This window comes from Phodopus roborovskii, unplaced genomic scaffold, assembly GCF_943737965.1.
Source record: "Phodopus roborovskii unplaced genomic scaffold, PHOROB, whole genome shotgun sequence".
Lineage (NCBI taxonomy): Eukaryota > Metazoa > Chordata > Mammalia > Rodentia > Cricetidae > Phodopus > Phodopus roborovskii.
In genome coordinates this window covers 13,450,398-13,574,570 of record NW_026126599.1, presented here as the reverse complement: position 1 = coordinate 13,574,570, position 124,173 = coordinate 13,450,398, and the positions used below count along the sequence as shown (strand labels likewise).

At 46.9% G+C, this 124,173-nt stretch overlaps 5 protein-coding genes and 1 pseudogene across 10 annotated transcripts; 2 read left to right on the top strand and 4 right to left on the bottom strand.

The window, feature by feature from the left end:
- Positions 1–1,014: 1,014 nt before the first annotated feature.
- LOC127237359 (uncharacterized) lies at positions 1,015–1,097 on the bottom strand (annotated as a pseudogene).
- Positions 1,098–2,213: 1,116 nt separating this feature from the next.
- Lrrc8e (leucine rich repeat containing 8 VRAC subunit E) lies at positions 2,214–12,838 on the bottom strand. Of its 2 annotated transcripts, none has more exons than XM_051205258.1 (3): positions 12,752–12,838; positions 7,576–7,718; positions 2,214–5,022 (listed from the first exon to the last, which is right to left on the bottom strand). In XM_051205258.1, the coding sequence occupies exons 2-3, from the start codon at positions 7,711–7,713 to the stop codon at positions 2,773–2,775; spliced, it is 2,388 nt and encodes a 795-aa protein (XP_051061215.1). In that variant the 5' UTR covers positions 7,714–7,718; positions 12,752–12,838; the 3' UTR covers positions 2,214–2,772. The 2 variants fall into 2 exon arrangements, with proteins under 2 accessions (XP_051061215.1, XP_051061214.1); XM_051205257.1 differs by lacking the exon at positions 12,752–12,838 and adding an exon at positions 8,016–8,104.
- A 9,819-nt stretch (positions 12,839–22,657) lies between these two features.
- Prr36 (proline rich 36) lies at positions 22,658–28,796 on the top strand. Its single transcript, XM_051205252.1, has 5 exons — positions 22,658–23,054; positions 23,165–23,267; positions 23,903–24,015; positions 24,106–26,184; positions 27,204–28,796. The coding sequence occupies exons 1-5, from the start codon at positions 22,775–22,777 to the stop codon at positions 27,737–27,739; spliced, it is 3,111 nt and encodes a 1,036-aa protein (XP_051061209.1). The 5' UTR covers positions 22,658–22,774; the 3' UTR covers positions 27,740–28,796.
- A 1,951-nt stretch (positions 28,797–30,747) lies between these two features.
- On the bottom strand, positions 30,748–70,506 carry Evi5l (ecotropic viral integration site 5 like). Of its 3 annotated transcripts, none has more exons than XM_051205489.1 (20): positions 70,300–70,506; positions 54,362–54,546; positions 51,640–51,829; positions 50,287–50,511; positions 50,101–50,175; positions 49,329–49,454; positions 47,114–47,257; positions 46,841–46,930; positions 45,382–45,479; positions 45,232–45,292; positions 38,940–38,993; positions 37,791–37,823; positions 36,676–36,816; positions 35,623–35,751; positions 33,314–33,454; positions 33,038–33,193; positions 32,786–32,932; positions 32,615–32,710; positions 32,436–32,531; positions 30,748–32,267 (listed from the first exon to the last, which is right to left on the bottom strand). In XM_051205489.1, the coding sequence occupies exons 2-20, from the start codon at positions 54,511–54,513 to the stop codon at positions 31,980–31,982; spliced, it is 2,442 nt and encodes an 813-aa protein (XP_051061446.1). In that variant the 5' UTR covers positions 54,514–54,546; positions 70,300–70,506; the 3' UTR covers positions 30,748–31,979. The 3 variants fall into 3 exon arrangements, with proteins under 3 accessions (XP_051061446.1, XP_051061448.1, XP_051061447.1); XM_051205491.1 differs by having other exon boundaries at positions 49,329–49,409; XM_051205490.1 differs by lacking the exon at positions 37,791–37,823.
- Positions 70,507–84,915: 14,409 nt separating this feature from the next.
- On the bottom strand, positions 84,916–87,841 carry LOC127237115 (CD209 antigen-like protein 2). Of its 2 annotated transcripts, XM_051205164.1 has the most exons (7): positions 87,575–87,650; positions 87,382–87,465; positions 86,955–87,017; positions 86,635–86,712; positions 86,245–86,396; positions 85,706–85,818; positions 84,916–85,354 (listed from the first exon to the last, which is right to left on the bottom strand). In XM_051205164.1, exons 2-7 carry the CDS (start codon positions 87,401–87,403, stop codon positions 85,213–85,215), a joined length of 570 nt encoding a protein of 189 aa, XP_051061121.1. In that variant the 5' UTR covers positions 87,404–87,465; positions 87,575–87,650; the 3' UTR covers positions 84,916–85,212. The 2 variants fall into 2 exon arrangements, with proteins under 2 accessions (XP_051061121.1, XP_051061120.1); XM_051205163.1 differs by lacking the exons at positions 87,382–87,465; positions 87,575–87,650 and adding an exon at positions 87,792–87,841.
- Positions 87,842–110,383: 22,542 nt separating this feature from the next.
- LOC127237123 (CD209 antigen-like protein 2) lies at positions 110,384–113,283 on the top strand. Of its 2 annotated transcripts, none has more exons than XM_051205187.1 (6): positions 110,384–110,433; positions 111,208–111,270; positions 111,514–111,591; positions 111,830–111,981; positions 112,410–112,522; positions 112,874–113,283. In XM_051205187.1, exons 1-6 carry the CDS (start codon positions 110,394–110,396, stop codon positions 113,013–113,015), a joined length of 588 nt encoding a protein of 195 aa, XP_051061144.1. In that variant the 5' UTR covers positions 110,384–110,393; the 3' UTR covers positions 113,016–113,283. The 2 variants fall into 2 exon arrangements, with proteins under 2 accessions (XP_051061144.1, XP_051061145.1); XM_051205188.1 differs by lacking the exon at positions 110,384–110,433 and adding an exon at positions 110,755–110,844.
- The last annotated feature ends 10,890 nt before the right edge of the window (positions 113,284–124,173 follow it).

Genomic DNA, 124,173 nt, shown 5'->3' with positions numbered 1-124,173 from the left:
GCTGGTGATTACTGAGCTCGGTGTCAGAATCTAGGTTAAAGCTAGACTTCCTGGCCGTGCCTACTTGGGACCTTGAGACGCCCCATCCCATCTCTTCGCCATCAGAATCCGGGCTCAGCTGGGGTTAGATGCCTCTGCGGGAGGGGGGGGGATGCTTCTTGCCCAGTTTAAAGAGTTAAGTCATTTAAAAGGTGCTAGGATGCTGTCTTTATTTTGTAAATCTGGGTCGCTAAGGAGCAGTTTGCCCCTAGGTTTTTAGGGCCAGGAGGAGGCTTGCATTGTACAGGGACAGTCAGCAAATGACCATACCCAGGAGGCTAGGCTGTGCCACAGTTCTGAAAGCAAATTTGGGATGGGCTTTTAAAGGCTTATCACAACTCGTCTAGTAATGACCTACAGGTGGAGCAGAAACAAGCTTGGAATTAAAAGGATAAAAGAGGAGGAGAAGAAATTGGATTCTTTGTTTTGGCTTTTCGAAACAGAGTTTCTCTGTGTAACCCTGGCCTCTAGGCTGGCCTCTAACTCGGAGATATGCCTCCCTGAGTGCTGGGATTAAAGGCGTGCACCACCACCGACCGGCTTTTTGGTGGGAGGAGAGATTCTTTAGAAAACAAAACAAAACTAGGCAGAAAACTCCACCTAATGTATCTTGATTAGATGAGGTCTCTACCTCACCCTCTATTTAAGTACCCCGGTTGTCTTTCCTCCCAGTACAGCCAGCATGATTTGACAGGCAGGTATTATCATTTGGTTCTGGATATAGAAAGCTTAGATAACCATACTGTACAAAGAGGTGAGAATTACAGTTCTCATTTATTAAGCACCCACTGGGATATTCTCCACTGCACAGGAAGCATTCAAAAGAAAGTCCCTGAGGGTATTAAGAAAAAAGGCTAGCAGTCACCCTCAACTTGGAGACAGTCTTTTTTGTTGTTGTTTTTTATTATTATTATTACTTATGTCTTCAAATTATAGAACAAATCTCATCAATACCATAATTCCTTTGTGCTGTATTATATTCCTTCTTGTATGTATCAAAACTTATACTGACAATGAGTTCTGGGTCACAAAAGAGGATTTATTGTTGCATTGATGCATCTAATCTGCCTTTGGGAGTCAGCCAGTCTTAAGAAACCCATGAATAGTATTTTTACTGGCTGGTTATATACCACAAGCTAGAATCATCAGAGAGGAAGGACCCTCAATTGAGAAAATGCCTCTATAATATCCAGCTGCATAGCATTTTCTTTTCTTTTTTAAGATTTATTATGTATACAACATTCTGCCTGCATGTATGCCTACCAGAAGAGGGCACCAGATCTCATTACAGATGGTTATCAGCCACCCTGTGTTTGCTGAGAACTGAATTCAGGACCCCTGGAAAAGTAGCCAGTGCTCTTAACCTCTGAGTCATTTCTCTAGCCCATAAGGCATTTTCTTAATTAGCGATTTATAGTGATTTATGGGAGAGGGCTCAGCCCACTGTGGGTGGTTCACTCCCTTGCCTGGTGGTCCTGGGTTCTATAAGAAAGCAGGCTGAGCAAGCCATGTGGAACAAGCCAGTAAGCAGCACCCCTCCATGCCGGCTGCATCAGCCCCTGCCTGCAGGATCCTGACCAGTTTTAGTTTCTGCCCTGTTTTCTTTCAATGGTAAACAGTATTGTGAAAGTATAAGCTGAATAAACCCTTTCCTTCCCAATATGCTTTGTGGTCACAGTGTCTCTTCACAGCAATGGAAACCCTAACTAAGACAGTAGTCCAGTTAGTTTGTATTTCAGTTACTTTGTATTTCAGAGTTTTTCCTGAATGTTAAATAAGTATTTTCATGGGGAAATGCAGTGCTTAGCTTCATGGATTCTCTAAAGCTCTAGAAAAAGAGCTCTGTGTGTGGACATTCCAGTATCCATTCTTAGTTGTTTTGGAGACAAGTTCTGCTATGTCTCCTAAGCTGGCTCCAAATTTTGAGACTCCTCCCTGAGCCTCCAGGGTATTATATAGGCATATTCCAGCACTCCTGGTTCATGAAATGCTTGGGATGGACCCCAGAGCTTCCTGCATGCTAAGCAAGCACTCCCCCAACTTGAGTTACACTCACATCCCAGTCTTTGTGTCAACAATTCCATTATAGTCTCAGGACCACTTGAATCAGAATTACCTGGCATACTTATTTAGTAGCAGGTTCCTGGCCCCCACCCAAAAATTCTGAGTCAGTATTTCAGGGTGGGGTGTGGGATGTTTTATTTTCTTCCTGGCTCCTCAGCTGATTTTATTACATAGCTATTGTTCTAAGTACCCATCTCTGTGGCAAAGGATTTATAAAATAAGGATGTGGCATTAAAGTTGGGAAAAGGAGGATCGGAACTGGTCCCTGGGTCTTCTCCTTAGGAGAGAACCCTAGATGTATGCTGATTTGTCATTGGAGAGGGTTAGAAATCCCATTGGGATGTGTCCCCCACTCCTGTATAGGACACTAATCAAGCTGGAATGTTCAGAGGAAGGACAAGCCAGCCAGCTAAAGACACAGGTGTGGTTTTGGTCCAAGAATCTAAGACTGAGTTAATCCTTCCCTGTGGGGTTACACCCCAAATCCATTACCTCCTGTTTCTCTCCAGACAAACCAGTCCCAGGATCTTGTCTGAACTGCACAAAACCAACACATCTGACTTTCCTTCCTCTCCCACTGGGCCTACTGGACATCTCCCATGGAAGACAATGCTGGGGCAAAAGCATCTGAAGGCCTCTGTGTCAACCTGCCCCTTCCCCCACAAGGCTTCATTCCTCCTCCATCTTCTCCCGCACCTCTGCAGGCAATCCCTCATAAAGAGTGTCCTCCACCAGCAGTCCTGACTTCTTCAGCCCCTTGCAGTCACCAAGTTCTTCTGGCAGAGCCTCCAACCGGTTACCCTTGAGCTCCAGACGGCTGAGGATCCGGAGAGCAGCCACATGGGGTGAAAGCTGAGTAAGATGGTTGTATCCCAAGAGCAATGTCCTCAGCTTCTGGCAGAAGAACAATTCATCAGGCAGGCTCTCTAGTGCATTGTAGGAGAGAGCTAGATGCTGGAGGCTCTGGAGAAGGCCCACCTCAGGTGGCAAGGAACGAAGCCCATTGTGGGACACGTCCAGCAGGCGGAGGCCAAAGCACTGGCCAAGCTGAGGGGGAAGAGTCTCGAGCTTGTTGTGACTGAGGTAGAGCTGCTCCAGGCCTCGGAGCTTCCTCACATGCTCAGGAACATAGGCTATCTGGTTGTGCCACAGCCTGAGAGTGACAAGCTTCCGACAGTGCTGGAAGCTGAGGATTTCCTCAATAGACCTAAGGTGGTTGTCCTTGAGGTCAAGTTCCTGCAGAGCCCCCAAACTAAAGACGGCGTGGGGGATGCGTTCTAGGCCACAGGCGACCAGTTCCAGCTCCCGTAGCACTGCCAGCTTTTTGAGGCTGTTGAGGGCAAGCAAGCGAGACCCATCATTGTGCAGGCTGAGTCGCTGAAGGTGTCCAGCCACATCAGTCACACTGGCTGGCACTTTCCCTGCATTGCTACGCAGAGACAGTACCTTGAGTTGCTTAAGCTCCCGGAGGCTCTCAAGGGTGGCAGCCCGAGCCATTTCTGGGGGAAAGAGTCCTTCCAGATGCAGTTCCTCCAAGCCTCTAAGTCCAAACACCCAGAGGGGCACCTCTCGGAGCTCCTCAAATTTGACACAGATCACCTTCAGGCGATCCCGCAGGAAGATCTGTGAGGAGAAGGGCAGCCTGGCCGGGGAGTGAAGCAAGCTGAGCTCCTGAAGGTTCACAAGCTGGGAGAGCCCTGGGGGGAAAGAGATGTCACAGATGGCCTCTAGTCTGAGTGCTTCCACCTCGCTGAGCTCAAAGACGGTGTCAGGCAGTCCAGGGAGCATGCAGAGGGCCAGCTCCAGCCGGCCTCGTGTGTTGCGCTGCAGCTTCTGCCTCAGCTTCTCAGGTGTCCACTCGTGGTTGAGGTTGAGTTGCTTCAGGCGGCTCTCACTGACTTCAGAGAGGAAGACTGCGAACCGTTTAGAATAGAGGGAGTCATACTGGTCAATGAGGTGGAGCATGAAGGCGAAGTCGTTCTTGACATCTGGGATGTCATTCATACCCGTCTCCTCACGCACAGAACGGAAGGAGTATTCTTTGAGGGGCCTATGGAAGAGCCAGTAGAGTGTGTACAGGCAGGTGATGCCATAGACACACACGAAGGAGATGTAGCAGAAGGCCAGCTTAGAGAACAGGTGAGCCTTGGTGTGGTTGCAGCAGAAACTGGCGTACCCTGTGACCTCTGAGGTCTCCACCCTGCAGGACACCAGAAAACTGATCTTCTTCACATAGACCAGGTTGTAAACCAGGATGGCGAAAAACTTACATACTTTGAGCACTGTCTGCCGGATGTACATGGAGTAGAGGATGTCACCCTCTTCCACATGCACGCGGAACTTCTTGACCTTCTCAAACAGGGCCTTAGCTTGTTCGCCCTCCTTCTTGTCCAGCAAGGTGACAACTGGAGGCTCAGTCACCACTTTTTCTGGCTCTGCCAGCACTTTCTCCTTTTCACCTTCACCTGCCTTCCCTGAGCCTGCCCCTGTTGCGGATACTGTGGTCACCACAGCCCGTCCAGCAGCTGGTCCCTTGTGGTTCTCTCCAGACACCTCCGACAAGGCCCGAGTGGTCCATGGGGAATCAAAACACTTGCCCAAGATGGAGATGAAGTGTTCAATCTTGGAGCTGGTGCCAGGGAACTTGAACCAAAAGCTGGTGCAGACCATGAAGATGAGTGTATGAATGACAACCAGGTAGGGGAAGTACTTGGCATACCAGTGGAGGGCTGTCTCATAGCAGAGTTGGTTAATAAAGCTATACTGTTGAAGGTCTAGGTTGTTTTTGAGGCCACTCAGCTCTCGGAGGCCCCCCATCTGCTCAGAGACCCCTTGAGGCAAGAGCTGCTGGCAAGGAGCCTCTGATAAATTCTCTCGGGGTTCATGGCTGGGCAGGCAGATGATCTTGTCCTGTGTCACCTGGGAATGGGAAGAGAGTGAGAGACAGTGAAGGAACTGGGGAATTGTACAGGAGAGAAATAGAGTGAGGTGGGAGATGCTGGTCCTAGACTGCCATCAGCTGTGTGAATGTGGAAGAAACATTAAAGCTTCAGCTGAAGAGATTAAGGGTGGGGGGAGGGGATGTAGCTAAGGTGGTAGAGAGTCTGCCTAGCATGCACCAGTTCTGAGTCTCACCAATTCATAAATTAGGGTTGCTGACCCGGACCTCTAATCCTAGCACACAGAAGATGGGGGCAGGAGAATGAGGACTTTAAGGTCATTCTTGGCTTCATAGTAAGTTCAAGGCCAGTCTAGGCTATAAGACACTCTGTCTCAAAAAAAAAAAAAAAAAAAAAAAAAAAAAAGAGAATGTGAGAGTGTATGATTGTGTTGAACTGTGGTCCCACAAAAAGAAACTATATCCCAACCCCTAGTCCCTGTGATCTCATTTGGAAGTGGAGTCTTTGCACAGGTAATCATAGCGAGGCTATGATGAGTCTCATGGGACTGTATGCTTGCAGAAAGTACACAGGGCAGAAATAGACCTAGGCTGATAGAGTACTCGCCCAGCAGAGTGGAACTCTGGAGTCCCATCCCAACACTGCATAAACTGAGTGTTGTGGGCACATGTACTTGGGAAGTGGGTGTAAGAGACCAGTTCAACTGTTTTTTGTTTGTTTGATTTGTTTTATTTTTTAAGTTATGAAGCTAAACATGGCGGTGCACACCTTTAATCCCAGCACTCAGGAGGCAGAAGCGGGTGAAACTCTGAGTTTGGGGCCAGTCTGGTCTAGAAACTGAGTTCTAGGACAGCCAGGAATACACAGAAAATCCCTGTCTCAAGAAACCAAGTAAATAAATTTAAAAAGGAGTTTAAATATCTATCAATAACAAAATTCCATCTATAAGAAAAAGAAGATGGGCCTGGTGATGCTAGCCTATAGTCCTAGTTACTTGGGAACTGAGGCCTGGGCTACAGAGTGGGTACAACGTCTAGACAACTTCAGTAGACACTAGTCAAGGGGAAGAAGTGGGCAGGATTCAGCTCAGTGGTAGAGCTTTGGTGTAGAATCCCCTCATGAGGGGCTTGGAGTTTGCCGATGCAGTAGAACTCTCGTGTAGCATTGGAAGCCTTTAGTTCTATCCCCATTGCCACAAGAAAGATACAAGTGTGTGGGTGTAGACTATAATGCCATTGCTCTTGGAGATGGAGGAGAGGAAGGTAGGGGTCAGAATAGGTCTGTGTGTGGGCTTTGGCATTGGCTCCCTCTTGTTTGTCTCTTATTTTATTGGTGATACTTTTTATTGAACCCAGGATCTCATATAATCTAGGCAAGTACTCTAATACTGATATTTTTCTCCTTTTCTATGTACTTATTTTATTTTAGAAATAGGGTCTCACTGTGTAGCCCAATTGACCTGAAACTCATCCTCTATGCTAGGATTCTAGGTGTACATTGCCATACCTGACCTCAATTTTAATTTTGAGAGAGAGTCTTGCTAAGATGTCTAGGCTGACCTCAAATTTGTGATCCTCTTGCCTCGGCCTACAGAGTCTCTAGGGTTATAGACACTCACCAAGATTTCCAGGCTCTCTCTCTCTTCTTTGGTGACTTGAAGTCTTCAGGACTTCAAGTACAAGGCCTACCCATTTAGAGAACCATTCTTTACCTGGAGGGTGCAGATGAAGACACTTCTCCATCTCATCATGATGGTGAGACTGTACCCATCTGTATAGTACAGTTGAAGACCCCCCCAGTCATAAGCATTGCCATGGTAAGACCATGCCCCTTGTTACAGCCCTGCCCTGCACCTGGAAGGTGCAGCTCAGGACCCCAATCAGGGGCACAGCCATAGTGAAGTCCAGTGCCTTTATGGCAGAAGGGGATAGAGAGTGGTTAAGAACTCTTGAACCAAAAAAAAAAAAAAAAAAAAGAAAGAAAGAAAAGAAAAAGAAAAAAGCCAGCAGTGATGGTGCACACCTTTAATCCCAGCACTGGGGAGGCAGAGGCAGGCGGATAGAGAACTGTTACACAGAGAAACCCTGTCTCAAAAACAAAACAAATCAAAGGGGAGGAAAAAAAAAAAAAAAAAAAAAAAAACCAAAAACATCTCTCATCCATAACCCTAGTTCCAAGGAACCTAACACACTCTTTCTACCTTTACAGGTACCAAGCATGAATGTGGTGCACATACATACATGCAAGTAAACACTCAGACACATAAAAGAAAATACATTTTAAAAAGACCCTCACTAGGAGCACTGCCCAGGTGTGGTGCCACTCCTTCACATCCTCACCCCTCACCTGGAAAGAGCAATCTGAGACCCCAGCCATTAGCACAGCCATGAATACAGCCACTGTGAGACCCAGATCCTTCATACCCCTTGCCCTGTCTACTTTGGCTCTTGCCTAGAGAGCTCATTGTCTCAGTGGGGCCCTGCCTCGTCACATGTCAAGAAGGCCCTTCCTGAAATTCCAATCATAAGGATTGACAGATGTGTGGCTTGCCCCTTTCGGTCCCGTTCCTCACCTGAAGGGTGCACCCGAAGACCCCAATCATGAGCATGGCCACAGTGAGGTACTCGGCCAATACATCCCACCAGGGTTTGAGCACCTTGAATGCAGGCTGCTGTTCTGTGAACTGCTTGAACTCCGCCACTGGGATCATCCCGCCTATAGAAGTCAGGAGACAAGAGGGGTTGAGACATGGTGAGAGCAAGGCAGGAGAAACCCCCCAGAGGCCATACACAGCTCAAAGCTCCCACTACACTTTCAGCTCTGCCAGAACTTTCTAGAACCTATGAGCTATATGCTCCCTTCCCTTCTTAGCCTGGGGCTTGTTGCTTCCTTCAGAACTCACCTCCTTCCCAATCTCACAGCTTTTCCTGCCCCCCAAAGCCCCTACTTATCTGCTGTGCCTGATAAAAACACAGGGCAGCTGCGCTCCAACCTCCTACTGTGGCCACCCACCTCTGAAGGAGGAAGCCTGTGACATTCATTCTGGAATCCCTTCACTCTCTAGCTACTCTCTCACCTCTACCCTGCTACCAGAGTATCCCCTGCTACCAGAGTATCCCCGGCTCGAGGGCTCGAGACTTCCGGGGTGTGCCCCCTGCCAGGGGTGCTGTGGGCACCACCTCCAATCCCCAACCGGAAAAGCCGGCTGGGGCAAAGCAAGCTGGAGCGTGGCTGTGCTCTAGTTAAGGGCCTCAGGGGTCAGGGAGTGGCCAGGCTGAAGGCTACTGAGCCCTGGAGGCATGTGCCAAGACACCTGAGTGTTCAGATAGGGACTAGAGCCCAGAATGGGAGGCAGATATAAGAAACCTGGGCCCTGAGAGGGAAGAGTGTGAGGATCTCTAAACTAGAATATTCTCAGGGTAACACCTATGACTGGAGCCTGGCACAGGGCTGGGCTGCCAGGCTCCAGGGCTGCCAGCCCACTCTGTCTATCTCTGGTTTCCTTTTCTACTAAGGTATCATTATTGCAAAGGCCAGGCCTAAGTTACCCGGGGGTGTAGGATGCAAGCTAGGACACCACTTCCAGGAAGTCAGGGCAGACAGGGCAGTGAGGGTCTCTGGACAACCTGCCCCTGTCAGCATCCAAGCTTTTTATGAGTGAGTGTGTGTGTGTGTGTGTGTGTGTGTGTGTGTGTGTGTGTGTAAGTCAGAGAAGAACTACAGGAGTCAGTTCTCTCCTTCCACAAAGTGGGGCTCCCGGTTGGAACCCAGATCATCAGGCTTGTTGGCAAGTACCTCCACACTGAACTGCATTTCTGGGCCCCTCTATCCTTTATCTTTAAAAAGTTCCTGGGAAGCTATAGTAGCTGGCACTGTAATCCTAGCACTCAGGAAACTAAGACAGGAGAATTTTGAGTTTGAGAGCAGCATTTATGTTACAGAAAGAGACCCTGTCCCCATGCAACAAACAGGCCAGTGGACTGGCTCAGTAGATAAAGTGCTTGCCATGCAGCCATGAGAACATTAATTTGATCTCAGTACCCATGTAAAAGCCAGAGTGGTGCATGGGTGAAATCCTATTGGCAAGCCTCAGGTTTAATGAGAGACAGTCTTAAATAAGACAGAGAATGACAAAGGAAGACATCTGACTGAAGGTGCCTCTACACACACACACACACACACACACACACACACACACACACACACACACACCGGGGGAGGGGGGGTGCGTGTCAGAGAAAGGAAGAGAGAAAAACAAAACCAACAGCTTCCTAGGAGCCCTTTGTCCTGGTCATTTGTGTTGGTTCTGGCCAAAAATGGGCTATCTGTGCCACCAGGCAACTGTTCTGATACATCCATGCCTCCTTTTCCTGTCTCTGTTTCTCCCAGTGGTTTGTAGTGGGTGAAGGCAAGGTGGGAGTTCAGAGCCTGTTCACTAGGTTGAGAGACAGGTACTTCACAACCAGACCCCTTCACCACACTGGGGTACCTATCTCCATATAAGCAGGAGGGTTTGTAGGAAGGGAGCAGGCATTAAGTCATCCTATATAAGAGAGACATGCCAAGGGCCCCCAATTCATCCTGAATCATGCACATGTAAGGAGATGACCAGATAGTTGGTCCTGTATGCTCACCAAGCACTCCTCAGTGTCTCAGTTGGCAGGGCACTTGTCTGGCAAGTACAGTCTTTAGTGCCACATAACTAGGCAGAGTGGCACACACCCAGAATCTCAGCACTTGGGGGTCTGAGGCAGAAGGATCGAAGTTCAAAGTTGCCCGCAGCTACATGGAACCATGTCAAAAAAAGAGATTTTTTTTTTTGCCCCCTTAGCCTGGGGCTGTAGCTCAGTGTTGAGTGTTTGCAAGAGTCTCCAGCACTGGAGGGGGGGAATCCCATTTCCATCATTTGACAGAAATGATGACCCAGAGGGGAGAGCAAGAAGGCTCAGCAGTTAAGGGCACATGCTGCTCTTGCAGAGGACCAGAGTTCAATTCCCAGCACCCACACTGGGTGGCTCACAACCACTTGTAACTCCAACCACCCAACATCCTTTTCTGGCCTCCTTGAATACTCAACGCACAATAATCTCTGTTATACATACAACACAACACATACATTAAAAATAAAATCTTAAGATGAGCTTAGAGCAAGGAATAGTAATGCCCATGTTGGCTTCCTGCCATCTAGGGCAGTCTTGGTTGGCCCTTCTGAGGGACTCCTCATGGGATGCTGTAAATATAAAAGCAGGGACCAACTCCTTGTCTCCACCCTCCATGATCCATCTCACAGGGGTACAAGTTCCCCAGAGCTGCCAACCCACTCCCACAAGTCCCAGGCCAGGGAACAGGAGCCTTCTACTCAGCTCCCAGGAACAAGACATACACACCATGTAGACAGACATACACACAATCAGAAGGAGACACAAGGATTATCATTGTCTGACCCCATGACTCAAACTCAATCTTCCAGAACCTGCCATTAAATTCTAGCAGGCAGAGCAGATGGGAGGGTTTAGCAGGAGGGTTTCATGGAACTCGGGGAGATGTAGAGAAAAATAGCAAGGGAGTCTCTATGAAAGTATGCCTCTCGTTGCTCTCAATGCTGATACTTTTATTTTTAAGGTTTTTGTTTTATGTTGTGTATGCATGTGTGCATGTGTGTCCAGTGGTTGACGTTAGGTGCCTCCTACCCTTCTCCATCTTATTCATTAGTGTGAGTGGTGTGTGTGTGTGTGTGTGTGTGTGTGTGTGTGTGTGTGTGTGTAGATCAAGGAACAGCTTCGTGGCTTCAGTTCTCTACTATCTTTATGTGGGCTCTGGTTATCAAAGTCAGGTGTTTGGGCTTGCTAAGCTATCTTACAGGCCCCCATCTTTTATATATATATATAATTTTTTACAAAGTCTCTCACTAAAATCTGAGGCTCAGCACCCTGGAATCCACTAAAGTTACCGATATACACCACAGTGCCCTGCTTTCATGTGGGTGTAGGGGAGATCCAAAGTCAAGTACACATGCCTTCATAGCAAGCCCTTTACCCACTGAGCCACCACCCAGCCCTCTCCTTTTCCTCATTTTTTTTCTTTTTTTGTGAGACAAGATCTTGCTATGTAGCCCAGGCTAGCTCTGTGCTTGCTGTGTAGCACAAAATGAATCCAAAATTTCAATTCTCCTTCCTTAGCCTCTTAAGTGCTGGGATTACAAAAGTGTGCTACCATGTCCAGCCTACTGCTGAATTTTATCCCAGATTTGGAAATAAAAGTGTAGGGGCCTCTGTCTTGGAGGCTGAACTAACTTAACTCATTGAAGATTTCATTGTGTGTGTGTGTATCATTTGAGCCTGTCTAGTCAATGTCCCCCTCCTGTTTGATGGTACTAACTCTGTTCCATCCAATGAAGGCACCCCAATGGCTCAGTCAGTAAAGAGCTTGAGGCACAAGTGTGAGGAGCCATGTAAAGTGGGCAGGGCAGCCTGTATCCATAACCCCAGCAGGGTGCAGTAAAATAGGTAGATCTAGGAGGACCACTGGCCACACAGTGTAGCCAAGAACATGAACTCCATGTTCAGTGAATAATGTCTCAAAAAATAAAGTGGAGAACCCATTGAGGAGGACACCCCAAATCAATCTTTGGTATCTTCACACACCCACACCCATGAGGGTGTCCCAGGAGGCCAGGCTTGGGAGAATCCTACAAACTCCTTCCCATAGTGAAGCCCCACTTCTGCTGCAGAATGGATGCAGAGGATGCCCCCAGCTCGGTCAACCTCCCCAGCTTTATATCCCATGCTAAGGATTAAGGAAGGATCTGCAGAGGTCTTTAACCTTTGGAATACAAAGTCAGCGCTAGGTTTGTGGCTTCGTTGGTAGGGTGCTGGCTCAGGCCTTGGGTTCAAGTCTCAGCTCCTCACAAAACCTGGAATGGTGGCACACATCCCTGCAATCCTTAGGACAGAGGGAGGAGGACCAACATGTCAAGGTCAACCTAAGTTGCATATCGAGTAAGCATGTTAGAGTGTTGTGCATGTGTGTGTATGCACACAGATACACAAAATAAAGTAAAAATTTTAAACACATAAAACCCCCAAAGCTCAAAGTTCAGTTCCTACTCTTTTTACAAGGGAGTTACTGAGGTAAGGAAGTCACCCCTAGTGGCAAGTCTTGGGGTGGGAATGCTATGGACTCCCAAGCTAGCACTTTCTCAAGCTTATTTTGCTGGGACTTGGAAGAGGTTTTGGAATCGCAAAGTGTAAGAATCTTAGGGAGCAGGTTGGTGAGGTTGGGGTTCCGCAACTTTGAGGGCACTCCTTTTCTGTCTTTCTCAGCTACCTCCACCACCTCATGCTGGTACAGGCTGTAGAAATCAAGATTCCCGAAGTCGTTGCCTGCCTGTTTGTTGATCTCCTTTCCTTTGCTTATTCCCCTAACAGTCGGTTCCCAGAACACGAGCTCCAGGGGGCCAGGCTGAGGGTTCTGGCACCCCTCTCCCACTCCCAGCCCCAGCTCCCAGTGTGTGCCTGTGTGTTTGTGTGTGTGTGTGAGTGTGTGTGTGTGGTGTGTGAGAGTGTGAGTGTGTGTGTGTGTGTGCGCGCGCGCGCACGCGCGTGCGCGCGCTCGCTCGCGGGAAAGTTGCGCTCTCCCAGGCCACGGAGCCACCCACACCTGAGCGATCCTTCCCTGGGCCATTCCCTGGTTCCAGGTAGATCTCCACCCGTGGGACGAAAGTCCCTCAACCCCAGCTACTTACTCACCACTCAGGGATGGAACTCTGGGGCCCAGCTAGTAGATCCCAAGGAATGGATCGACCAGGACTCCCGCAGAGTTCCCGGGCGGGCGGGCGGGCCGGCCGGAGAGGGTGAGTCAGTAAGGGCTGGGCCAGGAGCCTGGGAACCACCCCGCCCCGCCCCCGGGATGGCTCGGCAACGCCTCGCTCCCAGGTCGACCCCACTCCACGCCACGCAATCGCAAGCAAGGCGAGAGATTCCCTCAGAGAAGGGTCTTTAGAAGTCTGCAGTCTCACTAAGTCCTGGCCTTGGGAACAAACTGGTATCCTGTAGGTGTAACCATCTGGGCAGGTGTCGGGAAAGTGGTTCTGGGAATCATTTCCTTCAACTCCTAAGCATCCTCACCTGGTACCAAAGCACAATCGAGGCCCGGGTAGTATAGGCTTCCTGCAGGGGACGACCCAGTGCTGGCCTGCCATCAGGAGCTGTTCCCAGCCACAGGAAACCAACCCAGTGTGGGTCCTAGCCCGCCGGGCTCGGGTTAGGCTTTTGGCCCATCCTGAAGGTTGGAGGGTTGGGGTAGAAACAAACTTTCCTCAGCCTGGGGTGTGCCAGGTGGTAGACAAGCGTGTGCAGGGCCAGAGGGTTCAGGGAGGTGGGATGGGGCCTGGAACTACTCCCCCCATTTCTCCTTGGACTATCCTCAGATTCTCCAGATAGGTGAGGATGACCTTGAATTTCTGATCCCTCTGCCTCCAACATCTGAGTCTCCAGCACCTGAGAGGATTACAGGAGGGTTTGCAGGCTGAGGGATTACAGGCCTGTGTCATTATGACACAGGTTTATGTAGTGCTGGGGATGGAATTTAGATGCTAGGCAAGCACTCCATCAGATGAGCTAATTTGTCAGCTTCTGAGAGCCCCATTAAAAAACAAAACAACCAAACTCATCCTGCCTCACCACTACCACCGCGGCTGCCTAGGTCCCACCATCAGCTAAGGCAGGCGTTGACTCCAGTAACAGACCATCAAATACTCCATCTGGAGGCAGCCAAATTTGAGCCTTCATGTACTTTCAGTGTGAAAATGCCTTCTCAATGGGAAACCTCTGACTTAGACTAATAAGAGGAATGGTTGTACCTGCCACCCAACACACCACACACACCTGCAGAACATGCACACAGAGAGAAAAAGAATATAGGAGCTGGAGAGATGGCACAGCAGTTAAGAGTGTGTTCTGCCCGTGTAGAGGATGTCCTAGCACCCAAGTATGGTGACTCACAACTAACTGTAATTCTAGGACATTTGAGACCTTCTTCTGGCCTCTGAAGGTGCCTGCATTCATGTGCACATACTCTCTACAGACACTTGTGCATATACACAATTAAAGCTGAAAGAAATGTTTTTAAGAAAAACCTAGCACTTGGGAGGAAGAGGCAGGTCCACATTGCTGTGGGGAATCTACCACAGAAGATTACAGAAGCCAAGAAGCAAGGTTAGTACATTTAGAGACTTTCCCCAGAACTATATAGACTTTGATGGATTAGGTCTTTGTTCTCCTTTTGGCTGGTGGTGCTGTCTGTGTGTTGAGGTTTTGGGCCTGAATGGTACTTCCATCATGGAGTCATTTGTGCTAGGCTCTAGGGACCTGTTTACACACATAGAGAATTCCAGAACAGCCAGGGCTACATAGTGAGACCCATTTTTCCCCAGATCAGAAACCAGAAACCAACTGGAATCCTTTAAGCCCAGAGTACTTCTTCAGGCAGCCCAAGAACAAACCTTTCTGTGTTTAGCAGGCTTCCCCCATTTTCCTCCTCCTCTCCTTCATTTCTTCCTGGCACTCAGCATCAAACCTAAAGACTTCCTTCAGGTAGGCAAGTGTACTGCTGAGCTATGCCCTTCACCCTTCAGTGTCCTGCTTTATTTTTGATCTTTGTTTAAAACAGGGTGTCAGCATACTGTAGCTTAGGATGGCCTCAAACTTGCCAAAATCGCGCACGCGTGTGTTTTGCTTTCAGACAGGATCTTCCTTTTTAGGGAACCCCTGCTAGCATTTTTCTGCCTTAGCCTCTCTGGCACTCGGATGGCACGAATAAGCTACTATGTTTACCCTTTCCCCCTCCCCCCTTTTTTTTGACAGGGTGGATATGGAATCCAGGATCCAGGCTACAAGTACAAGCTGGCCTTGACCGCTCTGTGTAGCCAAGGATGAGCATGAACTCCTGATCTTTTTATCTTCAAGTTTCTAGGATAAGAGTTACAAGTGTGTGTGACCCCACTCAGTATATTTGGTGCTGGGATTAAACCCAGGTTTTATGGGGACTGGAGAGATGGTTCAGAAGTTAAGAGCACTGACTGCCCTTCCAGAGGTTCTGAGTTCAATTCCCAGCACCCACATAGTGGCTCACAACTATCTATAATGAGATCTGGTGCCCTCTTCTGGCCTGCAGTCATGCATGCAGGTAGAACACTGAATATATAATAAATCTAAAAATAAATAAATAAACAAACCCAGGGTTCATGCCAGGCAAGCACTTTCCAACGTAGCTATATCCCCTGTTCTACCTTTTGATTTCTAGATGGACATTAAGCATACAAAGAAGCCAGAAATGGTGGCATCGTTCATAATCCCGTTACTAAAGAGATTCAGATAAGAGGAGCTCAAATTTGAGGCCATCTTGGGCAAATAAATGTACTGCAACTCTCAGAAATAAATACAAAACAACACTGGGGAAGCATCTCAGCTGTGAGTGCCTGCCACTCAAGCGTGAAACCTGGGTTTGGATACCTAGTTCCCATGTACAAGCCAGGGAGACAGACTTAGGTGGATCCCTGGAGCTTGCTGGCAGGACACCCACCCTACCTAAATGGATGTGCTCCAGGTTCACTGACAGACTCTGCCTAAAATAAAGAAAAAAAAAACAAATAAATAAGTAGATAAATAAGGCAGAGGAGGCTGGAGAAATGGCTCAGAACTTAAATGTATATACTGCCCTTGCAGAGGCCCCGAGTTTAATTCTCACCACCCAGCACCAGAGGATCATGGATACCCTCTTCTGGCCTTTGCAGGTACTGCACACCACCCACCCACAAACACAAAATTTAAAATAAAATAAAATAGAATAAGGGCCTGGAGTGATTAAGAGCACTGGCAATCTTCCAAAGATTAGAGTTCAATTCCTAGCACCCAAGTGGTGGCTCACAACTGTATGTAACTCCAGTCACAGGGGATCTAGTACCCTCTTCTAGCCTCCATGGGCTCTTTACACAAACACCCAAATACATAAAAATCAAGATGAAGAGCAATCGAGGATGACATGACACTAATCTCTGATACACATATGCACATTAACACATGTGAACATACATAACAAAGCAAAACAGCAACAACAAAAATCTGAATACTTAGTGGGCATTGTGGCACCTGTCTGTATCCTAGCATGCCGGAGGAATGAATCTACACGGAGTTTGAGGCCAACCTGCTGAGACTCTACTTCAAAAAAATTCTTAAGTAAAAAAACAAAACTTAGAACACTTCCTAGAAATTTTTATTTTAAGCTGGGTGGTGGGGGTGCACACCTTTGATCCCAGGATTCAGGAGGCAGAGGCAGCCAGATCTCTATAAGTTCAAGACCAGCCTGGTCTACATACAAGAACTTGTTCTGGGACAGGCTCCAAGGCTACACAGAGAAACCCTGTCTCAAACATTTTTAAAAATTTTAAAATATCCTATAAAAACACAAGAGCAAAAAACAAGCAAACAAACAAAAAAAGAGGAACAAGTTAGTATGAAATATGTTCTGCAGAGATGATAAATCAGGGCAAAACAGAAGCCAATTAAAAGGGCTTTCTGAGCTCTTCATGGAGCTGGGATCATCTAAGAATGGTTGCCTCTCCTTGGCTCTGGGAGATTCCCTGGAACCCCTTGTCCCTACTGTGTGTGTGTGTGTGTGTGTGTGTGTGTGTGTGTGTGTGTGTAGTTCAGAGAAGATGCCCAATGGGAGTCTGGTCTTTTCTTCTACTCTGTGGGTACTGGGAATTCAACCCAAATTATCAGGCATGGCAGTGAGAACCTTTCCCTTGAGTCATCATGACAGCCCTTCTTTTTATCACTTTTGTTTTTTCAAGGTAGGGTTTCTCTGTGTAACAGCCTTGTCTGTTCTGGGCTGGTCTTGAACTCACAGAGATGTACCTGCCTCTGCCTGTTGAATGCTAGGATCAAAGGTGTGTGCCTCCACACCTGGCCTTTGTATGACATTTTTATTTACTCATTTGTGTGTATGTAAGTGGCTGGGCCAATGCCACAGTGTGTGCTTGTGGAGGTCACAGGTCAAACCTTCAGAAGTCATCTCTCTCTCTCCACTGTGTGAATCCCAGGGATCAAACTGGAGTCATTGGGTCATGAGGCTTGCTAGCAGATGCCTTGATCAGCTGAGCCATTTTGCCAAGTATATACACTCTTCAAGTATAAATGAGATCTGCTGTGTCTAAATGAAGCTCCTGAGTTCAAATGAACTGAACTTTTTGCTGCCACTTCTCAAGTGGCTGCTGTGACAGTTGCAAACCGATTTTTCTGGTTGATGGGCATTTGGAGAGCAATTTTTAAAACTTATTGTCATTGTTTTAATCATTATTGCATGCGTGTTTTACCTACATGTATGTCTGTGTGTCACATATATGCCTGGAGCCATGGAGGCCAAAAGAGGGTACTGGATCCCTGGAACTGGAATTACAGATGGTTATGAGCTTCTGTGTGGGTTCTGGGAATTGATCTTGATTTTTTTCAAGATCAACCAGTCTCTTCACTGTTGAACCATCTCTCCAGCCCATGGAGAGTTCAAACAGTTCCACTTAAACACAGAGTGGATTTAATAAACACTTGAAAGATCCCTTGACCACAGACAGAATGTGGGAGGTCAGGCCTCGGGGCATGTGGATGTAATACAGGGAAGGTGCTTTGTGTGGATATGTAATCAAAGAGGCAGTGGGGCCAGGGATTTGGGAGGTGACAAGGTCCAAACTGACAGGATCCCGAGCCCAGAAAAGGACCTTGGGTTGTGAGGGTTTCTACTTTCTCTTTCTTCCATCTCTGTATCCTTGCATGAGTACAACTCTCTTTTGGGCTTCTTTCTGTGGGTGTACATGTTCATGCACTTGTACATGTGGAAGTCAGAAGACAAGCTCAAAGGTCATGGGGTTTGTCTGCTTGCATATGGATCTGAGCCCTCAAGCACCTGTCAGTGTCCAGGTTCTTGTGTCCCACAGCAAAGACTTAGACCAAGGACACATGGTTAGAAATGAGGACAGAGACCGTTTATTGAAAAGAAGAGAACATTCTTGTGAGTGGGAGTGGATTAGTGAGCTGAGAGAAAGCCCAAAACGGAGGGAGCCCTGAACCAAACGGCACCTGTTCCATCCATTTTAGGTAATCCAGATGTTCCTTGAACAGGTTAGTCTCCTGTCACAGTTCTACCTTTTGCTGAGGCAGGGTCTCTCATTAGCCTGTGATTTTGGCAAATAAGCTAAACTAGACATCCAACAAGCTTCCAGGGATCCACTTATCTCCTCCTACCTTGCTGTTGCTAGGGTACAGGTACAGGCTGCACCACATTGGGCTTTTTCCATGAGTTTTAAGGATGGAGCTCTTATCCTTACATTTGTGAGGCAAGTGATTTTGCCAAATGAGTCACCTCTGAAGCATGTGTTTGCTTAAAAATAACAATACTTCTGTTACTTTTGTTTACTTTTGCGTATGTGTACACACATGCGCAATGGCACATATATGGAGGTCAGAGTGTGGGTCTTGGGTAACAAACTTGGGCTTGCCTGCAAGCCTCTTTAACTTCTGAGCTATCTCACTGGCCCACTCAAGACAAGGTATTTCTCTGTGGCCCAGACTGGCCTGGAACTCCCTATGTATCCTAGGCTAGTTTCAAGTCAGTGGCAACTGATTAGCCTGCACAGCATGAGGAGTTGGAATTACAAGTATGTACTACCTCATCCAGCTGGTTACAACTCCTGAAAGCTCAACCTCTTGCTTCTTGCCACACCTTACTTAGACAATCCTCTGAATTCCAGGAAGAGAGAAATTACTCACATGTGTGTAGCCATGTGTTTGCCGTGTGTGTGCGTGTGTGTGTGTGTGTGTGTGTGTGTGTGTGTGTGTGTGTGTGTAAGCTGGAGTGACAGGCCATAGGGAGCAGTTCTGGGAGTGGCTCTGGATCATCAAGGCAGAAAGTACCACAGGTAGATGATACTCAGCCAACAGATTCGATAACATTGGACCCTCAGGCACAGGGAGAGCTCATCGGAAGGTCACAAGAATACCATACTCAACTTAGGGTGAGGGGCGAGAAAAATGACAGTGAACTAGTTAAGACTTGTGAGCCAAGTCAACAAGAAGACATCTTCCTTGCGCTAAGGCCTGGGAGATGGCTAAGTGGGCAAAAGTGCTTGCTTGGCAAACCTGGAGATCTGAGTTTGATCCCGGGAACCCACATGAAAGTGGGAGGAGAGAACCCGCTCCACAAAGTTGGCTTCTGGTCTTTGGCTTTCACTTGTGGTATGAGCTATCTGCCCCCCTCCCAATATATTAGATTTAAGGGCTGAGACTAACAGTTCAGTTGGACAATGCTTGCTTAGCATACATGGAACTCTGGGTTTGATCCTTACTACCTCATAAAATATGTATGATGCTACACACTTCTTTTGCTTTTCTTTTTTGTTTGTTTTGTATTGTTTTGTTTTTTGTTGTTGTTTTTTTGAGACAGGATTTTTTTGTTTACAGTCCTGCCTGTCCTGGAACTCGATTTGTAGACCAGGCTGGCCTCAAACTCACAAAGATCCACCTGCCTCTGCCTTCCAAGTGCTGGGATCAAAGGTGTGTGCCACCATCACCCAATGGTACACACTTTCTCATCCAAGCACTTGGAAGGTGGGTGTAGGAGGAGCATAAATTCAAAGTCATTCTTGGATTCAAATGGAGTCTCAGGCTACCCCCAGCTACTTGAGACTTTATCTCAAAAACAAACACTTCTCAGAACTCTCAAGATAGTTCCCCCACTCCAAACAGCATCCTGCTTGCCATCCCAACTGCTCCAGATGTACCAAGTACTTCTCATTACGCAACTACATCCTTATCTCAAAATGCTGCCTGCTTTCTTTCTTTTCTTTTCCCATCCTTCTCTTCCTCCTGCTTTTCTTGGTAGGCTGGACACAAACTTGTGATCCTCCTGTCTCAACCGAGTTAAAAAAGATACCAAAATTGTCTGTTTGTCTATCTATCTATGTCTGTCTGTCTATCTATCTATGTCTGTCTGTCTATCTATCATCTAGTGTGTGTGTGTGTGTGTGTGTGTGTGTGTGTGTGTGTGTGTACAACTTGAAGGAGTTGTTCTTCTCCCATGTTGGTCCTGGTGGGGGGCGTCTAACTCAGGCTCTCAGGGCTTAGCTACAAGAGTTCTTATCTGCTAGCCATTCTCTGTTTTTATTAGCCTTTAGTATTCTTCTCTACCTAGAGCCATAGCCATTCAGTGGAAGCAGTTCCTGTCTGCTTTCTCTTACGTTTTGTTATAAAAATGTCCCCCATTTGTTTGTTTTTGAGATATGTTCTCTCTTTCTCTCTTTGTGCTGCTGTTTGTTTTTTCTAGACAGTGTCTCACCATGTAAACCAGGCTGGACTTGAACTCACAGAGACCTGTCTACCTCTGCCTCCAGAGTCCTGGGATTAAAGGTGTGTGTCACTATGACTTGCTTGCTGTTGCTGGTTCTTTTTTTTTTTTTTTGAGACAGGGTCTCATACAGCCGAGGCTGGTCTCAAATTATCTCTCACTATGTAGACGAGGGTGACACTGAACTCCTGATTTTCTTGTCTCCACCTCCCAAGTGCTGAGATACCATCAAGCCAGTTTACATGCTGCTGGGGATAGAACCCAAGGCTCTTTGTATCCTACAAAAGCATCCTGCCAACTGGGCTATCTACCCAGCCCTAAAAATGCTGTTAACTCTGGGTCCAGCCAACACCATCCCAGTATTTCTCTAGTCCTTCTTGTGGAACTTTTAGGTTGCCTTTCCAGTCCTCATTTCTTGTATCTAGCTAGCACAGTAATGGCTCAGTAGCCCAGGCTGGTCTGGAACACAGGATCCCCCTGCCTCTATCTCTGGAGTCTTAGCCAGTAACCCACAATGTCCAGCTCAAAGAGCCCTTATACTTCAGAGAGCCCTTGGAGACCAGGGTTTTGGTTTAACATCCTCTATGGGTAAGATCTCCTGTACAAGGTGCACCTGTCCTCATGGGGTCGGTGGATTGACCTACTTAAGTGATAGCTTTTAGTTGCTCAGCTGGGCTGAGACCCTCAGACAGAATGCTCTCAACTCCTTCATACACCTTTGTGAATACCTTTCCAATCCTCTGTAATCATGCTCCTTAACAACCCACAAGCTCTGCCAGGAGACATCTGGGGCCTTCTGTGTGCCCCCTAAGTAGAGATGTCCTGCCCCACAAAAGGCAAAGTCCCCACTGTGTTTCCTTTTTTTTTTTTTTTTCTGTCTTCCTTTCTTCCTTCTGTTCTTCCTCCTTTCCCCAGAATCCGGGCTCTGCTGAGCATCCTGTAAGTGCTCAGTGGATAAAGATGCTTGCTGCCGAGCCTGCTCATCTCAGTTTCATCCCCAGGACCCACTGGCTGCAGGGGTGAAATGAGTCCTACAATTGTTGACTTTCACAATGTGCAGTGGCATATGCACACACCACACACACACACACACACACACACACACACACACACACACACAAATACGTAAATAAAATGTAATAAAAATTAACTCCCAGGGCTCGCATTCTCCAGCAACCCCCATCAACCCGAGGCAGGTAAGAGGACATCTAGGTGTGTGAGAAAAGTCGGGGTTACAGAGTAGGGGCTTTGGTCCAGACATCCCAGGGCTATCTAGCTTCCATAGTTGTCGAGTTCAAGAAAGGGGGGCACTGGAGGACACAAAGTGGCTGGATTGGTTGGTGGGCCAGAGGCACCGTGATCCCGCCCTACTGGTTGCCAAGGCCCAGCCTATCCCTGTCCAGGAGAATGGTGGCCTCCAAGAGCTTGAGAAGGAGCAGGTGCAAGAGCTTGAGTAGGGGACTGTGAGGGTCCTCAAGGGATTTCCCTACTAAGCATCTCTGTTTAAGTGTGTGACCGTTGAACAGAGCCACTGAAATAGGCCCCCTCCGAGGTGGTCTCAGGGAGACTGCACACGCATCTCACTCGGAGGCGCGCCTCTTCTTTCGCACCCCCTCGGCGCGCTCCCGGCGCTGGATCGTGAGAGCGCGCGCGCATCCTGGGCTCTCCCCGCCCGCGGCTGAGGGGCGGGGCAGCGGCCAGGCTCCCCAGGCACTGTCGCCTGTAGCCCCCTCCCCTTGCCTTTTCGCCGCTCCCCGCCACCGCTGCTCCGGCCCAGCCCCACCCCAGGCGACCCTGCGTGGAGCGGCTTGTGGCCAAAGGCGTAGGTGAGCGCGCCTTGTGAGCAGGTGGAGCGGGCGGATCGCTGGCTTAGGGGACCGGGCTGGGGGAGGGGTCGGGGCCGGGAAGCAGCTCTTTGTCTCTCGGAGCCCGTTCGCGGGCAACGAGGCTACTCTTTTTCTCCCTGCAGGTGCCTGGGGAACCTGGGGAAGGACTGGTTGAATCTCACTCAGTGTGCACTCGGAGGACCCTGAATCTGGAAGCCCTGTTTGGGGGACTGGTCATTTGGGTCTCCGAGAAGCGAGGGGTAGGGGCATGGATGTTGTTCTTGTAAGACGGCAGAGGCTCGGGTGTGGGTGGTGGTTGGGAAACACGAACGTCTCAGCTTTGGGGGATGGAGGTGGCAGTAGGACTTGAGGACAGCACTGAGCGGCCTGGTTGGTGATCGGTTGTGGGTGGTTGAAAGGAAAGCAAATTGAGGCTCTTGAAGCTGAGGTTTAGGCACCCATCGGTGGCTATCCTGGAGGATGCACAGGGAGGCGCCAGGATAGTTTAGGACCTGGGATGTTGATCCTTCTGTCTTCCTCATCAGGTGCGATATGGACAAGAGAGATAGGATCAAGGCAGGAGCAGGAGCCACCCCGCGGATGCCAGCTTCACGATCACTTGGCCTTCTGACCCCTAGGCCTCCTCCAGGATCCCCACGACCTCCTCCCCCTGTAACCACCGCTGCCCTTAGAGTGCTGGAAGCTAACGGGGCTATGGGGAGAAGGCCCCTGGTGGAGCGAGCCGCCATCGGCGGCGGCAAAGCGGCTCTTCCACAGACTCCTGTTCAAGGGGCACCAGCACGCAGCGCTGGGGCAGGTCCTCGAAGCCCAGGTACTCAGCTTCATTTGTGACTTCCATTTTCACACTGCTCACCTCCCCTCTTCCTTCTCAGATACTGCCCCCTTTTCAGAAATGCCATTGATTTTGTCTTCTCCCTGAAGCCTCCAGACCCCCAGCTTCTGGGAAAGGAGAAAGGGCCCCTGTGAAGATCTCTGGCCAGGGTTCTATTTCTAGCCCTGGGCGTGCCAGCAGTGGGATCACCAGGTACCATGCTAATTCCCTAACTCCTTAATTCCCCAAGCAAGGGTTAGTTTAGCAATCTGGTACCTTTTGCTACTACACAGGAATGGGCTGGGAAGGTGGCTCAGTGTGGTAAAGTGTTTGTTGCACATATACGAGGACCTGAGTTTGAAACGCTAGTGCCCATGTAAAAGCCTGTCTCAGCTCCACACCATTGTAACCTCAGTCCTGGGTGGGAATGGGAGGTGGGGAGGGCCGGTTCCTGGTGCTTGACAAGTGTCAAGCTGCAGCTTCCTTTCACCCAAAACTTCTGGGTGTGGTGGCACTCGATGTTAATAGCAGCCCTCAGAAGCCAGAAGCATATGGACCTCTGTGAGTTTGAGGCCAGCCTGGTCTACATAGTGATAATAAATAAAACAGAATGCAAAATGAGGCATAAAAACAATCCAGCTAGATGCCAATGTTCACCTCTGGTATCCACATGTGCATGCATGAGTGAGCACAACTGTACACACATGTGCACACACATACACAAAGATATTTCACATAAGTTAGCTCAGGAACACTTCCAGGTAATGGGTCAAATGGAGCAAAAGCCATCGGTTGGATCACAATGTGCAATTGGGAATACCAACAATGACTGGTACTCCTGTTCCCAGACCAGGCCCTGTTGTCCAGAAGGGACTCCAACCCCCAACTAAGGAACCTGTGGTCAGAGGTAAAGCACCAGAGACACCCAAAAGGAATACTCTGAGCTCTGGAACACGAAGAGGTATGCAACCTGGAGACAAGGTTTCTCAGTCTTTGAGGGCAATCAGTCTCGGGTACCCATGTTTCTTTTGTATTTTTGTTTCGTTTGTAGATCCCTTAGGGCCCACATCAGCAACCTCCTCTCCTGCCATCACTCGTCGTTCCAAGGCCCCAGCTACAGAGGTAGGAATTCCTCGATCAGTTCCCAGTGCCCGGCAGCGTCCCCCGACCACTGAGGCACCCAGGAAACCTGTGAGCAGTGCTGCAGAACCCAGTGCCACTGAGCTGAGCCCAGCCTTCAGGAGGCGCTCTGCCGCCGGTGGCAGCCTGCAGAAGCCGGCCTCTCGTTCCCTAAGCTCCAGTGCTACCCCTCAGCTCTCCCCAGCCCGCTCTGGGGTCTCTCTGCGTGTAACCCCTCGGGCTCCTGTGCACACCTCGCAGCTCAAGTCGAAAGGGCAGCAAGCTCTGCGCCCACCCCAGACCACAGTCCCGAGGAAGGACAGAGCCTCTGCACAACAGAGCATGTTTTCCACTTCATCTTTAGCTACGCCTACCGCTCCACCTGGAGCCACCACACTTCAGGCTTCCTCCACCCAGGTCCCAGAGGATCCACTGAAGGCCACGCTCCCTCCCTCTCCACCCGTCACCCCGCCTCTACCTGCTTCACTTCAACTCCAGGCACAGCCCTCTATCCAGGCCACAGCTGATTCACAGGCCATAAACTGCCCACCATCACCTCCCCAACTTTCTCTGCAGAACCTCCCTTCTCCACCAGCCACGCCCCCTTTGCAAGTCCCACCCACAAGTCTGGGTACTGAAGAGGCCTCTGACTCACCCCCACCAATGGCTGCAATCTCTCCATCGCTTTCACCCCTTACACAGAGTATGCCCTGCAACCAGGTTTCTTCAGCTTCGCTCCCTCAGGAGACTCTCTTGGCCACGCCTTTCTCACCTGCGCCTCTGCCTCTAGCCACGCCTCCTCCACAAGTCCTTCCTTCGCTGCCAGTTTGTCCGAAGAATCAGTCAGCTCCCCTCCTCGCACCCTGTCAGTCCACTCTGTCCACTCTAACCACGCCCCCTTCCCCGGCCAACTTTTCTGTCTCTCCTCCCCTTCCCCAGGCCACGCCCTCCAAGATAACCACGCCCCCTTCGCAAGACACTCTGCTTCTGGCCGTTTCTCCTTCAGTTTCTTCCTCTCCCCCCTCCTCACCACCTCTGCATGTCCCTCCCTCTTCCGTGGCCACGCCTCCTCTGAGGCTCCCACGGTCTCTGATTCTGCCCACTTCACAGGCCTCTTTGTTGACCCCGACACCCTCACCGGCTTCATCGCCCCAGCAGGCCACGCCTCCTCCTTTGGCCTCGTCCCCGCTGTCGGTCGCACTCTCTCTGGGCTCACCCCCTCTGCAGGCCTCGCCTTTTTTCCTGCCTACACCCCCCATGCAGGCACGCTCTCCACCCTCGCCTCCTTTGCAAGCGCCTTCTCTTGCTACATACCCTTTGCCTCTTCCCTCGTCCCCGACCTCGCCTCCTCTGCCAGCTCTTCTCTCCCCTCCTGCCTCACCTCCTCTGGAGGACCCTCTTTCTCCCTCACCCTCACCTCCGTCTCCCTTGGCAACTCCCCCACCAGAAGCCCCACCTTCGCTGGGTTCACCCACTCCTCTAAGTTCATCCCCTCCGCAGGCCCCATCTTCTCTGGCTTTGCCCTCTCTGCAGGCTCCCACCTCCCCATTGGCCACAGAGGCACCTCCCCTACAGGTTCCCCTCTTGGCTTTGCCTCCTCTGCAGACCCCGCCCTCTCCCCTGACCACGCCCCCTCGGCAGGCCTCTCCTGGCCTGACCTCGCCCCTTGTTCAGCCTCCTTCTCCTCCCGCCTCACCCCCATTGCAAGCCCCTCGTCGACCCCCGACCCCAGGTCCAGATGTCCCGATCTCAAGTCCACGGCTGACCCTGTCGCTGGCCCCTGCCCCGCCGCCGCCACCCTCGCGAAGCCCGTCCAGTACGCTTAGCGGCCCGGACCTGGCGGGCCACAGCAGCAGCGCCACGAGCACGCCAGAGGAGCTCCGTGGCTACGACAGCGGGCCCGAGGGCTGCGCCTCAGTGTCCCCGGCCGCGGACGCGGAGCTGGCTGCCTGCCACCCGGCCTCCTGGAGTCGAGGTCCTGCTCCACCGTTGGCAGTGCGAGGCGCTCCGGGTAAGGATTTCGGGCTCTAGGAGGAGCTTCCCAAGGAGTCGTCAAGCCCCATATCTGGTCTATTTTTTAATTTAAATTTTATATTTATTTTGTGTGTGTGTGTGTGTGTGTGTGTGTGCATGCGCATGTAAGTCAGAGGACAACCTGCAGTAGTATATTCTCTTTCCACTGTGTGAGTTACGGGGATGGAGCAAGGGTCGTCAGGCAGGCTGCAAGCGCCTTTACTCATCTTGCAACCTCTTTAAAAAAAACACCGATTTTTTAAAAATTTACATATGTGTATGTTTGTGTGTGGCTCTGGGTTACAGACGATTGTGAGCCACCGAACTTAGAACCGAACTCGGGTCTTTGAAAGAGTGCTTGTTCTTACAAAATGTTAAGGCTAGGTTGTCAACCTAGCTTTTAACGGCTGAGCCTCCTATCCGTCAAATCACGTTTATTTATTTATTTTGTATGTGTTTGCATCTCTTTGTGGGTATGCCCTCCTTTGGTGCATTTGTGGAAGTCAACCAACTTACAGAATTCAGTTCTTACCTTACCTGTGGGTTGAACTCAGGACTTCAGGCTGAACTATCTCTCTAGTCTTTTTTTTTTTTTTTTTTTTTTTAATTCTATGTGTACCGGTGCTTTACCTGAATGTGTGGTTGTGCACCATGTATGTGGTGTCATGGACGCCAGAAGAGTTTGTTAGACACCCGAAACTTGACTTACAGTTGTGAGCAGTCATGTGGGTGCAGAGTACTCGAACCTAGGTCTCCTGAAAGAGCAGCTAGAGTCCTTAACCACTGAATCATCTCTCCAGTTCCATTCTGGTCCATAATTTCCTTTTCACACCCTGAATTGCTTGAATATTTGTGCAGACTCATGTGTCACAGCGCTGATATGACAACTTATGGGAGTTGGTTCCTTCCCTCCTTCACTATGTAGGCTCAAGAGAGCAAACGCTGGTTGTCAGGCTTGGTGGCAAGTGCCCTTACCCATTGAGTCAATCTCGCTGGTCCTCACTTCTGCTCTTACAGGAGTTCCCCTGCCGTGGCCTCCCGCTGCCTGCCCTGGCTCCTCTGACGGCCTGTGCACCATCTATGAAACTGAAGGACCGGAGTCGGTGGCCCCTACCCCTGGATCCTTAGATGCGGATGCGGAACCAGAGCCGGAGCCGGAGCCGAGGCCGGGCTCTGGCGGTGGGAAGACTACTGCTGCAGCCGGCTCAGGAGCATCCTCACGAAGCCCAAAGTCGGCTCGCCTGGGTGAGCTGCCGCTAGGGGCGCTGCAGGCGAGCGTCGTGCAGCACCTGCTGAGCCGGACACTGTTGCTAGCTGCTGCAGAGGGTGCAGGTGCAGGCAGCGAAGGTGGTTCAGGGGGCGCAGGGGGTGGCAGTGTCCCGGGGGGATCTCGGGCTCCGCTCAGCGATGCCGAATTGGGCCGCTGGGCCGAATTGCTGTCTCCCCTGGACGAGTCACGTGCCAGTATCACTTCAGTCACCAGCTTCTCCCCAGACGATGTGGCCTCCCCACAGGGTGATTGGACTGTAGTGGAAGTAGAGACTTTTCATTGAGCCAGACCCCAGCTCTGCACACCATACACATACGGCTTTAGAATCCACCCCTCTGGTTACACCTCTTTGTCTTAGTCTCCACTCCCACTTCCCTAGACAACTGGATGGATTGTTTTGTTTTGTTTGTTTACCTCTGTCTCTGGGCCTCAATCTTTGTTTACCTCTGTCTTTGGGCCCAGGCTATGTCCTTATCCTTCCTTGGCTTTAGCTTGGAATGTACCCGCACCCAGGCCTAGGCCTTCCATTTGAGCCTCTCTTTAGCCTAAGCCATTGTCCTTCTCTAAGGAGCCACACCACACCCTGTGTTCAGTGGATGAATAGCCTCTCATACCAACAGCCTCATTGGCAGTAAAACCAGAGATGCTGGTGCCTGTGAGCCATGGTTATAGGAGCTGAGAAAGGACCACACTGCTTGAAGGACCAGGCTACACCAAGCTGTTTGGTATGCCTGACTGAGTTGGAGTTCTGGCTGAACTGTGTGATTTTTTTTTTTTTTTTTTTTCAGTAAGGAGGCTGGTGAGACAGAGCCTACAATGGCTTGTGATCTTTTGGGTCTCACTTCTAATAAAATCATTAGGCTCAGGAAGGCCTTGTGGATGGGCTGTCGGCCAGACTGGGGAGCCACCAAAGCTCTTCTTACCCTGGGTACCCGTTGCTATAGCCCCTTTGCCCTGTGTGTGCCCTTCTCTTTCATGCTTGAGAGTTGGGCCTGGAGGATGAACTTGAGTGGAGAGGAATGGTGAATTCTTGACTTCAGCTGATACTTCCTCTTTCTGATGGGCAGTGTCAAGCTGGAAAATGTAGAAATCGCCTGAAAGGCAGGCTGCTTGGCATGCCTCTGGGAGTTTAGCTTGCTTGGGCTGAGATGGAAAACACCTACCCATTGTGGGTGGCATTGCTCCCTGGCTGGGGTCCTGGACTGTGTAAGCCAAGAGCTGAGTAGCAGTGTGCATTCACTGCTCTTTGCGACTGGCTGCTTCCAGCTCCTGTTGCCTGGACTTCCCCACAGGGATAGACTGTACCCTGAACTGTGAGCCACAATAAACCTTTCTCCCTTCAGTTCCTTTTGTCAAGGTATTTTTATCAGTTAAAGGAAAATAAATGGAGATAGTCTCCCTCTCTTTTCACCAAGAGGCAGTAACTCTCCCAGGCTTGCAGAAAGAACTTGTACACATGTAGGACTGGAGTGGACTGGCCTGGCTGTACCTGGAAGTGGGGGTGCAGAAGACCCAGGGGCTGACACCATGCCACTCTATGTATTGCACTCACAGGGGCATCATTGCCTTGTCTCTTATGCCAGATGATCTCATGAATTCTCAGTTACTGTCTTCATTTAAGTCTGCCAATCAGAATTGCTTTCTACCTCCCAGCCATCAACCTGTGCCTGGAGGCCCTAACCTCAGGCAAGGCTCTCTCTTTCCAAGTGCCCCTGCATGACATTCCCCCTTGAATGTTATTGTTCAAGGATCTCCTGCTTGGCACTAACAGTATGGGAGTCAAAATGGCGGTACCCCTGTGTTGAGCCCCCTTACCTTACCCTGTAGTCAGGTACTTGTCAGGCACAGACAACTAAGTTCTCTGTCCTCATCCTGAAGCAGTCACCTCCTAGCTTACAGTCCAAAGAGAAAAGGGCCCCATCTCAGAGGGCCACTGCTATCTCTGTTGTTGGGGGTAGGTAGGGCATGTGCTGGACTCCAACATTCAGATTTGTGGCAAGCCAGAGATTTCTTCTCTAGCTGAGCCCTGGAGGGGAACCCCAGTTATCCTTGTTCCCAGATGTCAAGAAAAGTCTAAAAGAAAAAAGATGACCTCTTCCCTCAAAGACAGGGGTTTTCTGTATAGTTCTGGCTAGCCTAGGACTTGCTCTGTAGACTAGGTTGGCTTGGAACTCACTTGGTAGACCAGGCTGATTGGAACTCACTTGGTAGACCAGGATGGTTTGGAACTCAGATCTGCCTGCCTCTGCCTTCCAGTGCTGGGATTAAACATGCCACCATGCCCGGCAAAAATCTGACTCAACGCTGGGCAGCTAGAACCTCAAGGCCAACTTCTCATTGCCAGGCCCCAGATCAGGGAGCCAGCTTGGAGACAGGAGTGTGTGGAGGATTAGTGACCCCACGGGAGTAGTAGGCACAGTGAGAGATGAACATCAGGGTTAGATCTGTGGGACTGGAATGAATGGGAACATTTGTAGGGACTCAACTAGGAATCAGGGTTGTGTCCAGTTGCTCAGTGCCATTGGGTAGTGAAGAGTTGTCTTTTAGTGCCATTAGCTATAATTACTCCTCCACCATGGGCTGGAGCTAATCCTGGGTACTCTTTTTCCAGACAACCCTCCAATAAAATGTCCCCATTTCCTGACTCAGTTTGTCATTTGATATACTGCCTGGTTACTGATCCTCAGTAGGAGATTTCCCACTCAATAGACTCTCTTCTCAGCTTCCTCCATGGGCCCACCTGCCCTTAGTTCAAGCCCAAACTCATCCTGACAGGAACAGTCACACACCTTCTTCCTGGTCTCACCACACTCACACAAGATCTGTTTCTTCTTCCAGGATATTCTGGCGCTTCACCAATAACCCCTCCTCTCCCCTCAGTCCCCATGGCATCTGGCCTTTGTGCTCTTGGCCTCAGAGAAACCTGTCACACTGCCTCCTCCAGGGAGTCATTTTGATTTTTCTGCTCAGGTTGTCTACTTTGGCATTACATTAATGACAGTTCACCCCAACCCCTCAGCACCCACCTCCATGACAGCAGAGACTTCATAGAGACAAGGACAAGGTAGAATACTCCATGAGTCTCCACTGAATGGAAATCACTGGGCCCAGCTCTTCCTGAAGTTGGCCATTTGGATGAGGCCAGGCTCAAACCCTGTCTCCATCCCTGTGGCCTTTCTCACAGAGACTAGCCACTGCATTCATCTTTGAACTTCCAGAGCACAAGGATGGGGTTCAGCACCTTCTTGCTGTGATCCTCCCAGCTCGTTGCCTTGCTCCACTAAACAGCCATTGTGACTGTGTAAATACACTTTATTTTTCATCTTTCCTGCCTGGGAGACATGGAGTGTGAACAGGCAGTGTGCAAAATGGTGGTGGGCAGTGTGGAGGGGCACATGAGGAGCACGTAAGAGGCCTCCTCAGGGGTACCCTGCCCCAGCCCCCAGGCTTTTTAATACTTAAAGAGTGGGCCACCAGGAATGGAGACTGAGCTGGGGGCCACCCAGGAAGCACCCAGGGATTGCTTGGGATGCCACTCTACCTGATGCTCTAGGAGCACTGAGAGGGGGTCAGTCCCCAAGGTCCCAAGATGCAGGGGGCAAGGGATAAAGGAGCCTGGGAGCATCGATGGACTTTGGCACCATTCTCAACTCTGACTAGTCAGAGATCACGAAACACTTCAAGAAGATAAGGGAGGTAACTCTGACTGGGACACTCTGGCCAGAAGTGGGGGTAGGGACAGGAACAAAGGGACTGAGGTTGAGAACTCCTAAGGAAGGGAGTTCTCTTCCACAGCAAGCCAACACGTGTGATCCCCAGAGGAGGATGGGAGCTCTGGGGGAAGGGTCTCTTCTTTGCAGCTTCTGCAGCTCTAGAGAGTGGGGAGACACTGCCCAGGCCTGAGCTGGTTCCCACTGACTATTCACACCCCAGGTGACCCTGCACATGGCATGGGGGGGACTTTGGTTTCTGCTGCAGGGGCTGTGATGCCCGCACCAGGCAGAAAAGCCCAGCCTGGCCATCTGACCCTGGTGGCAAGGGGTTGGCTGTTCAAAATCACTGTGTCCAGAGAGCCTGTCCTGGGGTGCTAATAACCAGTCCAAGTTGCTTCTCCTTCCTCAGACCTACTGCAGCTCCTGGGCCCCACCCAGCAGGGCCACCCTTGTCCCAAAGGGAAGCTGACTATGAGGAGGAAGCTTCCTGCTTATCAAGTCCTGGGACCTCTGCACTTTCGGTCCTTGTCCATATTAGGAGAGCAACATCCTCCAGGTAACTGGCCCAGGCACCCCTTGAATTCAGGAGGGTCTGGGCTATATGGACTAAAACGGGTAAACACTGCTGTGTAGGACCGGCCTGCCAGTAGGCCCTGCCCTCTGCGCTGCCTCCTCCACCTCGGTAGGTGGGAGCCTCGGTGGCACAGACGACTTTTTTAGTACTTCGAAGCAGCAAGGTCAGTGACTGCTGCCCCCTCTTGGCAAGCGGTGGTTGCAGCCTCCAGGCTCCCAGAGAGTGGGCCCCCAGCCTCAGTTGTCCAGGCCTTGGTTGCTATAAGGCGTGGCCAGCTCGTCTGCGTCGCTGTCTGAGCTTCCTTCACTGTCTTTGGCTGGCCTTTCCAGACGACGGAAGAAGCGTGCGTCCCGGGGTGACAGAGGGTAGAGTGGGTCCTGCAGGGCTGCGCCCACGCCCACACCCACGCCCAGCAGCTCTTCATCAGAAGATGGTAGGGAGTCCTCGTCCAGGTGCCGGGTCAGGCTAAGCCCATCGAAAGCCAGCGGGTCCTCGAAGGTTGGTGGGCCTTTCAGCAGCCGCACCTGGGGTGCGCGGGGAGGAGGTAGGGGGCACCCGCGCATTGGAAAGACTGGTGTACCCACACAAAAGCCTGGCCATCAGGCGCCCTCCTCCCTTGCCCTCTTAGCTTCATGCTTCATCCGGGTCCCTGCACCAGAGTCTGGCCTGTCGCCAACATCCCATGCTCTCACCTCGGCCTTCAGCTCCTCGATCTGATCCTTCAGCTCACGTATGTACTGTGAGGAATCCGAGTGGTTCAGCTGGCCCTGGATGCGGCCTTCCTCCCTCTGCCGGTAAGGCCGGAGTACTGGCAGTCAGAGAGCATGGCCAGTCCAGGGGGGCTACCCTCCTCCCAGCTCCTTCAGCTCACCTGGATCTCCAGTTCTGCGATGCGCTGCCTCATCTCCGCCACTGCGGCCATGCTATCAGCCTCCCGAAGGCGCACCGCCATCACTTCCTCCTTGCTCTGAAACGGGGGACGTTGGGTTAAGGAGATGGCAAGGTCGCAGGTGGGGTCGTGGGATCCGGGCAGGGGCCGCACCTTGCACTCAGCCTCGGCCTGCTTGCGGCGGCTTTCGCTGAGCTGAGTCTGGAGTCCCTTGTTCTGCGCCGCTAGGTACTGCAGCTTCTCCTGCAGAGCCGCACGTTCCGCCTCCACGCGGTTCAGCAGGTTGCGGTGGATGTTGTCCTGGAAAGGAGGGCCAGAGGGCACAGCAGCAGGAAGGGGTCGTCACGATTTGCTCAAGGGGTCCGCTGTGGGGGGGCCCCTGTCCCCCGAGTAGGCATGGTCTACCTGAGTCTCCAATTCCACCACGCGCTGCCGCCATTCGCGGCCATCGGCCAGGGCCTGTGCCTCGCGCAAACGCACAGTCATGAGCTCGTCCTGCAGCTCGCCCAGGACCAGCTTCCGCGGGGACTCCTTCCAGCGGCCACCGCGGGAAAGATGGGCCTAGAACGGAGGGTGGAAAGGTTCTAGAGCCCAGCCTTGTTCTCGGATGAACCCCGAGATACGCCCCACCAGCTGCTCCAGGCGCAGCCTGCTGGGGGCACCTTCACCACCCGGCCTCACCTGCCAGGTGTCCGAGAGTTCCTGCAGCTGCAACTTCAACTCCCGCGCGGAGGCTACAGCTTCGCCCTCCCGCACCTTGAGCGCCTTAAGCTCCTCTTGGAGCCTGGCCACATTGTTCTCATCTGGCAGTGAGCTATTTCTCTGCAGGGAGACAGGAAGTGAGGAACCTGGAAAGCTGCTGTAACTCCATGCCTAAGCCGCAGGACCCATGCATACCTTAGGTCTTTCCCAGGATCTTTTTCTGCCTAAAGCAGCTGATGGAAAGGAGCAGGGACTGGGACTAGGCCTAGGGGAAGAGGACCCTCGTGTGTAATTCTAGCCAAGGTTCATTATCTGCAAAATCAGCATCTACTTTCTCTCAAGTCTGTCCTTGGAAACCTTAAACTGTGAGACCTCCTGTAAATATTACTACTAATTATATAATGCACTCTGGGGCAGCTAGGGTGAGTGCAGGTCTGCTCTTAGCTCCAATATTCAACCTTTTCAGGACCCATGGGGCTACAAACGGGCTACAAGACAGGTGGCAGCACCCTGTGCTGTCCCCAGGCCTGGCCTTGTGGAATATTATTTTAAGGTGTGCTACATTTGTTTATGCTGTGGAACATTTGTTTAATGATGCAAAGATGTGTTGCATTCTTTTATGTTGCATTTGTTTAACTCTGTGAAGCTGTGTTATTTTGCCTATATAAAACACCTGATTGGTCTAATGCAGAGCTGAACAGCCATAGCAAGGCAGGAGAACGTATAGGCCGGACTGACAGGCAGAGAATAAACAGAAGGAGAAAAGAAGGGATCAGGAAGCAGGAGAGATAAAGGAAGCAAGAAAAGAAGGGGCCAGTCACAGAGCCAGACACTGAACAAGAAGGAAAGAAAAGTTATACAGAAAAAGTCCAGAGGCAAGTTAAGCTGGCTAGAAATAAGCCAAGTTAAGGCCAGGCGTTTATAAGTAAGAATAAGACTCTGTGTGGCTTATCTAGGAGATGGGTGGCAGGCCTCCCAAAAGAGCCAAAGAGAGAAGAGTTAAAAAACAAAAAACATCGGACAACATGGCCTGGAGCCCTTTTCCAGAAACAGGCAGGCCTGGGACCAGCCTCTATTCTGCCTAGTGTGGAGAGGGCCCAATAACTGGGGGTGTGGTGGTACTCATGATATAACTTGGTAGGCCTGGTCCTTACTGACCCTTGCTTAGGTCTGGGTGTGCAACACAAGACAAGACAGGGTGTAGGCTGGGCACATTTCCCTTCTGTGTGGGGGAGGTGTGTTGATGAGGCAAAGGCTTTTGGCCCTTACATAGCAGTAGCTGATATTGGGGGAGGGGTTTTTTTCCTCAACTTTAAGAACCTTGTGGCAGTTCCCAGGAGAGTTTTGTTGTTTTTTTTTTTTTAAAGACATGATCTTTGGTAACCCAGGGTGAAATTAGACTTGCTATGTAGCTAAGGATCATCTGGAACGGCTGATCATCATCTTCCATCTCCCCAGAGCTGGGGTAACAGGTATGCACTAGGGATGTAATCTGGGGCTTCATGTATGCTAGGCAAGCATTCCACCAACTAAGGTACATCCTAGTCTGAGTTCCATCAGCTTACAAAGCAGCTGGGCAGGCACTCAAGTCTGGTTGCCCACTTCTAGAGCTGCAGGCAGGAAAGTGTGGCCCTTAGTTTGCCTCTGGAGAGTATCTTCATTGGAGAAGATGCTAATTAATGGGCCCAGGCCTTGCCCTATCAGCCTTTCCTTCCCTACATCCTGGAACCTCAGCCCCAGTGCACAGTGCAGTGGGGTACCCAGGCAGCTTATGAAGCCTGCCACACATTGTGATTTGACAGTGAGACTTAGGGCAGGGCTGTGCTGCTGTGTATATGAGCGTGGGCAGCTCTGGGATGAGGGCTCCAAATTCTATACTCTTAGATGACTGTTTGGAGACTGTGGCGGTGTAGGGGACAATTCCTAGGGGCAATGGGTTCTAAAGCAGCTTGGAGAGGTCTCCTCTTCCAGGGGAACTGTCTGACTGAAGGAGAGTACAGCAATTTCCCCGGCCACCTCTTTTTGTTGGCTCTCTCTCTCTCTGTCTGTCTCTTTGCTATGCACATGTGTGTATGAGTGTGTGCTTGAAGAGGCCACAGGATGATGCCAGATCCTGCCCCATCACTCTGCCTTAACCCCTTTAGATAGGGTCTCTCACTGAAACTGGAGCTCATCTAAAGACCATCTAGCCAGAGATCCTCCCATCTCTCTGCCACACTGCTGCGATTATAGGTGTATGTGACCATGCCTGGCTTCTGAAGCTTCTAAAAATCCTTTCCAAGCCATACCTTTTCCATGTCCAGAACCTTGTCCTGCATTTCTCGAAGGGCACCCAAAGTCTCTGTCTCGCGTAGCCTTGACTGCTCCAGCTCTGTCTCCAAGTGGGCCACAAAGTCCTCTGTGAGGCGTGGGTTTTCCTGCAGGTAAAGAACAGCATTGGCCCCTGGTGGATAGCTTCCACACTAGTGGGCAAGAGGGCCTGGGTTGGAAGAGGGTCTCAGTTTCTGGACATCCTGGTTTGAACCCATACTTTATTCATGGCACTTGGAGGCAATGGAACTGGCTTGGCTACTTTCCAGGGAAAGCCACACAGAAGGAATGTTGGGAATGTGACTTTCCATGAGTTTTGGATGACTTCTGAGAACCTCTGAGACTCAAATCCCAGAACCATGGCTGTGGGTAGGACATGTGCTCCTGCAGTGAGGCCCATTGTAGAATCATATACATGGGTATGGTCAGGGACCAGAGCCAGGGTTGGGGCCTTTTCTACCTGTCCCCCTCAGACCTCACTTCAAAACAGGGAAGGACAGGAGGGAAGAAAGTTCCCTTTAGGCTTCTGGGTAGAAACCGAAACCCTCTCTTTCTTTTCTGGTGGCCTGGCAGGGAATTCCTCTAGGGGACCACCCCAATCTGGCCTTGGCAGGCACCCCCTTCTCCAGCCACAGTCCCCTATTCCCTGATCTTGTCCTGTTAGGAACTCTGACTCTTTGTGCCAGCATCTCTTCCTGGTCAAGACAGGCTCCAGGCCTCCTGAGGTGCCCTTCTAGGTGACCTCCATCTTTTAGCACTGCTCTTGAGCCTGAGGACAACAGCTCTGGACCTGACCTCCCTTTTCATTGCCTTACAGTAGGCCGCTGAGGTTGTTTCTCAGAGGAACTACTGCGTACTCTCAAGATAAGTCATACCCACTCAGGGTGAGAAATGGAAATCTTAGGCTGTGCTGTGAGGAGAAGAAATCCACAGGAGCCTCTGGATACCCTATGCACATTACAGATCTAATCCCTGAGGGCCAGAAGGCAGGAGGTGTGGTCCTGCCAGTCAACCCCACCCACACCCCGTACCTGCTGTTCCTGCAGCTGCCGAATGGTGCTCTGTGCCTTCTGAAGGTCTTCTGCAGTTGAGCTACACTGTTGCCTCACCACTGCCAGCTCCCGCTTGATGACATAGTTCTCCTCAGCCTCCTGTGCCCGTGTCACCTGCCCCTGAGCACAGTGAGGATGGGGGTGGAAAGGGTGCTGTGACTATCTGCTTTGGTCCCAGGCCTGGCCTCTGGGAGGCTCAGAGAGGATGAGAAGAGTGAGTGAGACAGGCATGGCCTTTGGTGCTCAGAGCCTGGGATGGGGTACCCCACAGCAGGCCTCAGGATGTAGGGGGGTGGAGACAGGCAAGGACAGGTCACCTGAAGGATCCTGGGAGTATTGGACATTGTGGAGGTACTGCCAGGCTTAAGTGGCAACTGCCCCCAACTCCCAGGCTTGAGCTTCTTCCCCCATTCTGGCTGTTTGCCTCTGTCTCAAATGAAGAGAAAGATTGTTTTCCAGAGTCAAAGGCCTCGGCAAGGTAGAATACACCTCTCCCTGGGGGTCACTTCCTCCACCCACATCTCTCCCACCCAACTTGATACCCCTGTCCCCCATTCCAGGCTCGGAGCCCCTGGGTGCTGTGCAGAAGCTTCTAGAAAAGCCATCCAAGGGTGAAGCAGCAGCAGAAGCAGGTGAGGGAGAGATGGTGATGCGATGGAGGCAGAAGCAGAGAGAAGTCAAAGGGTTGTGTGTGTGCCTGCAGTCGTGCATGCATGCCTGTGGGTGAGCACGCTCATGGAAGTTCAGCAGAACACATGTCAAGGCCTACAACCAAATGCTGTCAGGGTCCAGAGCCCTATGCATCTGTTGCCCCTTGGTGGAAAAAGCCTGCTGTCTAGGCTGAGTGTAAATTTTCTTCTAAACTCACTCCCACAAATGCCTCCCATCCTGGTGTTTGTTTCCAGCTCACATGCCTCCTCCCTCAAAGCATTTGTCTCCCTGGAAGCTGCTCCCTCCATGCAAGTTGCCAGGCCTGCCCCCTTGCCCCCAGAATGGCAGTGGCCAAGAAAGAGGTGGTTACTGGCTGTCTTGTGCAGGGACCCAGGAAGGGTCTAGGATGGAGAGTGCAGAGGTATATGGAAAGGCTACAGTACCTGGATTAACCTATCAGCCAAGGCCGCGCTCTCCTACCAGGCGAAGGGGGTTCCCAGCAACAGGGGAAGGAGGCAGAGCAGAAGGCAGGGGACAGGAGAAGGGGAGAGACAGACAAGAACCACTTGTCACTAATGCAGTGGGCTACCTCTAGAAGCAGGGGAGAGAGGAGTGAAGACCAGAGAACCAGCGGAAGAGGACCCGGAGAAAGACCAAAGCCAGAGCCAGCTCCGTCCTGGAGGGGGTTCATGTGAGTTGGGGGGTCGGGGTGCACTGGGCTGAGAAAACTCAGCAGCAGGAATGTCTCTCCACTGTGTGAGGAGAAGGTCCCAGGGAGGGCTGGGACCGGGGATGCATTTCAATCTTGAGAGAAAACAACAATTGAGGCTTTTGGGTAGTAACATCCTCTCTATGACCTACTGCCTCCTTGTGGTCGGCAAACAGTCAAAGGAGGAGCACAAAGGAGCAGGAAGTGGGGCCCAGAGTCAGGCTAAATCACCCAAACCACCCTCATCCTTAACCTAGTAGGACCCAAGGCCAAGTCCATGCCTCTCCACCTCAAGTGGTGAGGCTCCCCCATCCTCCTCCACTCTGTCTTCCTTCCGCTCTGGGTGAGACTGACAAATTACAGGTTAGGGTTCCTTGTGGTTCAGTGACAGAGCTCAGCCTCCCACCCATGTAGTTTGTGGTTGCCATCCACTGAGTTGTAATTCAGTGGCAACCCTAGGGGCTGAGTTGAGATCCAGAGTGGGATGAAGTCTTCCAGGGACCCCTAATAACAGGGCAGCCCAAATCTCAGTGGGGTCTGGGGCATTTGAAGAAAAGGCCAACCGTATATTTTGTTGAGACAGGGTCTCATGCAGCTGAGCCAACTGGCCTTGAACCCTTGCTCTTCCTGCCTCCACCTTCTGTGTGCTGAGATCATAAGAGTAAGGCCTGGTACCTCTGAAGGGGCAGACAGGGCTTTTTCTGTCTCTCTCTCCTCCCCACCTTCCCACTTAAAGGAAAAAAAAAAAAAAAGAGTAAGGCTCACCCTACCCAGGCTTAAGTCCGCTGGTTCAAAAGGGAGTAATGGCCCCAGCCTTAATGGCTGCTGGGTGTTTTGAGGTGGGGAGATTTGGAACCCAGTGGCTGGTACCCACACTCCTCACCTTCTCTAGGGTCTCAATCCGTTGTTTGAGCAGTCGGTTCTCTGTTCGAAGCCTCTACAGAGGAAGAGCAAGAGCAATTCAGAGCATGCCTGAACACTTACAGACACTTAATCCTCATTCGCCAACCACAGAGGTCAAGGAAGGTCCCTTAGAGACATTATGTTCTGGGTCAGAAATTTCAGAAGATGAAGCATACTCCTGTCTAGATGGTTCATTAAAATACGGAGGACCTGCAAGATGGCTTGTTGGATAAAGGTGTTTGCTGCCAAGCTTGATGACCTGAGTTAGATGCTCAGGATTCACATGGTGGAAAGAGAGAACTGACTCCTAAAAGATGTCCTCTGACCTTTCACATACATGTTATTGCATACACATCCACAAAATAAAATAAAAGTTAAAACTGTTTTGGTGCTAGGACTGTGGCTCAGCTAGTACAGTGCTTTTGTAACACATATGAAAGCCCTTGATTTACAAAACCCTGGTTTGGTGGCACATACTATAATCTCAGCACTTGGGAGGTGGAGGCAGGAGAATCATAAATTCAGGCTCATCCTTGGTTACATACTTAATTGGAAGACAGTATGGTCTACATGAGATACTGTCTCAAAATGATGGTGATGATTTTGGTTTTTTTAACACAGGATTTATTTATATAGCCCTAGCTAGCTGTCCTGGAACTAGCTCTGTAGACCAGTTTGGCCTCAAACTTACAGAGATCTGCCTCCTCAATTCAAAATGATCTTTTAAAAAATCCAAACCTTCAGTAGAAACAACCCAGAGAGCTTTCATGGCATGGCCTCCAGCCCCGTCCTCCCCCAGTGAATGTAAGGAACAGTTAGCATCTATACTGTCCTCAGAAGTCTGCTTCTGCCTTAGTCTTTTGAGGACAGAGAGGCCTCTGTTTTGGGAGAGGAGCAGATTCTGACCACTTTTTGCTTTGGTCCCAGCAGCCTCTAAGTTAGACTCTCTGGAACAGTCCCCCCTCTCAGAATTGGGCTCTCCTGTGTTGAACATGCAGGTGGTCTTTGCTTTAATCTGAGACTGGATTTCATATGTCCCAGGCTGGTTTAGAACTTGCTGTGAAGCCAAGGTTGCCTTTGACTCCTTGATGCTGTTGCTTCTACCTCCTGAGGACTAAGATGGTAGACATGTACCATGATGCTGTGTATGTGGTGTGATGCCAGGGTGTGGATAAAAGTCAGGGCACTTTGGAGAAACTGCCTTGGTTACACTCCTGCCCCCACAGTCTTGTTATATAGCTATATGTTACATTCTTGCTCCTACAGTCTTTTTATATAGTTATATATTATACTCCTGCCTCCTACAGTCTTGTAATATAGTGTAATCAGCTTTGAACCCTAACCCTTCTGTCTTCTGAGTATAGAGGTGCATCATACCATGCTTGGTTCTGTCTTCTGTTCCATGGTGAAGAAATTAGGGTAAGTATCTGTAGTTTTAGGGTCTCTCATGACCCTCTAGGAAATTGGTATATGTAGATGTGCTGTAGCTCTAACCTCTTCAGCCTCTTGGTTATGAAGAAATCATTAGTATTAGTAGATGACTGAGAGTCCTGTCTGGCTGTAAGGGTTTTAGTTGTCAACTTGACAGAACCTAGACTCACTTGGGAAGACAGCCTCAATGAAAGATTGTCTACATTGGGTTGGCCTGTGGACACATCTGTAGAAGAATTTCTTGACTGCCTTAATTGATGTGGGAGGAACCAACCCATTGTAGGAGGTACCATTCCCCAGACAGGGAATCCTGAATTGCATGAATGGAGAAAGAGAGCTGACCACAAGTAAGCATGCATCCCAACATGCCAACAAACTCTTTGTTCCTGACTGGATGCCACGTGACTAATGGTCTCAAACTCTTTCCTTAGTCGTAATGAACTGTAACGTGGAATTGTTAACTAAAATAATTTCTTGTCTTAAATGTGCATGGAGTGACTACAGAGAGAGGCCAGAAGAGGGTATTAGATCTCTTGAGATGGAGATAAAGACAGTCGTGAACACAGGTCCTCTTAACTGCCTTGCCATTTCTCCAGACTGCCTCAGTTTGTCATAGCAGCAGAAATGAAACTGGAATACTTGCTATGGGTTGATTACACAGATCTCCTGGGTTGCTTCTGGGGGAGACATGGTGATAGAAACACCCAGAAAACAACTGGAGCCAATCATGGCTCTGATGGTCACTGAGTCACATTATGTGTAAGGAGCTGAGTCAGAGAGAAGCAGAACTCAGCTGAGCTTCCCAATACAGTTGGGTCAGAACTGTTTAAGAACAGGATTAGGTCCCCAACCCTGGTCTATAAACTCCTGGATTGCTCTGTCCATTCTGGTCACTGCACCTAGCACACACAGAGAAGCTTGGACAGGCCCAGCTGATGAGTCCTCCCTTTCCTGATTACCCAAAAGGGAAAAAAGGGAGGCAGAATGAACAAGGGGTACACAGGGCTATACACTGGTCACAGTCACAGTTTATGAAAAATTGGGAGTGTGGGCCTGGGTATGTTGTCTAGTTGGTAGAATGCTTGCCTAACATGCTTCAAGCCCTGGCTTCAATCTGCAAGACCCTACCAACTGGGTGTAATTGCACACGCCTCCAATCTCAATGTTCATGAGGCAGAGGCAAGAGGGTCAGGAAGGAGTTCAAGGTCATCCTTGGCTATAAAGCAATGTTAGGTCATACACTTGCTCTGTGTGTCTTAAAACCTTTTTTCCCCCCCAGCTGAGGATGGTGGTACACATCTGTAATTACAGTACTGAGACAGGAGGACTGCAAATTTCAGGACAGCTTGTACTACATACATAAAGGCCTTGTCACAACTAATAAATTCATTGTTTCTCATATTTTTGGCTAAGGTTAAAAATGAAAAACAAACAATAAAAAATAAGTAAATGAGGCTGGGCATGGTGATACATGCCTGTTATCCCAGCACTGGGGAGTAAAGTTCAAGACCAGCCAGGACGATTCCATCTAAAACAAAAGAAACCAAAGGTGGTGGTTTCTTTTGTTTTAGGGACCCGACATCCTCAAATAGTTTTTTACTTAGGTATTTACTCTTCTCTTTATTTTGTATGTGCACACACACACATGATTGCCATGGTCCATGTGGAGGACATGCAGGAGTCAGTTTCTCCTTGGGGATCACATTTAGGTCATCAGGCTTCGTGGTAGTGCCTTCACCCACTGAGCTGACTTGCTGACTCTGAAAGTCTCTTTATTTTATGAGGTTTCAGCATCCAAGGCCTTGCTAGCTTGGGAGAGAGAATCCTTCCCAGAACTAGCCAGTTGCTAGAGAGCAGGTACATTGTCATTTTTCCAACACAAGACCAACAAGTCCAGAACCCAAGTCCTCAACCTGTCTGGTGCTTACTAATGGCCTTATTCTAATGGCCCAGTACTGCTCAGCTCCTTGAAGCTGAGAAAATCACTCCTGCCCTGCCTGGTCCTGAGCCTGTTCACACATACCTGCCCTGTTTTTATTCTTCCTTCCTGTAGAAAGCATGTTGAAGGTTCTGGTCCCTGCCTCCTCTATGTTCTCTGAGTGTCCTGTTTTTTCCTCTTGAAACAGTATAACCAATTTTTCCTGTGTGGTGTGTGTGTGTGTGTGTGTGTGTGTGTGTGTGTGTGTGTGTGTAAGCTCATGCTCTAGTGCACACACACATGGAAGCCAGAGGTTGGCATTTAAAGTATTTATTATTTATATTTTGAGAAAAAGTCCCAATTTAAGACCTGGCTGGCTTGGAACTTACAGAAATTGGCCAGCCTCTGCCCCTAACTGCTGGGATTAATAGGTATATGCCACCATGCCTGGCTCCAGCCTGGTCTGTCCTTCTGTTGAGACAGGGTTTCCTTTAGCGCAGGTTGGTCCCTAATTTGCCATACAGCTGAGGAAGACTGTGTACTCTTGATCCTTTCAAGTCCATTTCATCAGTCCTAGGATGACAAGATTGTGCCACCATGCCTGGGGTTGTTGGTTTATTTTGAGACAGGGTCTCAGTATGTAGCCATGGCTGGGCTGGAACTTGTTGTGTAGACAAGATTGGCTTAGAACCTATAAATATCTATCTGCCTCTACCCCCTGACAGCTAGAATTACATGTGCTACCATACCTGTTCCACTTTAATTTTAGAAACAGTTTCTCTCTGAAGCTCACTGTTTGAGCTAGACTGGCTGGCTAATAAGTTCCACAGATCTGCCTGTTATCTCCCTTGACCCCAAGTTACAAATGCACACCAACCTTGCCTGGCTTTTGCTGTTGGGTTCTGGGACATCTGAACTCAGGTCTTCATGCTTGAGAGACAGGCACTTAACAAGGCATCTCCACAGCCTCACCTTTCCTCTTTTACTCGGAATGTGCCAATTTGGCTAAGCCTGTCTCTGCATCTCTAGGGATGGGATTAAAATGAGACTACCACCTCTAGCTATTTTATGTGGGTTCTGGGGATCGAACTCAGGTCCTCATGCTTGCACAATGAGCACTTTACCTTCTGAGCCTTCTTTTACCCTTTGCCCTCTGTTTTCTTTTCCTGTGCTGAGGACAGAGCCCAAGGCAAATGCTCACCACTAAGTTATAGCCCCAGCCCCAGCACACTCTTCTTTCAAAGGTAGTTGTCCATGCATTTGTCATCTTGCCTTACCCAATTCAAACAAGGTTTGTTTTGTTTTGTTTTGTTTTGTTTTGTGATAGGGTTCCTCTGTGTAGACCTGGCTGTCCTGGAACTCATTCTAGACCAGGCTGACCTTGAACTCAGAAATTCTCTTGCCTCTGTCTCCTGAGTGCCGGGATTAAAGTTGTGTGCCACCACTGCCCAGCATCAAATCGGGATGTTTAAAAAAGTTTAAAGGTGAAAGCCCAAACTGCAGGACATCTGCGCCCTGTGTGACAGCATCCATCTGACTCTTCAAGGCCTTTGGGGGAACTCACAGGGGAAACTTTCAGTCTCGCCCATGGCCCTAAGGGTCTGTGGCATATCTGTCTATTGCTGGGTCCTCATGGTCACTAGATAAGAGCAGTCCCCTTGTCTGCACACATCAAGAACCACATTTTGGTTTGGTGCAACACCCAAGCTGCCTTCCTTGTGAGATGACTCACAAACCCAGAAAGCTTTCTGGAACCCTCAAGCAGGGTTTGCAGACACAGGTGACAGGTGATCTGAATCATCTAGGCTCTGCCCCTGACTTTCCATAAGAGGTGGGAATGATGGCTACAAGGTCAATAGTAATAGGAACAGTGCAGCAAAAACCCTGTTTTGCAGATGGGGACTCCAATACTCAGAGAGGTGAATTTACCTGCAAGGTTAGCAAAATTGGTTCTTGATGGGACACCAGTGTTAACCACTTTGACTCATCAGCTGGAGAGGACAGAACCAGGTCTGTGTGTGGGTTTGTGCCCCTGTCTGTCCTCTATACTGGGTGATAGGGCCCTTTTGCTTGGTGAGTGGACTTTGAAGACCCATAGCTAGTCGATGGGTTGGAGTAGGTGGGCCTCCTAACAGTTAGCTGAGTATGAACCTTCCTCTTTCTTCATCTAAATGCTGGGCAGGGACTGTATTTTTGGAGCTCCAGAGTGCTTTCATCTGGGAAGCCAGATCCTTATCACTTAAGACCAGGTCTCTTCTTTGTTTCAATCAATTTTGTTTGGTGAATAGCTAAAGTCACATTAAGGGGGGGGGGGTGAAGCAGAGGCCATCAAGAGGTGAGTTTGGACTCAGAGGTTTTGTGTACTCAAGGACCTGATTTTGATGGGCTGGCAAATCAGCTATCAGTGCAACCCTGACCCTCACTGGGCATCCATACTCTAGCCTACATATCCTGCTTGCCTGAGCCTTTCTCCTCTTAGCCCCCAATCTCCAAGGTTCCCTGTCCTCTCAGCCTTCTGGGTGTTCTCCTGCCCATCAGGTACATTCCTGCTACCCTAGGCCCTCTGCACTGAACTCCTAGACTAGGCGTGTCTTACACGTCTGGCTGTCTCGTGTATGATTATAACCAGAGCACTCTGTGGAGTTCACACTATTTCACTGATTTATTGACGCTCAACCCATGACAGGGGGCTTCAGGGACATGAAGGCAAGAAACTTTGACTGTCTTGTTTACTGTTGTGTGGCCAGCTCTGAGGATATGCCAGTTGGGACAGGCGCTCCCACGCGGCGCTGGCAGGTGAAGGAAGGGTCATCAGGAACCTCAGGCTGGATAAGACTGCTCTCTAGCGGCCAGCTCTGGAGTTGCGAGGGAAAGCCTCCAGGGCGCCCATTTTTGCCCCTCCCCCCATGCCTCGGGAACTCACTTTGATCTCGATCTGCTCTTCCATCTCCTTACTCTTCATAGCTGCATACTCCTTCTCCAGCCTGTAGGAACAGGACACGCGGTCACCGTCCCCGCCTCCCCGGGACTGGGGAGGGTTTCCCTCTTGGGGTCTCCATTTCCAGGCACTGACCTCTTCATCTTTTTAGGGTTGTACTTGACCTGGTAAGCCTTGAGGACCAGCTTGTCCGGGCAGCTGTCAAACTGGTGGGGGATCACTCTCTGGAAGTACTGTGGGGATACAGGGAGTCACTGTCACAAGGGTCCTGATCATCGGGGTCTGCCTGAGCTGTCACTGTATCCTGCTACTGCCTGGGGCTTCTCCTATCTCAATCCCTAGGCTGCTGACTGGCTACTCAGCCAGCTTCTGTAGTACAAATGAATGACTGTAAGAGAAGGAACAGCTGGGGAAGACCGGAAGGCCTGCCTTCCCAGGATGCCTTTGGGGGAAACTTGAGAAAATCAGGCCCAGAGGTGGGGGTGGGGATCAGCTTGGCTAGTCATCCATGGCTAACCTGAGTTGTGTCCCAGGAGCCAACAGTGGAAAGAGAGAAGAGTTTGAGCCCCAAACCCCGGGGTGGAAGGAGAGAATTGAATTGTGAGCACTGTGCCCTTCTCCCTCTTTCTTCCTCCCCCTAACCCCCACATTAACAATAATAAATAAAATTATGTTGAAACAATCAGGCTAGAGGGCCTTCTGAAGACAGGGCTGGAATGAATGGGGTCTGAGCATGGGGGAGCCTTCCTCAGGAAGGGGGCAGAAAAGCCCAGTGGACAACAGGTCCTGTTCCTCCACCCAGCTGGCCCCCTCAGGCAGTCTTGGACAATGGATGCCCGTGTTCACAGACACAACTGTGGCTTTTGTGCATTCTTTCCTGAAGCACCAGCTGGAAGATGCTGGGAGGGGCCTGTGGGATAGGAAAACCGTGTCGAGGGGAAAGCTGGCTTCTGCCCTAACATACTGTGCCAGGGGCAGACCCAGGCAGGGAGGGGCAAGGCAGGAGGCCATCCTTCCCACATTCCCCTGGCTGAGAGATGAGATGTTACCATCTTGAAAGCCTCCCAGTTCAGCCAGGGTTACTTTGCAGGCAGACTTTGGGGGCTGGCAACAAGTGAGTTCAGGAAAGAGTGAATAGCCCCTCCCCAAATCAGTTGAGTGCCAACCTCCCTATCTCCCCAGTGCTAGTTTGTTTACTGGCTCTGGGCTATATCTGACAGAGCCTGGGTTGGGGGGGGGGTGGGGGAGGTAGGGCTGTGTGTGTGTGTGTGGGGGTATTCCTCAGCAAGGCCTCTGGAGAAAGCAGAAAGGATCCCAGATGCTCGGGAATGTCTTCCATTGGGAAGCCAGGCCCTCATAACAGCCTTGAACTTCTGGTCCACCTGCCTCCACCTCCTGAGTGTTGGGATTGAAGCCATGTACCTCTATGAATGTTTATGTAGTGCTAGAGATGGAACCCAGGGCTACATGCATGCTAGGCAAGCATGCTATCAACTAGCCACGTCTCTATCTCCCTTCTTGTCATAGGGGAAGGTTTCCTGTGCCTGTCACTTTCAGTAGAGACAGTCTCACCTTCCCAGCCACCCTGACTCACCTGGGACATGCCCTCCATGTCCAGTTGCATCAGCTCTGTCTGGTTCACTTGCAGCAGGGCGAGGCCAACCCGGAACACAATCTCCAGTCCCTGCAAAAGCAACCACAGCCCCATGAGCCTTCCGTCCTCCCATCACTGAGGCCCCTGTCCTCCCAACAGGATGACACCCTAGTCTGTCCTTTGTCCAATTGGTCATGATTCTTTCTTGGGATGGGATGTCATTCCCTCCACAGGCAGAGTGGAGTGGGCTGGGATGCTCTATGGGGCACTCACCTCATACATAAAGATGTCAAAGACCCGGGTGGCCACAGGCAGGGGGAAGGTGGTAAGGAAAAGTGTGAGGAACCAGGATGATGCATACATAGACGTGTGGAAGCTCTGTGATCGGAAGTGGGTGTTCAGGTCCGGAAGCTGCTCCTGTGTGAGGAGGGGGAGGCTGGTGGGCATGGAGAGGGAGGTATTGAGCCTCAGTGCCCCTCACCTCCAAGGAGCATTTGCTGACCCACCCTGGGCAACCTAGGTCTCGCTTAGGTCCTCTTTTGGCTACTGTGTTTGGGGGAAGCTGAGGCATACTGGAACTTTGAGTGACATGGGAACACAAGCAGGGCTTGAAGAAATGCCTGTCAAAGTGTGATTGACTTTAACTTCAGGCTGCTAGATGGTAGCAGAGCACTAGGGAAACCTAGGCTTGAGAAGGTGGCAGAGCCTTGGTCTTCCTCCTTGAGCCAGTGATTCTCTGTGCTATACAGACTGCACATCTGCTTGGCTGTGTACATCTTAGGTTGGGGGGGGGGCTTAGGTCTTCCAGCCTGGGGTTACAATCACTTCTTAACTTTGATGGGGGCAGATGCTGAGAATCAAATAATTTTCTATTTGTGGGTATGTGGAGGAAGTATGTATTTGTTCATATGTGTGTACATGTGTAGGTGTGTGTGTGTGTATAGGTCAGAGGTAGATACTGTTACCTTCTTTGACATAGCATCTCACTATATGGCCCTGAATGTCCTGGAACTTGCTATGTAGATCAGGCTGGCTAATGAATTCACAGGGGTCTGGCTGCCTCTATCTCTCCAGTGCTGGGATTAAAGGTGTGCATTATCATGTCCAGCTGTCTCTATGTATTTTTTTTTTTTTTTTGCCTTTTATCCCGGCACTGGGGAGGCAGAGGAAGGTGGATCTCTGTGTATTCAAAGCCATCCTAGTCTAAAAGTAAGTTCCAGGGCCTGGTCTCAAAAATGAAGTAAAAAAAAAAAAAAAAAAAAAAAAAAATATTTGAGCACTACCATGCTCAGCCATGAAGTTTCTTTTTTTTTGGGGGGGTGGTTAGGGAAGGATATTGGGGTCAATCTAAGGCCTTACAAATTCATAAATGCTAGGCAAGCATGCCATCCCAGCCCTTTGCATTCATTTTTTTTAGGTGCCTGGTTTCCTGTTTGTGCAACTATCAGCTCCTATGGAGTTCTCCCACCCTGAAAGAGGGGCCTTCACTGATAACTCACTGAGGGCACAGTTCTCTTGCCATGGGCTTCTGGAGCTGGCCAGTGTGTATAAGAGTATAAGGATGATGTGTGCATACATGTGTGTGCAGCATAAACACTTTGGTTCTGTCTGCCAGCCAGGAGTGAGCCCTGTGGGGGTTGCTATTTATAAATGGAGACATACATCTGCAGCTTCCCCGTAATCAGCAGAGGCAGGCAGACAACACTTTCCCTCCTTCCACCACACCCTTAGCACACAGAGCCAGTCCTCTCCTCCCACTCTGCTTTAGTAGCTCTGGGAGCTCCTTTAGGAGTCAAGGGGCCCTTGTCCTGGCTAGCCATGTCCCTCCCAGCACGCTCCAGGGAGCAGGTTTTTTTCATCTCTGGGGAACAGGACAGGACAGGTGTCCCTTTCTGGGCCTGCCTCTCTGCCCTCCCTTCCTTCTGTTCTTCCTTCTCTCTTTTTCCATTTCCCCTCACTTCTTCCTTTTCCTCCTCCACAGAACTAGGGATTGAACCCAGGACTCTTATACATGCTAAACAAGTCCTCTAACACTGACCCATGCTCCAACCTTGCAGCTCTTAGATTTTGAGATGGAACCTCACTAAGTAGCCTTGAACTTGTTATCCTCTTGTCTCAGAAACCCAAACACATGGATCATGGGTATGTACCACCTTGCCAGGCTTCAGGCACGTTCTCTCTGTCACCACTCCCCTCCTACCCCCTTTTTCTTTCAGACAGGGTCTCATGTAGCTCAGGCTGGCTGTGAATTTCCTATGGAATTGAGACTGACCTTGAATTTCTGATCCTCCTGCCTCAACCTCCTAAGTGCAGGAATGCCCAGTTTATAAAGTGCTGTGGCTGGAGCTCAGGGCGTTGTGCATGTCAGACAAGTAGCCTACCAACTGAGACATGTTTCCATCTACAAGGGTGAGTCTTCAGGCCTAGAATTTCGAGTTTGGGGGCTTTCTGGAGATAGCTTCAGGGTGGCCATCCCTGGCCTGCTTACCTGTAGCATGTACTCAAACTGGTAGATGCAGAGTCCCAGCTCAGCCATACTGGGCTTGAAGAGCTCCCGCAGCCGGTACTCCTGCATCAGTCGCACGAACACACAGAAGGCCTCCTCCTCAGGCATCTGGAGGGACCAGCAGTGTGTGTGTGTGTGTGTGTCTGTGTATTGAGTGACAGAAGGATGGGAAGGGCATGCTCAGACTCTGGACTGTGTCATGGTACACAGGGACCAGTTCCTATCCCATTTATATTCATTGTAACTGTACCTGGCTACTGGGACTCATCCAATAAACCATATATATGGTCAGTACTGTTTACTGATGGAAACCCCGTGGCTGATGTTATTTGCTGAGGGCCACTGACAGGAAACAACGGAGCTGTACCTAAATTTTGCTAGTACCCAGTCTCATATACCTGGCTGGGATGTCTCCATTCACTCCTAGTTCTTTCCCTTTTCCCTGTCCTATGCCTTCTGATTTCTCTGGAGGAGTCCTTGAGCCCACCATAAACACCCAAATTTTTGATTCATAGTTCTTGCCTGTCCAACTACTCCTTAAGCCCTGTACCTGTCCTGGATAATACAGTATCAGGACCCAGACAGCACATGTGCCTAGTTCCTCTGTATCCATCCACTGGCCGCTTAGCCTGGCCTTTGTCAGAGGTCACAGTGAGCTGGCTGCTGAGGAAGGTTCTGGCCCTAGGAGGCCACTGGATATAGGGAATGCTCTTGTGTCCATCTCTTGGAGATGGACCCCAGGATGGGCACTTACCTGCATGAGGAGTAAGCCCACAATGAAGGCACTGCCCTGGCAGTAGCCCACCTCCCGATCAACCAGGGAGTATGCCTGGAAGGGAAGGAGGATGGGTGAACACAGGGTTCCCACCAGCACCCCCCCCCCAGCCATCTCAAGTGGGGATTGTTGCTAAGGTGGCTAGAGCCAATGCTCAGGCCTCACCTTCATGACGTTGAAGAGGACTTCCTGGCCCAGGCTATCCTGGCCTTTGAAGAACTCATGCTCTGGGTAGGTGCGGGCAATGTCCCTGCGGATCAACTTCTCACATGGTGAAGACATCTTGAGTAGTTCTGAGTACTGGTTCTTGACAGGCATGTCTGTGGCACTGCACAGGAGCTGCCAAACGATGGCCCGGAAATGATGTGGGATGCCCTTTCGGATCAGCTCCTGTTATGGGGAGAGGGAGGCCAGGGCTGGACTTTGCCTTGTGCACTGCAGCCTTCCCAAAGGCAACCCAACCTATGCTTTTAGGATGGTACAGAGGACATCTGAGTCACTAGTCATGGTGCTTACTTGGCTCCTCCATCCTAAAGTGACTCCTCTTTCACTAAGCTACAAACCCAATTCTCATGCCTAGCTTCTATTTGTGTGCCTATTCATATGTGTGTGTACACGTGCACAGGTACTTGTGGATATGTATATAAGGAGGTCAGAGGTCAGCCTTGGTTGTCATTCCCCAGAGGTATCTGCCTTGGTTTTTATTTTGTTGTTAAATTGTATCTATTCATTATTTATTTATTTATTTGTGTGTATGATGTGTGATAAAACAACTTGCATCTGCATTTGAAGGAATTCATTTCTTCTTACCATATAGGACCTAAGGCTAAAGGTCAGATTGTTAATCTTGACAAGTGCCTATACCTGCTGAGCTGTCCACGGTGTATTTTGAAACAGGGTCTCTTACTAAGCTGGGGCTTGCCCATTGGGCTAGGCTGCCTGGCCAGGAAGCTCTAGGCAGCTGGGATTACAAGCATGTGCCAGCATGCTCATCTTTTTACATGGAGGTTTTCAAGCTTACAGGGCAAGCACTTTAGATAGAGATAGTTCCCAGGCCCTCACATTCTTTTTGTTGTTGTTGTTGTTTTCAAAACAGGGTTTCTCTGTGTAGCTTTGTAGACCAGCTGGCCTCTTGAACTCAGAGATCCCAGAGATCTGCCTGCCTTTGCCTCCCAAGTGCTGGGATTAAAGGCCTGTGCCACCACTGCCAGTCCCCTCACATTCTTTTTAAGCCATTGGCTTTTTGACACAAACTTTCATTATGCACTCCAAACTGGTCTTCAATTTGCAAGCCTCTTGCCTCAGTGTCCTGAGTGAGGGGTCATAGGTATTTACCATCACACTAGAGTAGAAAGCAAGCAGACACAGGACCTTTTCCATCCTACCCCCCCCCCCCCCCCCCCGTCCTTCCCCTGTGTCCCTTTGCCTTTTGCCTGAGCTGGTCTACCTGGCCCTGCCTGGTGGATAAAGGACCAGGCTGGCCAGACTCATGCTCATCCCACATCTGCCTCAGGCCACCTTGAGTAGCTTCTCCTTCCTGCGTCGCCACTCTTCCCATTCGTTGGCAATGCGGCCCCAGAGGATCCACGTGTCCTCCTCCAGGTGGCTCAGGTTAGAGGAGGCTGAGGAGCTGGATACTAGTGAGGAGCCACTATTCCTCCGGGAGCCATTCATGGAGCGCATGGACTTGGAATCAGCTTCTAGGAGCCTGGCAGGAAGAGTGGGAGAGAGGAGGTCAGAAAATTCCAGTGAGTCCGGGACACAAGGTCCTCTGGAGTTCCTGACCTCTTAGACTGGATCCACATTGCCTTCCATTCTTTAAAAAATGTTTATCTCTATATGTGTATGTGATGTGTGTATAGGTGCATGTAGAGGCCAAAGCAGAGCATTGAACCTCCTGGAGCTGCAGTGGTTGTGAGCCACCCAATGCAGGTATTGGGAACTGAGTTTGGATCCTCTGAGAGCAGCAAGTGCTCTTGACTACTGAGCCATCTCTCCAGCCCCCATGCTGCCTTTCTTGCTAAGTGACCTTGGCCAGTGATCTAACCTGCCTGAGCCATGGCCCTCATCTACTGGCCATTGGAAAGTCATTTGTGTGTTCCTCTTCTGTTCCAAGTACTATGCTGAGTGTGTTTCTGTCATCTCATTCTCAAACCAACTCAGCCCAGCTGATTTAGGGATAGTCTATATTTTTATAGAGGGGCTCTGAATACAAGTTCTGGCTAAGGGCAGTTATAGAGTACCGAAGACACTGTGGGGTTGTATTAATTATGTCCTTTTCTTCCTTCCTTCTTCATTTTTACCTTCTCTTTCTTCATATGCATATGTACATGCATGTGCATGGATGTTCACATGCATGTGAAGGCTAAAGGTCAACCTTGGATACTGTTCAAGAGTCTATATTATTTTCTGAGACAGGGTCTCTCATGAACTTGCATCTCCCCAATCAGGTGAGAGTGGTTGGTCAGTGAGCCTGTCCCTACCTCTCTGTTGCTGGAATTACAAGTATGTGTCAGCATTCAGCATGACTATTTTTTTTTTTTTAAGACAGAGTCTCACTGTGTGTCCTGGCTAGCCTGGAGCTTCCTACGTAGACCAGGCTGTCCTCAAACTCGTAGATTTCCATCCTCCTCTGCCTCCTGAGTGCTGGGATTAAATGCTTGGTGTGACTAGTTTTTAATGTGGATTCTTGGGATTATATTCAAAGACTTTACAAATAAAATCACATCCCCTTCCATTTTATTAAAAAATAAGTCTTCTTTTCTTCTTCTCCTCTTCCTCCTCCTTCTCCTTACTATATTTTGGTTTTTCAAGACAGGGTTTCTCTTGTGTAGCCTTGGCTGTCTTGGAACTCAGAGATCTACCTGCCTCTGACTCCTGAGTGCTGGGATTAAAGGTGTGTACCACAATACCCAGAATAATTCTTATTTTTAAATATTCCATTTTGTTTTGCCTTCATGCCTGTAAACCATTATGTCCTTGGTACCCAAAGATCAGAAGAGGGAATCCACTTACCTGGAACTGGAGTTAACCAATAGCCACGAGCTACCATGAAAATACTGGGAATTGAACCCAGGTCTTCTGGAGAGTAACTAGCTAGGCTTTTAACTACTAAGCCATATCTCCAGCCTCCCCCCCCCCCATTGGTTTTTGAAATGGGGATTGAATTTAGGGACCTGTACATTCTTGGTGAGTGTTCTACTATTGGCAAGTCTAGTCCTTTATTTTCAAACAGGATCTGGTCCCCCATGTGCTAGGATGCTAGGACCTTTTTTATGGCACCTTTGACAGTTTTATAGACGCTGGATAGATGAACAGGGATGGTCCCTCCTAGGGTTAGGCAGTTATTAAAAATAGGAAAGGCCCCCATGCCAGTGAGTAGACTTTCATATGCAAATCACCCAATGCAGCACCCACACCCTAACCACTTCCTCCATCAAGCTTTTACACTCTGCTTATTATCTATCTGCTAATATCACCCCTCCCCCACAGGGTTGAGTGCCCAGCATCCAGGGATAGACCTCTAGCCAGAGCTAACTGAAATACTTCAATTCAGTGACTTGTAAGCTTGCCTGCCCTGCTTCACCCACTCCTGCCCATGGAAACCAACATAAGGGTTCTTGCCAACATTTTTCCTCAGGCTCCAGTCTGCCTCCTGACTGACAGGTTGTTTCCTCTCCTTTTGGGAACTGTAAGTAATAAAGTACCTTTTTGTAGCCAGTGTCTCCTGATCTGCTGAATCACTTCGTTCCTGAGTAATGGTATGAGTCCAGGATTGTGGTTCAGTAGTAGAGTCCCTGCCTAGAATACCTCAGTGAGGGACTGCAGGCAAGATTCTATGGTATAGCATTGCCCTAGAGTCCCCCAGTGAGGGTCTGGGAGTATGGCTCAGCAAGTCCTACTTAGAATTCACCCAGTGAGGGAATTCTACAAACAAACAAACAAAACCCCCACCCCAAACAAAACAAAATAAGAACTCTAAGATGGGGTCAGGTGGGAGCTTTAACCTCTTCCTTCAAAAATGGCATTGCAAATGGCAGCTAGATTCATTTGACCTTTTGAAAGGTAGGTTTCATTTTGTGAATGAGGGAAGCAATTAATTCAGCCCAGTCTAGGAGATGAAAAGAGAAGCCATTCTTTAAGCACCCTGTGGTAGCTGTAGCTCTGTGTAGCCCAGGTCCAGCTTTGAGTAGGAAGGTTCCTAGGAAGCCAGGAACCAGTCCTCCTCATCCCCACTCACCGGTTCTGCTCTTCAAGCTTGGCCAGCAGCTCTAGCTCATCTGGGCTGAGGTTCTCGGAGTCAGAGGTTGGGGAACAGGTGGGTGCTGACAGTGCCTCCTGAGATGAGGAGTCGGGGCTCAGAGTGGGGCTCGCCATGGTGGGCAGGCTCATCAGCCAAGAGGGTAAGCCAGGTTACAGCTCTGCCTGGGATTAGAGATATATGTACTTAGCATTGGGTGGATGCCCACCCTGGACTGTCAGCTCTGGGCCAGCAGAGTCTGCCTGCTCACCCCGAGAACACTCCATCATCCCAGACTTCCCACTTCTGTTCCACTCCCAGTTGTACCATAGACTCTATGTGCTGCATTCTAACCAACAGCCAAAGCTCAGCCAGCAGCAGGGCCTGGGCCAGAGACTTCCTGTCACTGGAGGTCCTAAGGATTCTATGTGAAACTTCAGGGGTACAGAAGCCCTGTTCTGGTGACCTTTCCTGACTGTGTTCTGTCCACTGCAGTGGCTTGCCTTGGCAGCTTCATGGTGGCATTTGACTTGTCCTTTCTCATCAAGAAGAGTGTGCTGCTGGCTCAGATGAAGCAGTTACTCTCCACTGTTAATTGTCTGATGTTGTCAATGGCTGGAACAATAATGTCTCCTCAGCTAGGAAGCCAAGGCCACATCAAAGTGCCAGGAACCAATGCCCTAAGTGGATACACAGTGGGGCTGAAGGTTCCCAGGGGGCATCCTGATCTGTCTCCACATGCCAGGGCTTCTTTCCTACTTTTTCTGGGGTCATCTGCTTAGCCTTCTGGGGGCTTTTGAGGACACTACCTATTCTGATTTCTGCCTGTATGTTGATTAAAAACAGATGCTCAGAGCTGGGAAACAGCTAGTCTGTGAAGGGCTTGACACATAAGCATGAGGACCCCAGTGTGATCCCAAAAATCATGTAAAATGCTGGTTGGTGGTGTGTGCTTTAATCTCAGTGCTGTAGAGATAAAAGCAGGAAGGTCCTTGAGGTGCACTGACCAGCTAGCTGAACTAAAGTGGTGAATTTTGGATCACTGAGAGACCCTGTCTAAAAAAAGAAGGCTCAGTGCTCTTCCAGAGGACCTAAGTTTGGTTCCCAGCATCCACATCAGGTTGCTCACAAACTGCCTTTAACTCCAGCTCCAAGGGATTAGACTCCTCCTTCTGGCCTTGAAGGGCAGGCAAATACATGGTATACATTCACACAGACACACATACACATAAAAAATTAAAACTAAACATAGATATAAAGCAAAGTGGACAGCATCTAAAGAACAACAGTTGTGGGTGTCCTCTGGCCTCCACATGCACACTCACCCACATATGTGAACTCTACACACTGACAAAAACAAAGCAAAAAAAAAAAAGTTGTAAACTCATATAAAGCCGTGTGTTTGAAGTTTGGCTACCAGGCAAGCTTCTGGTCTCTAGAGACTAGATTCCATTAAGACCAGCCTCAAAGGGTAGCTGTGAACCAAGCATATCCTGGGACTATGGGTGGAGGTCTTGCTAAGAGCTAGAGTTCCAAGGGTCTGCTATGGCATGAAAGGGATTAGAGACTGAGTTGGCATTTCCCTGGTAGGGAGCATTTCTGGATCAGAAAATGCTTGGAATTGTCTGAAGAAATGACTTAGTGGATAAAACACACATCAATGATGGTATAACTTTGGATGCCTGCAATCTACCTAAAGCTGACATACTAGCACATACACTTTTGTAATCTCAGCCCTCCTACAGTGAGATGGGAGGTAGACACAGGAGAATCCCTAGATTGTGGCCCAGCTAGCTTGCTGTACACAGTGGCCACCAACAGGATACCTTGATATCTAAGGTTGTCTTTAAGACCTTCAAATACACAACATGGTATAAGTGCGCGCGCGCACACACACACACACACACACACACACAGAGAGAGAGAGAGAGAGAGAGAGAGAGAGAGAGAGAGAGAGATGACACACAGATTTAAAAAAGGAAAAGGAGGGAAGGCAGAGGCTAGTGAACATGTTCCTCTTGCCTCGAGGTATTTATTTCTCTCTTGGCGAGACCAGCCAGGTTGCAGGGTCTGAGAACATGGAGAATCCTGGGGCTGTGGAGGCAGGAAGATATCTCTGCTCCAGCCTGGTTATATGCCATGGTACCTTCATGCCTGCCCACATCCTCCTGTGCTCTGTTCTATAAGTTTGCTCTGTGTTCTGAATCCAACCTGACCCAGATTTGACTCATGGCCACAGAAAGGGCCTCACATGGTCCTTAGAGGGGACATTTGATTCTTTAGGCAGTGGAGATCAGAGACAATGTGAGAGAAGAACACTGCTCACTCATCTGCACTGAGCACCTTCCTATAGTCTCCAATGAACTCCAGGAATCCCAGGTCAGCTGAATTTCTCCCTAGTCATGAGCTTAGTTCTGGGCTTTTCTCAAATGATGCTCTATTGTGGGTGGGGCTTGAGGTTTCACAGCTCTCATTTCATTATGTGAAGATCTTAGAATCCTTTGTCCTCAGGAACTGTCTCCCTACAGGACCAGGAATTCAGGGTCTATCTCAATCCCTGAGTGCTCTCCAACTCTATTTGGAGGCAGAGCACTCTGGATTTTGGTCTCTACTATCCATCCATTCTTTCTTCCTTCCTTCCTTCCTTCCTTCCTTCCTTCCTTCCTTCCTTCCTTCCTTCTTCCCTGCCTCCCTCCCTATCTCCCTCCCCCCCTGCATGTGGGGGCCTGAGGTTGATGTCAGGATTCATCCTTGATCCCTCTTCCACCTTATTCATTAAGACAGGGACTGTCAATCAAACCCAGAGTTTGTGAGCTGGAAGTACAGGCAGACTCCCCACACTGGCATTATGTGGGTTCTGGTGATTGAAACACCAGTCCAAAACTTGCATAGCAGGTGCTTTAATCCCTCTCCAGTCCAGGCTTATAGGTTTCTGTGAGTGCCAGGATGGCTTGGGATCCCCAGTCCTAAAGGTTTTCAAGCAGTTGTAAATTGCTGAATAGGGGGTTAATAGTTTCTGAGGGAGAGACAGAGGTGTCTCCCACAGTGTCAAATTCTGTGGTTAGACAGGGCTGTGACCACAAAGTGCTGAGGCAGAAAGATCTTTCTAGGCAGGGCCAGCCTCTGATTTTGGAGACTATAGAAGAAGCAGTGGAGGCAGGATGAGGACTCCAGAACTACTGCTGGATTTGGGGAGCATTGAGAGCTCAGGGCAAGAGCACCTATGGATAATGAGGTAGCCTGGGACTACCCAGCGTCTGCTAAGCAGAGAGGGCCCAGCCTCAGAGTGGGCTCCACCCTTGCTCTCCTCATTCATACTCTTACATGGACTTTCTCACACATATTCACACACACATTCATGCACATACATTCACATATTCAAGACACATACTCAGATTTATACTCCTGGGGTACATATGTACTCTCACACTCAGACATACCACATACACACAGGCTACTTGGGGCTCACACATATTCTCTTGAAGTTCATCAATATCCATACTCCTCAGCTGTCTTGGCTTGTGGCATGGCTGGTAGGTTCTCCTGCCCCCTTTAATGGAGGTGGGAAGACCCACTGTGGGTGGAGTGTTCCAAGCAAAAGCGAGTGAAGCACTAGAGTTTAGCTCTCTGCTTCAGATTGTGAACACAGCGGGTGTCCCTGAAATCTCTGCTGCTGTGACTACCCTGACTGACATGATGGAGTGACATGAAATTGTGAGCCACAATGCACACATTCTCCTGAAGGTGCTTTTGTCTGGCTTTTTTTTTTTTTTTTTTTATCACAACAAACAGAAAAGTAAGACAGTAGTCCATGTTGGCCTCAAGCTAGTGACCCTCTTTCAGCCTTCTGAGTACTAGGATTCACAGGTGTCAGCCACCACATCTGTCTCCTGCCTTCGGAAGCTGAGTCAGAGCAGAGGGCTGGGAAAGACAGTGCTGGTGGGCAAGGATAGTGAGGGATAGATAGAAAAGCCCATAAGTCAAGTATCTGTGAGCGCCTTCTTCTCCCTCATTGGCATTTGGGTGCCGCTGGCCATCCTTTCTTTTTCTTGAAGCCCTCTCCTATCTAGTTAATAAGGAATGCTCCCTGCTTATCTTCCTACCTCTCTAGCCAGGGCATCCTAGTCACCTGTGTGTCCCCTCTCCCTCCATCACTGTGTAGTGTCTCTTATAGCCTGAGCTGGCCTCAGACTCACAAAGTAACCCAAGGCTGCCTTTGAACTCTTGATCTCCCTGTCTCTGTCTCCTAAGTGCTAGGAGTAACAGGCCTCTGCAGTCTTGGCAGATTTATGCAAGGATAGAATCCAAGGTTGTGTGCATGCTAACCTGAGCTATATTCCTGGTGCACTCTTAGAGTTTTAATTTAATTTAATTAATTTATTTTTTATGATACTATTTTTTATTTAAATTTGAAACAAGCTTGTTTTACATGTCAATCCCAGTTCCCTCCCCCTTCCCTCCTCCCCTGTCCCTCTCCCAACCCCCATCCCATTCCCTTTCTGCTCCCCAGGGAGGGTGAGGCCTTCCATGGGGAATCTTCAAAGTCTGTCATCATTTGGAGCAGGGCCTAGGCCCTCCCCGATGTGTCTACACTGAGAGAATATCCCTCTATGTGGAATGGGCTCCCAAAGTCCATTTGTATACTAGGGATAAATACTGATCCACTACCAGAGGCCCCATAGACTGCCCAGTCCTCCTAACTAACACCCACATTCAGGGGATCTGGGTCGGTCCTATGCTGGTTTCCCAGCTATCAGTCTGGGGTCCATGAGCTACCCCTTGTTTTTTTTTTATATTTATTATTTTTTCTTATTTTATATATTGATCCCAGTTCCCCCTCCCTCATTCCCTCCCTCCTTCCCTCCTTCCCATGCCCCCTGAACCCCTCTCATCCCATCCCACCCCCACTCCACAGGGAGGGTGATGCCTTCCAGGAGGAATCATCAAAATCTGTCAAGTCATTTGGAGTAGGGGCTAGGCCCTTCCTCCTGCCTCTAGGCTAAGGGTGTATCCTTTCATGGGGAATGTGCTCCCAAAGTCCTTTCATGTACCAGGGCTACATCCTGGTTCCACTGTCAGAGGTCCCTTAGACTGCTCAGGCCTTCTAACTGAGACCCATATTTAGGGGGTCTGAGTTGGTTCAATGCTGGTTTCCCAGCTAGCAGTCTGGGGGTCCATGAGCTCCCCGAGCTCCCCCTTGTTCAGGGTGGCTGTTTTTGTGGGTTTCTCCGACCCCTTTTCTCATCATTCCTCCCTCTCTGCAAGTGGATTCCAGGAGTTCAACTCAGTGTTTAGCTGTGGGTGTCTGCTTCTGCTTCCATCAGCTTAATTTTATTTTTTAAAGATTTATTTTCTGGCTGGGCAGTAGTGGCATACACCTTTAATTCCAGTATTCAGGAGGCAGATCTCTGTGAATTCAAGGCCAGCCAGGTCTACAGAGCAAGTTCCAGGATAGCTAGAACTACTATACACAGAGAAACCCTGTCTCAAAAAAACAAATACACACACACACACACACACACACACACACACACACACACACACACACTTTTTTTTGTGTGTGTGTATGAATGTTTACTGCTTATATGTAAGTGGACCACATGTGTGCCTGGTGACTTTGAATACCAGAAGGCACTAAGTCTTCTTGAACAGGATCCGAGGATGGCTGTGAGCCACCATATGAGTGCTGGGAACAGAACCTAGTCCTCTTAACCATGAGTCATCTCTCCAGCCCTACTCTCAGGGTTTAAACTAGCTAATATAGATGAAACTCTCATCTTTTACTTTTTCTTTCTACCAGGGGCTAGCCAAGATTGCCAGCTGGCTCTCAACAGCTCCATCATTCCCCAGATCCTTCACAAGACTTGGTGGCCCCTCACACTAAGGCAGGGTTCATCCTTAATCTTTTTGGTAAGAAACAATCATCCAAAATGTTTATGACAGATCCAGATAAATATTTGGAAAGGGTACCAGGGATCTGACCTCTGGTCCTCACACTTACATGGCACATTCCTTAACTACTGAGCTGTCTTCCCAGCCCCCAAAACACATTCTCTGGCTTTTTTGTTTTTGTTTTTTTTTTTTTTTTTTTTTTTTTTTTTTTGGTCCTTGCCTGTCCTATAAGTTTGTAAACAATGTAAGTATAAAGCAGTATCTTAATTTTCTGCTCTAAGCCCTTAATGTACTATTAGCATTTGGCAGGTGCTCAGTAAACATCTGTTGAGTGAATGAAGACAAAAATTCCCATGTGGTTTAGCTAAGTGATCAGGGTCAGTAGCAACAGTAACCTCATAAAGATATTACATGCCCTTGACAGGAGGTGATTGGGACGGGTGCTTCAATTCTGTGTTTTTTTTTTTCCATTGAAGTCATTGTCCTACTCTGATCATGTGAAGAACACCAGATGGGTCCTGATGAAGGGACATGGCATGAAATATCAACGAGGCCTCTTGTCTGTCAAGGTCATCAAAAACAAGGGCATTATGAGGAAACGCCAAAGTCCATAAAAGTTGGAGGAGATTTGATAACTAAATATTATAGGTATAGAAAATGAACATTAGAGGTAGGTGGGAGATGGATCAATGGTGCTGTGCAGGCATGCAAACCTGACTTTGAATCCCCAGAATCCTTGTAAAGCTGGACAAGTAGTGCCTGTCTGTAATCCCAGCATTCCAATGGCAAGACAGGAGGTGGGAACAGGAGACTCCACAGAAGCTCCTGAGAGCAAGCCTAATAGCAAGAGACTATGTCTCAAACAAGATGGAAGGTGTGGTCAGATAAAGGAGGCTGTCCTTTGACTTCCACATGCACAAAGTGGTATATCCCTGCATGCCTGAACACAAACATCATACAGACATACACATACATCGATCCAATAAACAAAAAAGGTATATTAATAAGTAAGGGTGTTGGGCTGGAGAGACTACTCAGCAGTTACGAGCTTTTGCTGTTCTGCCAACAGATCTGAATTAGGGTTGTAGTACCCAGGTCAGTTAGCTTTCAACAGCCTGGACTCCAGATCTATGGAACCCAATGTCCTCTTCTGGCCTCTGCAAGTTCCACATGCACATGCACAGAGTGGATAAAAAATAATAATAAATCTTTAGGAACTGGAGGGATGGTTCAGTAGTTAATAACATATACTGCTCTTGTAGAGGACACGTGCTCACATACACACACACAAAATAAATTAATAAAAATGTAATAAGACCACCCTTGGCCACATAATGAGTCCATATCCAGCCTGGACTACAAGAGACCTTGTCTCAAAAAACAAGAACAAAAGCAAAAATCATAACAAAAAAACCACCCAAAATTATCAATTATATACATTATATGTTAATAAACTTTTATTTGTGGTACTTATGATCAAAGAGGACTTAATGCATGCTAGACAAGTGATCTACAACTACATCTTGAGATCCACAAAATGTTTTTCAAAAAAGATTGTGTACAAGGTAGTTAGAAAAGCATGTAATCAAGTGCTATGCTGAGTAGAGGGTCACTGGTTGGTACCCCAATTCTGTCATAGAAAGAGGTTTTGAACTGGGGGTTTTTTCACTCCATATTCTTTCCCCTAAGCTTACCTATGATGCTTCTACCCTCTTTACATTTTTATTTTAAAAAATAATATAAATATGGGCCAGGTGAGGCTCAATTGGTAGTATGCTTGCCTAGCATATATGAAGTCCTGGGTTCTACTCCCAGCATCACATAAAGCCATGTGTGTGGGCTAGAAGGATGGCCCAGTGGGTAAGGGAACTTGCTGCTTAACTATGAGGACTGGAGTTCAGATCCCAGCACCTACATGACAAGCCAGTGTAACCCCAGTGTTGTAAGGGTCAGAGCCAGGAAGATTGCTGTCTTTCCTTGATGCTAGTCTAATGCTTAGCATTTCAACACTCAGGAAGCAGAGGCAGGATGGCCAAGAGTTCAAGGCCAGTTTCAGCTACACTGGTAGACGGAGGCTAACAAGAGACCTTCTCCTATCTCAAAACACAACAAGAACAACAAAACACAACAAAATAAAAAAACAAAAAACAAAAAACAAAATCAAAGTTGTGCATAGTGGCTCATGCCTTTAATCCTAGCACTCAGGAAGCAGAGACAGGCAAATCTTTGAGTTCCTGGCCAGCCTGGTTTACAGAATGAGTTCTAGGATGGCCAGGGTTACACAGAGAAACCATCTTGAGCAGAACAAAACAAAACAAAAATCCCAGAGATAAATGATATATGTAGAACATTGAGTGCAGCTGGCACTTGGTAAATCACAGTTATTTTTCAGCACAGTGAGCCAGAGAGCCTATGTGGGCATCTTCTATGGAGTGCATGACATTACAAACAAGATTTCCTTTTGAGTTTTGTCTCCTCATGTCAGATCCCCTCCCTCTCGTGATCACTGGGAACACAGATTCAGTTCCAAAGCTTTGAAAGGTGCCACCTGACCCCAAACTGGCCAGTAGACCATCACTGCTGTGGCTCTCCCCAAGTCCTGGGGCAATGGTCTGGCTGGGTTCCAGGTTCTTTTGTTTGGCAAAGGGTAGGCCACACAGTCCCTGGGACAACAAGGACAGCATTAGGGATTCCTCTCTTATCCCTATTTTAAGATTTATTTATTTATTTATTTATTTATTTATTTATTTATTTATTTATTTGGGATGGATCACATGAAGCTCAGGCTGGTCTCAAACTTGATATGGAGATAAGGATGACCTTGAACTCCTGATCCTCTACTTACACTTACTGAATGCTGGAATGACAGGTGTAGACCACAGTGCTGGTTAGTTTTAAATGTCTGCTTGTTGTAACCTAGAATCACTAGGGAGGAGTGTTTCAGTTTTGGAATTATCTAGATCTAGTTGGCCTATGGACAAATCTGTTGGGGATGGTCTTGATTGTTTGCTACAGTTTTTTTTTTTTTTTTTTTTTTTTTTTTTTTTTTGAGACAGGATTTCTCTGTGTAGCCCTGGCTGTCCTGGGAGCTCACACTGTCAATCAGGCTGGCCTAGAACTCACAGAGATCCACCTCCCTTGTCTCCCAAAGGCCTGAGCCACCACCACCCTACCAGACTATCTCAATTGTTAATTGATGCATCTCACTATGGGCGGCACCATTCCCTTTGCTGGTCCCTAAAATGTATGAGAGTGAAGAAATCTTGCTGAGCAAAAGTCAGGTAAGTAGGCAGCATGGGTAGTCTTTACTCTCTGCTCTTGACAGTGACTAACCACCTAAGTTCCTGCCTTGACTCCCTGATAGACTGTCACCTGGAATTGAATTGTAAGCTAAAACAAACCCTTCCTCCCTCAAGTTATTTTTGGTCAGACTATTTTTTAAAAATTCATTTTATTGTCAGATGGTGGTGGCACACAACTTTAATCCCACCACTTGGGAGGCAGAGGCAGGAGAATCTCTGAGTTTGAGACTAGCCTGATCTACAGAGTGAGTACCAGGATGGTCAGAGCTACACAGAGAAACCCTGTCTTGAAATTTTTAAAATTTCTTTTGGATTTTGAGGATATGTTTCCTTATATAGCACTGGCTCTCCTGGAACTAGCTTGGTAGTCCTCAGACTGTCCTCAGACTCAGAGATCCTACTCTCCTTTGTGATTAAAGGCCTGTGCTATCACACCCAATTATATTCATTTTATTTTTAATTATGTGTACTTGTGTTTCTGTGTAGGTACATGTATGTGAATACTTGCATCCCTGGAGGCAAGGAGTCAGGTTCTCAGAGCTGGAATTAAGCAGTTGTGAGACCCCAACATGGGTACTGGGAACTGAACTTGGTTCCTATGTAGAGCAGCCGGTACACTTAACTGCTGAGCCATCTTTCAAACTTCTGGCCACGGTACTTTATCCCACCAACAGAAAAGAAACTGGAATAGCCACTAAGCCTTGTTTTTTTTTTATCATGCTGAGGATTGAATACAGGACTTTGTGCACTCTACCAATGGTAGTATATACCCTGTCAGTTTTAGTCATTCCTGAAAGATACTCTGCAAGTTTCCATATTCTTGGAGTATGGGGAGTTATTTAACTCTCCTGACTTACAGTTGAAACCTTAGAGCCAGGAATATGAATTTAAATATTTCATATATTCCCTTTGTGACCCAGGGTACCATGTAATTTCAATCTGTAAACAGGGCTAATGATAGTATCTGCATCTCATTCTCTCTCTCTTTTTCTCTCTTTCCCCCTCCCTCTCTCTATCTCCTCCCCTCTCTATTATTTCCACTCCCACTTTTGTCCTGTGTTAGGATCAGCCGTGGAATATATTTATTCGCTGCTGGAAGAATAGCTCCTTGAGGGTAGGAGCTGTCAAGGCCACTGTAGGGTCCCCACAGTCCAGTGCAAACTGTCCCTTATATGGTGATACTCTTTAAGGACTAAACACTGTAAAACTGTAATCATTGTTACTGGTATAATGTGGCAGTATCAAACACACCTTCGGGTGAAAACCTGAAAGGTGGACTATTATGACCTGCAGATTCTCATCTGACCTAAAAAATAAGTTTTTGTTCTTCATGTATCCTTTTCTGCCACCATAACAGGTTCATTTGGGAGCAACTTTCTTCATATTCTCTATTTAAATGGCCCTGAAAATGACAGAGGAAGAACATCAAAGCCCTTTCACAAGTGCTCTCTGTAGCAGGTACACAGGTAAAGATGTATTTCTCTGTTATCCGTGCCAGCTTCCTGGGCTTGTTGGGCTGGGTGGTGGGCCCAGGTGAGGGAGATTGGTCTTACCTTTAGCAAGGGTGACAGATCTGACATCTTTCTGTTTCAGAAATGGCTGAGGGAGGGAGGCTCATTAGCTTGTAAAATAAAACATATCTTACTGAGAAACTGCTGTATGAATCTTGATTCACCCATGAAAAACACAGATAAGTACCCTCCTCTCGTGGGACTTGCTCACAGACTATGTGGGAGGCAGATATCTATGAGAAGATTTCATGGGAGTTCTGAGAAGACGGCTCTATGGATAAAGTGTTTGCTGTACAAGCATGAGGACCAGTGTTTAGACTCAGAAAGCAGTTCAAAGTTGAGCAGGAGGGACTGGAGACATGGTTCAGTGGTTAAGAGCATTGGCTGCTCTTGCAGAGGACCCAGGTTTAGTTCCAAGTGCCCACTTTGAGACTTATTGTAGTGAGATATCCACCCCACCTGCACCTGTCCCCACACCCCAATGGGTGTGGTCAGTCCCCTGGGGGGGGGGACTAGGTCTGGGGTCCTGGACCCTAGCTCACTTTCTTACTTCCTGGTTGGAGACAGAGAGCATCTGGAGGCATCCTTGGAACAGGAACCTACGGTGGTCATCTGTTTCTATCGTAAATGATTTCTTCCCAAATAAACATCCATCGGCCTATCATTTCTCAGATTCCTATTTACCATACTTTATCTTACAACTGTCTGTATCTCTAATTTCTGAGGATCTGATGGCCTTTTTTAGCTGTAGGCATTGCACATGATGGACAGACTTGTGTAGGCCAAACACATAAAATTATTTTTTTAAAAAGCAGAGATGGAATGGTAGCTATTGGTAATTCAAGCCCTTGGGAGACAGAGACCCATCCCTAGGCAAGCTGGATAGTTAGACTAGACAAACTGGAATGCTCCAGGTTCAGCAAGAGACCCTGTTTTAGTAGATGGAAGTGGAGAGCAATAGAAGAAGACAAAGTCAACCTTTACCCTCCACATGGACATGCATGTAAGTGCATCTTCACAGACACTTGTGCCCATGTACAGGAGAATACAGAAGTATACCCTCCATACACACAGGCAAAAAACAACTACTCAACAACCCTACTTTATAGGGCCAGGGAGATAGTCAAGTACTCTCCATGCAAGCATGAGGACCTGAGTTTGAGCCCTAGCATTCATGTAAAAAGCCAGGCATGGTGGTAGATGTATGTAAGATCAGTGACTGGTAAGTAGAGACAAAAGGGTCCCTGGGGCCCAGTGAGAGACCTATTTCTTTTAAACTTAACATTACTACTACTACTACTACTACTATTTGTTTTTTTTTTTGAGACAAGGTTTCCCTGTGTAGCCCTAGCTGTCTTGGAACTCCCTCTGTAGATCAGGCTGGCCTGGTTTACAAACTCACAGAGATCCACCTGCCTCTGCCTCTTGATTACTGTGGAAAAGGTGTGTACCACGGACATCCAGCTGAGCGACTCATTTCAAAAAAGAAGATAACAGTGTCTAAAGAGATGGCCCAATAGTTAAGAGCACTGGCTGCTCTTGCAGAAGACCAGGGTTCAATTCCCCATACCCACATGGTGGCTACAATTGTCTGTTATCCAGTTTTCTAGGGAACCTATCACCTTCTTCTAGATTCCATAGGTATGTTTTTTACTAGATATGTAAAACACCATAGATATCAAATAATAATAATAAAAAACAAACAGAAGAAACCAAGGTGGACAGGTATTAAGGAATGACACCCCAGGTTGATAACTGTGCTCCACAGGTGCATGTGCACACATGTACCTTTACACATATGTGAAATACCTACATGCACCCACCATACTACCTACAAAACAAGATTTCACAAGTACCTTGATGCATGCTAAGAAATGACAGTAAAGTGGAGGCAAAGGGGCACTGGATAGCAGGGGGAACATGCAAGTTCTCAATGACCTCCTTCCCACTGCTTGCTTTGGCTTTCCTGGAGATGATGTAGTCTGTGCCTTCCCTAAATCTTCCAAGTTTGGATCTCGTGCCTGATGATGTATATCTGTCATGTGGATTACATTTGGTATATTCTGGCCTGAAGGGTGAAGCCTATCCATCCATACTTGGAAAAAGTCACATATCCCTTCCAGTTGGTTTCTACCTCCTGGGACCATGTCCAAGTACTTCTGGAACACCCTAACCTGCCATGCTTGTCTGGTGACTACATCTATAAGTCACCCCTGCCATACCTTCCTGAATGCCCTGGGGACACATCGGTCCTTTCTCATAGCTCTTAAAGCAGCACAGAGTATGCAGTTCTGTCTCCTGCATCCCTTCTGCCGCAGCAGAGTGTGACGGCAAAGGCACACCATAGAATGCTGGCTCCTTTGGGTTGCTCAGAGGATTAAATGAGATGATATGCAAATGGTTCTTGGCACTGTGAATGCCAGGCGTGAGCCTAGTCAGTGTGTGCTTCTGGGTCCAACTCTTCCCCTCTCTCCAAGCTGGCTGTGCAGGCCTTAGATACATGACACCTGACTCAATTCCCTGGGGGTACAGTGGGGCATCACCCATAAACACTGATATTACATTCTATTGGAGGAAATTTTGACATGTTTCTGATCTAGCAGTACCTATCAAAGCACAGACACTGAAGACAATGAATCCATATCCTCAGGCTGCAGAAAAGCTGTCCTGGTTCCACTCAAAAGCTTGAAGCCTTCAGGCACTTTCTATCCCAGGGAGCCTTTCTACCTCATGGTGTCCATCTGTGTAAAGTCCTCTGGGGAATGGGAGAAAGTCTTACAGCTTTCCATGTGCCATGTGACCTTCAAGAATTTTCACTGACTCTTGCTTCAGCAAATGGATGTGACAAACTTCTATCTCATGTTCAGGGTTCTATGTGTGGCATCAGGATGGCTGGCCAATAGTTTCCCATGTCCCCAGGAGACCCCTGTATAACTACAAGTCTCACAACAGACCATCTTGTTTTCAGCTCTAATTTAAGATAGCTTCCTTCAAGATGGCTAAGACCTTCCGATATGGCTACTGCTCACTGAGGACAGAACAGGGATCATCAGGACCAGTGATGCCATCAACTTCAATAGCTGTGTGTGGGGTCTACTCTGCTAACCCCCACAGTTCCCTTTTACACTGTTCCCATGAAACATACAAGGCCACACCCTAACCTTATTGGCTCCCTGGCAACACTGAATACTATTTTAAGGGCTTATCCTCCCATTTTCCAGATGGAGAAGTTGAGGCTCTGAGCCAAAATGAGATTTTCTTCCATATCTGCCCAGAATTTGCTTGTAAATATTCTACATGAAAGCATAGGCTTTTTTATATGAGCCTTTCCAGGCATGCTAAATGCTTGGTTGGGACTGGTTTGTTCTGGATTCTCCTCACACTCTGTAATCTCCTACAAACTACAGCCAGTTCTGTGATCTCTTCTTGTCTCTCTGTCTTGACTCAGCTCTTGTGCCAGGGCCAAGCCACATCTGATCCCTTCCAAACCACCCTCAGTCAACCGCAGGAACCCAGAGGGAACCCACAGGTGGGACCCCAGGATAGGAATTGTGGGCCAGAATAGGTGAGAAGAACCAATACAATGCAACCATGAAAGAAAGAGCCAGGCTCAATGGCAGACAGGCTGGGGGTGGCAACTAGGGGGTGGGGGTATCAAACAGAGCACTCCTTCCTTTCACATTACCCTGGCCCTCTTCAGCACATTTTTCCCCCCTTTCTGAAAATATTCCTTAAACAAAGGTGTTTGCTTCTGGCAGGTCCAACCTGGTCAAGTACATCTCAATTGCTAGGAGAAAGCTATTGTTTTGACCAAACATATTGGTGGTGGGTGAAAGAACTCATAAGGGTTGTCAGGAACTGGTCTTGATGAACACCTTGGATGGCAGCATGGGCCCTATCATCTGAGGCCAGCAGATGTCATAGGCTCAGGGATGCTGGTCCCACCAGTCTGGTCAGACTTTAGGATTGGGGCCAGGAGCAGCTGGAACATGTCACGGTGTGTGTGGACCATATATTTGGGAATGGGCTTTGGTTCCTTTCTGGATACTGGTGTAAGAGAGAATGCTGTCCTATTTAAAAGGGCAAGGCAGGGAAAGACAGGGGCAAGGGGAAGAGATCTGTGATAGGTAGATTTCAGGTCCAGACACCCTCTAGAGTACCAGTGAGGTCCTAGCTCAAAGAGAATGCGGTAGAAGGGACAGGTTAGCTGCTGGTGGCAGACCCATCATCTCACAATTTTCTGTCTTTTGTCTGAGTTTAGAGGCCTGTTGAGGGTGCTGGACTGTTCGGTTCAAGGTGGTGTGTAGTTCTAAGGAGCTGTTGTGTGTGTGTCTTGGGGGAGGGAGAGCACTCATGTGTCTGTGTTGAGCTCCTAGGTTTCTGTATGTATAGGGGCATCTAAGTGAACCCACTCTGTGTTTCTCAGGAAGATGGGTGGGGAGGGTGTGTCTATTAGGGATGGAATTCAGCATTATCTTTTGGGAAGTCCTTAGTGTTTTTCTTCAGGAAGCTGGGATCTAGATGGGTCAAGACCAGCAACAGTGTATGATCCTCTCAGAAGACCTACAAGTGATTTTTTTTTTTTTGTGTGTGTGTGTGTGTGTGTGTGTGTGTGGTGCCCTTGAACATGGGGGTGCCAAGTGAGCAGGCTGAGCTGATGTCTGGATTCAGTTGGGAATCTTCCCATTTAGGAGGCGAGGCATGGATTTCTGTTGGGTCACAAGGAAAGAGTACAGGGCCCTGAGCTTGGTCTCCTTGGAGAGGATGAGGGTGTAGGCCAGACACAGAACCCAAGTGAAGGGTTGAGGGAGACATAAAGGTAAGGGACGTACAGATGGGAGGGTTCCTGGGACTGAGGTTGTGGACTGGAGGGGTATGCTGGTGGTGGGGGGGCAGGCCTACAGACTGGGAGGATGGGGAAGCTCTGGACAGGCTCTTAGGGGCCCTGGGAAAGATGTACAGGGGTCCCGAGCCTGTGGGGGGGCACCACGAGGAAGAGACATGGGGTCCTAGGAGCCCTGGAATTGATGGGGGGGGGGTGGGGATTGGGAGCGAGGGTGGGCGGAGGCCGGAGTTCCAGGGTCCCCGGGCTGGGAATGCCGAGGCTCCAAGCGCGGGTTCGGGAGTCTTGGCGACCCCAGGTCACGCTCCTGACTCGGCTTCCCCACGGGGCCCCGCAGCACTGAGCCCCCCTCCCCCCCGGGAGAAGAGGCCCTGCCCGAGGCCTCCCTACCTGCGCGGAGAGCGCCGCCATCGCCGCGCCGAGCCTTGCCGTCCCTGCACTGCGTCGTCCGATTCCCCCTCCCGTGGTCGTGCCTTTTCGGGGTCCCGCAAACCCCGCGGCCCGGCCCCTTTCACTCAGCCGCCCCCGGGGACCGCAGCCGTCACCGGCTCAGCCGCTGCCATTTCACCCGCTGACAGGAGCCGCTGCCCCGCCCCCCCGGAGCCCGGTCAACCAATTCACCGCCCCCTTAGACCACTGGCTCCGCCCACTGGGGAAGAGTGACATAAGACCTGACCAATCCATAGCCACTCCATGAGGCGGACCCTGGCTACCTATCGCTGAGGAGAGGAGCGAATTGAAATAGAGAATCTTTGATAGACGTATAATTTTCCCTATCAAAATAAGGATTGACATTGATCGACATCTAGACTACCAATAGTGATGGGCAAAAGGTGTGCCTCTGAAGGAAGGCTGAGGCCTTGAGCATCCCTTAGCCGAAGCATTAAGCTCCACCCAGAGCCTGGATTTCTATCCAGTCATGAGAGTCCCTGAGACGTCCATTATTATCTGCCTCAAACCTCGGCCCTGGCAACTGTTGAGATTGGGGGGGGGCCGCCTGTGCTATGAAGAAGATTGACATATAATCAGCCAATGAAGCCGCTGGAGGGTGGGCTCTTATGGTCTTTGACCAATGGAGTCATCAGACTGGGAATGAGTTTGGCGTCCTGGGCGGTGGGACTTGAGCCCAAGGACTGAATGAAATGGAGGAGGGGCTAATGGAGGGGGCGTGTCCCAGTGCAAGGAGAGGCGGGATCAGACTAGGGCCGGGCGTTGGAAGGGGCGTTACTGGAAAGCTGATCTTCAGAGCCAGGGTCTGGGCGGTGGGCTGGGTGGTTAGGTCAGGTTCTGCTCCGTTGCCATGAAAACTGATTGCTCCACCTGCTCCAACATTACCTCTTCTGGGGTGACGGAGAGGGGTACGAGGGCGGGGTGGGTGGGAGCCGCTCACGTGAGAGCTGTTTGTAAATGCTTGAAGAGTGAATGAATGGGCTGGTGATTGTTTTGCCGCCTCCTCCTCTTCTTCCTCATTCCCCTTCCGATTTCTTTTTTTATTTTGAGACAGGGTTTCCTGTAGACCAGAATGGCCTTGAACTTTTCTATGTAACAGAGGGCGACCTTGAACTCCTCATTCTCCCACCCCCACCTTCCCATTCACCACCGTGACCCGACCCCAGCTTCTTTTAATAAGTGAAGGTAAAGGCCATATGTGGACCTCCATTGACAGCAGGCAAGACTTAATAAATGGCTTACTCTAGCATGTGAGGACGGGCCTTGGACAGGGTAGGGCAGGGAGGGACGTGTCATAGAAGGAAAGGTGACATCATAGGTTCAGCAGGGGTGGTGGATCCCCTTTGGGATTCCAATGCTGGGGAAGCTGAGACAGGAAGACTGCCAACAGGTGGAGGACAGCCTGATGCACAGAATGAGTTCTAGGACTTGCTACAAAGCAAGTCCAGCGTGGTAGCCGAAGATAGGAGGGGGAACCGGGAGTCTGTTCGTAATAGGGAAGGTCAGGATTTCTAAGGCCTGAGATCTTAACCTTTTATATAATCAGGGGTTCTATTTGAACGTGGGAGTTAACGGTTGACATTCACGTGTCCTTTTAAATTTTCTATTTATTTATTTTTGAGACAGTGTCTCACACAGCCCAAGCTGGCCTCCAACTCACTGTGCAAGCTAGACTGGCATCAAACTCAGGGTTTTCCTACTTCAGCTTCCAGAGGGTATGGATTACTGCTGTGTACCACGGTGCCTGGCTCACACGGACTCTCTCCCTCTTTTATCTATAAAATTTGAAGCTGTTAAGAAAATCTAAACTATTACTAAGAACTTGGGTGGTAAAAATAAATGTAATGTATTCCTCCTCCCCTCTACATCCCTGCATTTCCCCCCCCCCCAAAAAAAAGATCCTACAGCCAGCTGTGTGCTTGGCTTCTACTGAACAGCATCAAGATGAAATCCATCTCCTGCTGAGGATGTAGCTCAGTTGGAGGAGAGCCCACCTAGCATACATGAAACTCTGGATCGAACCCTCAGCACTTTTGTAAAAGAATTATGGTAGTAAATACCTGTAGTCCATAGCACAGGGGAGGTGAAGGCAGGAAGGCAGAAGTTCAGCGTCATTTTCAGCTACATAGTGACTAAGGATTCAGGCATTATGCTGGCCGCTCCTGTCACCTGGCAGAATGCACTCAGGCAGGACCCTGGTCAGCCCAGGGTTCCATGACTACTAGTCTGCGTGCAGGTGCAAAGGACCCCTTTAAAAGACAGACCCCATCCACTTATGCTCTCTTCTTTTTCCAGCTCTCTTTCTTGCTGTTTCTCTGGGGCAGACAGGACTTTCCTGTCTCCCTCTTCTGTTCCCTTTATGTCTCTGTGTCTCTTTATTTTCTCTTTCCTTCCCCCTCCCTCCCATTTCTAATAAAACTCACTTAAGCTCTGTCTGCCTGACATGTTTGCCGCTCCGCCGCAGTCACCTCACTTGCCATGGAATTCAGCTAGGGTCGCATTATCACCGCAGTGACTGAAGCCAGCCTAGATTATATAAAACCATGTTTCAAAAGGAAAGGGGCACCTGGACCGATGGGTCAGGAATTGAGATGGATAGCTGCTCTTGCAAAAGACCTGAGTTCCCTTCCCAGCACCCACATCTGGTGGCTCACTGCCACCTCCAGCTCTAGGGTCCAATGCCTCTTTTGACCTCTTAGTGCAGCAAACCTATTTTGAAAAAAAAAAATTAAAATTTCATACTTATTTATTAAAATTAAAAGATATTTTTAGTTCTATTTGTGTGTATGTGTGTGCATATATGTCACCCAAAGAGGCTGGAAGAATTAATTTGTGCCTCTGGAGCTGGACAAGCCGCTATGAATCACCCTACATAGACTCTGTGAACCAAACTTAGGTCCTTTGGAGTAGCAGCAAGTACTTAACCACTGAGCCATCTCTTTGGCCCTCTCAATTTTCATTTTTAGTTAATAGAAGTAATTTTGGCGAATCCGAAGATGTATTTCTTTACCTCCTAACTGCTTTGATTTCATGCAACGCCACCATGTCGAATTTTATGAGGTGCTGGGGCTTGAACCCAGGCAAGCATTACACCAACAGAACCACATCCCATTTAGTTTTTATTTACTGTTTTGAGGTGGAGTCTGTGTTCCTCGGGCTGGCTTGAACTCCTGGACTCAAATGACCCGTTTGTCTCAGCCTTGGACACAGCTGGAGGTTTAGGAATGCACCCTTGGGCTCTCCATGGGAACAGTCATTTTTACCAGGAACACGGTTTTCTCCTTATAGCCGATTGTTATGCCCGTGGCGAGGCTTTTCCTGGCTTGATTCACTCCAAATAGGGAATCCAGGACAGACTAAAGTAACAAGTCTAGTCCAGTACAACTTTTTACTGGGTTGCTTACAGGAGTAGGGATGACGCAGAGGCAGCTGTGTCACTGGGAGAAACACACCAGTATGGGTGAAGATGCCAGAAAGCTGAAGCCTGGGAGCTCTTGGCAGGACTTGCAGGCAGGACATGGACCATGTGGGTCAGAGCCTTCCCCTCTGTTTGGTCATGAGTGTTGCAGTATCCCTTGGGGGAGGAGCCCAGGCGAAGCTAGTTCAGTTCCAGCTTTCCCAGACCTGTTTTTTTTTTTTTTTTTTTTTTTTTTTTTTTTTTAACTTCCTGAGTCTTGAGAGCCTCCTTCCTCCTTCCTGGAGAGAGGGAATTGCTATGTAATAAGAGGATTATTTCTCCACTCTCAGGCCATGTAACATCTCCGTATGATTCACTCACTAAGTTCCCCATGTTCTTTGTTGTTGTTTGGGTTTTTAATGCTTACGTGTATGAGTGTTATGTCCGCATGTATATTTGTGCACCATGTGAATACCTGGTCCACATGGAGGCCAGAAGAAAGTATTGAATATCCCGCAGCTGGGTGTACAGATGTGAGCTGCTCTGTGAATGCTGAGAAACAAATTTGGGTCCTTTGGAAAAGCAGCAAGTACTCTTATTTTTCTTTTTAATTTTTTTTAATTGATTTCATTAAAGGTGTGTACCACCTATCTTTTAATCTTGGTTATTAAAATAACATAAAATATGCTCTGAGTCTCCCTGACCTTTAGCTCTTAAAATTGTTCTGGCCTCGGCTCCTGAGATGGCCCCTGAGTTCTAGGAGAAGGAAGTGAGCCTAGTCCCTTTATTCTGCTAAATGGACACAGTATCAGACAGCTTCTAAATTTGTATTTTCTACTCCCAGGTTTAGTCTAGTTCTCAGGCCTCACCGGAGAAGGCCCTTCATACATGAATGAAGAAACAAAGGTCAAAGTGCAAAGGGTAAGTGTTTGTGGGATGCTCATCCATGAATGGGGCCCTTTGATTTCATGTTGACAGTTTCCAGTCCTGCTTCCTCACCTGGAATTTATTCCTCAGCACACACTCCAGGAAACATTCCCAGAAACAGCATTCCTGGATTGTTTCATGTTAGCGCTGCTTGTAAGCGCTCTTTTTTTTTTATTTCCTTTATATTTTAGACATCTATTTGTGTGTATGTGCATAGCATGGTTCTCTCTCTCTCTCTCTCTCTCTCTCTCTCTCTCTCTCTCTCTCCTGTGTGTGTGTGTGTGTGTGTGTGTGTAAACATTTCAGGAGTTTTCTGTTTCCACCATGTGGTTCCTGGGTGAACTCAGCAGACTTTTCTCACCAAGACCCTACCTTAGTTAATTTTTTTTTTTTTTTTTTTTTTTTTTTTGAGAAAGGGTCTCACTGTCTCCTGGTTGGCCTAGTACTCACTCTGTAGAACAAGCCAATCTTAAACTTAAAAGAGATCTGCCTGCCAAAGCCTGTAGATATGGGCAACCATGCCCAACTGCTTTTAGCTTTTTGGTTTGTTTGTTTTCTGGTGTATATCGGTTGTTCTGGGCTTCATAAAGAAATTTCATGCTAGTATATAATGCACTTTGAGCATATTCCCCTCACACTGTAACATGAATTCTAGTTGGTATTAAAAATAAAAACTTAGAGACAGATATTGGGGTGAAAGCTGAAGATCAGAAAGCAAAGCGGCCAGCCACTTACCTCTACCAATGCTCAGACCAAAGCATCCATCCTGCCATCAGACTGTATCTCCAGACTGCATCTGTCTACACCAAACCTCAGATTGCACAAGCTCCCGCCTTATATTCCTTTCTAGTGCTGGGATTAAAGGTGGATCCCAAGTGCTGAGATCACCTTTGTGTGAGCTCTGCTTCTTTTAGACTCAGGGTGGCTTTGAATTAACAGAAATCTGTTAACAAAATATCACCACATCACACTCTCTCCCTCCTTCTTGTATACCCATTACCCTTCTTGCTAGTCCTTTTTACTACCTGGGCAGTTTCTTTTCTACTTCATGCTGTATACACCACTTTAAAAATTTAATGTTATTTGATAACTTCAATATATATGTTGACGCATATGTATATATATGATGCCTTCTGATTATTCTTACCTCCTTGTCACCTGTCATCTCCCACCCTACAGATCCCCTTTCCATATTCATTTTTGTTTTGTTTTGTTTGGGCTTTGTTTGAGTGATCATGGGTGTATAGAACTATTCATGGGGTCCTGGTGAGCTTACCACAGGTGCATAACTGAAGCCAATTCTCTCAGAACCAACCAGTAGCCCAAAGTTAAGCAGGGACAGGTAGCATCCATCAGGTCTTCCATCCATGACTGACTGTTGACAAGCCCAGACTTGTACATGACTGGCACAGACAGCCACAGCTGCTATGAGATTATGACTGCTTGTCATTATCCCACTGCCCTAGATAGTGAGACCCTATCATTATCTAGCCCTGGCTTGCCTCAAATTCATCAAGATCTTGACTGCCTCCCAAATACTGGGATTAAAGGTGTGTATCTCTAAAAGCCCATTTTTCTTGATTAGGCTGTTCAATTTCTTGTTATCTAGAAGTTGTTTGTTTGTTTTTTCAAGACAGGGTTTCTTTGTGTAGCCCTGGCTGTCCTGGAACTTGTTCCATAGACCAGGCCAGAGATCTGCCTGCCTCTGCCTCCCAAGTGCTAGGATTAAAGGTCCATGCCACCACTCCCTGCCTCTAGGATTTTTGAGATCTTTATGTTTTAGATGATTTCTTTTCATGAAATGACCTTTCATGTTTGTTATGTTTTAGATCTTAATCCTTTGTTAAATGTATAGTGAGTGAAATTTTCTCCTATTCTGCAACTATCTCTTCACTTGTTTCTTTTACTGTACAAGATCTCTGCAATTTCATGATGTCTCATTTGTCAATTATTTTACTAAGCAACTGGAGTCCTATTCATAAAGTCCTTCCTATGCCTGTCATGAAGTGTGGTGTCTACTTTTTCCTTGAACGCATTCACAGTTTATGGTCTTACATTAAAATCTTTGATCCACTGGGGATGGAGAGATGGGTTAGAAGCTAAGAACACTTGTTCTTGCAGAGGACCAGGTTCAATTCCTACCATGCACATGGTGGCTCCAGTTCCAGGGGATCCAACACCCTCTTCTCACCTATGTGAGCACCAGGCATGCATGTGTTATACATTCATACACGTAAGCAAAACACCCATATACACAAACAGAATAATTATTAAAAAAAAAAAAACCTTTGAACTATGTAAAGTTGATTTTTGTACAGAAAGAAAGAGGGCTTTCTTTTTTCTACACTGTCATCCAGTTTTCCAAGTATCATTTGTCTTTTCTCCAATATATGTTTTTGGTGTGTTTGAGAAAATCAGGTACCTGTAGCTGTGTGGGTTTACATTTAGGTTCTCTTAAAATGGTTTTATTAGATTTACTTTGTATGTGTGTGGACAGGCACTATAACATGTGTGGAATCTGTTTTCTCCTTCCACTTTGTGAGTCCCAAAGATTAAACTAGGGTCATTTTGCTTGACAGCAAGTGCCTTTACCTACTGAGCCATCAGTGTGATGTTTATGCCAACATCGTGTTGTTTTTGTTACTAGGATTCACAGCTTGAAATCAGGTATGCTGATAATGCTAGCGTTGTTCTTTTACTCAGAATTGCCTTGGGTATCTGTTCTCTGCTTTGCTTTCATATGCATTTTGATGCTGTTTAAAATATTTTGGTGAAGAATGCCTTTGGCATTTTAATGAGGCTTGCATTGAATCTGTAGATTGCTTGGGTAGCATAGCTGTTTTCACAGGATTTGTTTTATAGAGCCAGGAGACTGGATGCCATGAGATCTGTCTGCTACAGTTTCTTTCTTCACTGTTTTAGAGTCCATTATAGAGGAATTTAATTTCCTTGTTTATTCCAAGGTACTGTTTTTTTTTTTTTTGAGGCAATTGTGAATGGGTTTCTTTTCCTGATTTATTTCTCAGCATGGATTTTATTGTCATAAAGAACAGCAGCTGATTTTTGTGTGTTAACTTTACTCTGCCACTTTGCAGAACACAGTGGTTCTTTTGGCATTCTTAAATCCATTATGGCTGGGTGGTGGTGGTGACACATGCCTTTAATGCCATGGGAGGCAGAGACAGGTGAATCTCTGTGAGTTCAAGGCCAGCCTGGAGTACAGAGGGAGTTCCAGGACAGTCAAGGCTACACAGAGAATCCTGTCTTGAAAAACAAACAAACAAACAAACAAACAAACAAACAAACAAAAGATGTCCTTTACGTGTGGAATTGTAACTAAAGATCCATTTCTTTGGGTGAGACTTAAAGCACTGTTTTGAGTAAGAGTGTCAAGAGTGGAAAGCTGTCTCTGATTTTAGGGATGTGCTTTCAGTTTTCCTCACCTAGTGTAATTTGGCCGTGGTTTGGCCATATGAAGCCTTGTTATGTTAAGATGTATTCCAGGAGATCTAGCTTAGCTCCTTTCTGTGGACCTTTCAGCTTTTCCTGCTGGCCCATCTCCATTGCTTTGTGTCAGCCACTGACACCTAGGGATGTCACTACCAGGGATGCTCCAGAGGCTACACAGGGTAGGAACTTGGGTAGAGGATTTTCACTTCCTCCCTGTCCTCTGTTATGATCTCTCCAGTTTCCTTCCCAGACCTGCTTGCAGTTGCCACCCCTCCCACCCCAGCTCCATTCACAGAAGATTCCACCCCTTCATACAGATCCAGGTCCCCAGACCTTTCATCTCTGTCTCTCCAGACTTACTCTTTGTCCTCCTGCAGCCAACTTTCAGGAGTACCTCTTCCCACCACACCTCTATTCCCTGGGGAACCTGCCTCTTGGTGTGGACTGGATCCCCCTAACTCTCTCCCACAGACCCTCTCAGCCGCTTCTCTTAGCCCATCTCTTCTTCCTGGCCACCCACCAAAGGGCAGAAGCATTCTTTATATAAGGGACTCCGTAACTACCACACTTGCTTAAGATCCTGAGAGGGCAACAGTAACCAAAGAATGGAACACCCACCCAGCAAAGATAAGACCAGACATTAACAACTAGAAACACCTCAGTCATCATAACTCCAGATGCCTAGACCTCAATACAAAAACACACACAGGAATAGCCAAGACATTATGTGTCCACAGGCACAGTAACCCTACTACAGTAGGTCCCAATAAATTTAATATAGATGAGGCACAAGACAAAGACTTCAAACTCTAAATTATGATTATGTTATGACACCTGGACACCTGATTTTTTTGACAAGGAAGCCAAATATAGATATTGGAGAAAAGGATAGCATCTTCAACAAACGTTGCTGGTCAAACTGGGTGACTACACATAGAGGAATTAAAATAGATCCCTATTTATCACTCCACAGAAAACTCCAAAATGGATCAGTGACATCAACATAAGGCCAGATACTCTGAATTCAATAGAAGACAGACTGGGGAATAGTCTTGAACTCATTGACTAAAGAAAAGACTTTCTGTGAACAGAACACCATTAGCATAGGCACCAACATCGACAATTAATAAATGGGACCTCATGAAACTGAGACGCTTCTGTACAGCAAAGGACACTGTCAGTCAGACAAGGCAGCAGGCTACAGAATGGGAAAAGATCATTACCAATTACACATCTAATAGAGGTTAATATCTATATAATGAACTCAAAAATATATAAAACAACTCAAAAAGCTGAACATCAAGATAAATTTAAAAGTGGAATATATGGTTTTTAGAGACAGGGTTTCTCTATAGCTTTGGATCCTCTCCTGGAACTAGCTCTTGTAGACCAGGCTGGTCTCAAACTCACAGAGATCCACCAGCTTCTGCCTCCCGAGTGCTGGGATTAAAGGTGTGTGCCACCATGTCTGGCTTAAGACTAAACAAAACAACAACAAACAAAACAAAACAAAACAAAACAAAATGAAACAAATGGCAGAGAAACACTTCAAGAAATGGTCAATATCCCTAGTCATCAGGGAAGTGCAAATTAAAATTACTTTGAAATTTCATTTTATACCTATTGGAATGGGTAAGGCCAATAAAAATTGACAGCTCATGTTGGTTAGGATATGGGGTAAGGGGAATACTCTTTCATTGCTTGTGAGAGTGCAAATTTGTATGGCACTGTGGAAATTGGTGTGGTGGTTCCTTAGGAGGTAGAAAATAGATCTGCCTCAAGATCCTGTTGTGCCACCCTTGAGCATATACCCAAAAGGTTGCTTCCTCATACTACAGAGCACTTTCTCATCCATGTTCATTACTGCTCTATTCACAAGAGCCAGAACTTGGAAACAGTCTAGATGTCCATCAACAGATGAATGGATAAAGAAAATGTGGCGCATTTACAGAGTGGAATATTACCAAGCCTTTAAAAAAAAAACCCACAAAATTCTCAGGTGGATGGAACTAGGAAAAAAATATCATCCTGAGTGAGGTAACCAAAATCCCAAAAGACAAATATGGTATGTATTCCACTCATATGTGGAAGTTAGCTGTTACATCTTCAAAAAAGTAGGCTACAATCTATTTAACAGAGGTGAGGTATAATGTAAGGGGGAGAGGGAAGAATCTTCCAAGGAAAGGGAAACAGAATATAGTTATGAAGAGACAGATGTGAGGCTGGAGTTTTGCTGCCGTGGGGACCAGCCTCCAATAGCACAGGGCTTGAGGGGAATCCTATGTATGGAGTTGGCAGACCTGGAGTTTTCTACCTGAGGGACTAAGACTAAATTCTCTGAGGCCAGTGAGAGAGGGAACACACACACACACACACACACACACACACACACACACACACAATTTCTCCCATCTTCTGTATCAATTCTGTCTTATTCTTTTTGTTTTCCTTCTAACTAACTTTATTTATTCCCTTACAGCTTATATATCCCAGCAAAATCTTTCAAGCAATATAAAAATTACAATGTGGTTACATCCTATTTTCAAGTGAATGACTACAATGAATACAAGCAAAAACAGCATGTTTTCCATATCCCTTCATGATTAAACATTTTACACATTACAGTAAAAAAGCAAGTTGTCTCAAGAACCTTCATACATTCATGTCCAAGCAACTTGTTATAGATTAACAGAGAGCAAGCAAGGTATTTTTCTCAGCCAGTTTTTTTTTTTTCTTAGCAGGCTGCATTTTACAGTTACGAAGAAAGGACAAATCACTTTATTATTTCTCTCAAAAGGTAATCTTATAAGAAATCTTAGAAGAATCACAAATCTAAACTTTTATATATGGAAAACCATTAGTCATCTCTACTTTAAATCTTTAGGGTTCCTACTCACTCATCAACAGTTATTTATTTTCCAAATGCTGAGGGCAGAAATGGATATAAGAAATTAATTAGCACATTTGGTCATCAACCAGTCCTAGTATGTAGCATGATTAATAAAAGACCCAGAGACTGATACTGGGGTTCAAGCTTCCAGCTGAAGATCAGAGAAACAAATTAGCCAAGCCAGTAGATCTTACCTCTACCCAGCTGAAATGTCAATCCTGTCTCCATAAATCCTCAGAGGCAAAAGACTCTGAATTCTTGTCTCCACCTCCTTATATTCCTTTCTCTGCCTGGCCATATCACTCCTGCTCCACCTCCCTAGTGCTGGGATTATAGGCCTGTGATCTTAGGTGCTGAGATCGCTTTTGTGTGAGTTGTTTCTTTTAGGACTGGATCAATTCTGTGTAGTCAGTGTGGTCTTGAACTAACAGAGATCTGTCTACCTCTTAATCCTGAGTCCTGGCATTAAAGGTGTGCACCACCACCTCCTAGCTTCTATAGATAACTAGTATGGCTGCTTTGCTATTTTGATCTCCAGTGGCTTTAATATATCATAAACAATGCATCACCACATAGGAAGAAAGGCACATTAGTTAATAATAATTGGGCTGCTTTGTCCTTGTTCCCTGACTGTAACAAGTCCCTTTCTCAACTACGTGCCTTTCTAAAACTTTGGATTGTCTTCTTGTTTTTTTTTTTTTTTTTTTTTTTTTTTAACCTCAAAGCTATTCACAAAAACATCTCAATCTAACCTTAAGTTATTTTTTAAAGCTTTTTTTTTTCAGCTATGATGCACTCTGAAGCCTGTGAACACATCTCCCAACATTAAGATGAAAAGAATTTAAACTAGCTGGGCTTCTGGGTCTCAGTTGTTTTTCTTAATCATTAACCTAATCCACAGTCTATATGGCTCCTCATAATCCCTTATTACATTTATTTAAATCCCTCAATCATCACACTTTTATATAAATGAACACTACTATTATATAAAATCATTGCTTTAGCTGAACAGCACAACTTTGGAGGAAATCATCTTTATAATAATCCACAGGTAAAAATGCCCAGTAGAACAAGGTAGTTCCAAGACTACATCAAAGTCAGTGGGGATCCCCGACCCCCCACTCATTCACCCCTATACTTCCTGCCTGGCTACATCCTGCCTGTCCATTGGCTGAAACAGCTTTATTCATTAACCATTAAGAGAAACATATATTAACAGCATACAGAAGAACATCCCTCATCAGCCATCGCCATATCTAAGGGTGTTCTCAACGTGGGTAGCACTATCTGAAGGACTGTACTGCGGCCCTGAATAAAACCCACAAGAAATGAGAAAGCAAGCTTAGTACAGCATTCATCCTTCTCTGATTCCTAACTCCAAATGCAAAGTAGCTAGCTACTGTGCATTCCTGATACCATGGTGGGCTGCATCCTCAACAGCAGGCCAAAATAAATCCTTCATCTGCTTTGATAGTTTTTACTGCTGTGATGAAGCACCACGACAAAAAGCAGCTTAGGGAAGAAAGAGCTTATTGTATTTTCTATATCTAGATCACAGTCTGTCATCAAGGCAGGAGCCTGGAGGCAGGAACTGAAGCGAAGCCATGGAAGAGCGCCACCTGCTGGCTTGCTCAACCTCACTTACATCCTCAGGTCTGTCTTTCCAGCAGCAGCACAATCTGTAACAGTCACCAATTAAGAAAATATCCTTTAGGCTTGCCTATAGACAAATCTTACAGAGGCATTTTCTATTCATGGTCCTCTCTCCTCAGATAACTCCAGCTCGTGTCACGTAGATAAAAAAAATACCATCCAGGGCGATCGACCCTTTGTCAAGTTGACACACAAATACAGTTACCGCTAAACCGTAACATTTCCTTTTTTTTTTTTTTTTTTTTTTTTTTGGTTTATCCTCAAAATCTCATCTTAATATTGATGTTACAACCTAAAACATTTCAGCTTTTAAAATCCCAGTTGTTGTTGTTTTTGTAGTTTCTTTTTTTTTTTTTTCTTTTACATAATACTTTCATTGATTATTTGGGAATTTCACATCAGGCACCCCAGTCACACCTACCTATCAGTTCTCCACCCTTGTGACCTGCACAAGAGAGAGGAAGAGGGAGAGGGAGAGGGAGAGAGAGAGAGAGAGAGAGAGAGAGAGAGAGAGAGAGAGAGAGAGAGAGAGAGAGCCAGTTTGTGTTGTCCATATCCTCACTGGAGCACTGTCAAGCTCCCAGTGGTCAGCCCCTTAAAGAAAACGGAGTCCGTACTCTCCCCCCTCCCCACCCCCCGTCCCAGAAGCCATCAGTTGAATCCCACCATTTTTAAAAAATTCAAGCAAATTTGTAAATTCAGCCTCTTGCCTGGGTGGTGGTGGTGGCCCCTACTTTTAATCCCAGAACTCGGGAGGCAGAAGTAGGTGGATCTTTGTGAGTCAGAGGCCAGCCTGATCTACAAAGCAAGTCTCAGGACAGTCAAGACTACACTGAGAAACGCTGTTCTGAAAACCAAACCAAACCAAACCAAAAACAACGACAACAAAAAAAGCTAGTCTCTTAAAGATGTCTCTTTAAGATTGCAACATTTATCTAAAATATTCAAGCACTCTAAAATCGCAGTTTCTTTAAGATACCCAAGGTTTTTAACGGTAGGCTTCTGTATAATAAAAAAAGTTAAATTCTAACTCCAAAAAAGAAGTAGCAACAGCCAGCAAGGTAGGAGGTGCACAGGCCATCAGGCAGGTGCAGAGAGAGGGAGTGGTCCCTGAGCAGGCAGGTCCTTGTCCCAGGGACAGGCTCTTTCTTTGGTTCTAGAACAATGAGGGAAGCAAGGCAGACACCAGAGCAGAGGCAGCAGAGCAATCACATGATGTCGGGCGCCACCCAGAGGACTGAGGGAGAATTTTCCTCAGTTAAAAAACTCCCTCAGGTTTCAGGACACTAGGGGGAGGGAGGCTGAGCCTTTGGCATCCCAAGGGAAAGGAGCCTTCCTGGCTAAGTGACCACACACAGGCTCTGCAGACAGCTTTCTTGATCGACAGGTGCAGGGCGGGGCTTTTCCTCCTTCCGCTGTCCTGTAGTACCAGCTCAAGAGGCTCAAGGTGAGGGGTGTGCCTCTTGAGCATGGAACTTGGGGAGGAGGAGGAAGCACACAATGACAGGTAGAAGGTCCAGCCAAGGCAAAGGTGAGGAGGCAGTAAGTGTGGTCTGGGATTCTGCACCCTGTGGCTGAGACCACCTGGAGGTTTGGGTGGCTTTGTGTAGCCTATGGGGAAACCCAGAGGCTGGTCGTCCCTTGACTCCTGACTACTCCCATGGAGGTCTCTTTTGAGAGCAAAGGATGCACCGAGCTCCAGACACAACAGATAATGACTTTGTGTCATTTCAGCTCACTGACCAGTTAGTGCTATAAAAATGTATAGTGAAATCATAAGGCTTCACCCAGGGGCATTTGCGGGATTGTGAATAAATAATTGGTCATGAATGAATGGAGAGGAAATAGCAATGTGGAGACAGGAGAGACAGATAGACACACCCACAGACAGAATATGAGAGTATACATGAATATGAATACACTCGGTAGGTGTATAGTACCGACTAAATAATTTTTAAACTGATTCAACCAGGTATAGCCATGCATGTCTTTAATCACAGCACTCAGGAGGCAGAGTTTAAGGTTAGCCTGATCTACATATCAAGTTCAAGGCCAGCCAGGAGCACATAATGAGATTCTGTCACAAACAAACAAACAAACAAAAATGCTTCACAATCCAAAGGTATTGTAGACACAAAGATCCTGGTTAAAGTTAAACATTTCAAACCTTTACTAATGAAGACAATGTCCAGGATTAGAGAATCCACTGAATGGAACACATCAGACCATGTATGAACTTTTGTTCATTCTTTTATTTTAGAGCTGGGGATGGAACGCAGAGACCCCCTTCTGCTACACAAGCTGTGTGTCATTGAGCTACACCTCAGACCCACATGTGTGTGTGACTCTCATGGGGGGGGTCATAGGCTGGGAAGAGCAACCAAGATCACCCACAGAAGAAGAGGGAAGCACTGAGGGGAGGGTGTCTCAGGGACTCTCAGGATCCCAGAGTGCTCTGAGCAGGGACACTGGGATGAACAAGGCAGCTGGAATTAGAGCATGGTGCCCCCAAGTTGCCTGCATGCCTAGGGGACCCTCAGTGACCAGGACAGGGATCTGAGGGCTGCTCACACACCCAGAAGTTGTTGGCAGTACATCTTCTATCATTCCACTTATCTTCTGCCAGCTCCACGCAGTCCTCATCCCCATCATTGTTGGGCTCCCCCTCTCTCCAGAAGCTGCAAACATTACTAGTTATCAAAGAGAGCCATCCTGCCCAAACCCCCATCCCCATCCACTACAGAGGTATTGGATCTAAGGTTTTCATGGACAAAGTCTGAGGACCAAGCTAGTGGACAGGAGTCCAGGGCAGGGTTTAGCAAAATGTGGGTCCTAATCTCAACTCAATGAGACTCAGCCCAGCAATGTAGGTTTGAGGGACCTGGCCTTAGGTCAAGGGACAGAATGCCCAGGGATGTGGGATCTTGCATTTGAAATAGCCATAGTGCTTTCCAATACCAAAGGCTGTATTTAGAATGAGGACCATCTCCCCGCCCACTGTGTCTGGGCCATGGATTCTGAGTGGTCACCTGAGCTGGAGGGGGCTGTCATCCACCCACTTCCAGGAACCTTCACGTCTGTGGTCGCTGAGGCCAATCCAGGTGAGTTCATTCTTTCTGATGTGCCAGTATTTGAGGAATCTCTGAATGGATGCAGAGGTCAGGAGAGAGGTCTATGATGTCATCTCCATCATCCATCCACAGTCCCACCCTTCCCTGCCTCACATACAATTTCTTTCTGCACTCAAGCTTTGTGAGCTTAGTCGAGTTGTGTGGACTGGCACGTGAGTGCATGCCATGGGTGCAGATCAAAGTGCATGCATGTGGAAAAATGTTCAGTTATATCTCAGTTATATCCCAAGAGGGTCACACAAGAAGCTTCTCTGACTTCCTTCAGACCTAACCCCCCTCTCATGCCTTCCTCCCCCACAGGACTTCCTCATTCCATTGTGCTTCCTCCTACAGGAAGCCCCTCCCCAGGACTGCATCTCTTCCATGTCCCACAGCCTCCTGTCTGGAACCCAATCTCTAGGACAAAGTGATGGAAGGACTTCTGTGGCTCCACTCACTTGCTCTTCAACACTGTTGACAATCACCAGGTGGGCTCCAAGAGCTCTGCAGGAGGAGGCTGAGGCTTCCCAGCTGCCCAGAGTCTTGGAGAAGAGGTAGCAGCTTTCCTGGAAGAGCTCCCAGTCCCAGGGGCAGGGCCGGCACAGGCCAGCTGCAGAGCACACAGTGCAGTGGGTGTGCATGAGCTCAGGGCCTGGGTTCTCTTCTCTCTACCTTGGGCCCTGGAGCCCAGGCCTGGGCTTCTATTTCAGCTACCAGCTCGGTGCTCTCAAAACCCAGACCACAGTCCCCGTGCTCCATCCCGCCCACCTCAGTGGAAGCCCCAGAAGGTGAAGCCAATCCCTCTGCTGAGCCCTCTGCTCCCCCCTAACTCGGCCCTGGAGCCTCACCCAGCGAGGCATTGATCTGAGTCAGCTGCTGCCGGATCTGCTCCAAGCTGGAGTATGTCTGCTCATGAGGAACAGCATCTACAAGAAGAGGTTTGCAACAATTAAGCACCCATTGTGTGCCTGATGCAGAGCTGGACCCACAAGATCACTGTGGTGGTCACAGTGACCATAGGAGCCCATGGCTCAGGCCAGGACACAGGACCTCACACAGGTCCACGGCCTCCCACATCCTGCCACACACCCAGCATGCCTATGCCCGTGCTCCCCACCTCACACAGCCTCAGAGTCCTCTCCCACTCAGAGCCCCTGTCCCCCCTCACCCAATCTGGAGCTCCCCTGCTGATCCAGGGTCTGTCCCTGTGGGTATCCACGAATCCTGGAAACTAAAAAGAGGAGAGCACACCACACCCTCCATGAGCACTGGTGGTACCTGGCTGTGCCAAGTTCAGCTCCAAAGGGGAAGCTGAGCCCCATTGCAGAGAGGGACAGTCAGCTGCCCCTGGTCACAGGTGAAATGAGGGATGGGCAGCTTAGATGTCCCAGCTCTGGTGAATTTGGGGGCTAGGCAAGGATCATCCCAGACAGGAAATCTTAAAGCTCAGTTAGTGTCTCATGCTAGAGTTTCTGTGTAACAAGTGCAAAAATAAAAGAGTAAACAAAATAAAAAACAGACAACCCCACAATAACAAAGCACAAAACAACCTAAAAGGGCTCCCCATCCCAGTCCCCAGCCATTCCCTGTCTGACCTTGAACCATGGTGGCCAACATCAGCACAAAGAGGCCTAAGGAGATGAGGAGCAGGAGAAGCCAAGGGACTCGTCTCAGACATTCTGCAGGATGGGCAGATGGGCAGAGCTGAGGTCCCAGGGGCAGATCCTGCCCTGCTGTGTTGGTTCTGCAGAGGACCCCTGACACCTTTGCCCCTGAATCACCCAGTACCTGGTGTGCTTTTGGAGCTGGGAATGAGACCCTCGGGGTCGTTCTCAGCAAATGCCTTGCCTCCAAATATGACCTCCTTCTCTGAACGGGACAGAACACAGCAGCTGACCTCCAAAGCTCAGCCACCTCCCTCAACCCCAAGCTGGAGGCCAGGCCCATATCACCCTGGATCCTGGACCCAGCTCCCCTGAAAGCACCCAGAGGTGCCCAGCCTCACCATAGTTCTTTGGCTGCTGAGGCCCTGGCTCTCCTGCCATCTTCTGCCTCCTCACTCCCCCCTCTCCACCTCCTCTCTGCCCTGGGATTTATATAAGCCCATGGCCCTCTGGATCACCCCCTGTGAGGTCCATTCTTCTCTGACTCAGGAGGAAAAAAGGGAACAGGATGGGGCCATCCTCACCCCGGAAAAGTGTGGGGAGAGAGACATTGCTTGACACAGCTAGAAGATGTTAGCCTGGGCTAGGAGGTGTGCTGTATATTTTGATGCCAATTTTCTTTTTTCAAGTCACATCAAGTACTGAGACTTGGTTTTCTGGGCTATGCAATGGAGCATCGATTGGCTGGGAATGTGACTCAGTAGGTAGTGTGCTTGCCTGACATGCACAAGGGTTCAATCTCCAACACTGCAGAGATGGGTATAGTCGTGTGTAACTCTCATCCCAGAATTTTGGAGACAGAGGAATCAGAATTTGAAGTTTTTCATTGGCCACATAGCATGTTAGAGACATTGGAGGCTAGGAGAAGTAGAAGATGAAGAAGAGGAGGAAGAAATGAAGAGGAGGAGAAAGTAAGAAAAAGTAGTGTTTCTTCTGTGAATTGTCAGGGTGAAGTTTAATCCAGTACTCACGTAAAACATCTGTTCTAGTGATGGGATCACTTGAGATTTATAGATATTGAGCTAGAGAGATGGCTCAGTGGGCACAATGCTTTCTGTGCAAGCTCAAGGACTTGAGTTTAAATCCCTGGAACCCATGGGGGGAAACCCTAGGATTCCACAGTGAAATGGGAGATAGAGACAAGAAAATCCCTGAAAACTTGTAAGTCAGTCAGCTGGGAGTCAGAAACAGAGATAGAGGAGACACTGCCCCAAAGAACATGGAAGTGAGTAATGCTCCTGAGGTGTTCTTCCAACATCTACACATTCAGTATGGCACACAAGTGCCTGCACAAGAGGGAGGGAAGGAGGGAAGGAGGGATAGAGAGAGAGAGAGAGAGAGAGAGAGAGAGAGAGAAGAGAGAGAGAGAATGAGGGAGAGAGAGATAAAGGGAGAGGGAGATTTGCAGACATTATTATTATTATTTCCAGACAGCATTTTTCTGTGTTCTGGCACTTGCTATGTAGATCAGGCTGGTCTCAAACTCACCGAGATCTGCCTGCCTCTGCCTCCCAAATGCTGGGATTAAAGAAAGACATGCATCACCATTGCCTGGCTGCAGATATTATTCTACATGGTCTGTCTGACATAGATAACTCAGCCTCATGGGCAGAGTGTTCCCTGATGTCCAGATTTTCTTTATTAGATTTGACTTGATAGGTACTGTTCTGGTCTTTCTAGGTGACCTGAGATCCTTTCTGTCCCTCCCAGGTGAGCAACACTGCTAAAACATTGCTCCAGTATGGTGTGTGTTGTATACAGTGTCATGCCTGCATGCCAGAAGAGGGTACATGATCTCATTATAGATGGTTGTGAGCCACTGTATGGTTGCTGGGAACTGAACTCAGGACCTCTGGAAGAGCTCCTCTTACTCTCTGATGCCTCTCAACTTCTTTAGATGGCTGTTAACCTCTGAGCCATCTCTCCAGCCCCCTCCTCACTTGTTGTGAGGGAAGAATTTCACAAGATGTCAGCCCCAAATGAGGCCCTGGTATAATATTGATGGAACATGACAGTTATCACCCCATCCTATAAATGTGTGAGATCATAGGGCACAAATAGCTGCAATCACACACAGCTCCATATCCAAGGGCTGGGACTGCTGCTTGCATGAGGTCCCAGGTCCCATACCCAGCACTTCTACCACCACCAAAGGAGTGCTTGCCCATATATTGACCAATAGAGAAACCCCAGTGTGTTTGGGTCACAGGCCCAGTGGCTCCAGAACAGCAGGAACTGATGTCTCCCAATTCTGAACTCCAGGGAGTTGAAGAGGGAGCTACAGCTGGCATCTGGAGATGTTGCAGGTGGGGATGCTGCAGGTAGAGATGCTGTAGGTGGGGATGCTGCTTCTGGTTACTACTGTATCTTCACAGGCTGGAAGAGTCAGTGAGTTCCCTGGAGTCTCTTTAAAAAATTTTTATTTTTATTTTTAATTATGTGTATATGTGTGTGGATGTGTATGTGTGAGCGCAGTGGCTGAGCAGGCCAGAAGAGGATATCAGATCATCTTGAACTGTAGTTACAGATGGTTATGAGCCAAATTCAGGTCTCTCCTGCCCTCTCTCTTTGGTTGTTTGTTTGTTTTTTTTTTTCTTTTTCTGAGATAGAGCCTCACCTAGCCCAAGTTGGCCTCAATATATATTCAAAGTTGACCTGGAATCTGGATTATCCTGCCTCCACTTCCTGAGTGTTTGAAGACAGACATGTAGTACCACACCAACTCTGGGGGGGTTCATTTTTTCATTAGTTAATCAGGAAGAGGTGGCATGTCACAATGGAGGTGTGTTTCTTTTCCTCATGTGGGTTCCATGGATGGAACTTAGGTTGTCCGGCTTGGTGGCAAGCACCTTTATCTATGGAACCATCTTGGCAGTTCTCTGAGTCTCTTTTATGAGGCCCTCAGCTCAAGTACGAGACTCTACTACCATGAGATGACCTACTGTGATGGTTAACAGTGATTTCAACCTGACAGGATCCAGAGTCATTGTGGAAACAAGCTTTGGGCATGTGTGTGAGTGAGTTTCAGATTAGGTTAACAGAATTGCAAAACCCCACCTTAACCAAGAGTGGTGGAATCTCATGGGCTGGAGTTCATACCGAAGAAAAAGCAGAAAGTGAATTGATCAACAGCATTTACTGATCTCTGCTTCTGGGCTTGGGATGTGATGGGATCAGCTGCCTCATGCTTCTGCTGCCATGTTCTTTCATGAAAGTTCCACCCACCACCATTCTGTCTTACTGGTCCCTTTCACCAAATCCTCCTTCCAATCCCCCATTTACTCCCCAGCGTGAGTGTGTGTGTGTACGAGCGTGTGCACACGTGTGTGTATAAGACCCACTACATTTATGGCTGAGTGTTCCAGTGTACTTGCAGGGGTGGGGCTTATGGGGCTTACAAGCCCTTCTTTCATCCATGATGACCACACTGATGGATTAATGGATCCAGTCTTCCCATAACTGGTCGGTGTGAAGAGAACAAGCAACTGTTGAGTGCTCAGTCCTAAACTGGACATCTATATTGTTCCCTCCAAGCTCAGGTGAGGACCTAGAAAGAGGAGGAACACGTGAATTCTGTCTTGGATACACAGCATGGTCATTGCACTCAAGAACTCAGCAGCAGTAGCTACCTCACTAGACCTGCGCAAATCTAGTCACTCTGTCTCCCCACTCCCCTTTCTCCCTGCACAATGTAAGTGCATGGCACACGTGATGCACATATGTAGAGGTCAAAGAATAGCCTTGTGGAGTCAGTTTCTTCCCATCAACCTTTTTGTGGGTTTCAGGGATTAAATTCAGGTTACCACCAAGACATGGCATTTTGAAAAGAGAAATTACAGAGGCAGGGATGGAATAGGAGGTAGAGTTCAAGGAGCAGGAAATAAAAAAGGGTGTGACCTTTCAGAGGAACTAGAATCAGGGCAGCCCCAGGGGGGAAATGGGAAGGGTAGTTCAGAATATGATTGCAAGGCATGTATCGTGTTGGGAAATTTAAGTACTTGTCCCTCACAGCTGTCTTCTCCCCACCCAGCTGTAGAACTTCCATGCAAACAAGGTTGTTTTCAAAACTTTCTGGTGCACAGTGCAGGTGCCTTGACCCCAGGTGTGGGTGGTGCATGACTTCCTCCTATGCTTAGCCCATCCCCTGGCTTGGGTATATAAGCCCATTACCCTCTGTAATAAAACAGTGGTGGTGGCAGCAGCTTCTTCTTAACTTCTCCTGGTGGTCTGTTAAGTGTTTCAATCTCGACACCCTCCGCCAAGCTCGGTACTCTGGCTGTGCAGGCGCAGCATATCACTCAGAAATAGGGCTGTTACCACATGGGGAATACCCCATCTAGGAGCCAGCATGCTGCCTGACCTTCTTAGGGAAGGATATGCCCTTCTCTGCTGATGTGTCAATAGAGCCGGGAAAGTCCCCAGCTGAGTACGAAGAATTTATCAAGCAGTCAGACTCTATCTCTCCTTCTGGTACCATGAACAAACAATTCCCCCCAGCTCTCTGAGCCTCAGGTTTTCCTATCTGCAGAATGGAAACTGCTATTGTGATGGTTAATGTCAGATTGACAGCGTCTGGGATCTCCCAGGAGTCGAGCCCCCGGGTATGCCTGGGATGAGTTTCTAGGTAGGGTTAGTTGAGGTGAGAAGACATAGTCTAATGTAGCTGGCTCTATCCCATGGTTTGGGTTTTTCTTTTTTAGTTGAATAAAAATAATTGAGCTGAGTACCTTACTGTTTAATCTCTCTTTGTTTCCTGGATGCAGATGCAATGTGGCCAGTGGTGTCACACACCTGTCTCTGTGCGATTCATGCTATGGACTGTACCTTTAAAAACCGTGACCCAAAAGAAATGCATTTCATCACAGTTATGAGAAAGCATAACCAAGACAGCTGTCATTTGGAGTTTAGAGCCTTCCTAAAGTTGGATTTTCTTTATTAAATTACCTGTTTGCTTTGGTCCCCCACCCCAGAGAAAATGTGAAGTTTGCTGGGTAGTGAAGTGGGGAGAATCTGGGAGGAGCTGGGGAGGGGAAGGAATATGACCAAAATATATGAAAAAATTGGGACATCAATCTGACCCCCACATTACATGAACACACCCATACCATGCAGGCATACACACATTCACAGCATACACATGGGTAGAGATCCTTTAGTAGATGAAGCCTACTGGAAAGAAATTAGTGGAATACCCCTGAGCTACCTAGGAAAACTGTCCTAATGAGGGTCATCTGGGTCAGTTTGGGCTGTGGACCTGTGTGTAGGAACTGCCATGATTGTCTTAATGGTGTGGGTTAGGGTGCTGCATTGTGTAAGAGTAGGGGAAGCTAGCTGAGTTTGGATGGATCCTAGTTAGCAGCAGGAACTTCACTTTGTCCCAGTCTACCATTTTACCCGGAGCTGCTACCCACAATTTCCCAAGGCTAGGCTGCAGCGCCCTCCCCCCCCCCCCCCCCCCGCAAAACCTCTTACACAGCTGTAGATCACAAGCATTTCCCCTCCTGATTGGTTGGCCCAGAGCTGAACCATCAAACCACAGGACCCCTAGATTGGCTAAAAGTGTGGTACCTTGGAAAGTTCCCAACCGCGTCTACTGCTTCCTGACTGGGTGGGATAGGGAGCTATCTCTTTGTGGTTTTTCCCGTTTAAAACTAACTGCTGCCCCTGTTTCAGGGACATGGTTTGGAGCCCGAATGCTGCTGCCTCCCTATTGTCAATTTTTCCAGGTAATGTTCTGGCTTACTCGAAGTCCGTCTTTCATGGTGGATTATTCCTGGGTTGTCAGGTCCTAACACATCACTGTTCTCTCTGCAGCTGCTTCATGCTTTTGCCACCCTGACTTCTCTACTATGATGGGCTGTAACAGAATTGTTAGAATGGTGTCTTTTTTTTTGTTTGTTTGTTTTGTCAAATTTCTTTGTGTAGCCCTGGCTGTCCCGGAACTTGCTCTGTAGACCGTTTTGGCCTTGAACTCATAGAGACCTGTCAGCCTCTGCCTCCCGAGTGCTGGGATTAAACGCATGGGCTGCCACCACTCAGCTGGAATTGTGTCTTAGAGTTTTATTGCCATGAAGAGACACACTATGATCATGGCAGCTCTTATAAAGGAAAACATTAATTGGGGATGGCTTACAGTTTCAGAGATTTAGTAATCATGGCATTTTGAAAAGAGAGTCATCATGGCAACATGCAGGCAGACATGGTTCCTAGGAGGAGCTGAGAGCTCTACATGTTGATCCACAGGCAGTAGGAGACTCACACTAGGCCTAGCCTGAGCATATGAGACCTCAAAGCCCACCTCCACAGTGGCACATATCCTCCAACAAGGACACACCTCCTAATAGTGCTACTTCCTATTGGCTAATCATTCAAACATGTGAATCTATGGGGGGGGGGAGCATACCTATTCAAACCACCACAATTGTGAGCTAAAATACACTCTCTCCTACACTGCTTTTCATTGGGATGTTTAATCACAGCAATAGACATGCAACTGGAACTTTGGTGCCTTGCTGACTTTTATTTTTTTAAAATATGCAAATATTTAAAAAGTTTTCTTATTTTATATATCGATCCCAGTTCCCTATCCCTCCCTTCCCTTACCCCTCCCTCCCATGGCCCCCACAACCACCCTCCCTCCACTCCATAGGGAGGGTGATGCCTTCCAGAAGGGATCAACAAAATCTGTCATTTGGAGTAGGGACTAGGCCCTCCCTCCTGCCTCTAGGTTAAGGGAGTACCTCTCCATGGGGAATGTGCTCCCAAAGTCCTTTCATACACCAGGGATATATCCTGATTCCACTGTCAGAGGTCCCTTAGAATGCCCAGGCCTTTTAACTAAGACCCATGTTCACGGGGTCTGAATCAGTCCAATGCTGGTTTCCCAGCTATCAGTCTGGGGGTCTATTAACTCCTCCTTGTTCAGGTCAGCTGTCTCTGTGGGTTTCTATAGCCTGGTCTTGTCCCCATTTTCTTATCACTCCTCCCTCTTTGCATCTGGATTCTAGTTCAGCTCAGTATTTAGCTGTGGGTGTCTGCTTCTGTTTCCATCAGCTACTAGATGAGGGCTCTATGATGGTGGATAAATTAGTCATCAATCTCATTATCAAGTAAGGGCATTTAAAGTAGCCTTTCCACTGTTGCTCAGAATGTTAGTTGGGGTCATCCTTGTAGGTCTCTGGACATTTCTCTAGAGTCATTTTTCTCTTAAAGCCTATAATGGCTCTCTCTCTCTCTCTCTCTCTCTCTCTCTCTCTCTCTCTCTCTCTCTCTCTTCTATTCCCCCCTGACTCAATCTTCCTAGTCCCACATGCTCTCCTCTTTTCCCCTTCTCTTTCTCCTAGCTCCTTTTCCACTAACTGCTCCCCCCCCACACTCCCAATATATGCTCAAGAGATCTTGTTCCTTTCCCCTCCTGTGAGGGACCTTGTATGAATATCTTAGGTTCCTCCTTGTATCCTAGTTTTTCTGGCAGTGTGAATTATAGGCTGGTGATACTTTGCTCTATGTCTAAAATTCATATATGAATGAGTGCATACCATGTTCCTCTTTTTGTGACTGGGTTACCTCATTCAGGATGGTTTCTTCAAGTTCCATCCATTTGCCTGTGAATTTCAAGATTCCATTGTTTTTTTTTTTTTTTCTTCTACTGAATAGTATTCCATTGTGTAAATGTGCCACATCTTCTTTATCCATTCTTCACTTGAGGGGCATCTAGGAGGCTTCCAGGTTCTTGCTATTACAAATAATGCTGCTACCAACATAGTTGAACAGATGTCCTTTTTGCATGAATGTGGATCATTTGGGTATATGCCTAAGAGTGGAATTGCCGGGTCCTGTGGTAGACTGATTCGCATTTTCTTGAGGAACTACCATATTGATCTCCAAAATGGCTGTACAAGTTTGCACTCCCACCAGCAGTGTAGGAGTGTTCCCCTTTCTCCACTCCCTCTCCAGCATAAGTCATCATTGGTGTTTCTAATTTTAGCCATTCTGGCAGGAGTAGATGGTATCTCAGAATTGTTTTGATTTGCATTTCCCTGATAGCTAAGGATGTTGGGCACTTAAGTGTCTTTCAGCCTTTTTGATTTCCTCTATTGAGAAATCTGTCTTCAGTTCTGTACCCCATTTTTTAATAGGATTATTTGGTGTTTTGGTGACTAGTTTCTTGAGTTCTTTGTATATTTTGGAGATCAGCCCTCCGGCAGATGTAGGGTTGGTGAAGATCTTTTCCTAGTCTGTAGGCTACCGTTTGGTCTTGTCCACTGTGTTCTTTGCCTTACAGAAGCTTCTCAGTTTGAGGAGGTCCCATTTATTAATTGTCCATCTCAGTGTCTGTGCTACTGGTGTTATGTTCAGAAAGTGGTCTCCTATATGAATTTATTCAAGGGTACCTCCCACTTTCTCTTCTAAGAGGTTCAGTGTGAATTGTAATGTAAATATCTGTGTTTTCTGATGGCCTTAAGTGACCCCTCTGAAAGGGTCATTCAACTCCCAAAGGGGTCATGACCCACAGGTTGAGAACCACTCACTGCTCTAGGAGTCTTGAGTTAGATCCTTTTGTTTCCCAATGTGAGCTCTCAGCTGCTGCCCCAGCTGACTGTACCCTGTGCACATAACTTTGTTTGAATGTATGTTTGGGGATGCTTGTGTCCCATTTGTTTAATGAGAGGATCTGAAGCCATGATACTCCAACATGAATACCCTGATATCTAGATCTGGGTTTCTGACTTCCATTTTCCACTTGAAAGCATCATCCTTTTGAGAAAGCAGTTAATTCCTACAGGAAGGATAAGTAGTAAAGCTGGGGCATCTTAACGGGGCAGAAGAAGAAAACCAAAAAAAAAAAAAAAAAAAAAAAAAAAAATTAGGGGATATCAGAAAGGTTCAGCAGCAAACCCAATAAGCTTCTACTGGCCAAATCAAAGACAGACTAAGCACTAAAGGAAAAAGAAACATCAGCACAACGACAGTGAAATTCCCCCTTCCTTAAGCATAGTTAAAAGTCCAGTAAGATTTGACAGAATCAACTATTTCCAGAACCCTGGAAATGATCCAAAAGCTTACAGTAATCCAGTAAGCATTTAGAAAAAAACAAAACAAACCTCAAACCTCTCAGAAGAGCAAGCACTATGGAATTCCAAGCTGCCCTACCTCCAGTCTCTCTTCCTCATCTCAGAAGTAGATTCTCAATTAATTAATTAATTAATTGAGACAAGGTGTGTAGTCCTGGCTGGCCTAGAATTCTCTATGTAGATCAGACTGGCCTGGAATTCACAGACATCCATCTGCTTCTGCCTCCCCAGTGCTGGGATTAAAGGGGTGTACCACCACACCGAGTATATCTTTGTATTTTAAAAACTCGTGTGTGTCTGTGTGTGTGTGTGTGTGTGTGTGTGTGTGTGTATGTGTGTTATGTGTGGATGGAGGTGTGCCTCTACCATGCTGTGCACATGGGGGGCAGAAGACAACCTTGGTCTTTACTGTCCACCTTGTATAAGATCTTTTGTTTGTGGAGAGGCTACCTTAAATTCTCTTCCCCTATAATGAGATTGATGACTACCTTAAATACCTTATAGAGTCTTCACTCAGTAGCTGATGGAAGCAGAAGCAGAGATTCACAGTCAAGCACTTAGCAGAACTCCTAGAATCCAGTTGTAGAGAGGGAGGAGGGATTAGCAAAGGGCTCAAGACCATGCTAGGGAAACCCATAGAAACAGATGACCTGAGCAAGTAGGAGCTCATGGACCCCAGTGCAACAGCTGGGAAACTGGCACAAGACAGACTCAGACCCCCTGAATGTGAGTGTCAGTTTTAGGGCTTGGACAGTCTATGGGACCTCTGGTTTAGAGAAGGAGAGAACTATGCTCCAACTTCAAAACCAGTTTTGATTTTTAATTTAACCAGGACTACAAAAGGCCATTTGAATTAGATGTCTGTAGAGAACAGCGAAACAAGCATTTGGGAACATTTATGAAATTTTGTCCTGTAGGAGATGTGACATATAATAGATCAATTTACTCTTTTTCTTGGGACATTTTTTTTCTGGATGATTTGTACTTTTTCTTCAGATGTCTCATTTGTCCAGTGGTCTTCAGACTCTTTAGCCAGATGCCTTCATTCTTCTGAAAAGTCAAAAAAACAAAACCATGCTCCAGCCCTAACTTTGGGGAGGTTCCCTTTTGGCAAGTTACATATAATCCAATGAAAAGACTAACAAGTCATTTGTTAGTCTTACAAGTTAGTGTAGACTGAATGAATGCTCACACTGTTTGATAAGCTATCACCTCATCTAATCATTCAAATCTGATCTTAATAGTATTTGCTTTACGGTTTCTCCTGAAATTTTTGTTTTATTTTCCAAAGCTGTTCCATCATCTAGAACAGTGTGTGTGTGTGTGTGTGTGTGTGTGTGTGTGTGTGCGCGTGCACACGCACACGTGCTTGTGTTTTCCAATGGACATAAGGTCCTTTAATTGCTCTGGGAAGGAGTTTTTCCTGTGGTGACAGAGAATGACTGAACATTGACATGGGGGCCTGTGAGTGACCCTCCTCCCCAAGGCATTTTCTGATGGCAAAGGGTTACCTTGTCTGTCCCTTGTTGTCTACATTCATTGGTACAATGTCGACCTTTCCCTTACCTTCTTCTTACTCCAGGAGGCAAGTACCTTCTGTTTGGATTAGAAGAAACATTGCTTCTAGGAATGCCTTGTCTACAACCACTATTTAGGTGATTTTGTTTGTTACAATGAAAACACCTAACATTTTGATTTTCTTTCAAACCTTTGGAAGTTACCTATCTTTTCCAATTATCTCATTGTTATGACATCCAATATTGACTGTATCTTGGATCCATTCTTCTATGGGTGTTGATCTTGCCTTTAAAGGCTCAATTGTCCCTTTGCATTGTGAATTAGCATTTTCAAAGTCAGAGCTTTGATTATTATTTATCTAGCTTCTGAATTTGGTATTAATCTATTTATAGTTCAAATCAATCGTTGTTAAAAAAGCAGTGAAGGTTTATTTTGGGCTCTGTACAACTTTAGTACATTACTCAGTTCTCTTTCCAACTTCTTCAATTCTGTCCCATGCATTCAAAGCTGCTGCACAGCATAGAGCCAAAGAGACTGTCTTTGTAAATCAGTATAATTACACTCTCCAAGAAGTTGGTCTAGCCCTACTTCATTGTTCAATGGTCCTAGTTTCATCTTTCCACCATGTCCTCTACTACAGTTGAGGATCAGGCTCTAATACTGCTGGAACCAAGTCTTTTCAGTCTTGTGGGACAATTCTGTTACTAGTTGACAATGAATTTAAGATCTGCTTCACAAAAGGTGAATGCATATGAGTTTATCACTTCTTTAAATCTCCTCAAATCTAACATTCCCACAGGAAGCCAGTTGACTCTTACACAGCCTTGGTGATATTTGGTTTCTGTAAGGTGACTGGATAAATTAAGGTTGGTTGTTTGAAAACCTTGGGTTATTCCTTTTTAACCTTACAATGTAATGCTGAGGTTGGTTCTCTTTTAAATTCCTCTGTCTTGGAGAGAAGCCCTAGTCCCTACTTCACATGACCTGTCAGATCTACATGACCCCAACTGGATGGCATTCCCCTACATATGGAATTGGGGTGGGGGGATGGGAGGGGAGGGTGGTTAGACTGCATGTGAGAGGGTAGAGAGGGTAAAAGGGAGGGAAGGAGGGAGGGAGGGAAAGAAGGATGGAAGGAGGGAGGGAGGAAAAGAAGGAGGGAGAAAGGGAGAGGGAACTGGGATCGACATGTAAAATAATAAATTAAATAAAAAAATGCTTTGACTCCAAAATTTAAGTTGAAGGACAAGTTACTGGGGAAAAGGATTTCTATTTTTGTTTCCACAGAAAATGAAAAGCTGTGGATTCCTTCCAGACTAATGTGGTTTGATCAAGCCAGACCACCTGAAACAGAGTACCAGGTGATCCTACATTTAAAACAGCTGGACAAAGCAGCCTTGCAGACTACAGCCAGGATTTCTGAATCTTCTTAGAATCCCTCATGACAGCGCCCCTTACCAGCAGGAAGTAGTTTGGATAGAACGATGCCCAAATTCCCAAATATTGTCTATAAATGTTTGTTTTCATTTAAATGGACTTGGTTATATAAAATAAATAAATAAAAAATTCCCCTGTCTGAATATCTCTTAAGGCGTGTAACTTATCAATCAAAATGGCATTATTTTCTCTAGAAACTTTTTCTAGGGCCTGTATCTTGGCACTCACATCAATCAACTTTTTTTTAGATGTATTTTTTAAATATTCTGGTTGTATTTATTTACTTTAACACTGACCCTGGGTCCCAATGGTGGTTAATAAAAGGAACCCGGAAAGCAGTGCAGTGTCCAAATGAGAGAGGAGCAGAGGAGGAGCTAGCTGAGAGTGGGGGACTCCAGGATGGCACCACGGAGGGCTAGTGGTAGGTTAACATCACTTCTGCTTCATTGAATCATAACAGGACCCTTAGCTGTGATCTCCAAGTGAGGGAGGGAGAGAGCTGAGCTCTTGGTGGATTATTAGGTTGGAATTTTTTTTATAATGCAGATGAGATTCATTAAATTGTTGAACCCCCTCCCCTCTCCAAAAAATAATCAGGTTGCCATCCTAAATTGACAGCATTAGAGATGAGTTACATGCACTGATTAACAAATGCATGTTTCTAGCATTATGATCGCACCTGCTCGTTTTGTTGCCACTGAAGAGGTTCTCAAACTCCAATGTTTCCAATAACAGAGATACCATGGGCACAAGTGTCAGTGCAGGGACATACCACTTTCTTATATAGTTGGGATGTTTAAAAATATTCAACTGGTTCCTTTAGGGATAAAACATGAATTACCAAACCGATAATGTTTATAACTGACATTATGTAGATTCCATCTAAGTTAATTATCCCTTCATTTAGTTGTTCCATTTTAAGCTACACATTGTCTAATCATACAGAGACCTAACTCTTTCCACTGTTATAATGTTTCCCACTTCTAACTCCACTGTTATAATGTTTCCCACTTCTAACTCCACTGTTATAATGTTTCCCACTTTTTAACATCTCCTTTAACATCTCCTTTAATCCCTCCTTTAAGAATTCCCAATTGTCTCATCAAATCTGCTGCTGGTGATGGCAGAGCTTAAGGATCGTAAGGATTGCTGCCGCATATCAGTCTGAGTGGAGAACACCGAGTGCACAGCTGCAGCTGTGAGCTGAGAGCAAAGCAAGTTCTTTCAAATAGAGGAATAGTAAAAGTTTCATGGAAACCTGTTTGGTGAGTTTGTCTTTCTCACCACAAGACCTAATAGTGACAGAAAAAGCAAGGTCTGATTTTCATGTATGAAATGCATTGACCAGGCAGCTGCTTCCAAAATGGTAAAGCTAGAGTTAGCAATCAACATCAGAGATCTGAGAAGGATACATCTGAGCAGGAAGATGAAACGAATGGTCTCAGTATCAATAAAATAATAGACACACCACTACCTGGATGATTATCATAGGCTCCTATTTGGCAGAGAGGCTTCAGTCTCCAGCAGTCACGTAGGACAGCATTAACTCTTCTGCCCTACACAGTAGCATTGGCCTTTGACTGCTAGACCCAAAAGATCCCAGAGATTTTCTGTGGGTGAGGGACTTGAGAAACTGGCCTACCTTGATGAGGCAAAGAGGGGTGGTCAGTCCTCAGGGTCCTGGTTATCCACAGTCTGGGCTGGGTCCAGGAGGCAGGTGAGCTGGGGCAGTTTCTCCCAATGGTTAGTGTTAGAACAATCCTGGTAGAGTCATCCTCTTTGGAAGAGACCTTAGAGCTGCCACTAGGAACTAGCTTTTTTTTTTTTTTTTTTTTTTTTTTAAATTTAACACAGAAAGCTTTTTTTGCTTAACACTTTAAATGTCATATTCAACAGATCTCTGAAGAGTTTTTGAAGGCTAACTATTAAGTATATTTGATTTTAAATAAAGTTTACTTGTTTTTAGTTACTTGTTTAAGTCTAACCTTGAAAACATATACAGAAGGTTAAATACAGCTTTGTCCTGTTTCTACAGCCTCTGTTATTCTTTATCTAGAACAGTGGTCCTAAACCTTCCTAATACTTCAAACTTTTAATAGAGCTCCTCATGTTATGGTGACCACATACATTATTTTGTTGCTACTTCACGACTGTAATTTTGTTACTGTTATGAATCACAATGTAAATAGCTGATATTCGACCCCTGTGGAGCTCATGACCCACAGGCTGAGAACCACTGGTTTAGACTAATGCAGCTCTCTGCCATCTTAGTCTGTCCAAAACTCTTGTCAGACCTTATCTTATGCCATCAAACCTCTGCTTTTTTAAAGCCATATTTTTAATCAGAAGATACAACTAGGGATGTGAGTCACTGATAGTGATTGTCAGGTTGGCATCAAAGCCTGGCCAGACTTTGTTACCACTGAAGGCTATATAGACGTTCATGGTCTGTGCTGCTTCCTGAAACCTTGTTGATATCCATGGACTGTGCTGCTACCAGTGGCCATGTTGGAGTCCATGGTTCTGCTTTAGTCAGGGGACTGAGTTGATGTCTGCGGCCTGTGTTACCACCCAAAGCCATGTAGTTGTCTATGGGTTGGGCTGCTGCCTGAATCCATGCTGATATCTATGGGCTGGTGGTGACCCTGTTGGTATCTGTGGCCTGTACTGCCACTGGAGACCATACTGAGGTCTCTGAACATGGGCTGGCATGACCAGGTGGATGTTCATAGACTGTGCCATCACCAGATATTATGTGGACGTCTGTGGTCTATGCTCCTGCTGACTGTAAAGGACAGGGAAGCTTCTTCTTCAGTGGTATCAATGACTTAGACACACAGTTAAGAAGGAGAGACATAGGCTTCTGTGACAACCCCTCCTCCTTCAAAATGTAGCAATGTAGACAAAAAGCCATTGAAGAGAACTCTTAAAAATTGTGATAAAGATGCTGAAGTGTAGTTCTTCAAAATAGAGGGTTACTGGTGGGGGTGAGAGTAGGGAAGGACTCACTTTTTTTTAAGGTGTTGGCCACTGGGAGTTTGACCATGCTCCCTTGACTTTTCGAATACAAATTGGACTTTTAAAGTTTTTTCTGGTGGGTGAGGAGGAGACAAGTGTGGAGGAGCAGACCCCCACCACCCAGCTGGGATTTTAGTTAAGGGTTCTATTGCTGTGAATACATACCATGAGCATAGCAACTCTTATAAATGAAAATATTTAATTAGTGCTATCTTACAGTTTCAGAGATTTTTATCACACTTCATTGTAACAAATACCTGAGAAACTAGAACAGTAGGTTAATTGAGAAGATTCAATCTGAAGGACAGAAATAAGAAACAATGAAAAAGAAAAAAAAAGTGACAGAATTTCACAGACTGGGAATGTCCCACCAGGAATGCTAATATACCCTTATTAGAAGTGTCAGGAGGGGGGGCTAGGGATGTGGCTCAGCTGGTAAAGCCCTTGTCCCCAGCACTTCACACACCTACCATTCCAGCACTCAAGACTGGGCCTCAAGGTCATTCTGCACTATAGACTGTAAGAAGCCAGCCTGGGATACACCTGACCTTGTATCAGAAGAAAAGGAAAAGAAGAAAGGGAAGCCTTGACCATCGTTGGAGATGGACCTCTTCCTTAACCCACAGTGTGAAAATCAAGGAAGTGAAACTCCGGGACACAGAAGACTGGTCAAGAGGCTAGGGCCTGAATTTAACCTTTGGCCCTGGGTGAAGGCATGACTTTTTTGATCTCCCAGAAATATTATGAAATAACTATATAGCAGGAAGCTTTTTGGTAAAGAATATAGACATACTGTTGCAGTTTCTTTTCCTGTACTGTGATAAAATACCTTGATGAAGGCAACTTAAGGGATAACAGGCTTATTCTGGCTCTTGAGTTCAGTCTATCATGGTGGAGAAGTCAAAGCAGCAGTAGCTTGAAGCAGGGGCTCACAGTCACACCAGTGAGGACACAGAAAGGCACCAAAGTGAGTATGCCAGGACTCAGCGCCATCTCTCTACTTTATGTAGTCCAGGGTCCTCTGCTGAGACAATGGTGCCAACCACAGTGAGGCTGGGTTGTTCCACATCCATGAACACCATCAAGAAACTCTCCCACAGGCGGGTCTGCCTCCCAGGTATATATACCATTGCCTCCACCTGGCCTGTCAATTACCTGGGCAGGAAAACAACTCACAGAGTTTGTTTCAGAGACTTTGGAAACAGTACCATTCCCTCCAATTAGCTCAACTTGTTAGAACATGGTGCTAACTATGCCAAGGTGTGTTGGATCACCCTGTGTGTGTGTGTGTGTGTGTGTGTGTGTGTGTGTGTGTGTGTGTGTGCATGTGCCTGCAAGGGTCAGAAGAGGGCATCAGATCCCTTGGAGCTGGAGTTACATATGGTATGAGTCACCCAGTATGGGTGCAGGGAACCAAACTTGTTTCCTTTGGAAAAGCAGCAATTGCTATAACTAGCCATCTCTCTAGTCCCCATCTGTTTAAATTTTTTTCATCTCATTTACAGATTAATTTTGTGTGTGAGCACATGTGTACACACTTACACTGTAAGCGTGGGGGTCAGAGGACAATTTGTAGGAGTTAGTTCTCTCCTTCCACCATGTGGGTCTGGAGATCAAACTCAGACTCTCATTCTTGGCAGCAAGCGCCTTCTCCTACTGAACCATCTTTCTGGCATCCTGACATTTGGTATTTCAGTCACTGATAGTATACAATCCAGTGATACTGGAACATTTCTGCTGTCACACAAATGGCAGCTATCTATTTGCAGAATATTTGTCATCTCCCCAAAGAAAAACCCAAATCCACTTAACTCTTCACACTTCATTACTGCCTCCTCCCAGGGCCCAGAAAATGAAACTTACTTTCTGTCTCTCTGGATTTTCTTATTCTGGGCAATTTACACCAAGGGGATTATGCTATTGAAGTTTGTTTTTATTCAATTCAGAGAAAAAGTGCAAATGGGTCTGTGAGATGGCTCTGTGGGTAACAGTGCTTGCTGCCAAATTTGGTGACCTAAGGATTCACATGTCATACAAGGTGTAAGGAAAATGGACGCACCTAGGTTATCTTCTGACCTCCGTGTGCTTGCTGTGGCACATGGACAGAATAAAGAACTAAATGTAATTTTAAAAATTGCAAGAAGGTAAGCCATAGCTCCCTTTGTGTTCGCAGCTCTGAGCTTTGAATGTGGTTAGATCTCAGAGTTACCAGCTTTCTTTGCCGCTCTCTAAGCAGCTGAGGCCAGCAGGATGTGCTGTTGCCAGCAGCTCCATCTGCTCTCCTAGAGACAGAAATCACAAATATGAAGAAAACGATGACTGTGAGACAGGCTCTTGAACTTACATAGTAGCATACAGGAATCAGAGCATCCTGGGTGAATGGGGGCCCTGATGCTCAATAAGACAAACAAGGTGGACTGACTCATGCAATGTCTCTGTGTGGGAGCAGTGTATGATAGTTAATAATGTCAACACGACTGGATGTAGAATCACCTAGGAGACAGCCCTGGGCACATCTGTGAAGGATTACCTAGATTAGGTTAATGCAGGTGGGAAGACATATCTTATCTAGGCAGCAGACATCCTGAACTTAAGAAAAGGAGAAGGCAAGCTGAGATACAGCATTGTTTTCTCAGCTTCCTGGCTGTGGGTGCAAGGTGGTCCCAGCTGCCATGCCCCTCTCCCTGCCCCCCTTCTCTTGCATTGCCTTTGATAGGGTATTTTATCCCAGCAACGGGAGGCTCTCCTTGAAGATCCAGGGGGCTCTCTGAAGTCTGCAAAGTGATCTAGGGAGAGCTATGGGTGAGATCCTCTAATTTACATTGTTGAAGCAGCCCCCTAGAGCATTCTGGGGTACCTGCATTCCAATTGGGTTCAGCAGAAAAATGAAGTGTGCCCTCTGACCCGTTTTGTTTTTTACAGGATGTGATCTTTGGTACTTGCCTTCTTTCACTGAGTCTATGTTTATAAACCATTGAACCTCCTATTTGCAAAGTTCATTTAGGGGCTGGCTAGATGGCTCAGCAGGTGAAGAGATTCCCTGTTTTAGACAGTTCACATCAAGGGGACAGCTATGAGTCAACTGCCATTTATTTTACTCAACTCAGAGAAAAAGTACAAAAAGATGCCATCAAATTAGTTCAGAGGATAAAGGTGCTTGCTGCCAAGCATGATGGAGTTCAATCCCTAGGACCTACAAGTTATAAGGAGAAATGTAATGTGAGCTTTCTGGCCCTGCAGGTCCCATTGGCCCTTGAGCCCCAAATGAACACATGGATGCTACATTAATTGTAAAGCTGTTGGCCAATGGCTTGGGCTTCTTATTGGCTAGCTTTATCTTAATTATTAACCAATTTCTATTAATCCATGTATTTCCATGTGATCTTGGCTTACCGGGGAATGCTGGACCTGCAACTCCTTTGCCTGCTACATGATGACTGTTCATCGTCTCTGCAGAGAGCAGTTTCCTATTTGTTCCTGCTTATATCCTGATTCTGCCCAGCTACATCACTTCCTGCCCATCTGTACAGACCTCCAGACTTCTATGATTAACTAGTGGCAAGTTTCTGCCCAGCTTTGCCACTTCCTGTCTGGCCAATTAGCCAATTAGTGTTTTATTCATTAACCAATAACAGAAACATATACAGAAGAACATTCCCCATCATCTCCTCTTTTCTGTCTAAATAAAAAGAAGGGTTTTAACTTTAACATAGTAAATTTATATATAATAAAACAGTTATCAAGTAAGAACTATAGTTACAATATTTAGTCTATTAACATTTAGCAAGATATAAAGAAAATATTCTGTGTGAGTCTAAAGTCTTACCTTTTATCATAACTAATGAAAGCATCATCATAACTATCTATCTTCAACTCCATCAAAGACCACAGAAGGATAATACATAAACTCTAGAATTGACAGAGACATCTCGCTGCCTGGTCAGTCACTCAAAGTTCCTCTGTAATGGCGGAGTATCCATATTCAACCCATAGGCCACAAAGAGTCTGCCAGACATTCTGCAGGGCATGAGTAAAATGACTGACAAACTGGCAATGCAGGCAGACAGTTTAAAAACTTCTGCTTCACTGAGAAGTCTGCCAGACACACATTCACTCCTGCAAGCTGTCCTCTGACTTCCACATGTTGCAAGTGACACATGCATGCCACACACAAAACCAAAATTCATCTAAGCTATTTCTTCCCATGATAGAAAATACAATTTTTCTGGCTGGTGGGTTTTGTTTAGCATTTTTTTTCTGCCACCATGTTTTCTCAAGAGAAGTCAGCTTATTTAGTTAAAAAAATGAAAAAAAAATTGAGGCAAGTTTTCTCTGTGTAACTCTGGCTGTCCTGGAACTCACTTTGTAGACCAGGCTGGACTCGAACTCACAGAGATATGCTTTCCTCTGCTTCCCGAGTGCTGGGATAAAAGGGATACACCACCACTGCCCGGTAAAAATATATTTTTAAAATTACATTTATATATGTATTTGAATTCCATGGCATGCATATAGAAGTCAGAGGATATTTAACTGAAAATTAACATTGTTTTAAAAAATACTAGTGTATATTTATATAAAGTGATTGATTACATAATGACATTAAAAATTCCCCTCCTTTTTCTCTATCAAACTCCTCCCATGTTTCCCTGAAATTGATAGCCTCTTTTTCTCTATTACTGTTACATATATGTATGTGTATATATAAGTACGACCTGCTAAGTTCATTTTTGTTATTTGTATGTTTGTGACCCATAATCAGGGGGGGGTATGTTTGTGTTTTTAGGGCTGACCATTCTGCAATGAACAACCAGTAAGGGAGCTCATCCCTCAGGGAAGCTAATTCCCATTCTCCCAGCAGTCATAATTGGCCTGCAGTTCTTTGTCTAGAGGTGGGACCCCATGAAAATTCCCCCCTTCCACATTAATATGCCATTGACATTGCACTGTTCCAGTCTTGTGTATGCAGTCCTTTCTAGGAGAGCCCATTTCATAGCAGACTTCCTGGGATTCTGCATCTTAAAATATTTCCACCCCCTCTTTGGCAATGTTCCCTGAGCCATAGATGTGAGCTGTGATGTAGATGGACCTCTGGTTTTCTGTGATCATCTGTAAAGCTGCAAAGAGAAGCTTCCTTGATGAGGGGTTGTAGCTACACTCACACCTGAGGATTGGAGCTGGAAACCACAAATGACAGACGACATGTGACCTTTGTTTTTGGGGTCTGGGTTACCTCACTCAATATACTTTCCTACTTCCACTAATTTACCTGTGGATCTTATGATTCATCTTTTATTTGTAGTCGAATAGTATTCCATTGCATGTATGTACCATATTGCCATTGTCTATTCATCTGTCGAAGGACATTTAGGTTGTTTTCAGTTCCTAGCTATTGTAAGTACAGTGGCAACAAACATGGTTGAGCAAGTGTCAGGTCCTCTGGGAGTGTGCCCAGGAGTGGTATAGCTGGGTCACATGCTAGATTTATTATTTTAGCTTTTGAAGGGTTCTCAAAACTGGTTTCCATAGTGACTACCAGTTTGTGTTCCTGCCAACAATTGTGAGGCCCCCTTTCCTCACACCCTTAGCCCCACTTGATGTCAGTCATGTGTTTGTCTTACCTGTCTCGACTGGGGTGAGGTAAAAAGCTCACATTGTTTTAATTTGCATTCCTCCTATTTCTAAGGATGATACTTCTGTCATTATTTCTCAGCCATTTTAATTTCTCCTATTGAGAACTCTCTGTTCCGAACCCTAGCCACTTTGTACTGGGCCATTTGTTTCCTTGACTCTTTTTTTTTTCCTTTTAGTTCTTTATACATTTGGGATATTAATCCTCTGTCAGCTAGCAAAGATTCCCTCTCATTCTGTGGGTTTCCTCATCACTCAATTTACTCTTTTCCTTAGATGTGTAGAAGATGTTTTAGTTTTCTGAGGCCCTAGTTGCCAATTGTTTACTTTAATTCCTTAGCAAATGGAGTCCTGTTCAGAAAGTCCTTTCCTACAGCTATATTCTATAGGGTTGCCTTCTAGCAGTTTTAGTGTTTCAGGCTTCAAATCAATGTCTTTTATCCATCTGTAGCTAATTTTTGTATGAAGTCATAGATACAATTCTAATTTGATTCTTCTGCATGTGGGCATCCAGTTTTCCCAGCACTCTTTGTTGAAGATGTTGACTTTGCTCCAGTATGCTATTGGTCCCTTTGTCAAATATCACATGAGTGAAGTTATAAGTCGTCATGTGTAGCTAGTCTTTCTCTGTCCCACCAGCCAGCTCCCAAATAAATGACATGGAGACTTCTTATTAATTATGAAAGCTCAGCTGGTAGCTTAGGCTTGTTTCTAACAAGCTCATAGCTTAAATTAACCCATTTCTATTAGTTTATGTGCTGCCTGAAGCTCATTTAACTTCATCTATGCACTGCCTATAATGCTTGATCTGCATCTCATGGCATCTCCCTACAACTCTGCCTTTCTTCTTCCCACTGTCCTCTCTACCCCAAAAATTATGCCTAGCTATTGGCCATTCAGCTTTTTACTAAACCCATCCAAATGACAAATCTTCACAGTGCACAAAGATTATTCCAAACAGTCATGTTTGGGCCTTCTATTTTGTTTTCTTGTGTTTTGTTTTTTTTAAAGAGAGACTCCAGAGAACTCCCTGACCCCTTCCAGCCATGTGTCCTGTGATCTCACACATTTACAGGGTGGTGTGACTGCTGTGAAAGTCTTCCCTCAAAACAGGGGAGGAACACAGCCCCATTGGAAACATTGAATTTCAGCAGTACTTGTCACCTGGGAGGGACAGAGAGGATAACAGGTCAAAGGTCATCTAGAAAAGCCAGAGTGGCATCTACTGTGATATGACACTGTGCACCTGAGATGGGGAATTAATGACAGACTGAAATTTGGACACCACCAAAGCCTACCTTGGTAAGCCAATGCATTTACTGTGTGTGAGTGGTTAACACAGGAGTGGAAATGACTGAGACAGCTGCATTATAGTGAGCTTACCTTTATGTGGGTGGAAGCTCGGGCAGCTGGAAGCCAGGAGCACACTGCACAATCCAGGTCTGGAAAGGATGGAATGTTTCACTTCTTTCAAGAGCACCCCAAGACATGGGAAGCTTCCTTCCAAGGTGGAGTGTTCTTTTCAACACCGACAAAATAAAATCCATCTATAAGCAACTGGATGCCAGGGACCACTCTGCCCTCAGCTGAGTCAGCTGTGCCACAGGGATCTTGTGGCACAGTGTCTGAGGCTCCCGCCCAAGCCCACCCAAGCAGGAGTCATTTGCACAGGCTCCTCTGCATTCCACTACATGTCAGCCTGACAGTGGACAACAGAGACATCATTGCACTTCACAGGGTAAGAAATAGAAACCCCTGTTTGGAGATGTAAGTCCCTGTACTGGGTGTGAATTGTAGAGGAATAGTTTGACAAAGGTTAGGATCACCCTAGGGACAGGCTTCTGGGTAAGTTTAGGAAGAATTAGCTTGGTTAGTTGAGGTAGGAAAGCACTGTGGGTGGCAACATTCCCTAGGCAAAGGATCCCAGACAGGGTGAAAAGGAGAAAATGAGCCGACTACTAGCATGCATCTGTTCATTGCTCTCCACTCCTACCTGCACATGTACTGTGACTGACTGCTGCAAGCTCTTGCAACTAAAATATGCAGCAAGCTCCAGCCCCCACCCTAGTACCATCTTTTCCAGCTGTGCCAAGCAATGTCTCTCTCCCCACACTTTTCCGGGGTGAGGATGGCCCCATCCTGTTCCCTTTTTTCCTCCTGAGTCAGAGAAGAATGGACCTCACAGGGGGTGATCCAGAGGGCCATGGGCTTATATAAATCCCAGGGCAGAGAGGAGGTGGAGAGGGGGGAGTGAGGAGGCAGAAGATGGCAGGAGAGCCAGGGCCTCAGCAGCCAAAGAACTATGGTGAGGCTGGGCACCTCTGGGTGCTTTCAGGGGAGCTGGGTCCAGGATCCAGGGTGATATGGGCCTGGCCTCCAGCTTGGGGTTGAGGGAGGTGGCTGAGCTTTGGAGGTCAGCTGCTGTGTTCTGTCCCGTTCAGAGAAGGAGGTCATATTTGGAGGCAAGGCATTTGCTGAGAACGACCCCCGAGGGTCTCATTCCCAGCTCCAAAAGCACACCAGGTACTGGGTGATTCAGGGGCAAAGGTGTCAGGGGTCCTCTGCAGAACCAACACAGCAGGGCAGGATCTGCCCCTGGGACCTCAGCTCTGCTCATCTGCCCATCCTGCAGAATGTCTGAGACGAGTCCCTTGGCTTCTCCTGCTCCTCATCTCCTTAGGCCTCTTTGTGCTGATGTTGGCCACCCTGGTTCAAGGTCAGACAGGGAACGGCTGGGGACTGGGATGGGGAGCCCTTTTAGGTTGTTTTGTGCTTTGTTATTGTGGGGTTGTCTGTTTTTTATTTTGTTTACTCTTTTATTTTTGCACTTGTTACACAGAAACTCTAGCATGAGACACTAACTGAGCTTTAAGATTTCCTGTCTGGGATGATCCTTGCCTAGCCCCCAAATTCACCAGAGCTGGGACATCTAAGCTGCCCATCCCTCATTTCACCTGTGACCAGGGGCAGCTGACTGTCCCTCTCTGCAATGGGGCTCAGCTTCCCTTTGGAGCTGAACTTGGCACAGCCAGGTACCACCAGTGCTCATGGAGGGTGTGGTGTGCTCTCCTCTTTTTAGTTTCCAGGATTCGTGGATACCCACAGGGACAGACCCTGGATCAGCAGGGGAGCTCCAGATTGGGTGAGGGGGGACAGGGGCTCTGAGTGGGAGAGGACTCTGAGGCTGTGTGAGGTGGGGAGCACGGGCATAGGCATGCTGGGTGTGTGGCAGGATGTGGGAGGCCGTGGATCTGTGTGAGGTCCTGTATCCTGGCCTGAGCCATGGGCTCCTATGGTCACTGTGACCACCAACAGTGATCTTGTGGGTCCAGCTCTGCATCAGGCACACAATGGGTGCTTAATTGTTGCAAACCTCTTCTTGTAGATGCTGTTCCTCATGAGCAGACATACTCCAGCTTGGAGCAGATCCGGCAGCAGCTGACTCAGATCAATGCCTCGCTGGGTGAGGCTCCAGGGCCGAGTTAGGGGGGAGCAGAGGGCTCAGCAGAGGGATTGGCTTCACCTTCTGGGGCTTCCACTGAGGTGGGCGGGATGGAGCCCGGGGACTGTGGTCTGGGTTTTGAGAGCACCGAGCTGGTAGCTGAAATAGAAGCCCAGGCCTGGGCTCCAGGGCCCAAGGTAGAGAGAAGAGAACCCAGGCCCTGAGCTCATGCACACCCACTGCACTGTGTGCTCTGCAGCTGGCCTGTGCCGGCCCTGCCCCTGGGACTGGGAGCTCTTCCAGGAAAGCTGCTACCTCTTCTCCAAGACTCTGGGCAGCTGGGAAGCCTCAGCCTCCTCCTGCAGAGCTCTTGGAGCCCACCTGGTGATTGTCAACAGTGTTGAAGAGCAAGTGAGTGGAGCCACAGAAGTCCTTCCATCACTTTGTCCTAGAGATTGGGTTCCAGACAGGAGGCTGTGGGACATGGAAGAGATGCAGTCCTGGGGGGGGGGGCTTCCTGTAGGAGGAAGCACAATGGAATGAGGAAGTCCTGTGGGGGAGGAAGGCATGAGAGGGGGGTTAGGTCTGAAGGAAGTCAGAGAAGCTTCTTGTGTGACCCTCTTGGGATATAACTGAGATATAACTGAACATTTTTCCACATGCATGCACTTTGATCTGCACCCATGGCATGCACTCACGTGCCAGTCCACACAACTGGACTAAGCTCACAAAGCTTGAGTGCAGAAAGAAATTGTATGTGAGGCAGGGAAGGGTGGGACTGTGGATGGATGATGGAGATGACATCATAGACCTCTCTCCTGACCTCTGCATCCATTCAGAGATTCCTCAAATACTGGCACATCAGAAAGAATGAACTCACCTGGATTGGCCTCAGCGACCACAGACGTGAAGGTTCCTGGAAGTGGGTGGATGACAGCCCCCTCCAGCTCAGGTGACCACTCAGAATCCATGGCCCAGACACAGCGGGCGGGGAGATGGTCCTCATTCTAAATACAGCCTTTGGTATTGGAAAGCACTATGGCTATTTCAAATGCAAGATCCCACATCCCTGGGCATTCTGTCCCTTGACCTAAGGCCAGGTCCCTCAAACCTACATTGCTGGGCTGAGTCTCATTGAGTTGAGATTAGGACCCACATTTTGCTAAACCCTGCCCTGGACTCCTGTCCACTAGCTTGGTCCTCAGACTTTGTCCATGAAAACCTTAGATCCAATACCTCTGTAGTGGATGGGGATGGGGGTTTGGGCAGGATGGCTCTCTTTGATAACTAGTAATGTTTGCAGCTTCTGGAGAGAGGGGGAGCCCAACAATGATGGGGATGAGGACTGCGTGGAGCTGGCAGAAGATAAGTGGAATGATAGAAGATGTACTGCCAACAACTTCTGGGTGTGTGAGCAGCCCTCAGATCCCTGTCCTGGTCACTGAGGGTCCCCTAGGCATGCAGGCAACTTGGGGGCACCATGCTCTAATTCCAGCTGCCTTGTTCATCCCAGTGTCCCTGCTCAGAGCACTCTGGGATCCTGAGAGTCCCTGAGACACCCTCCCCTCAGTGCTTCCCTCTTCTTCTGTGGGTGATCTTGGTTGCTCTTCCCAGCCTTTGGCCCCCGCATGAGAGTCACACACACATGTGGGTCTGGGGTGTAGCTCAATGACACACAGCTTGTGTAGCAGAAGGGGGTCTCTGCGTTCCATCCCCAGCTCTAAAATAAAAGAATGAACAAAAGTTCACACATGGTCTGATGTGTTCCCTTCAGTGGATTCTCTAATCCTGGACATTGTCTTCATTAGTAAAGCTTTGAAAGTTTGACATTAACCAGGATATTTATGTCTATGCTATCTTTTGGTTGTGAAGCTTTTTTCTTTTCTGTTTTCTTCTTTTTGTTTCCTTTCTGTCTTCCTTCTTCTTCTCCTTTTTTTTTTTTTTTTTTTTTTTTTTTTTGTGACAGAATCTCATGTGCCTCTGGATCAGGCCAACTTTGAACTTACAGAGATCTACCTGCCTCTGCCTCCTGATTGATGGGGTTAAAAGCATGCAGCACCACATCTGGAAGAGTCAGTTTTGTTGTTATTGTTTTGTTTTTATTTTGAGTTGGTACTATCCACCCACTGATTGCATTCACATTCATTCATGGTCAGTGTGTCTCTTTCACCTTGAGCCTCTCGGAAGGAGGAAAAGCTCCGCAATGCACCTCTAGATCATGAAAGCTGTCTGCAGAGCCTGCGTGTGGTCACTTAGCCAGAAAGTCTCCTTTCCCTTGGGATGCCAAGGCTCAGCCTCCCCCCTGGTGTCCTGAAACCTGAGGGAGTTTTATAACATCTCAGGAAAATTCTCCCTCAGTCCTCTGGGTGGCGCCCGACATCATGTGATTGCTCTGCTGCCTCTGCTCTGGTGTCTGCCTTGCTTCCCTCACTGTTCTAGTACCAAAGAAAGAGCCTGTCCCTGGGACTAGGACCTCCCTGCTCAGGGACCACTCCCTCTCTCTGCACCTGCCTGATGATGGCCTGTGCACCTCCTACCTCTCTGGTTCCCTGCACGAATTCCTTGCCTTACCTGTGTATGAACCTTTAATATACTTGGACTATTCTTAATTGTTGACTGAAGTGTTTTACTCTTAATTACTGTTGTGGCAGTGGGGTCTTATGAACCTTTTCATTCTGGCCAGCCTCATGCAGCCTGGAACTTGCTTTGCAGTTGAGAATAGATCAGAACTCCTGATCTCCCTGCCTCCATAATTAGTAATGGTATGGACAGAGTTCCTGCCTTTTTTTTTTTCCTTCCTTGCTCTTTCATCACTCTGTGTGTATGTGTGTGTGTTTGTGTGTGTGTCTCAGGTGTCTCATGAATTCCAGCCAATCACTCTACCATGGAGCCACACTCCTGGCCCTGGTGTGAAATTTCATCTCTGCCATTTATTTTTAATTAATTTATTTACAATTTCACACATGTTCTAAGCATACTGATCATTGTCAACTGCCACCTTCCTGCCACCCCACCTACCCTCTGTACTCCCCACAAATGTCTATTTTAGTTTTTGTGCTGGGAGGTTGAAACCAGAACCTTGTACAAGTGAGGCGATCACTCTACCCCTGAGCTCCATCCTGTATCTACCAATTTCTTTAGTTTATCCTGAAGAAAACAAAACAAAGCCCCAGTGTTATACCAGATACCTGGGCTGGCAGCTCCTATTCCTGTCAGAGTAGCCACATCGAGTAGCTTAGGAGGGGTCTGTCTCCCTCCTGTGATGTAGGTACTGCTAGGTTGTTTCTGTTTTGTCTTGAAGGAGACTGTTTCTTATTTCCTTCTAGTTCTCTCTCTCTCTCTCTCTCTCTCTCTCTCTCTCTCTCTCTCTCTCTCTCTCTCTTTCTCTCTCTCTCTCTCTTTCTTTCCTTTTTTTCTTCCCCAGGAGCCATGAATTTTGAAGATGTCCCCTTTAATTCATGCATGTATTTCATTTTCTGTTATAACATTCTCAAGTTACATTCTCAACACACAAAGAGGCAGCTCTGTTATAATAATAACTTTATCTGACAGACATGGACCCATCGTCACAAGAATCCAGTTCCTCAGGATAGTCGCTTATGAAACTGAGGGAAAAATCTGAGTACTCCCTAATGAACCCACACCACCAGATCTTAGTTGTTTGTGTACAGGATCTTATGTAGCTCTGGTTGGCCCTGAAATGGCCGAGGAGCTATTGGACTCCTCAGACTCCTGATTCTCTGTCTCTACCTCCTGAGTCCTAGGATTAAAAGTGTGTACCACCACACCCAGTTTATGTGGTCCTGGGGTGGAACCAAGGGCTTTGTGCATGACAGGTGAGCACCCCCCAGATGAGCCCCAGCCCCAGCCCAGTTACTTGTTTTTAACATTGTGTCTTTAAAATCACCAGTTTAGAGGCATGGCAGCAGTTGATGAAGCTTCTTTTTGTAGGTAGATATCCCAAACCTAAAAAATTCCCAATTAAAAATTATTAATTTTTATTTCATGTGTATTGGTGTTTTTGTCCATGTGTTTGTCTGTATGGGGGTGTCTGACCCCCTGGAACTGGAGTTATGGACAGTTGTAAGCTGACATGTGGGTTCTGTGACTTGAACCTGGGTCCTCTGGAAGAGCAACCACAGAGTCATCTCCCCAGCCCAAACACCCAATTTTTTAACAAAGAGATTTGTCTTAATGTGTCTTAATATCTCAATTGTGTGTGAGTGAATGCTGCATGTACGGTTCTTGTGGAGGTCAGAAGAGGAAGCTAGATCCCCTAGAGCTGCTGTTACTGGACACTGTAAGCTGTCCTACAAGCAGAACTGGGGTCATCTTGGAGAGCAATACTTGCTCATAATTGCTGAGCCATCTCTCCAGCCCTACCCATCCCTTATTACTTTCTCACTATAAACATTTCCTAAGTTCTATCCTGGGTACATGTCTTAGTTAGGGGTTTTATTGCTGTCATAAACACCATGACCAAAATCAACTTGGGGAGAAATGGGTTCAATCTGTCTTGCATGTCCAGATGAGAGTCACAGAGGGCATTCAGGGTAGGAACTCAAGCAGGGCAGGAACTTGCAGGCAGAAGTTGATGCAGAGGCCATGGAGGGGTGCTGCTGCTTGATGCAGAACATTTGTTTACACTGTGAAGGTGTGTCTTTGCCAAGAAGCCTTCTGGTTGGTTTAAAAAAGAGCTGAATAGTCACTAGCTAGGCAGGAAGAGGTTATTTAGGCAGGACTTCCAGGATCAGAGAGGACTCTTGGAAGAAGAAAGGCAGAGACATGAGTAGACACAGAATGTGCAGGAGGAGAGGTAACAGCTATGAGCCACATGGCAGAACACAGATTAATAGAAATGGGTTAATTTAAGTTAAAAGAGCTAGTTAGAAATAAGCCTAAGCTAAGACTATGCTTTCATAATCAATAATTCTATGTGTAATGATTTGAGGGCTGACATTCCAAGAAAGCCTTTTATACACAATGTCTTGCTCCTTCTAGCTTGCTCAGCCTGCTTTCTTATAGAGCTCAGGACCACCAGTCCAGGATGCCCACAATGGCGGGCATCTGATATCAATTACCAATTGAGAAAATGTGCTGCAGGTTTGCCTACAGCCCAATCTTATGGAGACATTTTCTCAATCAAGGTTCCCACTGTTCAAACGACTCTAGCTTCTGCCAAGTTGACATAAGAATGAGCCAGCACATGCATTACAGTATTTTCAGATGAAGTGTGAACTTAGTTGTTGCTGCTGTTTTGTTTTGTTTTCTCATTTATTTATTGTGTGCAAGTGGCAGTCAGAGGGCAACTTTTGGAACTATGTTTTCTCTTTCAATCAGGTAAGTTCTAGAGACTGAACTCCTATCAGGCTCAGCAGCAAGTTCTATTACCCATTGAGCCATCTCACCAGCTTGAGCTCAGTTTTCATGGAAGCTTTCAGGTCTACTTTAGGCTTCTTTGCTCCATTACCTAACAAGTTCCACTGACTTTGGGAAGGAGACTGTGTGCTTTGGTATTTTCCTTTAGAGTCCCTTTCTTTTTTTGGCTATGTTTTTGAATTGAAATTGAAATAGGTTTACATTACTCCCCTTTCTCTTTCCTTCCTTTTAGCCCCTCCCAGCTACCCTTTTTCTAACCCTTCTAATATCCCCACACTCTGAAGTTGATAGCCTCACTTTCTTTGATTATTATTGTCAGATGCATATGTATGTATGTGTGCATGTGTGCGTACCACCTGTTGAGTCTGTTTTTTGTTATTTGTGTGTGTATTGTTTCAGAAATGACCATTCTGCATTGGACAACCAATAAGGGGCTCATCCATAGAAGAGGCTAAGTTTTCTCCTAGAAGTCATTACTTGCCTGTGGTTCTTTTCCTAGGAATGGGACCCTGTGAACCTTCCCAGCCATTTAACATGTCCACTGATATAGACATTGTTCTGGTCTTATTTATGAAGCCCCCTCTAGAAAAGACTTCCTGGTATTATGGATCTCACAACCTCCCCCCACCCTCCATGATGTTCCTTAAGGTATAGATGCAGGAGCTGTGATGTGGATATATCCACTGTGACCAGGATCCCTACAATAGGTTTATCTCTGCATTGTGTCCAGTTGTAATTTCTTGTTTGTTTCTTTTCTTACTTTATTTATTTTTCTTATTTTACATATAGATCCCAGTTTCCTCTCCCTTGCTCCCTCCTTCTCCCTTCCTCCAATGCCTCCTCACCACCCTCTCATCCCATCCCTCCCCACCCCCACACTCCACAGGGAGGGTGATGCCTTCCAGGAGGGGTCATCTAAATCTGTCAAGTCATTTGGAAAACAGACTAGGTCCTTCCTTCTGCCTCTAGTTTAAGGGAGTATCCCTCCATGGGGAATGTGCTACCAAAGACCTTTTGTGCACCAGGGATGATAAATCCTGATTTCACTGTCAGAGGTCCCTCAGACTGCTCAGGCCTTCTGGGGGTCTGGGTCGGTCAAATGCTGGTTTCCCAGCTACCACTCCTTGTTCAGGTCAGCTGTCTCTGTGGGTTTCTGTAGCCTGGTCTTGTTCTCCCTCTCTGTATATGGATTCCAGTTTGGCTCAATGTTTAGCTGTGGGTGTTTGCATTTGTTTCCATTAGATACTAGATGAGGGCTCTATGATGGTGGATAAGTTAGTTATCAATCTCATTATAAGGGAAGGCCATTTATAGTAGCCTTTCCACTATTGCTCAAATTGTTAGTTGGGATAGCCTTTCCATTGTTGCTCAAATTGTTACTTGGGGTCAGTCTTGTCGGTCTCTGAACATTTCTCTAGAGTCAGTTTTCTCTTGAAACCTATAATGGCTCCCTCTTTTTGTGGTATCTCTCTCTCTCTCTCTCTCTCTCTCTCTCTCTCTCTCTGTCTCTCTTTCTCTCATCTATTTCTCCCCTGACTCAATATTCCTAGTCCCATGTTCTTTCCTCTCCTCCCATTCTCTTTTCCTAGCTCCTTCTCCACTCACTGCCCCCTGCCCCCCAACTCCCAGTTGGGGTCTTGTTCCTTTCCCCAACTGTGAGGGACCTTGTATGACTCTCTTAGAATCCTCCTTGTAACCTAGTTTCTCTGGTGGTGCAAATTGTAGGCTGGTGATCCTTTGCTCTATGTCTAAAATCCATATATGAATGAGTACATACCATGTTCCTCTTTTTATGACTGGGTTAACTCATTCAGAATGGTTTCTTCAAGTTCAATCCATTTGCCTGAGAATTTCAAGATTCCATTTTTTTCCCTACAGAGTAGTATTCCATTGTGTAAATGTCCCACATCTTCTTTATCAACTCTTCAGTTGAGGGGCATTTAGGTGACTTCCAGGGTCTTGCTATTACACATAATGCTGCTACCAACATAGTTGAACAGATGTCTTTGTTGCATGGATGTGGACCATTTGGGTATATGCCTAAGAGCAGAATTGCCAGGTCCTGTGGTAGACTGATTCCCATTTTCCTGAGGAACTGCCATACTGATCTCCAAAATGGCTGTACAAGTTTGCACTCCCACCAGCAGTGTAGGAGTGTTCCCCTTTCTCCACTCCCTCTCCAGCATAAGTCATCATTGGTGTTTCTAATTTTAGCCATTCTGGCAGGAGTAAGATGGTATCTACGAGTTGTTTTGATTTGCATTTCCCTGATAGCTAAGGATGTTGAGCACTTTCTTAAGTGTCTTTCAGCCTTTTTGATTGCCTCTATTGAGAATTCTCTCTTCAGTTCTGTACCCCATTTTAAAAATAGGGTTATTTGGTGTTTTGGTGACTATTTTCTTAAGTTCTTTGTATATTTTAGAGATCAGCCCTCTGTCAGATGTAGGGTTGGTAAAGATCTTTTCCAAGTCTGTGGGCTGCTGTTTGGTCTTGTCAACTGTGTTCTTTGCCTTACAGAAGCTTCTCTGTTTGAGGAGGTCCCATTCATTAATTGTCAATCTCAGTGTCTTTACTACTGGAGTTATGTTCAGGAAGTGGTGTCCTGTACCAATTTTTTCAAGGGCACCTCCCACTTTCTCTTCTAAGAGGTTCAATGTGGCTGGATTTATATTGAGGTCTTTAATCCATTTGGACTTGAGTTTTGTACATGGTGACAGACATGGGTCTATCTGCAGGCTTCTACACACCCTCATCCAATTGTGCCAGCACCATTTGTTGAAGATGCTGTCCTCGCCCCATTGTATAATTTTAGCTGTTTTGTCAAAAATCAGGTGTTTGTAGGTGTGTGGGTTAATATCAGGATTTTCCATTCGATTCCATTGATCTACCTGTTTATTTTTTCTGCCAATATCAAGCTGTTTTTAGGACAATAGCTCTATAGTAGAGCTTGAATTCAGGGATGGTAATGCCTCCTGAAGTTCTTTTATTGTACAGGGTTGTTTTGGCTATCCTGGGTCTTTTGTTTTTCCATGTAAAGTTGATTATTATCCTTTCAAGGTCAGTGAAGAATTGTGGTGGGATTTTGATGGGGGTTGCATTGAATCTGTAGATTGCTTTCAGCAAGATTGCCATTTTTTACTATGTTTATCCTACCTATCCAAGAGCATGGGAGATCTTTCCATTTTCTGGTATCTTCTTTACTTTCTGTCTTTAAAGACACAAAGTTCTTGCTATATAGGTCTTTCACTTGTTTGGTAAGTTACCCCAAGATACTTTATGTTGTCTGTGGCTATTGTAAAGGGTGATGTTTATCTGATTTCTTTCTCAGCCTCTTTGTCATCTGAATATAGTAGGGCTACTGATTTTTTTGAGTTTATCTTGTATCCTGCTAGTTTGCTGAAGGTGTTTATCAGCTGTAGGAGTTCCCTGGTAGATGTTTTTTTGGGTCACTTATGTAAACTATCATATCATCTACAAATAGTGATAGTTTGACTTCGTCCTTTCCAATTTGTATCCCCTTGATCTCCTTCTGTTTTCTTATTGCTCTAGCTAGAACTTCAAGTACACTATTGGAGAGATATGGAGAGAGAGGTCAGCCTTGTTATGTTCCTAATTTTAGAGGAATCGTCTTAAGCTTCTCTCCATTCAGTTTGATGTTGGCTGTTGGTTTACTCTATATTGCTTTTTATTATGTTTAGGCATGTTCCTGTTATCCCTGATATCTCTAAGACCTTTATCATGAAAGGGTGTTGAGTTTTGTCGAAGGCTTTTTCAGCATCTAGTGAGATGATCATGTGGTTCTTCTTTTTCAGTTTGTTTTTATGGTGGATCACATTGATAGATTTTCATATGTTGAACCATCCCTGTAACCCAGGGATGAAGACTACTTGGTCATGGTGGATGATTATTCTGATGTGTTCTTGGATTCGATTTGCCAGTATTTATTGTATTTTTGCATCAATGTTCATGAGGGATATTATTGGTCTGTAGTTTTCTTTCTTAGTTGTGTCTTTGTGTGGTTTGGGTACCAAGGTAATTGTGGCCTGGTAAAAAGAATTGGGTAATGAACCTTCTGCTTGTATTGTGGGGAACAATTTGAGGAATGTTGGTATTAGCTCTTCTTTGAATTTCTGGTAGAATTCTGCACTGAAGCCATCTGGCCCTGGGCTTTTTTTTTTTTTTTTTGGTTGGGAGGCTTTTGATGACTGCTACTATTTCATTGGTGGTTATAGGTCTATTTAAGTTGCTTATCTGTTCTTTACTTAATTCTGCTAAGTGATAATTATCTAGAATTCATCCATTTCATTTGAATTTTCAAACTTTTTGGAGTACTGGTTTTCAAAGTATGACCTGAAATTTGTCTGGGTTTCCTCAGTGTCCACTGTTATGTCCCCCTTTCATTTCTGATTTTGTTAATTTGCATGTTCTCTCTCTGCTTTTTGGTTAGTTTGGATAAAGGTTTGTCTATCTTCTTGATTTTCTTGAAAAACCAACTCTTTGTTGCATTGATTTTTTTTTTTTTTGTATTGTTTTCCTGTTTTCTACTTTATTGATTTCAGCCCTCCAATTGATTATTTCCTGGGGTGAGTTTGCCTCTTTTTTGTTCTAAGGCTTTCAGTTGTGCTGTTAATTCTCTAATGTGACTATCCTCCATTTTCTTCATATGGTCACTTAGTGCAATGAACTTCCCTTGTAGCTCTGCTTTCAAGGTGTCCCATAAGTTTGGGTATGTTGTGTCCTCATTCTCATTAAATTCTAGGAAGTCTTTAATTTCTTTCTTTATGTCTTCTTTGACCCACCTATGGTGCTATTGTGCATTGTTCAGTTTCCACGAGTTTGTAGGGTTTCTGTGATTTGTGCTGTTGTTGAATTCCAACTTTAAAGCATGGTGGTCTGATAAAATACAGAGGACTATTCCATTTTTTTTTTGTATCTGTTGAGGTTTGTTATATTGCCTAGTATGTGGTTGATTTTAGAGAATGTTCCATGTGGAGCAGAGAAGAAGGTATATTCTTTTGTGTTTGGATGGAATGTTCTATAGATGTCTGTTAAACCCAATTGAAACATAACTTCAGTTAGTTCTTTTGTTTCTTTTTTAAGTTTCTGTCTGGTGGTCCTGTCTAGTGGTGAGAGTGGCATGTTGAAGTCTCCCATTATGAGTGTGTGAGGTTTTATGTGAGCTTTGAGTTTTAGTAGTGTTTTATTTACAAACATGGAAGCCTTTGTATTTGGGGCATAGATGTTCAAAATTCAGACTTTGTGCTTATGAATTTCTCCTGTGATGAATACTACATTACCTTCTTCATCTCTTTTGATTGATTTTGGTTTGAAGTCTAACTTGTTAGATATTAGGATAGCTACACCTGCTTGCTTCTTGGGTCCATTTGATTGGAAGATCTTTTCCCAACCCTTTTACCCTGAGGTAATGTCTGGTTTTGAAGCTTAGATATGTTTCTTGTATGCAGCAGAAGAATGGATTCTGTCTTCATATCCATTCTGTTAACCTGTTTCTTTTTATGGGAGAGTTAAGACTATTAATATTAAGGGAAAGTAAGGACCGTTGATTGTTAATTCTTATTTGTTTTAGATATGTTGTTGTTGGTATTGTGAATATATTTGCCCTGCTTTATTCTTTGGGTACTGGTGAAGTGGGATTATCTATTGCCTATGTCTTTGTGAGCATAAATGAGTTACTTGGGTTGGAATTTTCCTTCCAAAACTTCCTGTAGGGCTGGATTGTAGATATGTATTATGAAAATCTGGCTTTGTCATTAAATATCTTGTTTTCTCCATCTATAATTATTGAGAATTTTGCTGGGTATAGTAGCCTGGGCTGGCATCCGTGGGCTTTTAGTACTTGCAGAATATTGATCTATGACCTTCTGGCCTTGAGAGTTTCCATGGACAAGTCAGGTATAATTTTGATAGGTCTGCCTTTATATGTTACCCGACCTTTTCCCTTTGCTGCTCTTAATATTATTTCTTTATTCTGTATGTTAGGTGTTTTGATTATTATGTGTTGAGGGGCCTTTTTTCCTTTGGTCTAGTCTATTTGGTGTTCAGTATGCTTCTTACTTTCATAGGCATGTCCTTCTTCAGATTGGGAAAGTTTCCCTCAATGATTTTGTTGAGTATGTTTTCTGAACCTTTGAGCTGGGCTTCTTCATCTTCTTCTATGCCTATTATTCTTAGCATTTCCTGGATGTTTTGTGTTAAGGATTTGTTGGATTTAAGATTTTCTTTGGTCCATGAATCTATTTCCTCTAGTTTATCTTCAGCGCCTGAGATTCTCTCTTTAATCTCTTGTATTCTGTTGGCTATGCTTGTAGCTGTAGTTCCTGATCGTTCTTGAACTGTTTGAGTTGTTTCCTTCATCTGTTTGATTGTTTTTTCTTGTCTTTCCTTACTTTCTTTAAGAGATTTGTTCATTTCTTGCATTTTTGCTTGGTCTTTTCCTCTATTTCTTCCATTTTTTTTGTTTGTATTTTCTTCCATTTCTTTAAGGGATTTTCTCACATGGTTTTTGAGGGCCTCTATTATTTTTATAAAGATTTTTTTTAAGCCCTTCTCTTATTCATCTGCTTTGGTTTGTTCAGGTCTAGTTGGTGTAGAGTCCCTAGATTCTGGTGGTGTCATGCTTGTCTTTCTATTGTTATGTGTTTTCTTGCATTGCAGTCTTCACATCGCTTTTTCCAGTGGGTGCAGGTGGGGGTCTTTCTCTCTACGATACTCCCCCAGTGGGCTTAAGTGGTTCAGGTGTTCGATGTCTGTAGTTCTGTGTGGTTCAAGATTTCTAGGAGGTCTCTTCTCTGGCTGGGGCCCGGCAATAGAGGTCAAAGATCAGGCAAGCGGGGACTCAGGGTGGTCCTCTGGCAGAGGCCCAGTGATAGGGTCAAAGATCAGGTGTGATCCAGCGTTGATGGCGGGTCCTATGTGCTCAGAGCAGATCTTGGAAGTTCCTAGGAGGTGGAGGGGTTGTTGGACCTGCTCTATGGCCCAGTGCTCAACCAGAGCAATAGAACAGTGGGCTCAGTAGGGCACAGGGTGGGGGAAGGGCAGGTTTTGGGTGGGGTGGTATTTATGGATCCGAGCACTAGACTGTTCTCTCTGGGGACAGGATATGGGGGGAGAGAGATTCGGGGTAACCCAGGGAGTTCCCAGGAAGGGTGTGTGTGTGTGTGGGGGGGATTCGATCTGAACTAGTCCCAGACTCACCTCTGGCAG

Coding starts and splice junctions, on each gene's coding strand:
- LOC127237123 (XM_051205187.1), top strand. CDS start 110,394: ATGGCAGGAGAGCCAGGGCCTCAGCAGCCAAAGAACTATG. Junction 110,434..111,207: donor TCAGCAGCCAAAGAACTATG/GTGAGGCTGGGC, acceptor TCCTCTTTTTAG/TTTCCAGGATTCGTGGATAC. Junction 112,523..112,873: donor GACAGCCCCCTCCAGCTCAG/GTGACCACTCAG, acceptor TAATGTTTGCAG/CTTCTGGAGAGAGGGGGAGC.
- Evi5l (XM_051205489.1), bottom strand. CDS start 54,513: ATGAGCCTGCCCACCATGGCGAGCCCCACTCTGAGCCCCGACTCCTCA. Junction 50,512..51,639: donor GGAAGGAGAAGCTACTCAAG/GTGGCCTGAGGC, acceptor TCCCCATAACAG/GAGCTGATCCGAAAGGGCAT. Junction 33,455..35,622: donor AGGTTCTGGACATGGAAAAG/GTATGGCTTGGA, acceptor GTCTCCCTGCAG/AGAAATAGCTCACTGCCAGA.
- Lrrc8e (XM_051205257.1), bottom strand. CDS start 8,040: ATGTCACAGGCTTCCTCCTTCAGAG. Junction 7,719..8,015: donor ACAGGCTTCCTCCTTCAGAG/GTGGGTGGCCAC, acceptor TGACTTCTATAG/GCGGGATGATCCCAGTGGCG. Junction 5,023..7,575: donor TCTTCGGGTGCACCCTTCAG/GTGAGGAACGGG, acceptor TCCCATTCCCAG/GTGACACAGGACAAGATCAT.
- LOC127237115 (XM_051205163.1), bottom strand. CDS start 87,831: ATGGCAGGAGAGCCAGGGCCTCAGCAGCCAAAGAACTATG. Junction 87,018..87,791: donor TCAGCAGCCAAAGAACTATG/GTGAGGCTGGGC, acceptor TCCTCTTTTTAG/TTTCCAGGATTCGTGGATAC. Junction 85,355..85,705: donor GACAGCCCCCTCCAGCTCAG/GTGACCACTCAG, acceptor TAATGTTTGCAG/CTTCTGGAGAGAGGGGGAGC.
- Prr36 (XM_051205252.1), top strand. CDS start 22,775: ATGGACAAGAGAGATAGGATCAAGGCAGGAGCAGGAGCCACCCCGCGG. Junction 23,055..23,164: donor GGCAGGTCCTCGAAGCCCAG/GTACTCAGCTTC, acceptor TTCTCCCTGAAG/CCTCCAGACCCCCAGCTTCT. Junction 26,185..27,203: donor GGCAGTGCGAGGCGCTCCGG/GTAAGGATTTCG, acceptor CTGCTCTTACAG/GAGTTCCCCTGCCGTGGCCT.